Genomic DNA, 144,179 nt, shown 5'->3' on the forward strand with positions numbered 1-144,179 from the left:
TATTCCAGTTCTCTCTTTTTTTAACTGTTAGTATTTTATTTTATTTTATTTTTTATTGTATTATGTTAGTCACCATAAAATACATCATTAGTTTTTGATGCAACGTTCCAAGATTCATTGTTTATGTACAACAACAAGTGCTCCATGCAATATGGGCCCTCCTTAATACCTGCCATGAGGCTCACCATCCCCTCATCCCCCTCCCCTCCCAAACCCTCAGATTGTTTCTCAGAGTCCACAATCTCTTATGGTTCTTCTCCCCCTCCAGTTTGCCCCAATTCACTTTTCCTTTCCTTCTCCTAATGTCCTCTATGTTATTCCTTATGTTCCACAAGTAAATGAAACCATATGATAAGTGACTTTCTCTGCTTGACTTATTTCTCTCAGCATAATCTCCTCCAGTCTCATCTATGTTGATGCAAATACTGGGTATTCATCCTTTCTGATGGCTGAGTAAAATTCCATTGTACAATATGGACCACATCTTCTTTATCCATTTGTCTGTTGAAGGGCATCTTGGCTCCTTCCACAGTTTGGCTATTGTGGACATTGCTGCAATGGACATTGGGGTGCATATGGCCTTTCTTTTCACTACATCTTTACCTTTGGGGTAAATACCCAGTAGTGCTCATGAAAAAAAAGGTGTATTCTGCTGTTTTTAGATGGAGTGTCCTGAATATATCTGTTAGATCCATCTGATCCAGTGTGTCATTCAAAGCCACTGTTTTCTTATTGATTTTCATGTTTGGTGATCTATCCATTGATGTAATTGGGGTGTTAAATTCTCCTACTGTTATTGTATTACTATTGATTTCTTCCTTTATGTTTGTTAACAGCTGCTTTATGTGTTTCTGCTCTCATCTTGGGCATACTAATATTTACAGTTGTTATATCTACTTGTTGAATTGTTTGCTTTATGATCACGCAGGGTCCTTTTTTGTCTCTTGTTTTACAGTCTTTGTTTTAAAGTATTTTTGTTTGATATAAATATTGCTACCTTGGTTTTCTTTTTACTTTCATTTGCATGATAAATATTTTTCCATTCCTTCACTTTCAATCTACATGTGTCTTTAGGTCTGAAATGTCTCTTGTACACAGCGTATAGATGGGTCTTATTTTCTTATCCCTTCAATTACCCAATGTCTTTTGACTATAGTGTTTAGTCTATTTATTTCAAAGTAATTGTTCATAGATATGTATGTATTGTCAATTTGTTACTTGTTTTACAGTTGTTTTTATAGTTCTTCTCTGTTCCTTTCTTGTCTTGCCCTCTTGTGGTTTGGTGGCTTTCTTTAGTGATATGCTTGGATTCTTTTATTTTTTTGCATATCTATTACAGCTTTTGACTTGTGGTTACCATTAGGTTTATATATAACATCTTATGCATATAGCAGTCTATAATAAGCCGATGGTCACTAAGTTTGAACCCATTCTAAAAATACTAAATTTTTACTCCTCTGCTACCCCCACATTTCAGGGATATGGTTTCATTTTTCATTTTGTGAATTCCTTGATTGATTTTTATGTTATACTTGATTTTACAACTTTTGTGCTTTAATCTCCATGGTGGTTTTATAAGTGATTAATCTATTACTTTTATTAAGTTTATATGTACCTGTGAAATCTTTCCTTGCCTATCTTTCTGACTCCTGACTATGGTCTCTCCTTACTCAAAGAATCCTTTTAACATTTCTTGTAAGCCTGGTTTAGTAGTGATGAATTCCTTTAACTTTCCTTTGGGAAATTTTTTATATCACTCCTTCTATTCTGAGTGATAGCCTTGCTGGGTAGAGTATTCTTGGTTGCAGGTCTTACTGAGGGTTGGTTGAGGGTCTTACTGAGATCCTCGGCTCTTTTCTCAAGTCTAATGAGTATCTTTATGACTATTCCTTTCAATTCTCTATCAGGCAAATTGCTTATCCACATTTCATTTAGCTCTCTTGCTGTGATTTTGACCTGTTCTTTCATTTGGGACATACTCCTCTGTCTCATTTTGTCTAACTCTGTGTCTGTTTCTATGTGTTAGGAAAGTCAGCTACATCTCCGGCTTTTGAAAGTAGTGGCCTGATGAGGAAGATTTCCCATAGTGCCCTGCAGTGTAGTGTCCCCACTTCACCAGAACCTGGCACTTCAGGAGTGTCTCCTGTATGTGATGTGTGTGCCCTACTGTTGTGGTTGAGCCACTTTTGTCTTCAGTCCAGTCATCTGCCATGGCTCTATTTGCCTGTTGTGGGCAGGGATTGGTCCCTGTATTAAGTAGCCAGTCTGGTGCCACCTGGGCTTGAGTTAGGTCAGACCAAGTGTTTTCCAGAGTGTGGTCACTCCAAACTACAGGCTGTTCTCCCAACATTGTCTCCTGGGTGGTTTTTCTTGCTACAGGCAGGGCCTGCATTCAGACCAGATGTCTGCCCCCAGCCCCATGCTGGGGCTGCACTTGAACTGTTGTGTGTGGTTATCTTCCCCTCTGCCCAGGGCAGGAGTCATTTTGGAATGGTGCTGGTCATTGTTGGGATTGCTTGTACAATGCTGTGCTTGTGGTACTGCTTTGGTTGGATGCATGCTGAGGCAGGTTGGATGGGGCAAGTCCGTGGGAGAATGGGGGCGCCCAGCACTCTGTTAGCAAGCTAGGCAGAGAGTGTTCATGCTCATTCCCACAGGTGTCCATGAATGTAGACTGGGGTCGGGGGAAGGTGTAGGGGAGAGAAATGGCACCAGTCAGTTCTTTTGCTCTTGGAGAAATCCAAAGATTCCTATGCCTCTTGGGCATGTTCTGAGGTTAAATAAATCTCCCTTTGTATGCCTCGGATGTTTTTCAAACTGCTGTTACTATCCTGTAGCTCAGTGGGGCTGTTTGCTGTGCTGTCTCTTTAAGGGTGGGGGCTTAGTTTCCTTTCACCCTCCTGGCTCTCTCAGAGTAAAGCTGCTGATTTTTAAGGTTACAGGTGTTAAGCCCCATTGATTATAAAAACTCATGTAATTAAGCCACTCTGGCCTTCAAAGGGAAATATTGTGGGGATTCCTCTTCCTGGCAGTGGGTCCTGCTCATTTCCCTTCTCAATGCCTGTGGTGTCCCTCCTTCCCATGGGTAGTCTTACAAGTCATTTTGTTTCCCAAACACATCTCTGCTTTCCCTACCCTCTTTGATATAATCTCTTCTCTACATTTAGCTGTGGAGAGTCTGTTCTGTAAGTCTTTGAGTTGTTTCCTGAATTATTTACACTGATGTGGGTGTTATCTAGGTGTCTCTGTGGGAAGAGGTGAGCCTAGGGTCTCCTACTCTACCATCTTCCCTGGAACCTTCTCCCTCCTAGTTTATCAAAGTTAACCTCCTATATTTAGGAGCTCTGACATATGGTGCATAGATTTCTAAAACTGATAAAGCTTCTTGGTGAAATTGATCCTTTTTCCCATTATAGCGTATCCTTCTTTGTCTTTGATAACAGTTTTTGATTTAAAGGTTGTCTGACTTGGGGCGCCTGAGTGGCTCAGTGGGTTAAAGCCTCTGCCTTCGGCTGGGGTCATGATCCCAGGGTCCTGGGATCGAGCCCCGCATCGGGCTCTCTGCTCAGTGGGGAGCCTGCTTCCACCTCTCTCTCTCTCCCTGCCTCTCAGCCTACTTGTGATCTCTGTCTGTCAAATAAATAAATAAAATCTTAAAAAAAAAAAAAAGGTTGTCTGACTTTAGTGTAGCCACTCTTGTTCTATTCTTGGTTAATTTAGATGGAATATCTTTTTCCACCTTTACACTTTTAGCCTGTGTGCATCCTTAGGTCTAAAGTCTCCTGTAGATAGGATATACATGAATCATATATTTTAAAGAACTTATTATTGCCACTTTGTTTTCTGAATGTCTTGTAGCTTTATTGTCCCTCCTTTCTTCCCTTATTGCCTTCTTTTTTCATTGATTTTTTGTAGTGCTATGCTTTAATTCCTTTCTCCTTTCCTTTTTTTATATTTCATATATCTGTATGTACATTTTAAAAATAGTTTTTAAAATTTTTTTATAAACATATAATGTATTATTAGCCCCAGGGGTACAGGTCTGTGAATCACCAGGTTTACACACTTCACAGCACTCGCCATAGCACATACCCTCCCCAATGTCCATAACCCCACTACCCTGTCCCTCCCCCCCTTTCCTTTTAAATATACATGTTACAGATATTTTCTTTGTGCTTATCATTGTAATTAAATATCTTCAAGTTGTAGAGTTCTGTTTTAAACTAATAATTTCAACTGTATATAAAAACTCTGCTCCTTTGCAGCTCCACCCCATCACTTGTTACTGATGTCACCATTGCATCTTCAAATACTGTATGCCTATTGACATAGATATATAGTTATTTTTCTCATTTAAATTTATGTACCAAGAAGCACCTGGCTGGAGGACCACCAGTCACATGATGGACCATGTGACTCTTGATCTCAGATTCATGAGCTTGAGCCTCATGTTGGGTATAGAGATTACTTAAAAATAAAATATTTGGGGGCACCCGGGTGGCTCAGTAGGTTAAGCCTCTGCCTTTGGCTCAGGTCATGATCTCAGGGTCCTGGGATCGAGCCCGACATGGGGCTCTCTGTTCAGCAGGGAAACTACTTTCCCCTCTCTCTGCCTGCTTGTGATCTCTCTCTCTCTCTCTCCCCCTCTGTGTCAAATAAATAAAATCTTTGAAAAAAATATTAAAAAAATAAATGTATGCACAAAAATTACAATAGTAGAAGTTAATTTTTTTCATTTATTTACCTTTATTGTACAGCCTTATCTTTTTTTTTTAAGATTTTATTTATTTATTTGACAGAGGGAGAGAGGTCACAAGTAGGCAGAGAGAGAGAAGGGGAAGCAGGCTCCCTGCTGAGCAGAGAGCCTGATGTGGGCCTCGATCCCAGGACTCTGAGATCATGACCTGAGCCGAAAGCAGAGGCTCAAACCACTGAGCCACCCAGGCACCCAGCCTTATCTTTTCATACAGCTTTGTGTTGTTCTTTACCATCATTTTATTTCAACTTGAAGGACTTCTTGTAGCGTTTCTTGTAGAGCAGGTCTAATGGTAATGAACTCCCTCAGCAGTTTATCTTGGAATTTCTTTTCTCTCTTTCATTTTTGCAGGATAATATTATCAGATAAAGTATTCTTGGTTGAGTTATTTCCCCTCAGCACTTTCAATATATCATCCCACTTCATGCTTTCAAAGTTTCTGCTGAGAAATTTGATAATCTTATGGAAGTTCCTTTGCATATGACAAATTGCTTTTGTCTTGCTGCTTTCAAGATTCTGCCTTTATCTTTGACTTTAGACAATTTCCTTATAAATCCTTTAAATTTATTCTAGTTGGAGTTCTTTGAGCTTCTGGAATTTGTATGCCTATTTTTTTCCTCAGATTTAGGAAGTTTTTGGTTATAATTCCTCCAAATATACTCTCTGCCCCCTTTTCTCTTTCTTCCTTCTGGGATTTCTATAACGTGAACATTGGTCCATCTGCTAGTGTCTCTTAAGTACCTTAGGTTCTCTTCAATATTCTTTATTCTTTATTCTTTTTGCTCTTTGACTTGATAATTTCAAATGACCTGTTAACAAATTTGCTTGCCTGATCAAGTCCACTGTTGAATCCTTCTACTAAATTTTTTAGCTCAGTATTGTTGGGTCCATTATCAAAGCTTCTCCCTGGTGGGCTATACTCTGGAGCTCTGCAACCAGACAGACCAGATCTTGCAGAATAAAATCTCGAGATCCTACCTCTGGAGGCTTTTCCCAGAAATTCTGATGTTGACTCAGTTCTCGTCGTTTGATCCCGGATGAGCCCCCAAATGTTGGGTCCGTTATCAAAGGAACGAGACTGAGTCAAAGTGAAAGTTATGCAAAGCCTTATTCTATGCCAAGCATTAGAAGCGGCCAGGGCCGCCTCTAAAGAGAGTGACCCCCTCCCTTGGTCTTACAGGCTAGTTTTTATAGGGCACAACTGCAGACCTCTACGTATGTAACTTTGACTGATTGGATGTCTTTTACCTGTTTGGCCTTATTTTAGGTGTGTGTTTTAGCAAGTTACCCGGAATCGATATCACTAACTGCTGAGGCATTTATTAAACAACAAAATGGCTACCAGGCAACAAAATGCCTACCTAGGCAACATGGAATCACTCCGGCTAAGCAGGCCCAGGCAGGCCCTAAGGATTTAACAGATTTTAACGTGGAATCAGCCCCAACAGTACTTGTAGTTTTCAGCTCCAGAATTTGTTTGCTGATGCTGCTGCTGCTGCTGCTGCTGCTTCTTCTTTTAACCTTGATACAAGATAGCATTATGTCACTCTGTTCTTCTCTCTCAAAATTGCTTTAGCCTTTCAGGGTCTTTTTGTGGTCCCATGAAAATTTTTAGGAATATTCTATTTTTGATGAAAAAAAAAATGGCATTGGAATTTTGATAGGGGTTATATTGAATATTTTGGCATTTTAATATAGGCATTTTAACAATATTAATTCTTCCAGTCCATGAGCATGGGCTCTCTTTCCATTTATGTGTGTCTTCAGTTTCTTTCATCCATGTCTCATAGTTCTCATTATGTAAGTTTTTATCTCCTTATTTAAATTTATTCCTAGATATTTTTTCTTCTTCCTAATCTTAGAGGAAAAGCTCTTAGCTTTTTGCCATTCAGTGTGGTGTTAATGTTTTGTTGAGGTATGTTCTCTCTATACCCACTTTGTTGAGATTTTGATATGATTTTTATCATAAATAGATGTTGACTATGACAGATGCTTTTTATGCCTCTATTGAGCTGATCATATTTTTTTTTATCCTTCATTTTGTTAATTTGATGTGTTATATTGGTTGATTTGTAGATGCTGAACCATCCTTACATCCCTGAGATAAATCCCACTTGATCATGTTACAATCTTCCTTTCTTCCCCCGAGTTCAGTGAGCATTTTTAGGACCATTACTTTGAACTCTTTATAAGGTAGATTGCTTATCTTCACTTCATTTAGTTCTTTTTCTGAAGTTTTGTCTTGCTCTTTGTTTGGAACATATTCCTATCTCCTCAGTTTGTTTGACTCTATGTTGGTTTCTGTGAATTAAGTGGAACAGACACTTCTCCTGACTTTGGAGGATTGGCTTTGTGTAGGTAATGAAACATCATTCATCCCTACATTGCTCTTGGTTATCTGTCAAACCTTGTGATTGACCAGGAAGCCTACTTTAAATAACTCCCAGCATTCAAAGGTCTACTAGAGTCCTTTTATGTCCCAGATGGGAGGATGTTGCTCATCATCTAGATTTAGACTGACTGGAAGCCAATCCCCTCAGCAGCAGCTTTTAAAGGATGCAAATATATATAATCCTGTAGGACTGCATAATCCCCACTGGCCACCAGAGCCAGGATATTAGGAGATGTCTCACAAAAATGAGAGCTCCAGGGGCACGTGGGTAGTTCAGTCAGTTGCATGTCTGCCTTTGGCTCAAGTCATGATACTGGGGTCCTAGGATCAAGCCCCACATCAGGCTCCCTGCTTGGTGAGAATCCTGCTTCTCTCTCTCCCACCCCTCCTGCTTGTGTTCCCTCTCTCTTTGTCTCTCTCTGTCAAATAAATAAACAAAATCTTTTTTAAAAATGAGGGCTCTAGATGAGTGTAAAAGCTCCTTTCTGGAAGATAATAGTCAGCTGTAGTGAGGCAGAGGGAGAACTCAAAGACGGTATCCCTCAGTCTGTGTTCCTTCCACCTATGTATCTCCTAGATCTGTGCCAAAGCAGAAGCCTGCCCCTCAAGTCTAAGCTTCAAGACAAGCACATAGGCCTCTCTTACAGGAAGACTCAGGGTGTGTTTTTGCTATCTGTATTGTGTACCCTCAGGATGGTAGCTTGCCAAGGACTCACTCTCCCATTATTTTAGTCCTGTGGGACCTAGGAACACAAAATACCTTGACCACCACTGAAGCAATCAAGGGGCATTCTGTGAGTGGCAGCTGCAAAAACAACTGGGGACATAACAACTGGGGCACCAGATGCATGCAGAAGCTCCCGCTGGGGACACTGATGCTTTGGAGTGCAGCAGGTGGAGAGCATGAAGATGGTGCCTGCTGTTTAAAGCAAGGCAGAGGGGGAGTGCAAAGACAGCATCCACTTGAATAAAAGCATGGAGCCCACCAGCTTTAACAAGGCAGAGAGAGAGTAAGAAGATTATGTCTACCAGCTTCTTCCCTTTGAGAGTATCCTAGCGGGCCCCTGCCCCTCAGACTGATGCAAAGAGCATTTCACATAAAATCTGGATGCCTTTCAAAGGGCTATTTCTATTCTAAGCAATGGGGGGAGTGAGTCTACATGTAAACATTTGAAGACACATTTCTCAATTCACCACTCTTCCATGGGTCTCATGGGCATGAGTCCCATTGGTTTCCAAAGCTAGATGTTTTGGGGCTGTATCTCAGGTGCCAGCCTTAAAAATTGGGGTTCTTAATGTGGGGTAAGAAGCCATTGTTTCTCAGGGAGAAGCTCTGAGATTTCTGTTCCCTCCCACTTGTGAGGTCACAAGACTGGGCATGGAGTTTATGGCAAGATTGTGTCTCAGCCTTTCCTACCTTCTTTGGGGTGTGTGTGTGTGTTCTCATTTGCCTGATGTGAAGGCATTTGTCCACTGGTTTTTAGGATTTTTTTCAGAAGAAATTATTATATATGGAGCTGTAGATTTGGTTTTGTCCATGGTAGATGGTGAGTTCAGGATCTTCCTACATTGTTTTCTTGAACCAGATTCCAAAAGCTCTTAGTTTTGGTGTGCCTGGGTGGCTCAGTGGGTTAAGCCTCTGCCTTCTACTCAGGTCATGATCTCAGGGTCCTGGGATCAAGCTCTGCATTGGGCTCTCTGCTCAGCAGGGATCCTGCTTCCCCCTCTCTGTGCCTACTGCTCTGCCTACTTGTGATCTCTCTGTCAAATAAATAAATAAATAAAATCTTTTTAAAAAAAGCTTTTAGTTTTGATGAAGCTCTATTTCTATATTTGCTTTCTACCTTTGCTGTTGCTTTTGGTTTTACATCTAAGAGATTAGTGCCCAGTGATCATGTCATGAGGATTATGGATATGTTTTCTTCTAAGGGTGTTCCAATTTTAGCTCTTATATTTAGGTCTTTGATACATTTTGAGTTAAATTTTTTTTATATGGTGTGATACAGGGGGCCTAACTTCTCTTCTTTTGCATGTAGATATCCAGTTATCCCACAACCATTTATTGGTATTCAGATAAATTTTCTTCACACCTTTATTCAATATCTATTGAACATAAGCATAGGGGTTATTTCCAGACTCTCAATTCTATTCCATTGATCTATATTTCTACCCTTATTCTACTGTCACACTGTCTTTATTACTATAACTTTGTAGTAAGACTGGAAATTGAAAAGTCAACTTTTTTCTTCTTTTTCAAGATTGTTTTGGTTATTCTAGACACCTTGAATTTCCATATGAATTTTAGGATCAGCTTGTCTATATCTGCAAAAAAGGCTTTGAGGGTTGTGATAGGAATTGCATTGAAACCGTAGCTCTGCCTGCTTGTGATTTCTCTCTCTCTGTTGAATAAATAAATAAAATCTAAAAAAAAAAAAAAGAATACTCTTGATTCATGAACCTGTGATTTTTTTAGATAATAATTTCTTTCATTGACCTGTTTTTCATTGTGTATGTCTTGTATTTTTTGTTAAATTTATTGCTAAGTATTTTATTCTTTTTGACACTATTTTTGAATTATTTATAGCTAGTGTACAGAAATACAACTGATTTTTCTATATTGAGACTGTATCCTACAACCTTGCTGAACTCATTTATTCTAATAATTTTTTTAAAAGATTTCATTTATTTGACATGGTGAGAGATCACAAGTAGGCAGAAAGGCAGGCAGAGAGAAAGGGGGAAGCAGGCTCCCTGCTAAGCAGAGAGCCCCACACGGAGCTCAATCCCAGGACCCTGAGATTATGAAACTGAGCCAATGGCAGAGGCTTAACCCACTGAGCCAGCCAGGTGTCCCTAGTTCTAATAATTTTTAATGGAATCCCTAGAATTTTTAAACATATGAAATGATGTCATTTGCAAATAGAGATAGTTTCATTTTTTTCCCTTTCAATGTGGATGCTTTTTCTTGCCTCAAAATTACTCTGGCCAGTGGGGCCCCTGAGTGGCTCAGTGGGTTGAGTGTATGCTTTTGGCTGAGGTCATGATCTTAGAGTCTTGGGATTGAGCCCTGCATCAGGCTCTCTGCTCAGAAGAGAGTCTGCTTCCTCCCTCACCTCGCCTGCCTCTCTGCCTACTTGTGATCTCTCTCTCTGTCAAATAAATAAATAAAATGTTTTTTAAAATTATCCTGGCCAAAACCACCAGTACAGTGCTGAATATACATAGTAAAACTGGACATCTTTGCTATGTTCCTGATCCTAGGGGAAAAGCATCCAGTCTTTCAACATTAAATATGATGACAGCTGTGGATTTTTCATAGAGGCCCTTTATTAAATTGAGGAAGTTCTCTTCTATTCCCAGTTTGCTGAATATTTTTCTCATGAAAGTGTGTTGGATTTTGTCAAATGACTTTACTGTAGGTATTGAAATGATCATGTGACTTTTGTTTATTCAAATAGTATGGTATATTACATGGATTTTCATATATTGAACCAACCTTGCATTCTTAGATAAATCCAACTTTATCATGGTTTATAATTATTTTTTTATTTTTTGTAAAGATTTTATTTATTTGACAGAGACAGGGAGAGAGAGAGCACAAGCAACGGGGAGCAGCAGAGAGAGAGGAAGAAGCAGTCTCCATGCTGAGCAGGTAGCCTGGGATGGGGCTCAATCCCAGGACCCTGGGATTATGGTCTGAGCTGAAGGCAGATGCTTAATTGACTGAGCCACCTAGATATCCCTGTAATTATCTTAATATAATGCTGGATTTGGTTTACTAGCATTTTGTTAAAGAATTTGCATCTATAATAATCGGGCATATTAATTTTTAGGGTTTTTTTTCCTTGTGTTATCTTTGTCTGGCGCTGGTATCAGAGTAATGCTGGCATTACAGAATGATGATCCTCTTCCTTCTTGCAAGAGTTTATAAAGGATTGGTGTTAATTCTTCTTTAAATTGTTAGCAGGTGTTTTTCCCCCAAATTCTCATCTACTTGGAACTTCAAAATGAGAGTTTATTTGAAATAGAATCTATTATTTTCCTGAACCTGCCATAACAAAGTGCCACACATTGAGTTGATTAAACAACATAAGTTTATTATTCTTGAGTTCTGGAGGCTCAAAGTCCAAAATCAAGGTTTTGGCAGGGTGGATTGCTTCCAAGGGCTGAGGGATGATCTGATAATCTGTTTTTACCCCTTTCTCCTAGCTTCTGGTTGCCTCGGGCATTCCTTGGCTTGTAGATGTTCTACCCATGTTTTCTCATCCTTCTTGATGTGTCCAAATTTTCCCTTTTTATAAGGACCTCAGTCATATTGGATTAGAGTTTACCCTAACAATATCTCTCTCTCTCTTGATTGCTTCTGTAAAGACCCTATTTCTAAATAAGTTCATATTCTGAGGTACTCAGGATTAGGGCCTTAACATATCTTTCTTAAGATATGTGACATAATTTAATCTATAACTGTGTGATAACAGTGTCTTTGCAGGTTTAGTTAGTTGAGAAATTCATACTGAATTAGAGTAAGTCCCTAAGTCCAGTACAACTGGTGACCATATAAAAGGAGAGAAAGAGAGGTACAGAAAGTATAATGCCATGTGTAGACAAAGGCAGAATTTAGAGTGATGCATCTGCAAGGCAAGGATTGTCAGTAATTATGGAAGTGATGAGAGAAACATGAAACAAGTTCTCCCTCAGAGCTCCCATTCTGTGTTCTCTCCTTTTGGGTCTCAGATGCATGTATTTTATCCTCAAGGCTCTTTTTCCCTCCCTCAGCCTTTTTCTCTATCTGTGGTTCAGTTTAGAAATACTCAATTGATTTCTGTTCAAGTTCATGGATCCTTTTTTCTATTGTATCACATTCAATTGATTTAAATGTATATGTAATATATATATACATTTAAATCAATTGAATGTGATTATATATATAATATATATATATATATATATATTAATTTTAGGATTTTAGGATTCTTATTTTTCTTTTCCACTTTCTAGATATCTTCTGAAATCTTCCACCTCTTGATTATATCCATTTTTTTCTGTATCTTAAAAAAACCAAGCCATTTATATTGAACTTGCCTGCTAATTCCATCATCTAGGTCATCAGTGAGTCTGCTTTTTGTTGGGCCACTTCCTTGTTTCTTCGTTGCTTTTCGTGTTGTACTGGACAACTCAGTATTGTAACTGATGCACCCAAGAGTTGTGTATTATGTTATGTTCCTCTGAAGACTGCTGAATTTTGTCCAAGGAAGCAGATTATTGGCAGAGCAACTGGATGTTGCAGAGGCTTGGTTGTATACTTTGTTAGGTCTGGCCTTTCCCCCACTTTGGCCTTGGCCCTAGGAATAGCCCCAAGTCCTTAAGAAATGGTCTTTATTCCTACACATGGCCTTGGGTTTCAATATACAGACATACTTGGTTTTATTGCACTTCAGTGAGGTTCACAGATACTTTTTCTCACCTTGCATTGAGCAAGTCTGTTGATGCCATTTTCCAGTGGCATTTGCTCACTTCATGTCTGTGTGTCACATTTTGGTAATTGTTACAATATTACAAATGTTCTCATTTTTATTGTATTTGTTATGTGATCTGTGATCTGTGATTACAACTCACTGAAAGCTCAGATGAGAGTTAGCATTTTTTATCATTGAAGTATTTTTAAGGGTACCTTAGTGTCTCAGTTGGTTTGAGTGTCCGGCTCTCAATTTTGGCTCAGGTTGTGGTGTCACGGTTGTGGGATTGAGCCCCACTGCTCTGTGCACAGCAGAGTCTGCTTGAGATTCTTTCACTCCCTCTGCCCCTGCGAACACTGCTCATGCTCTCTCTTAAAAAAAAAAAAAAATTCAAATTATATACATCGGACATGGTGTTTTTAGACATAATGCTATTCACACTTAACAGATTATAGTAAAGTGCATACATAACTTTTATATGTACGGGGAAACGGAATACTAATTTGCCTTGTTTTATTGCAATATTTGCTTCATTGCAGTGGTCTGGAATTGACCCTGCATTATCTCCACTGGTATGCCTGTAAAGTCTCAAGTGTTTATCAAGCCCCTTCAAATGGAAGGACTTTATTTTTTTTTTTTTAAGATTTTATTTATTTATTTGACAGAGATCACAAGTAGGCAGAGAAGCAGGCAGAGAAAGAGGGAGAAGCAGGCTCCCTGCAGAGCAGAGAGCCCGATGTGGGGCTCGATTCCAGGACCCTGGGATCATGACCTGAGCCGAAGGCAGAGGCTCAATCCACTGAGCCACCCAGGCGCCCCCAAATGGAAGGACTTTAAACTCTAAACTCTGTTCTTGGCCCTGGGAAATGGCTGAGATCTCTGCTTAATTCTGCCTTGTAGTTTTTTCTCTGGACTTCTTGGACTCTCATCACGTGCTCAGTCAAATCAGGCAAGCGTTTGAAGAAATTCAAATGCAGATTTGGGGGCTCTTCTAGGGCTCCCTCGTTATAGATATTCTTCAATTTCCAGCCACTCTGCTCATAAATAAGACTTTTCACTCCTCAGCCTAAGACAGTAGTCACGGTGTGCGTGACTGCTACTTCTAGTAGGTTGTGTGCATGGGAATGCTCTTTGGGGAAAAGTTATACATATGTTACTTTACCCAGAAGGTCCTTTTATTTTTTAAAAGATTTTACTTACTTGTGTGAGAGAAAGAGAGATTGAGAGAGAGAGAGAGAGAGAGAGCGTGCATGCATAAGCAGGAGGAGCATCAAGCATCATGCACGCATAAGCAGGAGGGAGAAGCAGGCTCCCCACTGAGCAGGGATCATGACCCAAGCCAAAGGCAGATGCTAAACCAACTGAGCCATCCAGGCATCCCAGAAGGTCCTAATAAGGGTTGAATCTCCTACACTTTGTGCCATTTGTTCTTTCTCTGGGACATTAAAACATTGTTTAAAAATTGTTGACAAGGATTATTAATTTATTGGCAGGTTTAGTTTGACACAAGCTATTGTCACTTTGCCAGAACTTTTTTTGGTAACACACTGGTGGCTCATTTTCTCTCTCTCTCTTTTTTAAAAGATTTTATTTATTTATTTGACAGAGATCACAAGTAGGCAGAGAAGCAGGCAGAGAGGGAGGGAAGCAGGCTCCCCGCTGAGCAGAGAGCCCGAGCCCTGAGATCATGACCCGAGCTGAAGGCAGAGGCTTAACCACTGAGCTACCCAGGCGCCCCTCATTTTCTCTTCTTGATAGTGATTTCATTATTTAATTTGTGGGTGTATAGGGGAGTGGGTTTTTTCCTCCAAAAGACATTGTATTCTAGTGGTTTCCAGCAAGTGCCGTCTGTCTAGATTCACTTTTTTTTCATCTGCAGACATCATAACTGTGGTTTAAAACTCTTGATCTAGGGGCATCTGAGTGACTCAGTTAAGTGTCTGCCTTGGGCTCAGGTCATGATCTCAGGTCCTGGGATGGAGCCCCACATTGGGCTTCTTGCTCAGTGGGGAGTCTTGCTTTTTCCTCCACCCCTGCCCTTCCCCACACTGGTACTCTCACTCTCTCTCAAATAAAATCTTAGATCAAGAGTTGTTTTTATTTAAAAACAGGCCTTGGGATGCCTGGCTGCCTCGGTTGGTGGAGCATGTGATGCTTGATCTCGGAGTTGAGTTCAAACCCTACATGGCTGTAGAGATTATGTAAAAATGAAATCTTTAAACAGAAGCAGGCCTTGTGATCACGGAGGTGGCATCATCCTCATCACCACTTGCTATCTAGGAAAAGGGCAGAATCAGTCAGATCACTCTTTGGTTTCCTTTACAGGGCAGGAGAATCCTTTATGTACCCTTTGACTCGTAGGTGTAACTGAATTTTCCAATTTTATGTCGGGATCTTCAGTTCAATTCCCCAACTTTGTTCAGGCCTAAGGCCTAGGAGCTATCATTCCCCAAACTCTGGTTATTCTCTTGTTCTTAGGAAAGGCCTTTCATAGTTAACAGTTACTTCTTTGGCTCATTTATGTAGATTAAAGAATTTTTTTTTCCTGGACCTTACAGATTTTTCTGTATTTTCTTGTGTTCAGTATCTCACTTAATAGCACATTTATTGCAATTGAGCCAGCTTTGGGGAATTCTGTAGCAGTGGAAGACTTTTTAGAAAATCTTGATGCCAGCAAGCTAAATATCTTACCGCCCCCGGGCCCTGCACTTTATTGCAGTATTATTGACCTATGATAAAATGCATATATCCTCCTAAATATATAGCTCAGTAAAACTTTAAATTATGTGCATGTTGCCATTATCTAAATCAGTTAAAACTAATTCCATCATTCCAGAAAGTTATCATGCCTCTTTTGAGTCTATATACTCACCCAGAGTTGTAAGCACCTTAGGTTTGTTTTGCTTGTTCTTGAGCTTCATATAAATATGTTCTAGCATTCTTCCTTCAGCATTTTTTTTTATAAACATATATTTTTTTCCCCAGGGGTACAGGTCTGTGAATCGCCAGGTTTACACACTTCCCCGCACTCATCATAGCACATACCCTCCCCAATGTCCATAATAACCCCCTCCCCCCCAACCCCCCTCCCCCCAGCAATCCTCAGTTTGTTTTGTGAGATTAAGAGTCACTTATGGTTTATCTCCCTCCCAATCCCATCTTGCTTCATTTACTCTTCTCCTACCCCCTTAACCCCTCATGTTGCATTTTTATATTTATCCATATTGTTCTACCAGTAAATCACTTTTAAAAAATTATAGACTAGTATTTCAATAACCATTACTTGATTATCCATTGTTATTGACAGATATTTGAGTAGTTTCCAGACTAGGGGTTCTTTCAGATCTGCTCTCAATATTCTTGAATGCATCCTAATGTAGGCGATAGTCTTATCCCTAGAAGTGGAATCCCAGAGTAGGCACGCATTTGTATAAAACTGGCCAGCAGCTTCCCATGGTGATTATACGGACTTAGCACTTCTGCCCACTGCTGCCCTTGCTCGCCATTCAGGCAGGTGTGCAATACTGTTCCCTAGTGGTTTCATTCTGCCATCCCTGGCGGCTGAGGTTGAACACCCTTCTCTATGCTAATTGTGCATCTGAATAGCTTCTGTGAAGTGTGTATTCAAGTCACTTATTAACTTTTATACTGTGTTGCTTTTGCAGTGACTTTGAAACTGTTTTCCTGCGTGAGTCCTTTGCAACTGTTTTGTCCTTGGCTGCAGCATTGCTTTTCACTTTAGTATCTGATGAGAAGACTGTAATTTTGGTGAAATCAGTTTTTTTCCTTTTATGAAGTTTATGTCCTAAGAGATCTTTTAGTATCCCAAGAGTCATGAAGGTAGTCTGTTTTCTTCTCCATGATTTGCTTCGCCCTTCACATTTGGGTCCTGTGATCCATGATGAGCACCTTGTGCACTGTGTGAAAGCATCAATGTTCAGAGACTTTCCCTATGGAGTTACTTGTGTATTTGTTGAAAAGCCAATGACCATATGTATGTATGGGTCTGCTTCTGGACTGTTCTTAATCCACTGATCTGTTTGTCCTAACTCTAATATCACACTCTTAATTACTGTAATTTTAAAGCAATTCATGAAATCGAGTAGTGTTTTCATCCAACCCTGTTACCCCATCCCCCTTCTTCAAGATTATCTTGGCTGTTCTGGATCTGTTGGATTTCTATATATATCTGCAAATTTTAATAAGAAAGCCTCACAGGATTTTTATTTCATTGGAATCTGGCTTCTAGAAATCAATTTGTGGGAAACAGATCTTGACAGTATGCAGCCTTTCAATTCATGAATATATTTATTGCAGCATTCTGTAGTTTCAGCAACATTTTGTAGTTTTGTAGGGTAGAAGTCTTAACATATTTCTTATTAACATTCTAGGTATTTGACTTATTTGATATGATTACAGATGGTAAGAATTTAAAATTTAATTTTTAATTGTTGCTAGTATATAGACAATATGACTGAGTTTTGCCACATTTCCTGCAAAACTATTAGTTCTAGTAGATCAAGCAAATTCTTGTTAAACTCCAGGAAGTCAGAGAATGGGAAAAGTGTTATATAATTGAGAACACATCTAATTTTCCAGAGTAAAAAAATGGTTCAGTCTTTGTATACCTCTGCTCACAGTTACTGCCTCAGAAACACTACCTTCTGATTTTCTTTCTTCTTTAAAAAACATGTACTTCTGGAGTTCAATCTGCTTTTGGTATATTTCTTGAAAGATGGGGAGAGCACCAGACCTACAGAACTTCTCTTTTTCAGCTAAATGTAGACTAGGGAAATGAGGACATGGCCTACATGCTGTCCGTCATTTTGCTATTTTTTGAGACTGCCAATTAGAACAGAAAGACGTTAAATGGATTGGGATTAGAATAAGGTGAATACATTTGAGAGATTCAGATTATCCTTGTCACATTTATGAATTCTTCAGTGATCCAATAATAATCCCCTTTTCATCTTTGGCTTTCTTTCTGATTCATTTTTTTTCTTTCCAGTTTGACTTATTAATAGTGGTTAGCATACAGCCTGACCTACAAATGGATATAATGACTAGGGATCCATTTTAACTTCAAATAAATCAATGTAAGGCACAACTATTGAGGAATATTTTGTATTTTTCAAAGTATGTAGGAATTCTTTAATTAGAAAAATAAAGGCAATGGGAATCTCATCAGGTTCTAAAAGTACCCATGAATTAAATCACTCACATCCCCCTCTTAAAAAACAAAACAAAACCTTAAATCACATTGCTATTAAGCTTTCTTATAGTAAGAAATAAGACCAAGCTATACTAGAGTACAAAAACCTGAAATTCTGAGCATGAAAATAATTTATTAGACATCTGGTTTATTCAAACATAGAGGCCTCCTGAAGACAGAATTAACAGAACTCATGGAGTGGGGCGGGCGGGGGGAGGGGGAACCAATCCAGCACCTACTTCACTGCAGATTTCCTGGGGACAAAATTTCTGCATTCTGTACTAGAGTCTCACCCTAAAGCCTCCACATGTGCTTCATATTCTTGATACTGATTAACGTGAATAGGAGATGAGAAACTTTCCGTGCACTCAACTTCGCAAGTAGCATTAGTGACAGAACTTTCAGAAACATTCTTAGGCACAACAAATAGCACTGCCTGCAGTGAGAGTCCTTGATAATCAAAGAAAAGAATGTCACTAAATATAACCTTACAAATAAGGAAATACACTTTTGCCAATGAACTGCTTTACATATCAGAAAACATGTCACAATGAGATCTTTTATGAAATTAACTCAACTTTTAATTGATTCTGAAGTTATTTTGTGGTATTAAAAATCAGAAAAAGATAAAATGGATTTAACCTAAACGGAAGAAATGCAGGACTAATGAGCAGTAGCTGCAGTTCTTCGGTTAACTCATTAAAACAAGGTCAAACATTTTCAGTCAAATTTTATTAAAAAAAAAAAAGGGGGGGGCGGCAGATCACCATTACAATTCAAGAACCTAATCTAAATATGCACTTGACAATAAAGCACATCTGAGTATGGAGTGAAAAAAGTTTCCCAAAAAAACATCCATCGTATCCTCTCTAAATATCCAAATAATCACTTCTGCAGGCCTTTTGCTGAGTGGAATCATAAAGAACTGAAGATTTATTGCTGTGAAAATAAATCTGTAGTACAGTAGTATGAATCTTGGGTATTAAGCATAATCAGCTGAATCAAGTTAAGAAGTTCAAGATCTAATAAGAAATTTGTATGTGAAAGTCTACAAGCCAGTTGACCCAAGAGCAACTGAGAGATCTAATGTGTTCAGTGAGACCAGACATTATGTTAAATCTTCATTCTTTGAAGGCAATTAAAAATTACAATTCCAACAGCCCATAAACCAAATAAAAAATTGAAGAAAGCAATTAAAACTATGTTCAAAGAGCCTTTTTTTTTTTTCAGCTCAATTTCAGCACCCCAAGGAAAAAAAAAAAGCATCCATGACTATCACAGATGAAAATGAATGTCATTTTTCCCCACTGAGGTATAAAATCTATATAGAAATTTGATACTATACTATAACAAATTGTACTTCTCATAGTTCTGTTTTAATTTCCTTTAAACCCTGTTTAATATAGTTTCTTCTTAAATCGTAAAAATGTTGTTTTCATGATTCTGAAACTGGTTCCAGTTCTTTTCCACTTATTTTTATATCAATATTTAATATACCGGTTACCAGTTCTAATCAGAAAAAAAAATCTTGGAAATCTCTTCATTAGGATCGCACGTTCAGCAGCAGTTACTGACGTGCAAGCAAACCGTACGAGGGGCAGCTCCGGAAAGCACATTGTGTTGATTGCATCATTGAATATCCTTCACCATGATTCTTGATGACTCTTGTGACTCTTTCAATCTTGTAAACATCAGTGTGCGCAGTCTCGCTACTATGTAGTTTCACGTCCTTTGGACAAGAAGGCTGGTTCACAGCTAGTGAAAAGCGAGAGGAGTCTAAGTCTTAATGGCTGATAAACCTTACATCCCCGGAGGAGGAAAGCACTTTTCCTTTTTTGCTACTTAAGAAAGTGGCAGAAATGTATGCTGAGGTAGCCCAGTCAATCCTTAATTTTTTTTCTTTTTTCTTTTCTTTTCTTTCTTTTTTTTTTCTTTTCTCCGGTTTTTTTTTTTTTTTTTGTAAATTTGGTCTCAGAATATTTCTGGAAGGGTGACATTTCGAAGAAGCCACTGCTGGGACCGGCTTCCATTGCAGTCTCTTATGCTGGGCACCTGGCTATCCTCTTCTGTGGCTTTATCCAGGCACTGATTACTGTTCACATGCTGCAGGGTTAATTTCTGAAAGTGACAGAAAAGAAATCTTAACATGAAAGTGAAAAATAAAATTCACACATCTCAACCATCATTTTTGGTAAGACTTAAACTGCTCTGTAGAAAAGTGTCTACATAAAGACCGCCGTAAGAGCTATGTGGGAGGGAGAAAGGCACTGGGGTATAGTGGGTTATGCTGAACTTGAAGTAAGATAACCAAAATACTAAGTCCCAATTCTGCACAAGCTCTAAAGCACTGGGAGAAATTTCACTTTTGTGCTTCAGCTCCCGGGAGAAAAAAAAAAAAAATCAGATTAGTGGTTCCTAATTTAGGATCCTCAACCTATTTTCAAAAAGCTATTTCAAAATCACTTCATTTCCCTGTGATAAGGCTGTTCAAATTAATTCTGTGATTCCAAACCTCAAGTCCTTAGAAACTCAGGTCCTTTAGAATACTCAAAATCTAAGAGATTGTAAGACTGAAGAAGCAGCCCTTAATAAATGGCTGAGAGATGCGGCTATATAATTTTCTATGTACTTGTCTGTGCTACAGATCTGATGCTGTCATGTTGATTTTGAATAATTTCAAAACGTCAGGACAGAGGAGTGTTAGGAGTGATTAGTGTGGGTCAGTTCATTTGTTATTCAAAGCAGTAGTGTAGGAATGTGAATTAAGCATTCTCCTGTAAACATATACAACTATAAGGAAATGTGAAATATGTTTACTAACACACATTTATTTGACTCATACTCATCCCTCTGTTTTAATGTAATTCTTTTATCTGGAACATGTCCTTTTCATGGGGACTGTTGTCACTGTACTCAGAAGAGGACCCAGTCGGCACTGACTTAGTCTCCATAGAGAAAAAGCTTGATGAAGGATAAACAGTTGACAGCTGTAACCTTTGAAGGAGAGGATAAGAGCTGTAATTTTAATTGCCTGAAGTCTACTTGTAACCTAGAAAAGATAATTTGCTGGCTCTTGCCCCTAATCTCTAGATATAACTGGATCAAAATCTGCAATTTATTCTAGAAAGGACAGTTACGATCATCAAAGCACAAGAACCTGGTGTCATGAACCAAATGTAATATAGAATATAAGTAAGATGAAGATAGTATGGGACCGTGCAAAGAATCCTGGGTCTAGAATTCAGGGCTTGAGATACTGTTACATCATTTTATCTGCTCTGTGACCAATAATCTTCAAATAATCTTTATGTAACAAAGGGTAAGTTCCATTCTGGGCTTCAGTGTCTCTACACCTATAAAACAAGGCCCTGGGTTTTATTTCTAGGGTTCCTTTGGAACCTAAGACATCATGACTCCCTGGCACCCGGCTGGCTCCAGGGAGCATGTGTGACTCTTGATCTTGGGTTCTTGAGTTTGAGCCCCATGTTGGGTACAGAGATTACGTAAATAAATAAAACTTAAATAAAAAAGTAACTTATTTTTTTTATTTCTTTAGCTTGCTGTGTTTCTGACTGATGGAGGCAGGACAACACTGACAGGCTATCCCGGAGCTCCCTGTGCAGCTGGCTGAGTCTGGGGGAGCTGCAGCGCGGCGTGACTCCTCCCTCTGCCCAACTCGGGCCTTCTCCCTCTCCTTTTTACAGGTGCTGATCCAAAGGCTGCTGCCTAATAAACACTGTGAACACTAAACTTCATCTGAGTCTGCTTCTGGTAGAACACAGCCTGCAAACTAAAATTTTATCTCAGACAAGACTGTGCAAAGAGCTCCAGACGGTTTAAAATTTTACACTCATAACTGCTGCTTTCTAAATCCCCTAAACCTACTTTAGCTCCTTAAATTTCTAACCACGTATCTACTTCTGGAATACCAGGTGTGGTGGACTGCGTAGATTATACACAGGCTACAGGCAGCCATTCCCACTTCTGTCTCCCTCACACCAGCGACACCAGAACCCCAATGCCTGCTTAACCAGCCTCCCTTTCAGCTGGTGGAGGGGGTGTCAGGATGGGATGAAGTTCTGGCTCATAAGACGGCAGACTCTGCAGGGGAGGTCCAGGAGAAGCTCCAGCTTTCCTGATAAAGAGCAAAACATGGGGTAGGGCGATGTCCCCTCTTCTCTTTCTCCGCTCTTGAGTTGGGATATGAGGGTAAGAGCTGCAACAGCCAAAAAAGGCTAGGAATATGCAGCAAAATTATCCCTGACACCACTGTGCCACTGAATCTCTACCCCAGAAGCCACTTACTTCCACTTATTAAGAAGAGTAAGCCCCTATTTGTTCATGCTACTATAAACAGGTTTTATGTTTCCTAATAGACTGTCATTTTTCACGGAATGATTGGGAGATTTATTGATTTTTTTTCAAAGATTATTTTAGAGAGAACGTGAGCTGGGAAGGAGGGGCAGAGGGAGAATATCAGACTCCTGCTGAGCACGGAGCTGGCCTCAGGGCTCGGTCTCACAAGCCCGAGCTCACGACCTGGACACTTAACTGACTGCAGCGCCCGGCGCCCTTCCCGCTGAGTCACTGTGGGGCGCCCCTGGCACGTAGCATCCGAGGGCCGAGAGGCTGCACGGCCTGCAGTGCTGCAGCAGCTATGCCCAGAGCGGCGGCAGCCTGTGCCCATGACCAACCCCAGAACAGCCGGTTCAGGCCATTTCTAACAGTGCTTTAACGGAACTCTTATATTTAGTATTACTTTTACCATAGTTTGACACTGTGGAGGGAGACCCGGGATTTATAAAGCACAGCCTCTGCCCTCTAGGAGTTAATAATGGAGAGAAGACTGGAACAGAAACAAGTACAAAGCAGTTGAGCGTGACGGGTCAGGGAGGACTGGAACTAGAAGAGGGAGCTGATTTCTAGCCGGGCTTCAGGGAAGTGATGTCAGAGCTGGACCCTCAAGATGGAGTAAGATTTGTCAGAGGCAGAGGTTAACTATATGATCTTCAGTGCAGGTGCGAGGGTACAGGGCATGTTCCAGGAACAGTAGGGTTGATGATTACAGCAGCCTGGGGTTTGCATATGACATGGTCATATGGCACAATTTCCGTGGAAGGGGAAGAAAGCAGCGGTGGAGTGATCCAAGCAGATGGAGAGAGAGAAAGCTAAGAGAAGACACTAAGCAGTAGTGCATCTAAAGCCAATGGATAAAAGAATTTTAGAATCTCATCTGTTCCCCAACAGTAAATGCTAACAGAGAAGTTAGGGGAAAAGAGACAGAAATGGTCGTGGCTTTGCATCCAGGATCTGTTTCGGTAGTGTCAGGCTGAGGCAGGAGCTAAGGCTGGAGAACCAGAGGCATGAATGTCGGCCACTCACTGTCATACAACACATGATGGAATGCAGAAAAGTCAAGCAGGAGGAGAAGTCTTTCCTAACATGAGAGAGAAAACTGCAGGTGCAGAGGAAAAAGAACCAGAGAAAGACCTACTGAAGATTCTAGAACTGGTTCCGGAACTATAAAGCAAAAGCCCAAGTTGGGAGGTTAGCCAGGTACAAGGCACAGGAGAGAGACTCACTGGGTGCGCTTTGATTGGTTCTTCGTGCACCTGTGTGTGAGTACAACATACAGTGTATGGCAAATGCGAGATGTTCCAGAGGAAAGCAAAGCTAAATATAAAAAGTTTTGTTATATGTCACAGAACAATCATGAGCCAGGGAATTTCATTATTTAAAGCTCACCTCTTACTTAAGTGTTTAATTCAGTAATTTAAACAGCCTCCTCCTGGCTCCATTTCTCCCACACAAGACAACAGAGCTTGAGGACAGACAGAAGAAAGAGTGGCTATAGTGGCAACAAGGACCAGAACTGGAGGCAAGGCCAATTACTGGGGAGATTTTATGTCTCTTTTACTTGGGTTGTTTTTCCCATCTGTCCACTTTTTTTAAAATTTATTTTTTTAAGATTTTATTTACTTGACAGAGAGAGATCACAAGTAGGCAGAGAGGCAGGCAGAGGGAGAGGAAGAAGCAGGCTCCCCGCTGAGCAGAGGGCCTGATGCGGGGCTCAATCTCATGACCCTGGGATCATGACCTGAGCCAAAGGCAGATGCTTAACCCACTGAGACACCCAGGTGTGCCACCATCTGTCCATTTTTAGAGTGTAAGAACAATTTGATACATATTCAAACTCTAAGAATTAAATTCTTTCCACTATAAAGAATTCCTTCTTCTAGCTACAGAACACACTTAATTTCACTCCTATATGCAATTGGTTAACTTACCACTGGATCATACTCCCAAAGTTGGTTGCCTTTTAGGTGGTGGCATTTGAGCATTGTGACTGGGCCATTAAGTTTAGAGACATCTAAGCAAAGGTCATCTGTTCTAATTTCTTTGTTGGCAGTATAAGAGAAAACCTGAAAAAGATGCACACATATAAGCTTTAACACTAAAAGAAAGCAGCCAATAATCTGGAAGAAAAAAAATATTTCAAGATTGTTTTGAACTTGAGTAATGTGTTATTAGGAGAATGACTCAGAAAAGCTACCGCTAATTTTGCACAGAGGAAAGAAAAAATGACCTTGAGCTCTCTGTATACACTGAGTGTATTGTCAAGAGCTGTCATCTGTTTGACTAAAAAGGGCAAAGTAAATCTCATGCACAGCAATGTAAATACAGTTCTCACAAAGGGGCCTTTTACAAATGTTTCATTTAAAAATAATCATTAGATTAAAAGCTCCCTTCTCTTAAAAGGTCTTTATTATTGTCTCTTCATAGGTAAGAAAATATTTCCCGAATGATGTAATGAGATAAAAGGGGCATAAGATTAAAATAAATCCAAAAAGTATTCCTTTTAAAGCTTTACTAAAATACTCACCTGGTTACCTCCCATACCATGACAGTTAAAAATTCCAACTTTTTCATTCTCTTTTCTGGCCATGTTATCTAGACACTGATTTGTTTCCACATTTCGTATCTATGGGACAATAATGAAAACAGAGGAAGTTAGAGCTAAACTAGACAAACACACATACATATGCACAGTAAGGTCCGAAGTTTCCCCTACAAACACCGAGTCGACCGGACCAACAGCAGAATGCTCAGTGGCCTTGCTGCACTATCAATCCTTCCAGCTTCCTCACATTCCAAGTTCCATCTTGATGACTGTCTAGGAAAGAGAGGTAAGAGACGTCCTCTTGGGTAAGATATTTGGTAATCATCTCTGCCTAATTTAGAATCAACCGAGATTCTAAATTATCAGGGATCCTTAAACTAAAAGACTGGATGCAGGAAGCGGGGAGATTTCCTCGTTAGAGTAGATACTCCTAAACATAAATACGGCCCTGACGTTCCCCTTAACCTGGCAGGAGAATAACTACTGACAAGATGGTCTGGAACCCTGATACAGTACTTCCCTGTGAAAGCTCTTCTAGGACGCACCTGAATTATTTGAGAGTAATGAGGATTACAGAGGGCATACAGTAATTATAAGTTTGTTTTAAAGTGGATTTGGCAAGCAATGTGGTTACCTCAATTCAGGGCCTGGGCAGGGAGAAATGTGTCGAATGACAAGGCGGACAACCTCCTGTGTTGGCTGTTTGTGTTAATGTCTCCAGTGCTGTCTGGTAGAACTTTCGTTGACGATCGAAGTGTTCTCTACTTGTGCCATCCAACATGGTAGCTACTAGCCTGTGTGCCTATTGAGTACTTTATTATATTTCTTCTTTTACTTCTTGCTATTGGGCACTAAATATCCGGCTAGTGTGACTGGAACTGACTTTCAAATTTTATTTAATTTTAGTTCACTTAAATACAGCCACTGGTGGCAAGCAGCTACCACACTGGATGTGTAGGATAGATGCGGACACAAAGGCTAAAGTTTTCCATGGTTTGAGAGGGACTCCTTGTCAGTGATGGGAAACAATGTGCACACACGCTAATGAAGCCAAGTTACCACATCCTTATCCCTCTGTGAAAGGCACAGAAAAGTGCCCACTTCCGGTTCATACTTTCTGGAATTAGTAGAAATCTTAATGGATCTAAATTATTTCCAGGAGGAAAGTTAGCAGGCTAATGGTCCTTTTTATAGGATTTGTTTATGTCTGAGTAACACATCTTTCCTTACAGAGCCAGGCTTGCCAAGGAGCCAAACCAAAACGGTCCCAGGCACCATGTACAATGGATGAGGAAAACAGGAAATAGGGAGCTTTCCACTTGGATCACAGCAACATCTGAAATACAGTGGTCGGGGAAAGGGGTGCATTTCTGAGGCAGGTGGGCAGGAGTGAAAGTTTGGGGTATGGGGACATGCAGATGTGGGCTTCTCTCCCTACTCTAGCATTACTAGCTATGAGACTGTGACCAGTTTGCACTCTAAGACAGTAACTCCCAGAACCATGATCTGAACAAAATCATCCAGCCAAGCGTTGACCTATGTGCCACTATACAGGGGGGTTTTGTGATCAAATGTGTCTAAAAATTACTGGGTTAGACAGATTTAAATAGGTTTCTTTGCTGAAGGACTTCTCAAAGCAGTTTACTATACCGTGACTTTTGGTGGGGTGGGGACGGGTGGTAGAGAAGGATGTTAAGATATAAAAAGCAGTATTTCCCAAACATTTCTGATCACAAAATCTACTCTCTCCTCCCCCATCCCCTGCCTTTCTAGTCGAGCACCTTGGGGGACATTAGACCTCAGTATTCTTTAGAACACAGTAACTGGGAAAGCTGTAAGGACCTCAGTTTCTCATCTGTGTAACCGGGGTACCAATCTCTCTCAGGTTTGCCGAGGGCACTCAGTAAGGTAACACATGTAGAAGCCTAACAGAAACTGACACGTAGTAGGCCCAGGATAAATGTCAGGTTTTCTTCCTTATCCACACATTCAGCAACTCATCTATCATTACATCTATCATTACAATATGGAAGTTGAAAATAACTGTGAACACACTCATTCGTGGAACAGGCAGGAACCCAGAGCCCAGGTTTCTTAGTTTTTGCTCAGTCTCCTCCAGAAGGTGGAACAATATAGGCAATTAAAGAATTTTTGGAATCTCGCATAACAGAATCTGGATTCACTCTTCCCCTCTCTGCCATAAGAGAAATACTGGTTGGATATGAGAAAGAGTATGGGTGTTAACGGTTACGAGCACAAGCTCTCAAGCCATATTGCCGATGTTCAAATTCCACCTCTTCCATTTCGCAGCTGTGACCTGAGGATGTTGTTCAAACCATTTAGGTATGCCTCAGTTTCCTTACTGTCAAGTGGGGATAATAGCACCTGTATCTCATAGTGCTGGTTTGAGGGAGTTAGTGTTTGTAAAGCACTCAGACCGGCACCTGACAGAGTTCATGCTCACTGTGTCTTAAGGTTGTCAGATCTGCCTAGAGAAACCATGGGTTAGTCTGTAAGACTGGCTAAGCTGTCAAAAGGTCTGACTTATTTGGTTTCTTTGGTTGTTTATTTATCGCCTTGATTAACAGTTATTAGATATCACAAAGAAACACATCTACTCAGTTCCAGGTCCTACAGGAGCTATGAGAGTCAGACTTAGTGAAGGTAGAGACTAAACTCCACCTTCTCATTCCCTTTTACTCTAAAATCCTAGGATTTCAGGCTTCTCCAGACTTTTGATGTATGACAAAAGATCCCCAAAAGTCTAAATTCCAGTTTTTAGCACAGTAAAGCTCATGTAGCTGGAGTTATGATCCCAGCATGAGATCCCCAGCTGCACTAGGGTGGGTGCTTAAGAAAGACCCCAACCCCAAAAGTTAGAGCAACTGCATAGGATGGCCTGATCTTAAGGGCAAACAAGCTTAGGACCATCTGCTTTGTTAAAAAGGCAGTGACAAGCAGGCCACAGATGGTAAAATCTGTTTTTAAAAAGCCAGCTGTTAAGAGGCAGGTAAAGAACAAACTTGCCTTGGCAATCATCTACTGTGGGTTGGAAAAGTGGCTCTTTGTAATACACCTGTATTCTGGCCCAGCAAATAATGCCTAGGTATTATCCAAAATTGGGTCAGTTCAAGGGGAAAAAACAACCCCTTCTCTATTCTAAAGGCAAGGTATACTCACAACTATATGGTCAACTAATCTTTAATAAAACAGGAAAGAATATCCAATGGAAAAAACAATCTCTTCAAAAATGGTGTTGGGAAAACTGCACAGCAACATGCAGAAGAATGAAAATGGACCACTTTCTTATACCACACACAAAAATAAATTCAAAACGGATGCTTTCATCCATTTCTAAACGTGAGGCAGGAAACTATCAAAATCCTAGAGGATAACACAGGCAGAAACCTCTCTGACTTTAGCTGTAGCAACTTCTTACTAGACACATTGCCAGAGAGAAGGAAAACAAAAGCAAAACTGAACTATTGGGACTTCAAGATAAAAAGCTTCTGCACAGTGAAGGAAGCAATCAACACAACTAAAAAGGTAGCCTATGGGATGAGAGAAGATATCTGCAAATAACACATCTGATAAAGGGTCAGTATCCAAAAATCTATAAAGAACTTATCAAATTCAACATCCAAAAAACCCAAATAATCCAATTAAGAAATGAGAAGACCAGGGGCGCCTGGGTGGCTCAGTGGGTTAAAGCCTCTGCCTTCGGCTCAGGTCATGATCCCAGGGTCCTGGGATCGAGCCCCACATCGGGCTCTCTGCTCAGCAGGAAGCCTGCTTCCTCCTCTCTCTCTCTGCCTGCCTCTCTGCCTACTTGTGATCTCTGTCTGTCAAATAAATAACTAAATAAAATCTTTAAAAAAAAAAAAAAAAAAAAAAAAAGAAATGAGAAGAACTTAGAGGCTGGGGGAAAAAAAAAAGAAATGGACAGAAGACAGGAATAGACACTTTTCCAAAGGAGACATCCAGATGGCTAACAGACACATGAAAAGATACCCAACGTCACTCATCATCAGGGAAAATCAGAACCACAATGAGATACCACCTCACACCTGTCAGAATGGCTAAAATTAACAACACAAGAAACAGGTGTTGGAGAGGATGTGGAGAAAGGGGAACACTCTTACACTGCTGATGGGAATGCAAACTGGTGCAACCAGTCTGGAGAACAGTATGAAGGTTCCTCAAAAAGTTAAAAATACAACTGTCTTATGATTCAGCAATTACACTACCAGATATTTACCTAAAGGAAACAAAAATAGATTCAAAGGGATACATGCACCCCAATGTTTACAACAGCATTATCAATAGCCAAACTATGGAGAGAGCTCAAATAGCAAATGTCCACTGACTAATGAATGGATAAAGATTGTGTGTGTGTGCACACGCGTGTGCACGTGCATGCACTGGAATATTAGCCATCAAAAAGAATGAAACCTTGCCATTTGCAACAATGTGAATGGACCTAGAGTGTATTATGCTCTATGAAATAAGTCAGAGAAAGACAGATACCACAGGATCTCACTCATGTGGAATTTAAGAAACAAAACAGATTAACATAAGGAGGGAAACAAACCACAAGAGACTCTTAATGATAAAGAAACTGAAGGTTGATGGAGGGAGGTGGGCAGGGAGACGGGCTAGATGGGTGATGGGTATTGAAAGCATTTCTTGTGATGGGCACTGGGTATTGTATGTAAATAACGAATCACCGAATTCTACTCCAGAAACCAATATTGCACTGTAGGTTAACTAAGTAAAATTTAAATAAATTTAAAAAAAAAGGCAAATTACAGGAGCAACTGCTATAAATCTTCCCATGGCACATCCCCCATATACATTCCATGGTACACTGAAAATTTTGATGGCCAATATTCACCCCCCCACACATAACCCCCCTTGACTGGAATGTGGCTACAACAAAGGGAATAACAGTCTCATTAATGAAGCAAGAAACTCAGCATACTCCTCATCTGCTTGAGGATGAATTTCTTAAATGACAACAAAGTTCAGAGGCGCTCGAGTCAAACCTTAAGTAGCCTCAGTAACAACTAAGTGCGAACAGTAACCTGTACTCACTCACCCTGGCATGGGCTGAATAGTTTCACTCTGACTCACCACTATCAGTCCCTGGGCTCCCCTCTATAACGTATCTGCTCTCTGCACCCTACTCCACATCTCTTCCTCGTTCCCTACCCGCCCCCCCAAATCAATACCCTCTCTTCATTTTCAACTGACAATCTTCTGTTCAATAAGGAAACAGAAGAATCAGAAGAGCTCCCTCATACTTCCACCACAAACTACCTGCTTCTACCCTCAATTCAACTGACCCTAACATTTGTTCCCACTCCCTCCACCTTCCTTCCTATTTCAATGGGTGCCCTGCCTTCTCATCCTGTCCCCCACCATGACCATCTACTAAACATGACTCCTACAATCAATGGCTCTTTTTTAGCAAACAACCCCCACACTTTCCTCCATATTCCCCTTTAGCTACCAACCATTTCTCTGCTGTCCTTTAAACAAAATTTCTTACAAGACTTGCCACGCTCATGATCTCCACTTCCTTGAAGCCATTAGGGTTTTGTCCCTACCAATCTCCATGGGAACCCTATGAACACAGTGAGATGGTGCCTAATGACAACTTCTCCTTTGCCAGTCCAATGGCCAGTTCTCCGCACTAGTCTTTCGCAACAACCAACCACTTCCTCTTTCCTGAAACACATCTTTCACTTAGTCTCTGGGACACCACTCTCTTGGTTCTATTTCAGTGGTCACTCTTCTCTCAATCTTTTTGGCTAATTCCCTCTCATTTCATAAATTCTACATTGTGGTTTCCTATGGCTCGATCCTCATTCCTCCCCCCCTCTTCTCCATCTATGCTTGGTCTTCCCAAGGCGATCTCGTGCAGTTTTGTTTCATATATTGATAGTCCCTAACTTCAGATCTCCAGCCCCAATCTCTCATTCAGACTGAAGATTTGTAAATGCAATGACCTATCCTGTATCTTTACATGGATCCAATTTAACATGTCCCAAACTGCACAGCTGAATGTCCCTGCGCCTCCTCCACAAGCCTTCCTATCTTGATAATGCCAACTTTCCTTCCTAGTATCTCAGGCGAAAATCTTAACACAGTCCTTCACTACTCTTTCCTTTCACCAAGACTCCAGCTCTACTCTTGTCCCCTCATAGTTTTGCTCAATATAGCAATCTGTTCCTTTCCCAGTGAAGGTTTGCTTGGCTCTCTCAGCCTTCCCATCCTCAGAATAAAACATAACGTGCTTACTGTGGCCTACCAGCTCTATGTTATCTCACCTTCGGTATGTTTCGACCTCATCTTCTACTACCCTCCCCACCCCTGTTCATCCCATTTCAGACAATAGGCCTCTGCTGTTTCTGGAACGCGCTAAGTACACTCTTATCTTAGGGCCTTTGTACTTGTTTTCCCTGGACCTGGAATGCTCTTTCCCCAGGAATTCATATGACTTCCTCATTCACTTCTTTAAATTTCTGCTCAAAATCAAAACTCCTACGAGGGGCCTTTTTTGACTGCCCCAACAAAAACAGCAGCAATACTCAAGCCCGCCAGCCATTCTCATTCTCCTTTGCCCTTAGTACTGCCTGCTATACTGTGTACTTTAATACCTGGCTTCCTCCACAGACTACAAGGCTCACAAGAGCAGAGACTTTATTCCCTGCTGTATTCCTTGTATGTAAGGTAGTATCTACAGTAGATACTTGAATATTTGTTGAATGCTGAAGAAGTGGCAGCCTCCTATGGAGTGGAGTGTCAGGAAGGTTCAGCCCTGGGATGAGGCCTGCTGTGGCCCTCTCCACACATATCATTTGCTACTGTGACTTACATTATAATGGCCTTCCAACTTTCCTTGTCAGTTCTTCACAATTTATCTTTACTTCTTTCATTTCAGGTTAATTAATACCAGGACATTATCTTTAGGAATGTATGCTTTCAACTAAATGGGTCAGTTTGTTAAAATAAGAAGTCTGCAGAAGACACTAAAATATTGAAATAAGAATCCAACTCTGTAAAGTTAGGAGCAGAACATTCTTATTTTAATAAACTGCAACATGACAAAAAATCAACAAGATTTCAGTTAGGAGGTAGACGGTGTTAACCGACAAGAACTTTCTCACACTTGAGGTTAGGTAATTTTAGTATGAAGTGATTCCCTTGTTGGATGTTTAACCTCCACTGCTTCTGATGAATGAGAACATAAATAACCACATAGAAAATATATATTTTACCTCTCCCAAAGAGAAATAGTGACGTGGAATCTGGGAATCAGGATAAATATTCTCTAGGTACCAGGAGAAAGGTTTGCATTGTAGTTTGTGTCTTAAACCAAGTCTTGATGATATATCTCCATAATCTACCTTTGTAACACCTGTTGAAAGAAATAATTGACTCTGAATTAGTCATATTCTATTAAGTAACACATTTATATTTAAACATTGCATTTAACAAGCCAGGCAAATGGGAAAAGGGGTACCATTTTGGTGATGTGACTATAGAAGTCATATACCATAAATCCACTGTCCAAAATAAAAAATAAGGAAATATATTTACATGTGTTTTATTTTTTTCAAAGAAAAATTAATTTTTAAAAAAGATTTTGTCAGGGAGCAATAGAGAGAAAACACATGCGTACAAGCAGGGGGAGCAGCAGGGTCTCTGCCAAGCAGGAAGCCTAATGCAGGACTTGATCCCAGGACTGTGGGATCATGACCTGAGCTGAAGGTGGATGCTCAACTGACTGAGCTATCCAGATGTCCCGAAAAATTAAATTTCTGTGAGAATTAAATACAATGCTTGTATTACACACAAATGTAACTTTTCATAGGCTCAGAAGACTTTCACGTATGTGAAGGCAAAAACAAGAATCAAGATCTCTTTGGCCCAAATATTAAGCAGAGCAACTGTTTTCGGGAAGGTTTCTCTTGCAGAACTCACTGGTGTGTGAACTGTGACTTGACGGTATTGTGGTAATGAAAAAACGAGGCTGGAATGCTAACAATGTCAGGAAGACTTAGGGCTGATGGAACCACTGTTCCACAACGCCTTGAATGGCAGAGAAGTTCCTGGACAGAAGTCCCATGAGGCATGCTACTGTGCTCTGCACTGGCCCTGAGAGACTCAAATTCTCATATAAATGTTCCACATTACAATTAGGTTAAAAATAAAAGAGAACACTTGTAACACCTGGGCTCACAATAACATCTGCAATACAGGCCCGGACAGCTTACTGTTACTAACACAGCAGGCACTGTGCTGGGCACTCTGTACACTGTGTGTGATTTCATTTCTTCCTTATGACAACCCTATGAGGTTGGTGCTTTGCCTCTTCTCAAAGCTTTTCTACCCCCTTTTTACTTCTTCTAAGATGCATTAGGATCAGGGACAAGAAAGTTCTAGTCTTTTTTTTTTTTTTTTTTTAAGATTTTTTATTTATTTATTTGACAGAGAGAGAGAAATCACAAGTAGGCAGAAGTAGGCAGAGAGGCAGAAAGAGAGGGAGAAGCAGTCTCCCCACTGAGCAGGGAGCCTGATATGGGGCTCCATCCCAGGACCCTGGGATCATGACCTGAAGGCAGAGGCTCAACCCACTGAGCCACCCAGGCGCCCCTAGTCTTATATTTCTAATGCAAAATGCTAACCTGGAGAAATTATATAGAAGAAATTCTTGAACTCATCCATCCACACTTCTGCAAGTCGTCTGTTATTTTTATTGATAATCTGTCCTGTGCCTCCTGGAAACGTGTAAGGTGTGGCTTTCCGAAACACGTGTCCAACATGTGAGCAGGTGACGATCTCTAAAGTCCCTCCACATTGCCAGATCTGAAAACAATGATGGTTTATTTATTTATTTTTAAGATTTTTATTTATTTGACAGAGACACAGCAAGAGAGGAACACAAGCAGGGGGAGTGGGAGAGGGAGAAGCAGACTTCCTGCTGAGCATCAGGGAGCCTACTACGGGGCTTGATCCCACGACCCTGGGATCATGACTTGAGCCGAAGGCAGACACTTAATCAAATGAGCCACTCAAGTGCCCCTAAGTTTAAATTCAAGTTTAAATTTTTTCTGTAGTATATGCATGGCTCATAGTCATGACCATGACAGTGAGGACATAGTTTTGACCATGGCTTATTCAGCCAGAGTCCTATCTGTTCCTCCTTTTCCAAACTTGTCATAGCCTGTACAATAAACAGATCCTAGAAATCTAAACTGGATCTCTCATGAGTTATTCACTTGGACAGTGACAGGATACTGTCATCCTCATGAGAATAAAAACTAAAAATGGGTAAAAGAGGGATCAAATTTGGGTTCATATTCTTAGTTTAATGAAATTATCCTTCTGCTCCTTTCAAAATGCATTTTTCTGTAAGTCAAAAATCTGTTATTTATAATTGAAACAGATTTTGAGAAGTTCTGATTCTGTTAAATATTCAGTGTCTCTACTTTAAAGTTCTCCCAGGATCACAAAGTGATGTGGCTAGATGGGATTTTTTAAGATGATCTAGAGTCCAAACCTCTCCTTTTCTAAGAGCAAAGGAATCCATTAGGAATGAAGTGAGGTAGCTGGTTTAGGTTACAGTGTAGTTCGATGTGGTTTCCACTGTAAGTTGTGTTTCAGGATGATTATTTCAGAAATACGCAGTCACTTAACATGTTGATTTTAGTTAATGTGAAATACTTAAGAGTTTTATATAAAGTTGACTGGGTTAATTAAGTTAGAGCAATTACAGAATTCTTTTGCCTTTTTCTATTGAAAAATGTAAAGCCGGTAAAGTGACCAGGTTTTATGTAAGCAAGAATAATTTTCACAACAGAAGGACAAAGCATATTACAGAAAGTGAAATTATGTTTTTGGCAGTCAAGTACCATAGTAGCATATAGAAACTACATATTGTTTTTTATTTTTAGAGCTTGAATTACTTCCTTGAAAATAACAGGAATTCAAAACAACTAGGGAATCTTGTGTAAGTTTTACAGTTTAACTATTAAGATCACTGATTTATTGGCTTAAAATACAGTTTATAAGGAACCTTAATAGTAACACGAAATTTTTATGAACTGAGGTTTTTGAAGTCTGACAAAACTCACACTAAATTCAATTTTTATTTAGAGCTACATAATATGAATAATTAAAGTATATCTATATTTAAGGTTAAATAAAAGATTTTTTTTTTCCCAAAAGGAACTTACCCTAAAGGAAATTTCTAGGTTTTCTCCTCCCCAAATATCCATTCCGGCATCGTATGTTCCAATTTCCTGAAAATAATCTCTGTCTATTGAAAAAAGGCCTCCTGCCATTGTAGGTGTTCTGAAATTCAATCATAATACTATGCTGTTAATTTTAAGAATTTAAAATTTACAATCAGTTTTTATTTTTAAAAGTAGTTTCATTAACTGTTTATAACTAGAGAACAAATGCTTTATCTTACACTCTTCAGAAACTTTCATAGGGACCTAAGGATTTTCTGTGTTTTTCTGCTATGCTATTTGGTCTTTAGACATGCTGACTGTTGGGCCTACCCTCTGTCACAGCTTGTGCCCTGAGAGCTTTCTCTGCCCCATCCAAAGGCCTCTCCTGCTTTCAGTACCTTTCTGGGTCCACAGGTCCTGGCCAAGCTTCCATCTGAAACTCCTTAAACAGAAGTTAGTTATCATAATTCTCTCCATCTGACTGGGAATCTTCCCATAGTCCCTAGCAACTACAATGACTATATTAACTAACTATACTGACTAGATAGCCAACTAGATTTATGTTAGCAGCTCTAATATACCAGGTTCTAAAGTGAGGCAAATACTGCAAAGAGGTAGATTACATAGGATGAAAACACTGACATCCTTTTCCTAGTAGATGAGGAGTAGAGAATACAATCAGTCACTCCTTAGGGGACTGTTAGCCAGACCAAGAATGGTTCATTCTCTGCAGAAGAGGGGCCCAATTCATCAGAACATGGCCCAGGGATGTAGAGTGGGTGCAAACAGGTGGAATTAAGCAGAGAAATGATAACAAAGGAGGACTGATATAAATGAGTATCAATCAACCATTTGATTTCCATGAAGGATGAGCATGGAGAAAAATGGACTCCAACTAGAAGAAAACAAGTTCCAGGGACAGAGGAGATAATGGTGATCACACTTCAGGATGAACTGTCACTTCCAACTCCATGCCCTAAAAACAGTCGGATTCCATGCTGTTAGAAGGGCTGCAGCATGTGCCTTTCCAGGACAGTCATTTCCACATAAAAGTTAGGACATACTTAGATTTTAGAAGAGAAAAAAAAAATGAGAAGTCTACTATGTTAGAAGTCAGAGGAAACAGGCCAACACCCAGAGTTACCATTTAGTACCAGGGATTCTTGACCTAGGTTTTGAGAAATCTCTACATTTCTTAGAATTGTATGCTCAACCCGCTGTTTGCGCGTGTACGCTTTCCCCCTATTAGAAAAGACTCCTAGCTTTTATCAGATTTCTCAAAGAAGCCCACCATCTATGGAACGCTTAGGAACTCCTGATTTAGGTGGTTATTTGAATTGTCAGCAAAACCGTGGACAAGTACCTTTGCTATAGGAAAGGACTTAGTACAGAATTAACGAAATTCTCCTTAGCTTTGCCAGAACAGGACCCAAGTGCAAGGGAAAGCAGGCCTGAGAAGCCCGGGAGGGAAGAAAGCTAAGGCCTGGCCCTGACGGGCTCTTAGTGTTGACAGCGGCAGCAAACTGATGCTGCCCTGACAAATCCCAGGATGGCTCAGAGACTCATGGTCTCGATTTCAAGGCTCTGAATAACATCAAGATTCTTACCCCTTTTTGAAAAAAAATCTATAGATGACCAAGTATAAAACAGGGGAAAAATCAGAATGTGTTCACGGAAATCTTTTTTTATACTTCTGTCAATTCTGGTTATTTTTATATTTGAAACATGCTTTTCTAACCTCATCAGTCAGTAACTACCATCCAGATGGTACAAGTCTGAATTTACAAGCTTGTATTTTGTTTGGCGCTATGACCCACTTTTAGGTAATATTTTCACATTACAATTACACTTAAATTAATTCAGGGATAATTGGATTTAAAGTTAAATATTATTATCCTAACAACTGAAAGCACAAATCTGAGAGATTTGCAAAATGTTGTTCATATAGGAATAAAAGAACTTATGCATGTGACCATCACTTTCCAGATGCACTAGATTTATATAAATGAAAAAATCCCAATTTTATTAATGGATCAGAGGAGAAAGCCCTCTTTAATAATGTCTGTGTGGCTCTTTACATATATGGTACACAAGTGTCTCATGTCTCTCAAAATATACTTAGAATCCTTTTGATACGATTCCCAAAGCTCCACTGTTCCCTGTCGATAACACCTTTGGGAAAATGTCTGACAAAGTAGTTACCTGACAGGAAGAGTCCGATCACCTTTCCTTCGGTCCATCTCTCTTTGGGGAACTGGATACCAGCGGAAATTAAGCTTCCAGTTGAAGCCACCATAGGTCATATCAGAGCCTGCCATGTACTCAAAAGTATCATCACTGATCACATCAATGATAGGACAGACCACTGTTTTCCTAAAATTATAAAAGCAAATGAAAAAATCTTCACTTTCCTTTTTGAGGGACAGCATAACAACTATATTATAATTATATGCTAAGTGCTTTTAAAATAAAAGTACATTCTACAATGTTAAAAGCAATGGTGGAAAAATTTCCTGCTGTATCCTACTAAGTTAGCATAATTATTTTTTTTTGGTGTGTTTGAGAGAGAGAAAGAGAGAGAGAGGGAAGGAGGGAGGGAGAGGGATTGGGGGGGAGGGACAGACAGCCCTAAGCGGACTCGGAGCTGAGCATGATGCCAGGCTCATTCTCATGACCCAAGCTGAACCCAACAGTGGGACACTTAACTGACTGGGACACCCAGGTACCCTTAAGTTAGCATCATTACTTATCACACTTGCAACTGTTGATAATCTTCCATTCCCTTTTCATTTATACTTTTATGTATTTGCCACATGTAAAAACACTTCAAATATTTCCAGTTTTCGAAGTACTAGTTTCAAATGATTATATATTTAATCATTTAAAGGTAAGTTTTCTTAGTAAATTCTTGGATATTTGTGTTCCTTACAGTTTTTTGCTATTTAAACTACAAGCACTGGGTGTTACACGCAACTAATGAATCACCGAATACTACATCAAAAACCAATGATGTACTATATATGCCAGCTAATTGAACATAATCATAAAAAATAAAATACTTTTTTCAAAAAAAAAATAAAAAGATAAAATACTAAGTGCAAATGTTCATATAATCAGTATTTTGCTTTTAAGATAGGAATGGGTTTACTGAATTAACGGAATGAACTTTTTCTGTAACACTCAATCTTTACCACTTTCCATATACATAGGTATATGTGTATATTTCTCCCCGCAGCTTCTTTATAAAGCTATCGACTTTGGATGATATTTTCTTACATTTTTTTGCCAATATAATGTTAAATAGTATCTTACAATTTAAAATTTTTTATTTTCTAGTTATTAGAAAGGATATTTCCCCTGCAGGGTTGTATCTATTCATACAAATTGTCTGATTCCCCCAGATATTAAAAATTTTTCCTGTTGGTATTGTGATATTTTTTATAAACCTGAAAAAACTTCCACATGACCATAGCTCCTTCCTAGGAAAGGTGCACCACATAGAGTCCCTGGCAGTCATATTCTGGAGTATGTAACCTTTGCCATCTTCCCCATCCGCACCATCTTCATCTTTCCTGTAGTGTTTAAGGAATCTTTCCCTACACCAAAATCATAAAGGTATTCTCCTATGCCGTCTTAAAGAGGATTATATTTTTGCTTTTCATATTTAAGTCTTTAGTCCTTATGGAGTTGATTTTGGTATGATATACAGTAAGTGTCCAACTACATTTATTTTCCTTACAGATAACCAATTATTCCGGCATGATTTATTTGATGGTCTTTTTTTTCTCTGTGTTAATTATCAATGTCTTCTCTGTCATAAGTCAAGTTTCCATATAAACATGGGATGGTTTCTAGACATTACTGTTTCACTAGTCTATTTGTGAATTCCTACATCAGTAGGTCACTGCCACAATTAAGATAGCCTCAAAATAAATCTTGGTATCTGGTAGTGCGCCAGCTCTGTTGTATGTGACTCTTCTTCTTCAAGGATATCTTAGCTATTTTTTTTTATAATAACAGATGTTTATTGAATGTTTCTTATGGTCTAGGCATGGGTACATACATTTTCTCAGATTTTTAAAAAGATACGCATTTCCACATAACAGAACCAGCCAGTTCCTCCAAGAACATTATGTTGAGATTGCAACTGGAAATTCACTGAATTTATAGTTCAATGTGGGGATAATAGTTATTTTTACTTTTCTATCCATGAATATCATCCTCTTCTCTTAGATTATCTTCTAGTAAATTTCAAAAGTGTTCTATTTTATGGATTTTTAAAAATATTATTTGAGAGACCCTGTGAGCACAGGAGTGGGAGGGCAGAGGGAGAGGGACAGACTCCCCACTGAGCACAGAGACCGATGCAGGGCTCTATCCCTGGACCCTGAGATCATGACCTAAGCCAAAGTCAGACATCCAACTGACTGAGCCACCCAGGTGCCCCATGGGTATTTTGTTAAATATATTCCTAATTATAGCTTTTGATTTCTACTGCTATTATAAATGGGATCATTCCTTTTTTCTTTTTACATCATATTTTCTAACTATTCTTTGCTGTTGTGGAGAAAGCTTTTCTAGAGAGACCTTATAATTGGCAACACTGCTAAATTATTATCTCTACTGTTTTGTGTAAGACTTTTTTCCATTAAGAACACATCATCTGGGGCGCCTGGGTAACTCAGTGGGTTAAAGCCTCTGCCTTCGGCTCAGGTCATGATCCCAGGGTCCTGGGATCAAGCCCCGCATCAGGCTCACTGCTCGGCAGGGAGCCTGCTTCCTCCTCTCTCTCTCTGCCTGCCTCTCTGCCTACCTGTGATCTCTCTCTCTCTCTGTCAAATAAATAAATAAATAAATCTTAAAAAAAAAAAAAAAAAGAACACATCATCTGGGGGTGCCTGGGCGGCTCAGTCATTAAGCGTCTGCCTTCGGCTCAGGTCATGATCCCAGGTCCTGGGATTGAGCCCCACAGTGAGCTCCCTGCTCTGCGGGAAGGCCTGCTTCTCCCTCTCCCACTCCTTCTGCTTGTGTTCCCTCTCTTGCTGGGTCTCTCTGTCAAATAAATAAAATCTTAAAAAAAAAAAAGAACACACCATCCGCAATTGACAGTACTTTTCCTTTGTAATCCTTATACCCTTTTTTAAAATATTTTTTATTTTATTTTATTTCTTATTAACATACAATGTTAATTGGCCCCAGGGGTAAAGGTCTGTGAATCGCCAGGTTTACACACTTCACAGCACTCACCATAGCACATACCCTCCCAAATGTCCATAACCCAACCATGCTCTCCCCAGCAACCCTCAGTTTGTTTTGTGAGATTAAGAGTCTCTTATGGTTTGTCTCCCTCCTGATCCCATCTTGTTTCATTTTACACCTTTTATTTCTTATATTCCTGTAGAACTTAAGGCTTCTAATAATACTAACTAATAGTAGTAATTCAGGGCATCATAAGGATGCACTATATCTTTTAGAAAATATTTTGGGGTGGGGCTATGTGGCTTAGTCCGTTAAGCATTGGACTCTTTGATTTCAACTCTGGTCATGATCTCAGGGTCATGAGATCAAGCCCTGTTGTCAGGCTCTGCACATGGAGCCTGCTTAGGATTCTCTCTCTCCCTCTCACTTGCATGTACTCTTTCTCTCTCTCAAAAAAAAAAAAAAATCAACTTTTTTCTATTAATATGATGTTTGCTAGCTAAAGCTTTTTTCAAAAGCCATCCTTCCTCAGATTAGTAAATTTCCATTCGGATGTTCAATTTAATCACAAGTGAACACGTTTTTTATTTATTAAAGTGATGACAGATTTTTAATGATAGGGTTTTAATCAGTTTTAGAAATGTTAATGAGAATGTATTATGTGAACTGGTTTTATATTATTAAACTAAACCAATTAGTCATATGTTCTTTTACATATTTTTCACATAAAAATAAAAATATTTTGGGGTGCCTGGGTGGCTCAGTCAGTTAAGCATCTGCCTTCAGCTCAGGTCATGATCCCAGAGTCCCAGAATGGAGCCCTGCGTCGGGCTCCCTGCTCAGCTCGAAGTCTGCTTCTCCCTCTCCCTCTACTGTTCCCCTGGCTAGTGTTTGTGCTTGCACTCTCTCTCTCTCACTAACCCTCTCTCATATAAATACATAAAATCTACATTATATATATTATATATTTAGATATGTGTGAGTGTGTATTTTATATAATTATTTTTCCCTCCTAGTGGACTCAATTTTCTGGTATTATGAGATTTTTTGTTAGTGTTCATAAGAGGGTTTGGGTAATTTTCCATATATTTCTTTTCTGGCTTTGATATCAAAGTTATATTAGTCTCATGAAGAGTTGCTTCCCTCTTTTTCTATATTGTTTACAAATTCTTAGGGGAAACTTGTTTCCCTGTCACCACCGCATACCAAGGTTGAAACAGGAAAGTTTTCTTTGATGTGGTAGGATGTATTTCTCATTCTCACTTACACGGAGGTACAAGATCCTAGCTTTACACAGGTGTTTGCTCTTCCTTCTCCAGCCTTAGGCAGGGCCTAGACCCTGTCTCCTATCTTTCCACCCATTTGTCTATCAAGTCAGAAAGGTTCTGTGTCCTCTAAGTTTGGCAGAACCTCTCCAAGTGAGAGCTGATTTTAGTGTTTGGACCACTCACTCATCTCACTTTGCTTTGATGTTTGCATAACTTGACTTCAGTGCCAGCTCAGTGATGTATTTAAAAATGTGTCTTACAATTTATCCAGCATTTAAGCTCTTTCAGTTGGAGATGTAAGTCAGGACACCTAATCTACCATACAGCCCGAACTGGAAATTGTGGTTCTCAGTTTAGTCAATCCCTCCTTTCATTTCTGCCATTTCCTCACACTGCTGCTTTCTCTCCCTGGGCCCAGGATCCTGCTCACGTGTGGTCTTAGGCAAGCCAGAATTTCCCAAATCAGTCAGGCACTACTCCTAGAAAACAATTTACAGAGATGGTCTCTTCCTTCTTCAGGCACTGTTCTTCCTAACGCTGCTGTACCTTCTTATTGCCCCAATGCTGGTTTTCCCCATTTATTCACCTTTGAAAGGGCGAGATGTAGTCCCAGTATTTGCTAACAGAACAGATGCAGTGGCTTGTGCCATGTTTCACTCAACTAGTACAGTTTACCTTACTAAAATCTAAACCTTAATGCTAAGTTGGCACGGACAGTTCTGGCACAAACTGCAATGACAAGAAGAAATTCAACTAATGTTAAGTCTAGCAGATGGAAGTTAGCTTCTCTCCGGATACACAAGAACTATGCCAGGGACCAGCAGCAGGTAATTCTTTGAAAAGTGCATGCATTGCTCCCACTGCTCTTCCTGTATCATCAGAGAGTACAGTGCTTCTCCATATACAATGAAGCACTTTAAGGTGCACTGTGTATATCTCCCCACCCCCCCTTCTTCTTCTTGCCATGCATCAAGCTGAGGGCTAGAGTCCCAGTAAGGAAGGAGACAGGGATGAGATAATTTGCCAGCCCCAGTATTAGCCTTAGACAGCGGGGACAATAAAGGGTTTTATCTTACATTTCCTGAGGTCACTGTCTTCTGTTCTACTCTCATTTAGTAAATAGAGCATAAGGTATACATCTGAACATGTTTCCATGTTTCCTAATCCAGCCTCACCAACAAGACTACAAACATTTCTTTGTGATTATCTTCCCTTTTAGTTTAGAGTTCTTCATGGGTATTTTAAAGGAAACTTCAGAGGAAATTATTTTTGCATTTATTTATATACTCAGAATTTTTCAGCTTATCATACCATTTAGGACAAACACACTGAAAACAAATATATAGACTTGAGAAACTTACTTGTCATGTTTGATTCTGGCTAAGAGAGGCTCCAGCCATCCCACTGTACATTCACAGTGAGCATCTAAGAAGGTGATCACTTGGCCTTTAGACACAGCAGCTCCTTTTAATCTAGCTCTGATCAAGCCAGAACGTTGTTCCATTCGAATTACATGAACTGGTACTTTTAATTTTTTCACGTAACTCTCCAGAGGTCTTTTTAAGAAGTCTGAAAAATTAATAAAACAAAACAAAAAATAGGACATGAAAAGACTGACCTGGTGCTACCCAGATGTAAAGCAATTCTGATGCGTAATATTCATTCAGCAATTATTTACTGAGCACTTTTAGTGAAGCTCCCCGACTCACAAACCTATTTCACTACAGGGAGCCTTTTTATCTCCTGATACCATGTCCTAGATTTGCCTCTATCTTATTACATGAAGAATTAGGAGAAAGCCTCTGGGCTCAGGCTCAATCAAAGACAATTATGTCCCCAGTTCCCTAAGCAACTGTGCCAGCTCACTTCTTCTTTTTCTAATCATGCTTAAAGATCAGGAGTAGAAAGAAAGTAGTCGAAGAGCATTAACTCCAGACCTCTGTAGACAGAAGGGACAGAACATGCAACAACTGTTAGAACTCAGACAGTTGTGGAATTTCTTCAAGATCCAACCCGAGACTCACTGTCTTATGGACTACCACAGTCTTAAACTATGTAGTTCTTCTGCAGGAGGCAGTAAGTGAGGTCAAGCTCAGAAGGGAAATGCTGGACCAAACAGAGTTCCTTAACAGACAGGCAGATCTAAGTAACAAAGGTTTTAAGAGGGAAGCGCAACTGAAGGAAAGGGGGGGGGGGAAGGAAAAGGAAAGGAAGGGGCTGTGTGAAACCAGCATCTATCCTGGAGTGTTCAGATAGAGGTTATGCCTCTGAGCCAAGGAAGTCTTGCCTCCAAAGTACGTATCTGACTTTAAAAAGCAGGAAAGGCTCAGCTTCCTCAAAACAGAGAAAAAATTTTTTCAGCTCAGGTTAGTTTGTGGAATTTCTGCTAGAGAAGTTTTTGAGGGTAATATGGTCAAATGTCCTTCCAACTAGTCCCAACAGGACAGTTAGGAGAATAATCTCTTTAGGGGAGGAAAAACTTGAGAGAGAACTGCTGGGACTCCCAGGACTAGCTCTGTCCCACAGGATTCTCGTAAGGGGAAGGTCCTAGAGAGCATGGTATATGTATTAAGGGTCTCCTTAAGTACTAAACATGGGAATCCAAAGGGCTTCCTATGTAGCGCAGAGAAAAAGACAAATAGGAGTGACATGCTTCTTGCCTGCTTGAACTGGTGAGACCAGAATGACTCAATAATGAAATAATCAGGATATGAAAATTTGAAAGTGAAAGGTCTATGACCCCACCATACCAGACTACTGATTGTTTCCAGTTCTGCTAATGTATTTCCTAATTAATTTGGGCTAAAAACAGTATCTGTAAAATAGCTGGAGTAGAACTCCTACTAGGTCACCACTGTGATTTTATGAACCAAATCTTAGGGTCAGAGAGCTGTAACTCCATTCTGAATAAAAAGGCGAGGGGAATGTCGATCCTGGAGAAGAGCAAGATTCTGCAATGGCAGCTATCATTTTCTGTCTGTTTGGCACAATGCCAGGCTCTTTAACTCTATCATTTAATCCTGACAACAGCAATGGTATGAGACTGTCACTACACATATTTTAGACACAGAAATCTGAGACTTAGAATCTAAAATGAACCACGGAAAGTCACACAGCTTGTTAAGGAGTGGATCCAAGATTCAAACCCTGGTCTGCCTGACTTCAAAGCTCATCTTTTCATCCACAACAAGAAATCCTAGAAGGGAACTTGAGAGAGAACAATTCAAGACTGTGGAATCACCTGCACTAACACAAATTTAACTTTATGTTCAGAGTGTGACGGACTCCAGGTGATGGGGTGTGGGGTATGTTTTAGCGCTTCCGACCGGTTGAGGCTGGGTGTGTCATACACAAGATTTCTCCCAATAAGCTTTCCCAAAAATATCAGACAGCTTAAAGTCTTCTTAAGAATCAAAGCAATCTAATTCCCAAGTCCCACGTCTCTGAAAGTTAAAATACTCTGTCCTCTCTATAAATAAAATGAAAAATGCATGATTCTCTGGTCTGGCAGCTCAAAACAGCTGCCATTCCACAAATTTTCTTGGCATCTTCGTTCTACATCTTTGTGGCCTTCATGCAAAAAGGCTAAGAAATAGGTGTCTGGGCACCTGGGTGGCTTAGTTGGTTAAGTGTCTGCTTTCAGCTCAGGTCATGATGCCAGGATTCTGGGATCAAGTCCTTTATCAGGCTACCTGCTCGGTGGAGAGCCTGCTCTTCCCTCTCCCTCAGCCCCTCCCCGCTGCTCATGCATGTGTGCGCTCTCTCTCCCACTTACTCCCTCAATTACTGCTCTCAAATAAACAAATAAAAAAATCTTAAAAAAAAGAAAAAGAAAAAGAAAAGAAATAGGTGTCTTCCTAAAAGAGGATATAGAATTATGTACCCAGGGATAATTCTACAAAAATGAAGCCATGGGGGATTAAGTGACTATGAGTAGAAGCTACTATGTCATCTAAAAATAAGGGAGAATCTTGTTTATCAGATTATCTTTATAGCTATTAGCCTATAAATGGATCCCTCAGCATCTTTCCATCAGGGAACGTGAGGCTGCCAGAGAGGGTGTCAGGGAAAATTTCACTGCTTACAGGAACATTTGAGAAATCTTCGAGCAGTGGAAACAACAAGGAATTTAGAGTCTAAAAAATCTGACTCCTAATCCCTACTAACTAAGAATCTCTGCTTCCTTTTGCGAAAGATAAGAAAAACAATAGTCCTCTCAGATTAGGAACATTATATCACTTCTAAGTCTTAAGATAACCTTCTGAGATGACGATTATATAACTTCTGACATGGAGTGGGGATTCATCCAGATTCTGTCTTCATTTTAGACCCTGTAACGTGATGTTATGAGACGTGAGTTATGTAGCAGTTAAGAGGCAAGCGCTAGGTTTACACTAAGCCTCACCAGTAAAATGGGGATAATTATAGTGCCTACTTCATACCTAATAAATGGAGCTACTGACAACTCAGCAGGTCAACTGTGAAACTGGGTATCCTGAGGCCAGATGCAAACCAGGCACGCTAATGCAACCTAATTAGAAGTCTGCACAGACAAGAAGTGAAGGCAAGAATTAACTGACTGGTAGATCACTCTTTCATTCACTCGTTAAATTCTGGACTGTTTATGCAATAAGTGCTGTGGGCAATGAGGAAAGAGTGGTAAGCACACATGCCCGACGGAGTGTAGAGTCTGGTAGGGGAGATGGTCATTAAACAGATAAATAGTTAAAACTCTGATGAGAGCCATGGAGTGTAATGTTCCAAAACATGTTCAGAGGGACCCGACCTGGTCTTGGGAGTTCAAGGAAGGCCTCTCTAAATATATCTCGATTCTGAGTAAACATGTGAGCTGAACTGTGGGGATGGGGTGGGCAGGGGATGGCTTGGGATATGAGGAGAGATGCAGGCAGAGCCCGAGTCACGGGGTTAGACAGAAATGCCAAGATCAGAGCAGCATGTTTAAAAGCTCCCAGGGCATGCAGCAAGGAGAACAGAGGGGGAAGGTGAGGGTGTGTGTGTGTGTGTGGGAAGACCAGACCAGCAGTCTGTTTCAGTAGCCCAGGTGAGAAGTGAGGGTGCCTTGCCCGTGTCTCATGAGTAAGAAAGGCAAACTTAAAGAGTTACATAAAAACAGAGCTTGCTCTGGTTCTAGGGCCTACCAGTTACCACCCAAATAAGAGAGCCAAATAAAGTTATACTAGGGAATTCTCAATCTGAATAAAAGGACTACAGTTCTAACCACAGCAACACAATACCTGGTGGGTTCCCAACCATCAGAAATAGTGAGCCACACATCTGAGGCTTCCCAGGCAGGAAGATGGAGAACCAGACTCCTGACTGGGTCTCTAGGGTAGGACTCTGGGGTCCTGCTGAGTGAACCGAGAGCCCCAAGTAGAACCATGAAGTAGATCTTGGTCCACATTTCTCTTACAGATTTGTACAGGTAGGGTGATTAAGAAGGGCCCCAGTGAGGAAGGGAAATTATTATTAGTATATGTGACTTTGTCAAGTTAGAGCTGTGGGTACATGTGTCTTTGATTAGGTCATGTCCTACAAAAACGTGCTCTTACACACAGCCCTCCCAGGCATGCAAGAGAAGATCAGAGAACACAAAGGAGGAAATGGAAAAATAATTCGCTTCGTCTGAGGAAAAACAGCTCTCCTTGAGGAATATTTAATTTAGCAAATATCAGCATGTAAGTAAAACAAACACAAGTCACTTCCAGGCTCAGTGTTTGTATACATTCCTGCTTCAATGAATTTGGGCTAATTTTCTTAAAGAGGGATTAATTAACTCCTAGCAAACAATTATCCACACGAGGGTTTACACTTCTATTGTCAACAAGAACTCTTTAAGTGTGCTATTCTTAATTTCTAACACCTCACTCATTTTGACATTAATTACATTACATACTATTATTTAAATGCTTTGTGTGTTTATAAATCTTAATCACATTAAGGAGGTAAGCTATATTATTTTTTGTTTATACTTCTACAATTTGGCACAGTGGTAAGATTTAAACTGTTATTAATGTGCAAATTACTCCCCATAATTAAGACATGAAGTGATTGTGATTAAATTTACATACTTAGTATAGTTATGGAGAGAGGGATAAAATACTAAAAGAAAACACCTTAGTAGATGCAGAGAGAGATTTGGCGAGAAAGTTGAAGTAGCAAAAGACCTTGAAATGATGGTCAGAAAGTCTAAGGCTGGTGAAGGAAGGAAGGAAGAGCCATTTTCTGTAGTTCTTCCAAATTTTTCTCATGAGAGCACAGGAACATCGGGCGGATGAACATAAGACACCAATCAATGGTCCTCAACAGTAGTGTAAGAAAAAGCGCCTGGGAAATGCTGGGTATGTCTGAGTTTAACAGGTTTCCCTACAGACGGGACTTAGCAGAGCCTTTTCTACATCGCCCCGTGGTATAAAATCTCTAAGAAGGATTCAAAATAAATAACGTTAGCTCAAGGTACTTTTAAAAACTTTCCTAAGAGAGTGTTTGATGAGGTAATTTGAGAGATTCTAAGCTTGTGAAAAATTCTGAGATTCCTAGAAGAGTAAGAGTCACTGTAGAAATTTCTTATGAGGTCAGAGTCATATTACATACCACTCTCCTAAGTTCCTTCCTCACCCTTTTATATAACTAGCTATAGGTCATTCCTGAACCTAGGAATGGAGAAAATGGGAAAACCTAAGAATAAACTGGAGAACAAAGGCTCACCCAGCTAAGATTCCATTTTCCTGTCAGAGGTACTTCCCACTACACGTGGAATTCAATTTCTCCATCCTGGCTCCAAGGAGGATCCAGTCTCTCTCCATTAACTCATGGCTGCAGCTTCCCACAAGGAAAATTCTAACAAAATCATGTGGGTTTTTTCACTGTTCTGCATAAATGTTTATATTATATACATTATTTTTTTTTAAAAAAAGATTAAACTGTGACACAAATGTTAATTAAGGTAATATTTTAAGTTTCACAAGGGCGTAATTTTTTGCATATGTGAATGAGTCTAAATGCCACCAATACTTTTAGGATAAATTAGAAGTCTGAATAAAATTATTAGGTTAAAAAGGATACCAACGTTTCTTAACCATTAATGATAAAAGCTGTAGCATATTACTGGCATTAAAATTTAAAATTTACCTCTTTCACTGGCATCATCTACTAGAACAATTTCTTCTAGCATGTGTCTTGGTGAGCGATTAATGACACTATGGACAGTTCGCAGAAGTGTGCTCCAAGCCTCATTGTGGAAAACAATCACCACACTGGTTGTAGGAAGATTATCTGGATACACCTTTGTTTTACACCTAGAGACAAAGCAAATGCCTTTATAAAAAGCGACTGTTAAAACAGCATATTCAATGCATCTGGAGTAGAAGAGATAATAGAACAATAAAGACAGTTTGCTCTAGTGGTGGGACTCCTGGTAACTGTTCATTTATTTAAGTTTGGGTTAATGCTGCATGTTTAACAAATAGTACCTAATTAAAGTTATATGTTTCGACTTAAATTGTCTTAGAGATATGAACTATAGTCTTAAAATTAGGCCCCTCTTCCTGATCAGTGTCTTCTGCGGATTCATTTTAATGGACAATGTACTAAGACTGCATCACCAGTCGGAAACTGAATGTCTTTCAAGAACCCCATTAGACAAAAAAAATCAGAAACACTAAAAGTCTATGCAGTTGAATAATCTAAAAAAAAAAACTTTCCACAAAGGAAGAGAACCAATATTTACTGAGTATTTTGTATTAGGTACAGAAGCTTCCTAAGAATTCTGGGAGGTACCTGGAGCCACATTTCACAGAGGAGAAGCTGAGGACAGACATAAGCGGGAGTGGCAGAGCTTGACGAGGACTCACAGTCCGTGCTCTGTTCAACAAATGCTTGATGCTGCCTCCTCCATGGTGAAAATATATGGTAAAAACTACATCTAGATATACAACCAAAGAAAAGATCAAACACACCCAAACTATATGCGCACAAAATCGATGTATTCGTTGTATGTTTCCAGCACTTTGTCAGGCAACATGGTCTCTCCCGCCAGTCTCATCTGCTATGGAGCTACCGCACGGGTGAGAAGGGTAAGAGCAGTAGGCAAGTGGACATCAGGGGATGCGGTTTAGAACATCTGCACTCCTAAAAATGCACATGGAATTCTTTCGTAGGTATCTCCAAACTCCAACCGTTGGTTCCAGCCTTCTCTTTCCACCTTGATTTCCAGCTCTCACAAGCTCCTCAAACCTCATGGTCTCTCCCATCTCATGTTATACCTGCCAGTGGGACTGGAGACAGGAAAGAAGGGGGCAGAAACCGAAGAAAATGCCAATAAGCCCCTCTTCTGAAGCAGCCACGACAGCCTAGCTACTGAAAGTGTTGCCCAAGGGCCGCTGGCTGGCAGCTGGAAGGAAGGAAAATGGGAGGGGAAAGACATGACAAGGGCCAGGGGCTGAAAGAAGGAGAAACAGAAGGAGGAGAGTTCACTGTGGGCCCACCAACACCAGTTCCTCCTCTCTCCAAAGAGGAAAGGAGAAACAAAAACGCTTCCATTGTCCTTCATAACATCCCTCTTCAGCCCCTACCACTGTCTTGATTCTCCCCTTCACAGTGTGCTCTCCATCTCCTACTAGTAACCCCACTCCTACTCACAGACCTACAGACTCCTTTCTACACCAGTCTGTGCCCCTCAACCTGTGTTCACTCCAATCCCCATTAGGAGCCACCACATAGCCTGCGGCTCTGTCTACAGCTCCTTTCCTCCAAGTCCAGGCCATAGAAGTGAGGCCCAGAAGACCAGGTGCATGGCTTTGGGAAGGATAATGTGCCCTTAGCATTCCAAGTAATACTTCTGAGAACAGCTTCCCATTAAAACTGTTATAAACAGAGGCTAGATTATACATTTATACTCAGGACTATATGCTTCAGGTACATCACAGGTGAGCAAGCCAAGACACTCATGTTTTCATCCCGAATGCCTGACTCACAGACTACTGGCACAGGACTTAGAAATCAGGAATGGGCCTGTATATGGGTAAAGGGAGCTCAGAAAAAGAGTTTCTAGTATTATTTAACTGAAGCATACTAAGTCATATATGATTTCTCTTCCCAAATTAATCCCACTCATTACTGCAGGAGAAATGGGAAGCAGAGATCAGCCAGAGCGACTACAAAGCTGCTGGCTTACCAAACAACAAAAGAATGAAATCAAGTGAGAACAGAAGATGACTAGGCAAACTGTGCAGTGTATAAGCAGTACCAGTAGCTGTGTGCACGGCTAGTAAGTGGACAGGAAGAAGAGAAAATTCTGAGAAGAGATTCTGCAGCAGAGAAGAAATAGGCCAGATTTATTTCTTGGAAGACACAGGAAAGAATTCAATTCTCAAACTATATGGAAAGAAAGACCATAAAGACAGTAAGAACACTGGAAATAGAGACTAAAATGTAAATCATTTAGAGAGGATGAAAGAATCACAAAGCAAAGCACAAATCAGGATCCAGACAAAAAGGAAAATAATTTCCTAAATCAAACAGTTAAATTTAATCATTCAGAGAATACAGCGAATTCATAAATATTCTCTCAAAATAGCATAGAAAATATAGAGAGAGTATGAAAAAGTCAACATAACTGATCTCAGAACATGTAAGCCCCACCCCAACCTGGGAAATATATAGGGCACTCAAGGAAAACCAAAGATCCTTTCAGCCTTCTCGTTAAGCTACTTCCATGGAGGGACCAACTGTGCCCACCAGTAGGGAATCATTCTGGGGGTGGGAGTAGGTGGGAGTAGGGGATCATTCTGGGGGTGGGGGACACAGAGCTGAGGGTGAGCAGGAAGGCCACAGCTGTGTTACCAAGCAGCTTTTTTCCACTTTGTCCCAACTGAGTCTTTCATCCTGAGGAATGAAGATTAGCTAGTGTAGGACTGTGCTACTATTAAAAAAAGTTACATGCAGGTTTCACAACAGGGTGTAGGTGGGGAAAGAGGGAAAAGAAGAGGCTGAACTTTTCACTGAAATTATAATACACGTACAAAAAGCAGACAGATCATAAGCATGAATGAGTTTCCAAGTGAATGCATCAGCATCCAGATGAAGAAACAGACTGTGACCTACCCCCCCGAGAAGGTTATTTTGTGCTCCCACCCAAAGTAACCAGTATGCTGGGCCTTTAGCATTACCGATGAATTGTCTTTTGTTTGAACTTTAATTTAAAGGGAATAATATAGAGCAATAGTTCTCAAACTTTTGACTCATAACCCCTTTGTGTTTAAAAACTGATGATCCCAAAGCACTTTTATGTAAAGTACAGCTCCTGGTATTTACGTTACACACGGAAACAGAAAATCTTAAAACCTAAGAATCTACAAACATGTATTATCCATGCTATCATAGAGTGTGCCCATTATGGATTTATTGCCTCTTAGCTCCAAATACACCCTCCACTGCCTGCTCTGTGATCATGCGACTGGCTCCTATAAGCATGTCTTCTTTGCAGCTGGCAAAAGGCATACATAAGCTTTGCACGGCACACACACTCAGGGTGTTGGAGGGACACTGCAGGAAGTACAAATTTCCCTTCCTGGTTCCAGCACACTTTCATTCTTCTTCTTCCCGCTTTGGCGCTGCCTGTGAAGTGGGAGCCGCACACCCAGATGCATCAACACCACTGAGTTTCAGCAGCACCCACCCTCTTAGGCACATTCTCAGTCTCTCAGGTACCTCAGCAGCTGGCTTCCCAGTTTTGGCTTTCTGTACCCCAGAAGCGTGGTTCCTGTTTGTCAGTTCTGGCTGATTTCCTACTCATTAAGCCTGTCTGCCAGCCCTCACTCTGGAGAGTACTGTGTGCCAGGTCTCAGCAAGGGTAACCAGCAAATTTCTCTACCACCCAATGAGCAGCAAATAGGACTTCTCCAATGCGGTCTGAAGCCCAGCATCAGGGAGAAGGCTCCCTTCAACGTTTGTCATTCCCTGGTACTCTCAACCCTAGGATATACTTCATAACTATCTTTACGCCCTCACAGTTAGCCCCATTCTATTAAAATTTTCTGTTCAAATTATTGTGTGATTTCTGTTTCCCTGCTAGATCCTGATTCACACAGCTTCTCAAACCCCATGGTGCGCTAGCTGAAGGGTAAGAGCGAAGGGGGCAAATAAATGTCTTGGTAACACTATGAAAACTTTTTGACCTTGCAGGCTCCCTGAAAGGATCTGAAGGACCTCCAAACGTCCAGGACCATACTTTACAAGAACTACGGATACAGAGCATATTCTTTTGTGTCTCAATTCTTTCCTTCAACACTGCTTGTATATCATCCATGCTGATACGGGCGAGCTTACTTTTACTGCTGCACAGTACTCCTTTAAAGGAATATATGGGTGTATGTGTGATATATGGGTACACAATACCCCCCCACATACATATATCATAGCTTCTTTTCTATTCTAATATTTATGGACATTAAGATACTTTCCAGTCTAGGCTACTATAAACAGTGCTGTGAAAATCACTCAAGTACATGTCTTCTGGTGACTGCATGTATGCATTTTTGTGTTATTGGGCAATAAGGTATACACAGGCTCAGCTTTAGTAGATACCAAGAATGCTTTTCCAAAGAGGATGTAGTAATTCCCACTGTCACCAGCAGTGTGTCATAGTTTCAGTGTTCCACATACCTACCAACAGTGTCATTTCTTTGAAGGGGGTAATAAATTCTCTGAGTTTTAACAAATGCATAGCTTCATAAAACCACCACCACTTTTAGGAAACAGAATAGTTCCACCTCCAAAGAACCCCTTTTATTATCCCTATACAGGGATATACAGTCTCAACCTCCCCTGCATGTAACCCCTAGCAACCAATATCTGTTCTCCATTACTATTGTTTTGCCTTTTCACAAATACCCTATAAATGGAATTACACAGCGTGTAATCTTGGAGACCGGTTTGTTTTACTTGGCATGTCTCTGAGATTCACTGAAGTCCTATGTGTCAAAAGTTTATTTGTTTATGAAGAGTGCATCAGAAATCTCATCTTTCAGTGTCTTCATTCACTAGCTGTTTCCAGTTTAGGGCTGTTACGAAGAGTTGTTAGTTAAATGCATTCAGGTACTGATTTTTATGCGAACATGTTTTCATGTTTTTACCCCTATTTCGCTGGGGTAAATATCCAGGGATGGGCTACTGGGTTACACAGTTTAAGTTTTTAAGTGTAATTCTGAAACTGCTGAACTGTTTTCCAGAGACTGTACCATTCTGCATTCCTACCAGAAATGTATGAGTGCCAAATGCCCTGATCTTTGTCAGCACTTGATACTGTATTTTTTGGTAGCCATTTAAAGAGGCATAGAGTGGTGCCTCATTATGGCTTTAATTGGCATTTCCTTGATGGCTAATGTCTTTTCCTGTGTTCATTTGCCATCCATATGGTATCTTGGGTAAGTGTCAAGTGTTTTGACAACACTTTAGTGTTTTCATTTTTCTTAATTGGGTTATGTTTGAGAGTTCTTCATATATTTTTGATACGAGTCCTTTGTCGGAGATATGGTTTGCAAATATTTTCTTCCACTCTATAGCTCATCATTTCATTCATTTTTTAAAAAGATTTTATTTTTTTGACAGAGACACAGCGAGAGAGGGAACACAAGCAGGGGGAGTAGGAGAGGGAGAAGGAGACTCCCCACCAAGCAGGGAGCCTGATGTAGGGCTCGATCCCAGCACCCTGGGATCATGACCTGAGCCGAAGGCAGACGCTTGATGACTGAGCCACCCATGCGCCCCATCATTTCATTCTCTTAACAGTGTTTCCATCAGAGTGAAAGTTTTAAAATTTGATATTCAACTTAACAATTTTCTATTTTATGAAATGATTCTTTTGGTGTCATGTCTAAATACTCTCTGCCTAATGCCAATCCTGAATATTTTCCCTAAAATTATAAACTTTTAGAGTTTAGATTATCCAATTTGAGTTAATTTTCAAAAAACACCTGAGATTAAGGTTGAGATTCTTATTTTTGCACACTGATGTCTAGCTGTCTCAACACTGTTTGTGAAAAGATAATCTTTCCTCTACTGAGTGGTTTTTACACTTTTGTCGAAAACCAAATAGTCATATTCATGTGGGTCTATTTCCGAACTATCTCTTCTGTTCCACTAGTCTATATGTCTGTCTCTTTGCCAAGAGCACACTGTCTTGATTACTGTAGCTTTATAGTACATCTTTAATTTGGGTACTGTTATTTCATCCAACTTTATTCTTTTAATAAAATATTTTTGCTATTTCCTTTGCCTTTCTGGATATATTTTTAAATATCTTGCTGGGATTTTGAATGGAATTGCATTAAATCTATATACCTACTGGCATAGAACAGCCGTCTTTTACGCTGATGTTCCAACAGAGCTAGAAAGTGGAGGCTTCAGTTCTCTAACTAGGCTGTGCACTGCTGGTGCCTGTGTCTGTGCTCTAGGACCAGCAGCAGGAGACAAGAAAAGAGAAGCATGGGAGATTCTACCCAGGCTTTGGAGACCAGATATCCTCTGGTCAAAGAGATTCCCTTCCCTCAGCTTTAGTTGTTTGCCTGGCACTGCTCCCAGGGCTGGGCAGCCCTGGCAACAACCCTAGGGACTGGGAGAGCAGAGAAGGGGAAAAAAGAAGATACAAAAAGGAGGGGTGGTGTTTCTCCACTAACCCTTAAGAAATCCTGTTCTCATGCCTCAGAACAGAAAGAGTGGGTTTCTCTTGGGGGTTCTCCTTCTACACCTGGTACATACTTCTGAGTTCTGGAATGCCTTCAAGTACAATGTTGAATAGAAGTGGAGAGCATTCTTTCCTTGCTTCTGACCTTAGGGGAAAGCTTTTAGTCTTGTACTATTAAACATAATATGACACTAAAAGCATAATACAAACTAATACATTTGACTTTATCAAAATTAAAAATTTTTGTGTTTCAAAAAGTACCACTAAGGAAATGAAAAGATAAGACACAAACTCAGAGAAGATATTTAGAAATTATTTATCTGATAAAGGAGCTGTATCTAGAATATATAAATAACTCTTAGAGCTCTGCAATAGGAATACAATCTAATAAAACATGGGCAAAAAATCCAGAGAAATTTCACTAAAGATACAAGAATGGCCAATAAATACATGAAAATATCCCCAATATCATTAGTCACAGGCAATGCAAACGAAGATCACAATGAGATACTACTTCACGTGCAGCAGAACATCTCTAAGAATAAACACAGGTACAAAAAAATGTTGGTGAAGTTGTGAAGAAACTGGAATGCTCAGACATTTTGCAGGTGGGAATGTTCATAGTGCAGCCACTTCGGAAAAAAGTTTGCCAATTTCTTAGTTTAAAAACAAAGTTACCATAATGCATAGCAATTAGGAATCTAGAAGAAATATGAAAACATAAAGAATAAAAGAACAGTGTAAAGCTTGTTTTAAAAAGCTATTCTCTCCCCTACCATTCTGTCCCTGTAAGGAAACCACATGCAATTCTTTGACCTCTTTCTCTTGGTATTTACCTCCATAATTCTAAATACTCTATCTGAATTTTTATTTGCTGATTTTTTTTCTAGGTCTAGATATTACATATTAACTTACTGCAGAATGTAAGGATTTATTTCCCTCCTATCCCCATCCTAACACATACAATTGCTACTCCCTCGAGGTAGTTGTATTAGAAATTTGGTTCACTGTTATTTAATGATTATATAAGGACTATGTAAAATGCTACTTATAGCTGATTCGTATAATGTGAATACTTTTCCTTTTCTCCACGACATTGCCTTCCACTTTACCCTAAGTTATTTTTGCCACTTTTATTTTCTATATATCTATCACGAATTCAAATCCAGACTCTCAACAAATCGTTTAAATAGTCCCTTAAGATGTTCCGAAGCACGAGCTGTAATATGAATGAAATCGTCTTAAAGCAATCCCTCCTGAAATTTTCTGGGCAGGTTGCCTGTGTGCCTGCACCACTGTGGTCCAGGGCTTTCCCTCTGCCATCCTCACCGGGATTCTACTGGCTGTCCTGCACACTCAATCTCCTGTCTTTCACACCCCATGCCCTTCTCTTCCCTGGTTTACTCCTGTGTTTGTCAGAGAGCACAGACTGAGAAAGGATGACGGGAGATGGGCAGGTTTTTGAAACTATACCATCACTACCACAGTGGACAGATGCTTTTAGTGGGAGTGAGTTACATACTGGAATGGAGCGGGAGTTGATTGAAAAATCCCTGGTTTTACACAATGAGTGAAAACACAAGTCGTTTCATCTATGTTTCCATGTACAACAGTAATTAAAAGATGGCCTACATAACAAGCATTCTTGTTATAAGTGAGTGAACTACTGAATTAACTCTAATGCATGAAATTCACAATGTGGTCTGAGTTAGTTTGAGTGCCTGCCTGAGTGACTCAGCAGTGTTTTGGGAAATAGAGAGATTATTAAATTTGCTTAGGATAGTTATCATCTCAGCAAGACTGGGCTTACCACAGAATCAATCCACACAAACACCTAACAATTCAGGAATGTAGAACAACAGAAGTGCCATGATAATTACTATTTATACTATTTTGCAACTGTTAAATTCTCATTGTACTTATTTTAGCCCTTCTAGGGCTAAAATGGCATTAGGAATTTTTATGCATTGCCTCACTCTATCCTCACAACAACCGTAAGACAGAGGCACTGTTCTCCCAGTTTTACAGATAAGGAAACCAAGGCCTTGGGAAAGGAAACAGCTTTACACTAAGTCCAGGTGAGTATGTGTATATAATCCAATTCTCTTCTCCATGTTTCTTTCAGCCATGATTTTTAAAGTATTTGTCACCCACTAAAGTTAGCCTATCATTACCATTTACTAACAACAAGTCAGTATTTCTTAAGGTGGGCCACCTGTCTGGCAGTGTCTGGCAACATTTTATAATTTCTCCTCCGTGTACTGCCATTCAGACAAGATCAATGAAGATCCTTCATACAAGTGATGGCAGAACACAGTGATTAAGATTACACGTTTTGTCAATGATAGATTTCACTTGGATCACTTATTAACTGCACTTAACACAAATCATTTAATCTCCCCAAGTCTGAGTTTCCCCATCTGTCAACTGGGCATACTACTATTTTACTCAACTGCTTAAAAATGATAATGTGCGTAGTGCCTGGTACATAATAAGCACTCACTAATTGGTATTACATTTTTTTTTTTTTTAAGATTTTATTTGACAGAGAGAGACAAAGTGAGGGATCACAAGCAGGGAGAGCGGGAGAGGGAGAAGCAGGCTTCCCACTGAGCAGGGACCCGGATGCGGGGTTTGATCCAGGACGCTGGGATCATGACCTGAGCCAAAGGCAGACACTTAAAAACTGAGCCACCCAGGCACCCCTGGTATTATTACTTTTTGAACATCTGAGACTAATTACATAGGATGGAATTGCCACATTAGATGACTTGGAATTTGCCTCAAAGCTCCTTTCCTAAGATCACACATCACGAAAGTTATTCTTTGTTTTTCACTCTTCTTGACACTTGAACAATGTTATTCTTTCCCCCAAGTTTCCTGTAGGAAATGTGTCCTTGGAGATACTGCAATAGAGTAAAGGCTCCTGGAAGGCACAGGATGGTCGAGACACTGCCAACTATACTACCAGGTAAGCCCACGACTTAGGTCAAGCAGGGCTTTTCTGGATTCAGAAAAGGGGGTAAAAAAGCTGCACTCTGGGGGCTGTCCACACCACTTATACTTCCACCTCTGTAAAGTAGTCTGAAAAGTACCTGTTGGCCAGCTTTGTTCATCTTAGTGCAGAGATAAATACACATCTCATGTTTCTTGTTGCACATTTCATTATTAATACACTGCAGAAGCCAGACAGTGCTTAGTAAAAAAGAATGGGGTAGAAAAGCATGCTTGTAATGGCTTTTCATGAAACTCGCACTTGGACCTAGAGCTTATTCTGTGAACACAGGTCTTCTCTGTTTCCTAGGTGCCAGGAAGTATTCAAAGCACCACAAAGCCTCACAACAGCCCTTGTTATATTTCTTACTGTATGGATAAGGATTCTCAAGTATAGAAAGGTCACTACCTCTTCCAAAGCCACAAAGCCAATAAATGGCAGAGCGAGACCTGGATTTAGCCGCTATCGAGATGTTAATGAGAAATTCATTATATATAACTCAAAAAGGGACAAAGGGGAAAAAAAGTATAGACTGGGAAGTTCTAGTCTATGCATATGAATAATTCTAGAAGAACAAGCTGAGGGAACGGTAACACAGCAATATTTAAGATTACAGCCAGAAATGTCCCAGAACTGAAGAATATGAATGCTCAGATCGAGAGTACATGATGTGCAGTGAACATGTAGATAAAAATAAGTCCACATGTCGACAATTACAATATACCCAGGTCTTACTACTAAAGGAATAAAAATTAAATGTGCAGCTTCCAAACCAAGAGATAGAAAAACATGAATACTAAAAATTTTATCAAATTTTGAAACTATATCAATTAGCAAGGCAGGAAGGAGGAAAAAATAAAAAGGATGGTGAACAAAAAAATAAGATTAGGTTGAACTTTATGAAACTCGTTTTCACAGGTCTAACATGGTTGAATATCAATTTCACATGGCTCAACCTAAAAGAAATCCAAATTTAATAGTCACAATAAATGTAGATGCATCAAACTCACCCATTAAAAAATGACTGGAGTGAAATGAAAATATAAATCCAGCCATTTAATAGAGATATACATAAAATAAAATCACAGATGGCTGAAAGAAACAGAAAAAAAAAAAAAAGAAGAAGAAAGAAAAACAGACATACCAGGAAAATGTTAAACAGACTAAAAGTAGTATAGCAATATCAAAACCAGGGTAAAAAAATTAATACAGATATAGTGAACACTGGGTTTAAAAACAAGAATATACTATCAATCACTGCATCCAATGATGCAGCCTTGAAAAATAAAAGAACAAATTGAGAAACTGTCAAATCCATAATTATAGGGGAGGTTTTTTTAAAATACAAATTAATCAGAATCTAACACATCATGTACTAAGAAACAGAAAAAACCCCAGAAGTAACAGGCAACCAAATAGTTATTTTCAACTGCAGAGGAAGCATTTTTAAAAAGCTGAACACTTTCTAGGTCAAAAAGGAGGTTTCAACCCATTTGAAATAGATCATATTCATATACAGGTCATGTTCTCTGACCATGATGAAATTAATCTAGAAATCACTAATAAAAAATGAGCAAATCAAAAAGCAGAAAGAGGGGCACCTGGGTGGCTCAGTGGGTTAAAGCCTCTGCCTTCAGCTCAGGTCATGATCTCAGGGTCCTGGGATAGAGCTCCGCATCGGGCTCTCTGCCTGGCAGGGAGCCTGCTTCCTCCTCTCTCTGCCTGCCTCTCTGCCTACTTGTGATCTGTCTGTCAAATAAATAAATAAATAAAAAGGCAGAAAGAAATGTACCTAGAAACATTTAAATGTATTTCTAGGTCATCCTGAGTTAAGCAGAAATCAAATGGAATTCACCAACTACTTAGGAATAAGAATGAAAATACATAAAACAATAGGCTGCACTGAAGTGTTCATAGATACAGAGTCCTTTTTTTTTTTTAAGATTTTATTTATATATTTGAGAGAGAATGAGAGAGAGAGCATGAGAAGGGGGAAGGCCAGAGCAAGAAGCAGACTCCCCACCGAGCACGTGGGACTTGATCCTGGGACTCCAGGATCATGACCCGAGCCGAAGGCAGTTGCTCAACCAACTGAGCCACCCAGGCAGCCCAGATACAGAGTCCTTAATGACTATTAGAAAACAAAAATATTTTTAAATAACAGATTAAGCATTTAACTAAAGAAGGGAGAGACCAGATTAAACACAAAACAGGAGATAATTACACAGAAAACAAATTTTTAAAAAATGAGATAAAGGAAAAGCTACTTTTTTGAGAATTAAAAATTGCAAATCGCTAGCAAGATTATTTAAAGAAAAAGAAAAGTAATAAAAATATTAGAAATGAGAATAACTACATAATTATATAACTTGTGAAAATGTTCTAAAACTGTAAGATAATGCTGTGAACAAATGACAAAAAAACCCAGGCCTTTCAGTTATTGTGAATTACCCAAATCCTAATTGCTACTGGGCTAATAACTAAAGCTCTTGACCTCTGTGAAAATTAATGGAGAGAAACCTCATGAAAAGTCAGGAGCCTGGCGGGGGCAGGGGAGGAGGCAGGAAAGGGGAGCCATACCACCCAACTTCAGTTATAAGAATGTCAATTACAGACTCCAACAAAAGAATGGTCAAAAGGAATTCACTAACTACAGGTCCCAACAGGGAAAGATGTACACGCATCTTCTACAAGAAATTGAGTATCTCCTGCACCTCAGCAAATGAGAAACCATCATCACCCCGAACTCCTGCTTTTCTCTAATGAAATTTCACTCAAAACAGCTTCTCCTGGGGCACTTGGGTGGCTCAGTCTCTTAGTCAAGAGTCTGCTTGAGATTCTCTCTCCCTCTGACCCCTCAGGGGCATGCTCTCTCTCCCTCAAAACAAACAAACAAGCAAACAAACAAACAAACAAACCCTCTTCCCAATTTCTTCCTCCATAAAATAAGTATTTCCCTTTGATTATTGGATTTGCCTACGGTTTTGTGTAGTTTGTCCTGAATTGCAATTCTCTGTTATTCCCAAATAAACCCCATTTTGCAGGTAAAGTAACGGGCTGTTTTATAACTCCTGCAAACCTTCCACTTTGGTGCAGGGAATTCTTGGTTTTGACACCAGTAAAATGAGCTATATTCCTAATCCCCCTTTTTAAAGAGGTTTTAAATTTATTTGATAGAACAAAAGAGAGCACAAGGTGGGAAAGCAGCAGTCGGAGGGAGAGGGAAAAGCAGGCTCCCCTCTGAGCAGGGAACCTGATGGGGGGCACATTTCCAGGATCCCAGGATCATGACCTGAGCTGAAGGCAGATGCTTAACCAACTGAGCCACCCATGCACCTCCTCATAATCCCTTTTCTGAGTATTCCCTTCATCCTCTAGTACTAATTAAAATATTGCCAAGAAGACCACTTCCTAAGCAGCTTATTTTTTCTAAAGATTATTTATTTGAGACAGAGAGCACAAGTGAGAGGGAGGCACAGAGGAACAGGGAGAGAATCTCGAGTAGACTTCTCAATGAGCATGGTGCCCAACATGGGGCCTGATCTCATAACCCTTGAGAACATGACCTGTGCCAAAATCAAGAGTCGGGCGGTACTAAACCAACTGAGCCACCCAGGCATCCTATAGTAATCTTCAAGAGGAGGATGCTTTTCTTCCCTATCTCACATACCACTCAATCTGGAGGGGGTGGTAGATACATCCCCTGTTCCTTACTGCTGATTGAAGACTGTTGCTTTTCCCTAAGAAGGCCCAAGTCTTTTAAAGAATGTGCCAGTCCATCCTTGTCACTGTCATCTATCGCCTTCCCTACCAGTTCCACTGCTAGTCTTGTCATAACATTCTTGGTCATTTTAGCATCTATGTAGTCCATTTTTCAATACCCTGGCCTCTCAGATCTTTGTTCTGCCCTCCTCCAATGAAACTGTCCTCTACTACATCTCACCAATGTACTTTCATGCTATATCCCTAGACCCTGCCAGTACTGATCATTTCCATTTTAAGCATCACAATCTCTGGTCGCCATCACCCCCCCCACCCCCGCCAATCCTTGCTCTTCCAACTCAATTACTCCAATAATCCTAGATCTTTGGCTTCCTTCACAGGGGTCTCCACTCCAGACCCTCCCTCTTCTTACTTTCTGTTGCCCCCTTCATTTTCTCCAGGTCTGCTACTCTGCTTAGATCCATGGCTCTTTATCATTAGTGTCATCCTGGGCTCCCTATTCTTTTCTCTCACTTGCTGGAATATCCCAATCCTAACTAAATCCAACTTTCTGCTGAGTTTGCATCTCACTTGAGGGGCTGAATATGGCTAAAGAAAACATGAGAGCATGCTGAATGGCCTCATTTCCAATTTATAACCACAAACCTCAAGCAGGCTCTCAGCACTGTGCAGAGTTCTCCTGAATTTCCTACTTGCCTCCTTCAACGTGCTTGTTTTACACGTCCACGGATTTTCAGTACCTTTCCCACCTTCCTCACTCACAGGTGGCAATTTCACCCAAAACACAGAAGCTGTCAGAGAATTTCCATACTCCCATGAACACATTTACCATCCTGTAGGCATGGTGATCGCGAACACTGTGCCTTTTTCCCACGACTCGAGGCCCGAATTATCCCTGTTCCTGTCTGAAGCCAACTACCTTCCTTCTCACCCACTCGAGTTAAATGCTCTTGCTGTTAATACTCCCCTCTCAAAAGTTACCCTGAGTGGGATCATTCCCATCAACACACAGACTGCACTATATACCATCTTTGAAAAAAGAATCTCCTGTAATCGCACAATCCCCCCAGCTAACACCTCCACTTCTCTCCTTTCTCCGATGATGCCTCCAAAGCATTGCCACCCCTACTGCCTCCACTGCTGCCCCCCACTTTGCTTCCCCCACTCTTTTCTCAAGCTGATTTTATTTGAAGTAAAGCGGAGTGCACAAGACATAAATTTAGAGCTGAATGAGTTATCACACAACAAATGCCCATGTAACCATGACTCAAAGGAAGAGAGAGAACATGGCCAGCACCACAAGTCCCCTTGCTCCCATTACGTTTTCTTTCTCCCCTAAGCAATCACTGTCCTAACCCTTACCATCATGGTTTTGTGGTGCCTGTTTCAGGCCTTCCTAGAGACAGCATAATTCCATATATACTCTTCTGTGACTCTAGCTTGGTATAAATGGTGAAATTCATTCACGTTGTGGCTTTTGTTCATTTCCACTGCTTGTAAAGCATTCCATCGTATGGATCTACCACAATCACTGCTGATGCACATTTAGATTATTTCAGTTTGGAGCCAATATAAAAGTACTACCATTAACATTTTTGGCCTTGTCTCCCGAAGCATTCATGCATGCATCTGTTACACACACCCAGGTGCAGATCTGCGGGGTCATGAAGTATGCTGCTGCTCATTTTACTAGATACTGGCATGTTTTTCAATGTGGGTGTAACAATTTACACTGCCACCAACACTATATGAGAGTATGAAGTGGTATTTCATTAGTTTTGTGTTTTCTTGATTACTAAAAAGGTTGAGCATCTTGTCTTATGTTTATTAGTCATTTGGATTATCTCTTCAAGTCTTTCGTCCGTTTTTCTTTTCCTTTTTGATGTGTAGGAGTTATTTATATATTCTGGATCTGAGCATTTTGCTGGTTATAAGTATCATAAATTTCTTCTGTGACTTTCCACTTTTTTTTTTTTAAATTAACAAAAAGTCTTTAATGCAGCCCCATTTATCAAACTTTCCCTGCATTTTTTGGGTGTTTCTAAGTCCTGTTTAAAAAAATCTTCCTCTCTCTCAAGATCATAATAAATTCTGTGTGATCTGCTAGGAGCTTTATTGCTTTGCCCTCACATTTATATCTGTAATACACATGAAAATGATTTTCTACATTGTGTGAGGAAAAGTTAGTTTCAGTTTTGTCTTTAAATTATTATCAGGATGATTCAATACTATTTACTTTTTTCTTTAGAAGAACATCCTTCTACTATTAAGCAGTGCTATCTTTGTCCTAAACCAAGTGTTCAAGTCTGAAGTGTTCAAAAGATATGGGACTGGTTACAGACTCCCTATTTTGTTTCACCAATGTGTGTGTCTATCCTTGCAAAAATATCTTAATTATTATACCTTCTTGAGACATTTTGGTAACTGTTATTGCAAATCCTCCAACCTTATTCTTCTACAAAAATGTCTGGCTATTCTTGGTCTCTGCACTTCCAGTTACATTTGGGAACCAATCTGTCAAATTATACACACACACAAATGTGGTGACTAGAAATTCACTGACTCTATAAATCAATTTGGAGAAAACCAACATTTTATAATATTGAACTGTCCACCCATAAAGATGGGCATTGTTCCATTAATTAGATCTTTAATTTCTCTCAATAACATTTTGGAATTTTCTTTGAAGAGAGTTTCTGATATTTGATATTTTTTATTGCACTGTAAGTGGTATTTTTAAAAAAAATCTGTTGCCCATCTTTTGTTAGAAAACTGACATAGAAATATAATTATCTTCATTATAAGTATCAACCTTAAAACAATCAGTACTTATTGATCCTAATCTTTTATCTATACTTCTGAATTTTCATTATATATATAAAAATGGATTCCATACCCAATGTGTGGCTTGACTGAACTCATGACTGCAAGATCGAGTCACATGCTCTACCAACTGAGCCAGCCAAGTACCTCTGAATTTATATTTTTAAAATTTCTACTTTCTCCACTCTAATATTTATCTTCTTCTAGTGATAACCTTAAAAACTGCAACACACTACCTTGATTTATTAAAGTCTAATACTAATTGCTATCTTTACCACCCACAACTTGACAATACATACACACCCCAAAAAAACCTTACAAATGTTTAACTCCATTTATCCCCACCCAAAGAAAATGCTTTGTTCCGTATTTTTATTTTACTGATATTTTATGTGATAAGATATTCTTTACATAGTTGACCTTCATTTGCCTACATATTTACCAATTCTACTGTTCTTCCTTCATTTCCATACCTGATCATTCCAGTGGGATCATTTTCTTTCTGCTTAGAGAACACCCTTTAGTGTTTTTTAGGGTAATGGATTATCTCAGTTTTGTTTCTCTTATAGGTCTTTATTTTTGAAAGATATCTGTGCTGGGTATAAAATTTTAGGCTTATTTAAAGTTATCTCAGACTCTAAAAGACACCTTGTTATTATCTTTTGGCTTCCTTATTTTTTCTCTTGAGAAGTCAGGTGAGAAGTAGCTGTCAGACTTACTGTTGGACCTTTGAAGGTGATCTTTATCTTCCCCCTCCAACCCTTTGCTTGTTTTTACAATTCTTTTCTCTAGCTCTGGCTTCCAACAGTTTTATTATGATATTCCCAAGTATGATGTGGCAGGTATCCTCCTGAAGGTTCATCAAACTTACTGATTCTGTGCCTTAATGTTTTTAACATTAGTTTTAGAAAATCCTTGGCTATTATACTTTTGAATATTGGTACTCCTCTATTCTCTTATTTTGACTACAATTTGTTGGTAATCCTAGACCTCTTTATCTCCTGTATCTCTTACTATCTCTATTTTCCATCCTCTATGTTTCATTCTGGATATTTACTTCTGATCTATGATTCAGCTCACTAATTCTCTCTTTAGCTATGTCTAGTCTGCTGCTAAACCCATCCATTAGTCTTTACTTTTTATTACTGTACTTCTCCAGTTCTAGAACTTCCACTTGGTTATTTTTTTTTTTAAGATTTTATTTATTTATCTGACAGACAGAGATCACAAGTAGGCAGAGAGGCAGGCAGACAGAGGGGGAAACAAGCTCCCCGCTGAGCAGAGAGCCCGATGTGGGACTTGATCCCAGAACCCTGGGATCATGACCTGAGCCGAAGGCAGGGGCTTTAACCCACTGAGCCACCCAGGCACCCCTCACTTCATTATTTTCTAACAGATTCTAGTTCTCTGCTGAAATTCTCAATCTTGTTTTTAAATCTTGAAAACATTATTATGTACAATCATTTTAAAGTCTATGTCTGATAACTCTATTACTTAGAGTCATTCTGGGTCTATTTTCATTGTCTATTGTTTTGTTTTCTTTCATGTGCCTTGTTTCCTTGGGTGTCTAGTGTAAACCAGACACTGTGTACGAAATACCATTTAAAAATTTACTGGCCTAATAACTTCCTTCAGAGAGGATTTACATTTGAATTTAGGGGGAGCCAGGGCAGCAGTAAATTTGATTTTCTGGATTAAGATGGTTTAAACTTGGGCTTCAGTTACCACCAGGGCTGATCGACTTCAATTTCATCATTATTTCTAGGAACCTAAACTAAAACATGGAGGAAGGGATATGTGACTCTCCCCCCTCAAAACACACATACACAGACTTGATAGGTTCTGGACTCCAGGTGTTATACCCCAGCCCCAAAATGCTATCAAAGGTACTATTTATGAACACTACATCTGAAACTAATGATGTACTATATGTTGGCTAACTAACTGAATTTAAATAAAAAAAATAATAAATCATATGGAATGTACAAAAAAAAAAAAAAAGTACTATTTAGGTATTCACCTTCTGGAACGCATCAAGGTAAAAGTTCCAGGCTTGTTTCTCTGAGTCTTTACCTTCTCCCATAGTTTGGCTCTGAAATTCTTCACTGCCTTCTAACCTCTATATGGTTTTAAGCAAATAATTTATAGAGAGAGAGAGAGAAAGAGAGAGAGAGAGATTTTCCCCCCCGACTTTCTAACTGTCCTTAACTGAAGAGGTATCACCAAGGCTGCGCCATCACAGAAACTGGAAGTCTTCCTCATTGTTTTAAATCAGAATTTCATTCCTATTACTCCACAGAAACAATTTTATCTAAGTTCCAACAGCATCCATATACAGAAATTCATGGGTCAGTTTAGAGACTTCATCATCTCAGAATTTAACAGAGTTGACCACTTACTCCTTAAACATTTGCTTGACTTCCACATACTTTCCCCCTCATACCTCGTTCTCTTACCCTTTTGCTAGATCTTCCTCCTCTTCTCACTCTTCAAAAGCTGAAATGTCAATCATCTGACTTAAACTCTTCTTCATCTCATCCACTCCGAAGGCTATCTCAACGAAGCCCATGACTTTATATTCACTTGTCCAAATTCACAGCTCCAGTTTCAATATCTCCCCTGAACTCCAGGCTTTTATAAATATATGCTTATTGATTTCCTTCCCCATATTTCTATTTTCCTCTTCTCTCTATCTTGGCAAGTATCATTGTAATTGAGATGACTACTCGGGCCTAAATTTACTTTTCCTTTTCTCTTTTACTCCATATCCAACCCAACAACATTCTGATAGGTTCCATCGTAAAAAAAAGGCAGTCAGAATTTTAAAATATCTGCACCTGTGCTAGCCTGGTCCATGCCACTATTATCTTCTGCATGAACTACTGTAGCTTGAAAATGTAAATTGGTAAATCAGTGTGGGAGTAGTTTTTTTTTAAAAATTGAGTGAAATAAAAAAGTGCATACCTCTCAGCACGATTTCACTTCTACTGTCAAACACTTCTGGTCATGACTCTTGATAACAAATACATTTTATGTTAATCTAATACATGCTGAAATAATGATTAATGAAAAAATACTTTTACATAAAACACACCCTGCTATCTTCTACTTCATTAATTAAAGTTCTAAGAGGTATTGACTAAACTGATTTTATGATCCATTAGTGAGTAAAGGGTCCTAAACTGTAACTTGAAAAGCACTGTTCTACAGAAAACTGTTAACATCTGCAGAAGAGAATACATGTAAAAGGATGTTTACAGAGACACTGCAACCATAAAATATATATACAAAAAGCAAAAGAACAATAGATAAATTGTGGCATATTCATACAATGGACTTTTACAAAGCAGTTAAAATGAATGACCCAGAACTACATGCACTGACATGGGTACATCTCCAAATCAATGCTTAGGCAAAAACAATTCTTAAAAAGTTGTATACAAGGATATGTGCCTATGCTCTACTACCACTTGTTAAGTAAAAATACAAAACTATAAACTATATTATTTATATATATGTAGATATGAATAAGTACTTTTAAAGCATGAACAGTAATAGTACGTAGAAAAACCAGAGCAATGGTTAGAGAGAAATGTGATGCAACTGGGAGGAGTATACAAAGAGATTCAACTACAGCCGTAAGGTTTTATTGCTAAAAGCAAAATAAAAAGAAAATATGGCAACTTAAGATTCAATAAAAGGCTGGTGGTTGGAACAAAGGTTTGTTATCTCCTATAGCTTCCTGAATGTTTACACCATTTTTAAAAAATAACAGTTAAAGAGAAGGCTAGTTTTTGCAAAAAAGAAGTAAAATTTTCAAGAGATCCCTAGTAAATGATGGAAAATACATGATAAAAAGTACTTTAAGACAAATATCTTGAAGCAAAAAAACCTTTTTTTTATTTTTAAACTACTTTATTTCTTCAAGAGAGACAGAGCACAAATGAGGGGAGGGACAGAGGGAGAGGGACAAGCAGACTCCCTGCTGAGCATGGAGCCAGACTCAGGACTCCATCCCAGGACTGTGAGAACCTGACCTGAGCCAAAGTCAGATGCTTAACCAACTGAAGCACCCAGGCACCCCAAGCATGTATTTTTTAAAGATTCTATTTATTTATTTGAGAGAGAGAGAGAGAGAACGAGCAAGTGCACACATGTGCTTGGGGGAGGGGCAGAGGGAGAGGGACAAGCAGACTCCCTGCTAAGCAGAGAGCCTGACACAGGGCTCCATCCCAGGACTCTGGGATCATGACCTGAGCAGAAGGCAGGCCCTTGACTAACTGAGCCACCCAGGTGTCTCCACCCAAGCATATTTTTAAACTACTCATTACCACATCTTTCTGAGGCAAAAGATAGAACAAAAACAACAACAAAAATACACACACACATATATCTATCAGGGAATTTTCTAAAGTTCTGTAACAGAAAATTTACATTTCATGAAGCAGGTAGAAACCAAATTAGAAAACAAAGGTATGAAAAAGTAGTATTTATGCTAGAATGTACACAATAAAATTTTATGTAACAGAAACAAAACACCTATCAGCCTTAGAAATACCAATTATTTATAGAGCAAATATGTTACTGAAAACACTTGGGAAAGTTAAAATCTTAAAAATTGAAAGCAAAGCAACATCCACGAATTCATCAAAATCATCCAGAGGAGCTTATCTAAAAAATAAACAGAATTCTACTAAATATGTTATTTAAATCTGTTTCCAGAATTTAACTTAGCATTAAAAGGAATAGTTAAGAAAGTGACAAAAAAATAATTTCCAGCAATTAGGTAAAGAAAGAAGAGAATTTAGAGCCAGACCTGGATCCAAACTCAATTTAATTATCCTGGGCCACAGCAATTTTTTTGAAGAACTTTAACAGCAACACCCTGATTCATGGAACTCATTATTTTTCTTATAATTTATTTATTTTATCTGAGAGATCACATGCATGCATGAGTGGAGGGAGGGGCAAAGGGAGAGAGAATCTCCCAGACTCCCCACTGAGCACGGAGCCTGACGCAGGGTTCAATCCGAGGACCCTGAGATTATGACCTGAACCAAACCCAAGAGCTTAATCTTTAAACTGAGACACCTAGGCACCCCAGAACTGATTATTCTTTAAAAGAAAGTTAAATTTACTTTAAAAACTAGAAAGAGTAAAATGCTATTGTTATACTAAATATCTCACAACCGTTTATATGTATAAAAGTGGTAAAGTGTAGGGTTTTGTGTCTACATTTTTTAAATGTCAGATAACAATGACAAAAACTTAGCAATAAAAAACTTAACAAATAAAAAATTCAAGAGACTAGCTCAAAGATAGTCTAGAAATTTCCCCTGGAAGAAGAATAAAGATAAGACAAAAATATAAGAGACTAAGAGAACCAATTCAAGTAGTCCAAAGCCTGGCTAATCGGAGTTCTAAGAAGGAAAAACAGATGGATGGGACATTCAACAGACCTGTCCAATGGGGATGCACATGACTGACTAGACTGCACAACTTTAGTACCAGAAGTACACAATTCAGCTGACTTGAAGGATACTGGTACAAAATGTCGTTAACCTACCAAACCACAGCCAAGAGAGGGACAGAGGAATAGTTGATGACACTAGTGATGCAGTCCACAAAATGCAGGCTGAGGAAAGATACAAGATACTCTGCCTGGTCTCTGGGGGGAAAAAATGGAGAGGGAACCTGCAGAGACTGAGAGAGGCTTGAGAGACATGTGCACCATTTGCATCGTGTGGCCCTTATTTGGATCCTGATAAAAACACTACAGGAGTGCCTGGGTGGCTCAGCTGGCTGGATGACTGCCTTTAGCTTGGGTTGTGGCCCTTGGGTCCTAGGGTCGAGTCCCATGTAGGGCTCTCTATTTGGTGGGGAACCTGCCTCTTCCTCTGACCCTCCCCCTGTTAATGCTCTCTCTCTCACCTTCTCTCTCTCAAATGAATAAAATCTTTAAAAAAAAACATTACAAAAAAAGAAAAGTATGACATAACTAGGGAAATCTGAACACCAACTAAGTATTTCATGTTATTATGGAGTCACTGTTAAATTAATTTTTTAGGCGTGAAATGGTATCATGACGTTCCTTCCTATATGAGTCTTCATCTTTCAGAGATACACACCGGAATATTTACAAATGGTACACCTTTACCTGGAACTGGATAATATACTTCTAATCACACTTAGTTGGTTATTCACAAAAGGCCACAAACCAGAGGGGCTTTACAATAGGACTGCTGCTGCTGTCAAGTCGCTTGGCTAATTCCAGAGCTAATGACCCAAGTGAGAGTTAAAACCAAATTAGAAACCACAGTGTATTTTATAACCTAATCCTGAAAGCAACACTCTATCACTTGTACTGTGTTCTGTACTTGTAAAGACTTACCCTAGAACAGTAGCAAGATACACAGAGGTATACATACCAGGTGACAGAGATTGCTGGGGGACTATGAGAGGGTGTAAGTAAGAGACAAGACTATTGGGCATTACTGAAGCAAGGTGAGGAACACGAGGGTTCCTTATACTACTGTCTTTCCATACACATTTGAAATTCCCCACAAAGTTACAAACAAACAAAAAACTTCAAAAGATACCTGCACAGAGATGGAGCAAGAAGGTGCAAAAAAGCTACTCAGGGACAGTAGCGACTTCGTGCCAACTTCATAAGCGGCCCACTCCCACAGAGAACAAACGGTTGGCAAGGACTGCATATCAGCAGCTTGTGCGAAGTGAGACTTTCAAATCTAGGCAGTCCTCATCAACCCCAAAATTTAGTGCACAAGCATGTGTATCACACCACTTAAACACTGTTCAAAACATAAATGTTCAATAAAATGTGTTGAGAACAGTAACATATATATAGCAGGCTACTCTACCAGGAACACTAACAATCAAGGCTCTTTTTAGCACAGACACCATTAACATTTCAACCGCAGGCTTCCCTGAAGAGTGCAGCTGTCTGTCTGTATCGTTCAGGAGGGTTAACAGCTTGGGAAAACTTAAGATTATAGCGAAGCTTCTTTTGACTGACCACCACTTAGCCAATCTGCTGGACAAACACACTAATACTCCCCATCCCCCAGATAGTTTAATTTTTTTTTTCACAGTTTAATTTTTATATGAACAATATTAAATGGTGGCCTTCTAGGACGCATTCACAGCTGTGCCATGTACTAAACTATAACTGCTTTTGCTTTCTCTGTACAACTTTAAAAATCTTCCCTGAAATTATAATATTTCCCCTGCTATGGTTTTCTATGCACTTACTAATTGCCTCCCAAACTCCCCATCGTCTAAATCTCTTCCAGAGGCCTTCAGCTGTACCATCATCCGTCTTCTTAAAGTCCTGCTTCCATCTGGGTGGTTACCTCTTGGCCTACCAACTGTCACCGAGGGCTCTCCCTTCACCATCCTCAAGGGATTCCTAAAACATTTGTTTTAGGCCAAATCCCCTGTCTTCCACAACTTCTGTCCATCTTTTTCTGAGTATAGGTCCTCATTTGGTGGATCATAATCTCCAGTAACCTTCCAAGAAAGGGTGTGTGGCAGTTCCATGTTATGAGACTTCTCATTTCCAAAAACGTCCTTTTTTAACCTATGCATTTGATTGCAAGTAAGGACAGATACAGAATTCTAGACTGGCAATTCTTTTCCTCTGAAATTTTGCTCCTTTATTTCCAGGGTTGCTGCTGAGTTGCACTAAGTTTTGCCCTTTTCTTTCTGTCTTTTTAAACTCCATTCTTGGTTTTCCTAATGTATCTTTTGAATAACATCCTATTGCTTTATGGTTGTAATATGCTTTCTTATTTCATTGGGATTAATTCTTTTTAAGTTTTCTTCTCCCTGAAGAGTTTTTGCTTCCTCCAACTTGTGTTATTTCTCTTCTGGGCACTATACTTTTCATGTTTGAGTGTTTCTTGTGATTGTCTAGTATTCCTTGGTTATGTATTTATTATAAAAATAGGGAACCAAAAAGCTGAATATTAGCTTGGAGTGATGATTACTATGAGGTTTGGTTTTTTTTTTTCCCTCTGTGCCTAGTCCTACCCTATCAAGAATGATCCTCCAATCTCTTGCCTGGAGAAAGATGGCCTGGCTGTTGGTGCTAATGGGAGGCCCAGAGGGCAAGGCGACTATGGTCTCAGGAGCCAAATGTGTACGTTCACCTGCTCCATGTGTTTTCTATATAGTTCCTTTGCTTCTAATGGGAAGCTGTGTAATGGGGTCTGCTGTCCTCTAGCCCAGGTACCTTATGTTACCTTCTTCATGTGGGGCAACTGGTCCTCTTACATTGGTAGTGGGAATGTAAATCAGTACAATCATCCAGGAAAAATGTCTGATAGCACATACTAATGCTGTATAAATGTATAATCTATTCCTTTCCCCGTACATACCAAACAGAAATGAGCGCCTAAGTCCTCCAAAAGACATGCACAAGAATGTCACAAATGCTTTACTCGTAAGAGTCAAAGGTGGAGACAACCCAAATGTCTATGAGTGTGTAAATAAGTTATGGAATATTCATCCACACAACACACATATCTTGATGTGGATGACGATTAGACAGGTACGTATGTATATGTAAAAATTTAGTCATCTGTACGCCTATGACTATATACATTACCATTTTAAGTTACATACCTCTTAAAAAAATCTTTTTTAAAAAGCCGATTATAGGAATGTTTTGAGAAGTTTAAAATCCCTTACTAATCTGTTAAGATAAATTATTATTTTCCAAAGCCTAAAATTTATAGCCTAATGATCAGGAGAATTTTTATCAGTATTTAAATTTAAGTGGGTAAGTAATAACTTAGTGATCAAACATTCACTTTAAGAACACTCAACACTAAAGTGTAATTTATTGGGAACTCAGAACACACTTTTCATTCAAATTCAATGCTGTCAGGACCACACCAGATACTTACCCTTCTAACCTGACATCTGGTAAAGATCTGTTGAGTGCGATCATCTCACTCGCCATTAAATTGAACTGATTGATTTTAAACATCTCTTTCATCTTTTCTTGATCCTCTTTAGGAATGACGACTGGTTTCCCCATTTCTCCAGGACCTTCATGAGGCTTTTGTATTGGCTCTAGAACTAAGAATACAAAAGAAAGTTAACTAACATCAATTTTATAGCAATTGATAAATGTTTCTATTTTAATAATATGAGTTTAAACTGTGCCCTCAACAACCAGAGCCATTTCTGAGCCCTTCCTCTCCCAGTCTGTAAAACCTCCTAGCGGCTGCCCTGTCCTCCTCCTCCACACCAGCGTCCTCACTCAAGACCTCCTCACCCTGCACTACTCACCTGCATCATGCACAGCCTTGGCATTCCCATCTCAAATATCGTTACCACATTAACCCTCTAAAGCACGACTTTCATTGTGGTATTCCTGTGAGCTCTAGAGTCTAACTCTTTAATAGGGAATTTAACCTTTCAAAATCGACCATCTGCTCAGCCCTCTACCAAGCCACTCCCCACCCCTACTTCGGTACTTAATCCTTCAGTCAAACAGCAACTTGCTACTTTCCTTCATATGTGCCTCGTATTTTCCTGCTTTGGTGCCTTTGCTCACAGAAGTCCCCTCTCACTGCACCTCCAAGTCTTATTTCTGTAATACCAAACACCTACTTGTCTTTTAAGACCCAGCTAAAAGAGATCCTCTTGTCTGCAGCTTTTCCAAATCTCTCTACAGTGATCATCTACTACTCTTGAATGCCACATCATTTCATCATCAAGAGCTCTTACATCTCTTATCAACTGCTACCTCCTATGATTGCTAACCTGTCCTGTGGGCCCCCCACTAGATTACATCTCTTTTTAGCTCTGGTTTGATTCATTCGTGTACCTTTCGTGGAATTCATAATACTGTCCTATCGGAGTTTTATAACTATATGCTCAATTAAATGTGAACACTATTCAAAATAAGTCAAAATGAAATCCTAGAATCAATTAAGACATTATAATAAGCATTAAGCAAGGTGGAGCATCATGAAAGATAATTCTACCCGGAAGTAATATTATCTCTTGGTATATACATAAAAAGAGTAATATTCAGGGGCGCCTGTGTGGCTCAGACAGTTAAACGTCTGCCTTCAGCTCAGGTCATGATCTGAGGGTCCTGGGATCAAATGCCACGTTGGGCTCCCTATTCAGTGGGAAGTCTGCTTCTCCTACTTCCTTTGCCCCTGCCCCACTGGTGCACATGAGCACTCTCTCTCTCAGATAAATAAAATCTTAAAATTAAATTTAACTTAAAAAATAATATTTAGCAATTTCCAAATACTGTTTCTTGTTTTACACTTTTGAGATGTTCAGAAGTGTTTTCTGTAATTTTTTTTGCTTGTTTTCTATAATTTTAAAGTTATTTCCTTTACAACTTCAAGAAAAAAAAGTTCTCAGATACATTAAACTTGGAAAAAAGTATATTAAACTTCTCATCTAAAAGGCAAAAGGAGAGAATGAGGTAAGGCCAAGAATGGGATAAAAATACCTGTTTTGTACATTACTTGTTTATTTTTTTTTTTTTAAAGATTTTATTTATTTATTTGACAGAGAGATCACAAGTAGATGGAGAGGCAGGCAGAGAGAGAGAGAGAGAGAGGGAAGCAGGCTCCCTGCTGAGCAGAGAGCCCGATGCGGGACTCGATCCCAGGACCCTGAGATCATGACCTGAGCCGAAGGCAGCGGCTTAACCCACTGAGCCACCCAGGCGCCCCTACTTGTTTATTTTTAAAGCTGAAATTTCTATTCTCTCATTGTTTATTTTTTTAGGCACCTCTAAAAAGTCTCTACACAAAAATAGAGACATTGAGACAGTAGACAAACCATCTCTCTTCAGCCAGGTTTCATCTACCCAAGAATATCACTAGCTAGTAAAGCTGACCTGTAAGATGGTTGCTTCAGATGGTGGTACAAAGCAACCTACAAACACCAGGGCTGTAAAATATGAAATTATTGTGTCTTCAACAACTCTATCTAGAATATAAAAACATATCTTAGACAACCATCAAGAAAAAATGGTATAAAATAATTCTGTTCCTGTTCTCAGAATGAACTGTGATTTTAGGAGGGCATTAAAATATTAGGAAATAACTTTACAATTATAGAAAACTCATGTAAAACCATTTTTAAAAACCAATCCTGCCTAATGTTTGCCAAGTAACTAAGCTCTTTATTTTTTTAAATTTCATTTTATAATGTGTTCTTTTTTAAAGATTTTTTTATTTATTTACTTAACAGAGATCACAAGTAGGCAGAGAGGCAGGCAGAGAGAGAGAGGGGGAAGCAGGCTCCCTGCTGTGCAGAGCCCAATGTGGGGCTCGATCCCAGGACCCTGGGATCATGACCCGAGCCGAAGGCAGAGGCTTTAACCCACAGAGCCACCCAGGCACCCCAAAAGGGCGGGTGTGCTGCATGGGCCAGGAATTGAACCTGGGCCTCCCACGTGGCAGGTGAGAATTCTACCACTAAACCACCCGTGCACCTTATAATGTGTTTTTGAGAGGGTATGCATGTGCGCAAGTAGGCAGGGGGTGGGGAGAGAGAGAATCCTAAGTTGGCTCCATGCCCAGTTGGAACTCGAGGTAGGGCTTGATCTCATGACTCTGAGATCATGAACTGAGCTGAAATCAAGAACTGGATGCTTAAGTGAGCCACCAAGGCATCCCAGGGAGAGAGATTTTTTTTTTTTTAATTTTATTTATTTATTTGACAGAGAGCAAGAGATCACAAGTAGACAGGGAGGCAGTCAGAGCGGGGGCGGGGAAGCAGGCTTCCTGCTGAGCAGAGAGCCTTATGTGGGGCTCTATCCCAAGACCCTGAGATCATGACCTGAGCGAAGACAAGAGGCTTAACCCACTGAGCCACCCAGGTGTACGGGGAGAGAGAATCTTAAGCAAGCTCCACACTCAGCCTAATGTGGGGCTTGATCTCATGATCTTGTGATCATGACCCAAGACAAAATCAAGAGTCTGGCACTTAACTAACTGAGGCACCCAGATGCACCAAAGCTCTTTAAATATTAGGGTTGACAGATTACAAAAACTGTCAGTGACAAGTGTAATAAAAACTATAATACAAACACAGATGTATAATCCCCACATATAATTTTAAATGTTTAAAAATCATAAATTATAAAACACTTAGAGTCAATTCTACTTAATTACCTGTCTCTGGGGAAAAAAAAAGAGCAACCAACAGATTTGGGGATTGGGATGTTCAGGGCTTCACAGAAAGCAGTAGAGTTCTGGCGGTGGCAATCAACCTGTGTATTTGGCAGAGTTAACACAAATAGTAGGTAGGAGACATCTAGTGGCCTTAATTATAAATCTCTCTCAGTTATCTAAACCCTATTTTAGTATAAGATAATACTTTAAAGTTAAAATGAGAAAAAAGTTTTTCATGCTGTTTAGTTTTTAAATTAAGAAGAATATTAAGTTATACAGAATGCCGTCTAGAACATATTATTGCTCGGGTGAGGTGACGGGGGTAAGGGTAGATCCTGAACTTATAAAGCATCCGGGCCTACCTACTAAATTCACAGAAAATATAGGGCATTGAAGGACATGACAAAAAATGTTAAAGAGATGCAAATCCTGACTACAGAAAACTGGGAAAAAGAAAACAGCCAATTTCTTCATTAAAAACAACAAAAAGATTGAAAGGGAGGACAGAGAAAAAGAGGTACTCATGTATCCATGCCATAAGACTAGTCTTGAAGAATTGACAACTGCTGGAGCCAGATGGTGGGTATATGGGAGTTCTATTGTCTCTACTTTTTTTTTTTTTTTTCCCTTTCTTCTCCTAGTCTTTTATTTGTTAAACAGTAATCTTTAACAATAAATGCCAAAGGAAAGCAACAAACAAAAGCAGGGATTTGCATAATAGATGGGAATGACTGTGAGCCATGGCAGACCAGAAGTTTCTGTTTTCTTCTGTGGGGCCAGGAGTCCACAATGTGGTGTGCTCATCTTTCTTTTCCCCCACAAAGGTCACAAACAGCTTAGATGGGAGGCTGAACGCGATGACTGGTCCTAATTTTTGCTATTCAACCATTTTTCTTGATCTTGCTCTCTGACTCCGTACATTCCAGACTGTTCAATGGATTTGTAATAAACTTCCAAGATGAAGGGAAATTTCTTGCTCATCATTTGCCTGAAATCTTGGCTTGTGTTCATCTTACTAAATAAAAAATATGCTCCAAAAACGCCCAAGAGTTCAGCTACTAAAACTCCTTTAAAGATCTTCTTTGCCACTGGTTCCATAGTGCGGGCCATCATATAATCAACAGGCAGGTGAGTGGGTGGGGAGAACTGTTTTGCTGTTTACGATGCTGTACCTGAGGTGCTCTATTGTCTCTACTTTTATTTATGTTTGACATTTTCAGTGGGGGTTGGGGGAGCATGAAGGAAGACTCCGGAAATTATTACTGTGAGGACTAGTAATAAACTTGATAGTTTACAGAGTAAGAGACTATATGGTCAGAATGTTAAATGCCCCATCATTACGAAGTAAAACTCTGGCTTTAATATCTCAAAGAAGCAGACAAAACTGTACAACATATACAATCCTGCTGTTGCAACATTTTACTGATTTGACCACTTGGTACTTACTGGTAATCAGAATATCTAGTATAATGCCCACATTATATCATTTAACCTACTGGTACACATGAGATTTCCAAGCTACAGAAGAAATTACCAAGAATTATATGACTACTACATGACTTACAAAATCCACCACAATAATCTAGAGATTATAATATCCTAAAGAATTAAATGGACTAGTCAAATAGTTTCCTTTGGCAAAGAGCTCAGGATAAAATGCATGTGGATAATGAATATATTTTCACTACTAATGTGCTAGCAGATTGCATGGTAAGCATTAACTTCCAGGCATTCTACTTTCCAGTCTTTTAGGTAAATTAAAAGTGAGTTCAGTGAAATTTTTGTTTCAGAGCAACCAAAATGGGGTTTGGATATCATTTCCTGAACTGAAAGAAAATTCTTCTTGGCATAAAATTTTAAATGCAGATCATTTCTAACAAATCCAACTTTGACAAGGGAGATGTTCACATTAATGTTAATCCAAAGTATTATGTCAGAACAAATGCTTTTTATATTTTGAGTAAACTTCATTTATAAGACAATAAAGTGTGTTTTAAAAACTTAATTACCAAGAAAACTACAGATTGATTCTGAATGTCACAAATCATATCAATATACACAAACCACATGATATACCTTTGACTGTACTTTAATAAATCTTAGAAATTTTTAATTTGTGGGGCGCCTGGGTGGCTCAGTGGGTTAAAGCCTCTGCCTTTGGCTCGGGTCATAATCCCAGAGTCCTGGGATCAGCAGGGAGCCTGCTTCCCTTCCTCTCTCTCTGCCTGCTTCTAAGCCTGCTTGTGATTTCTGTCAAATAAATAAATAAAATCTTAAAAAAAAAAAGAAAATTTTAATTTGTGTTTTTCTCATGTAAAGAGAATAAAAAAGTATAAAGTTATAATACCCTTTGGGGGAAAAATACTAATAAAAGGCTAAAATCATTTCTCCCAAATGATTTTATCTTCTTACAAAATTATCATTCTTACTGTTTTTAGGCATATTTTACCTATCCCAAAATGTTTTTCCACATTTTAATAATCTCCGAAAATGGGATGTGGCTTAAATGTTAACTGGAATGTTTCTGCTTTCTTAGTATAAGTATTCTATAAACAAAAATAAGATGGTGATGAAATACAGCAAATTACCTGATTTTTTTAACGTCAAAATTATAGGAGCACCTAGGTGGCTCAGTGGATTAAGTGTCCGACTCTGATTTCAACTTAGGTCATGATCTCAGAATCATGAGTTCAAGCTTGGCATCAGGCTCCGTGCTGAGTGCGAAGTCTGCTTAAGATTCTCCCTCTCCCTCTGCCCCTTCCACTCCCTCCTTGTGCACGTGTGCTCTCTCTCCCTCTCTCAAAAAAAAGTAAATCAAAATTATATAGTAAAATTCACTGATTAACTCTCTGCTACCTCAAATCCTTGTCAGTTTCAACTCTCATTCCAAAGTTATGTTCAATTTATTTGTAATGTGTTCAGTATATAAACCTCTACACATGCAAAAAACCTGTAAGTTTCTGAAAGCCTTTACTAATAATATTTTTTTAAGTTTTTAACCGCCAAAAGGCTTCCTGATGTTTGAAAGTTGAAATAATCCTAGCATACACACATGAAAACTTGAATTATCAACATATTAATGATTGGAAAATTGAGTATAGTGCTGGCATAAAAGTTCAATTCCTACTAGAAACTGCATCTGTAAAAACACTGAATATTTTATACAACATCCAAATCTATAAATTGAATGAACGAGCTAATTAGGAAGGCAGGAGGGCAACAAAAATATTCCCAGGATACAACCCACACTAACCCCAGTTTTTCAAGAGGATCCTGTCTAATTCTCTAGCAAGAGAAGAATATTGCTATTCTCAAACAGCCTGGGGTATAAAATGCCAAGTATAAAAGTATGAGACAGAACTGCTCAGGAAACAAACCAAATCAAAACCAACCTTTCTGTAATCACAAAGACTGGCCCACTATTACGTGAAGTAGGCAAGTAACAAGTAAATCCTAGAAAAGAGATTATCATTGACAATCTTTTAAAAGATACAACATTATGGTAAAGATAATCGATCCATTCCACCTAAAAACAGGACACCTTTATTCACAATATAAAGATCAGAATTGGATAAATTTCAATTTATCAAATGGGCACTGTAGAGCAGTTCCAAGAATGTTCAGAATGAGATCTCTGTCATACTGAAACAGTAATTCTGTTCATTATTTTTTGCCTTATGCGTTTTTGGTTTTTCAAATGCCGTAAAAACCAAAGACCCTAGAGACTACATGGTACTTTCAAGAGCCCTCCACTCTTCCGATCAGCGGGTGCACCTGCTTCTCCACTAAGAAGGTCCGTGACCTTGGTGCTCTCAGCTATGTGTCCTTTCCCAGCGGCTTCAGTGCAAGTTCTCAAGGGCGCCACTGCAAGCCCTTCCCAGCCTTAAGCTGAGAACGCAGGGACTTGAGGGCGCCAGCACCACCCACGACCTCCCAGCTCCTACTGCACTGAAACTTCACAGGGAGCAGATTATTCAAGCCATTCTTAGCACCACCTGTCCCCCTTCCTCCAATCGTCTTCCCCCTTTCCCTTTAACTCCTTGAGGCTACAAGGAACAAAGTTGCAAAGGGATGCTCCACCCAGAACTGCCAGCCTCCCACTCTTGTCTCCTTCCACACTCTCTCCTCACCCTCATGTGTATTGCTCAGTCCTTCTCTCTTGAGCTTCCCTCCTTCTCAGTCGTCCCACCAAACACCCAAGATCCCCTCCCTGGCCATTTTAAGCTGCTTTATCGTCTTTCTCCACAACACACAGGCCCCTTCCACTGGACTTAACTCAACTCTGCCCTCCCCCAGAGCCCACTAGCCTCACAAACCTCTTCTGGGAGAACTGGTCCTTCTTTCCCAGGAGGTCCCAATGAGGGCTCAAAGCCGCCTGCTGTTGCTCCCTGACCATTTCTCCTTTAGGTAGTACTTTTATGCTTTGGTATAAAAGTCATTTCTTGTCTTTGATGCTCATGCCACAGTGGCTTTCAGAACTGTATTAACCTTGGCGATTTCTTCAAATGAAACCCTTTTCTTACGGCTTTGATACCACACTGTCTCATCTGCTAAGAATGTGCTCCTTCAGGTACTGCATTTGTCCCTCGTATTTTAAACCTCCCCCCTTGTAGTACATAAAAATATACACACAGAGATGACTTTGCCTCCATTCCTTTAACCAGCGCACTACACCTTTTCTTCTTCATTTCTTCTTTTTGTTAAGATTTTCTTTTTATGGGGCACCCGGGTGGCTCAGTGGGTTAAAGCCTCTGCCTTCGGCTCAGGTCATGATCTCAGGGTCCTGGGATCTAGTCCTGCATCGGGCTCTCTGCTCAGCAGGGAGCCTGCCTCCCTCTCTCTCTCTGCCTGCCTCTGCCTACTTGTGATCTCTGTCAAATAAATAAAGAAAATATTTAAAACATTTTCTTTTTAAGTAACCCCTTTACCCAATGTGGGGCTCAAACTCAAAACCATATCATGAGTTGCATGCTCCACTGACTGAACCAGCCAGGTACCCCATGCAGACCCCCTTTCCCTCTGTGTGGAAGCTTCCTGAAAGAAGAGGCTACACTGTATCTCTGCTCCTTCATGGGTACATCAAATCCCCTGGCACTGAAATGGCACCTGCCAGGGTCAAAAGAAACCCCATTACCAAATATAAAGAAGCACCTTATCTTCATCTCAGGTAAAATCTCTGACAAACACAACTCCTGGATTTTCATGACCACCCTCCCTCTGGTGTCTCCTTCCACCTCTGACTTCCTGAGAAGCCTCTCTTCCTTTATTGACCTCCATGACGCTCTCCAACCCTGGGTCTGTCTCTTCTAAGCCTACACATGCTCCCGGTGCAGTGTTCTGCACAGACAAGGCTTACACTGCCACCTACATTCTGCACCTTGAACAACTGTCTTCTGTAGAACATTCCTACCAGCACCTCCTATTCAAATACTCCCAAGCCAGCTCATCCTGCCACCCCCATCAAAGCTGCTCTACCTCCAGGGGCCTGCTTCCTGTCAACTCACCAAGCAGGGAAACCTGAGAGAGATCTTAAACTCTTTTATTACTACCTACATTCAGTGGCTCCCCATGTTATATAAATTCCACCCTTTATATACTTCTCATATATATTGTTTTCCTTTCTATTTCAGTATCACTTCAGTGTAGGCCCTAAGAACTTCTCTTAAACTGTCACAACAGCCTCGCAGCTAGTCTCCTCCAGCACATCAGCCACATGACCACCAAACACTTTCTCCTCAGTCTGGATCCCATCAGGTTACTTATTCCCGTTTAAAATCCTTCAATGGCATGCCGCTGCCTATAAAGAAATCCAAAACATTCAGCATGCCAGAAAAGGCTGTCCGCAGTCTGGCCTCTGCTAACCTCTTAAGCTTCATCTGTGCTCCTTCCTGTTTTCTATCCATCAACTCTGTTCTCTCGCTTGCTTATCTTGCGAATGCTTCTTTCCCTTGCTTATTCATCAAACCTAACAAACACCTGCTCACCCTGACACCGCTCAACACGAGCATTATTTCCTAACTACACCCTCTCAGACACGTGTTCCTCCCGTTCTGCTCTTAACGCACATCTCTGGAATGTTATTTATTCTATCAGTATTTTACTATTATTCTTTCTCTCCTATTGGGCTGTGAGTTCCCCAAAGGGAGGAATTTTGTCTTTTTGTTGTTGTTGAGCTGTGTATCACTAGCTCCTAATACACTGCCTAGCACACATCAGCGTTTAAAAACATTCACCAGTGCTAGCCCAGTACTAGCCAATGAGTCTATGAGCCTAATTTTAGGCAAATTTCCCAAGAAGAAATAAACAGGACTGGTTAAATAATCTCATCTATAAAAACTACAGTAAGTAGGCATAGTTAATCAATACAAATAAATATTTTTAGATTATAAACTTTAGAGGACCAGGTGGTCTCATAAAAATAATGAAAAATTAAAATATGATCACATACTCAAAGCTTACATTAGAACAGTAGTCATTCACATATAATTCCTAAAAATATCAGAATCACTACACAGCCGTATTTTCTATAACTAATCATAGAGAGTTCAGAGCTCAGAACAGCTGAATCATTGCCTCGTTTTCATTATGTTAAAAAAAAATTAAAAGCAGGGGCGCCTGGGTGGCTCAGTCGGTTGAGCTTCTAACTCTTGATTTCGGCTCAGGTCATGATCTCAGGGTTATAGATCCAGCCCTAATACAGGCTCCACACTCAGCAGGGAGTCTGCTTCCCCTCTCCCCCTCCCTTGACCCCCTCAGCCTGTGCACATGTGCTCTCTCTCAAATGAATAAGTCTTTTAAAAAATAAAAATAATTAAAAAATGAAAAGCAACATTTGTTTGTTGGTTTGAACACAAGGGGTTCAAAACTGAATTTTCCCTGTGTCCACTGCCAAAAATGTTAGTACTTCCAACCCAGGTCCTTCATATTTGTGTTTCCTTTCTTTTCCACACCAACTATTGCAGTCTCACTCTCAACCTCTATCATACGGCCTCATCTTTACGAAAGCCCTCCCTAAAAGTGCTATCTACAGCATTAACAAAAAGAAGTCTCCAGATCACATCCATCCAGAATGATTTCCCTGAAAACGGAGATGAGGAGGCAAGGAAAAAAAGTCTTTTGATACCAGATATTGCAATTTAAACACCCAGCATTTCTGGCATTACACTAATGCCATACAATTTTGTTGGTTCCAACTACTAGTCCTTATTAGTTTAATAATAGTTGATATTAGCTTTCCTACATTTCTTGGTAATACAACTTGCAGAAAATTAACCACGTGTTTAACACTGAACACAAATAATGAATTTAGCAATTATATACATGATACTTTAATATTTTAACCGTTGGAAGAACTCACTGGAAAACTGGTAATAATATGATCATCATTATTTAGGAAGCCAGGGATTACTATTAATCTAAAAAGATTAAAATTTTGTAGTACCCAAATTGGTGAACAAACCAGTAATACACTTATTAAAACAGATGTATTATTATGAAATATCACTAACCATCCCCAGCAGGAAGTCCTCGCTCCTTTTTTTCATCACATTTGTTGCATTCACTGAAGTAAAGCAGCAGGAACATATCCAAGAGTACCCAAATCAAGGAGGTGGCTAGGACCACCTTGCAATATGCAAATTTTCTCATGGCACTTAAGTCAAATGCAAAATTTTAAAATATATATATATAAATATACAAAGGTCATGAAAATTATTCCAATCCAGTTTCATCAGAAATCACGTTCATAACCTATAGAGACAAAAAGAAAAAAAGATTAACTTAAAAATAACTATAATGAACTATAAGACTAAGACTAATTTAACATGCATATGAAATTTTACTATCCAGAATAAGTTTAAAAATCAGACTTAAAAATACTTATAAAATACAGAAAATTAGTAGTATCAAGAACATACTAATAACTCCTACAAATAAACACTGACTCATCACTAGACATTCAGAAACACTGAGGGAAAGTGTAATGGAGAAGAAAAGAGGATTCTATGATCTGAGACCTAGCCCTGGCTCTGACAGTAATTTTACAGATATCCCTGACCTTTAGTCTCTATTCCCCTACCCCTACCCCACAACCTGTGAAAATAACATGAGAAAATGACTGGAGAGACTGTCGCCAAATTTGGAAAGTCATTTGGGATAGTGTGACCGGTAACATTTCTGCCACACAAGGAGGTCATGTCGGGGCGCTCTGGAGGAGACTGAGGGACCTCAGAGAGGCCAGGAGTCACTGTGATGAACAGCAGACACGGAAGCTCAAAGGCCTAATCTCACTGCTGAGCAGGAAGGAGACAAGCCAAGTGCATTCAGATGAAGGAGATGGAGGAAACCCACACTTTGCACATATGCCTCACAGTGAAAGCCAAATGAGCAGATGTTCTCAAGGACTGGGCTGATGGGCAGCACAGCAGCTTCTCAAAGGGCACCTTAATGTTCCATGGTGGGGAGCAGAGGTATTTACCTGAACAATTCAGGCCAGGCTAGAGAGTTTATCTATGAAACACATAATAGTTCTTGCCTACTTCACGAGATTGCTAGATAGCAACCTGAAAAGCACCCCCCAAAAATCCTAAGGAATACTTAAAAAGTATTATCTGTGCTCTTTTCTCTCTGGGACTTGTGCTCTCTTGCCTATATTCCTTCCTTCATCAAACCAACATTTCCTGACTGGACAGTGAACACGGGATGCATGTTACTGTCACATTCTTGCCTCAAAATCATACCTACTCAATATTTGATATCGAGTCATGTGCAGTGAGCAACTACTGAAGACTACAGTAACCATGATGAGGGGAGAACCAAACACACTGTAGCGCACAGCCTCATTAAACAACAGTTCTCTCCAGAAGAGCTAGATGGATATAAATTTATTTTCTGTGCTATTTTACACGAAAGGCTACCTCTTTTGGTCACTGGCAAAGTAAACAATGGTACTGCTGGTACAGTATATGAAATTCAAAAGTAACTTCATGTTCTCGAAAATCTGATTGTTTTTTTAATGCTTACAGCCCAGATTACTTCAATGCAAATCTCTATTATTTTGCATCCATTCCTATTTAATTTTTCCAAGGCAGTACAGTTCGATTCAAAGAGCACCCTAAGCTCCTAGGATCACTAACTCTGCATCATATGACCCAACAGAGGTAGGAGAGATGGGACATTTCAATAGACCTATTCACTTAATTTGTAGCCGGAACTTCTGCCAGAAAACCTAAAAGACTTAAAAACATGATAATCATTCTCTAACATAGTAAGGAGAGGCTAAATTAGTTTATTTACTAGTTACATATTTTGTTTACTCTATTTCTCAATCAGAACCAGAATCAAACATATTCATTCACTTACTAATTCGTTCAATGCACACAAACTCAGTAAAAGCACGGACTGTGTCAAATGCATGGAATACAAAAATGAACAGAATGCACACCCCTTGCCCTTATGAAATTTAGAGGGGGCTCCTGGAAAGCAGGGATTAGGCAAACAGCCACACATACATAAAATTTCACTGGTGATCATTGTTTTGAAGGGAGGTACACAGCAATATAAACATCTGTATTACAAAGATTGGACTTTGTCAGGAAGGCTTCCCTGAGGAAGACAGGATTTGAGGGGAAAATAAGCATTGGGGGCAGCAAGTAGCAAAGGCTCTGTAGCAGGAAGGAGCCCAGCACTGAGAGGTCAGGGGATCAAAGACAAAAGAGGAAACTGCGATGTGAGATAAAACTGGAGCTGGGTAAGAGTGGCCAGACTCAACAGGTACTCAGGGACAAACTCAACGGGATTTAAGGACAAATTAGATGGGGTGAAAGAGGAGGAAATCCTGGCTTGTACCAATGGATGCAGAGTGGTGCCAGTCATAGAAACAGGAACCAAAGAACGAGGGCAGATCTTTGGAAGGGAGGAAGATGCAAGATGGGAAGAAACTTGTTTGACTTTGGACATGTTGTGTATCAGGTAACCCTGATACCTTCAAGAAGAGATATTAACCGCAGCTAAGGATACAAAAGTTTGGGACCCAAAGGAACGGTCTAAGGTAAAGGTATAAGGACAGAAGCCCTTGCTCCTATGCAACATCGCTGGGGCAGACAGACTTTAAAAAAATCAATATGCAAAACAATTTTTCTGGAGTGTAATTTCCCTCCTAGCATGGGGCTGGACTTGGTGACATGCTTCTAGTCAACAGAATATGGTAGAAGTAATGGTGAGAGATTTCAAGCCTGGTCATAAAACACACATCCTCAGCTTTCTCTCAGCTCACACTCTGGGGAAAGCCAGCACAATGTTGGAAGGACACTTAAGTACTACTACTTAAGTACTACTACTACTAAGCTGCTCCTGCATTCCTGACCCAAGCAAATACAAGATAAAAAATGTCTATTGTCCGAAGCCATTACCTTTGGAGGTAATTCATCAATATAGGATTTCAACAACAAAAAAGGCCTAAAAAGAGAATTCTTTAATCTACAGTAAAGATATTTAATGACACGACTTGTCGACTTGTCATGCACTTCTGTAACATGACATGACTTATGCAACCTTACTTTAATTTCACATCGTACTAGAGTCTAAGCAGTAAGTCAAGAAAAGGAATAAGGATGAGGGGGAGAAAAAGAGACAAAATTATCTGCAGATGACATGATTTCTATCAGAAACTTAAAAGATATCAATAGATAAATCATTACAGCTAATTCATGACCTCATCAAGGTTGCTGAATACAAGGGGTGCCTGGGTGGCTCAGCTGGGTGGGCATCTGCCTTTGGCTCAGGTCATGATCTCAGGGTCCCGGGATCAAGCCCCAGGTCGGGCTCTCTGCTGAGTTGGGAGTCTGCTTCTCCCTCTCACATTCCCTCTGTGCTCCCTCTCAAATAAATAAATAAAATCTTAAAAAAAAAAAAAAAGGTTGCTAAATACAAGATGAACATATAACAATCATGTCCTGTATAGTAACAGTAACTACTCCAAATATATAAAAGAAAACAAATCATATTCAAAATAGCTATAAAAACCCTAAGATATTTGGGGATAAACTTGAACAAAATAGGGGCTCCTGGTGGCTCAGTCGGTTAAATGTCTGCCTTCAGCTTGGGTCATGATCCCAGGGTCCTGGGACAGAGGCCACAGAGGGCTCCCTGCTCAGCGGGGAGCCTGCTTCTCCTTCTCCCTCTCTCAAATAAATAAATCTTAAAAAAAAAAACAAAAAACAAAACACCCCCCCCAAAAAACAAAACCTTTAACAAAATACGTGCAAGACACAGAAAAAGTTGTAGAGCTTTACTGAGGGGTGTAAGAGAACTTGTAAGAGAACTTATAAGGGGTATAAGAGAACTAATGGCTAGTTATACTATGTTTAGGAGAAAAAAAGTAATAGCCTCTTTCCAAAATTAATCTATAAATTTAATATAATTCTAATCAAAACACAAACGAAGCTTTTCGGGACTGGATTTATAATAAAGCTGAAGAATCTAAAACCATGTGGTTCTCTAAAACAAACCCATACATGTACAGAAAACTGGTACTACTACAGATGAGAGTAGAAAACTGATAGAGAGACAAATGGTTTTCCATATGATACGAAATAAATTTAGATCCTACCTTATACCAGTAACAAAGATAATAACGAGGCCAAAGTTGTCAAAACAAAGTCACAGGTATTCTGGCCTTTTACTCACTGGCTGAGGTAAGTATGGCTCTAGTGCTTTAGCTTTTAATTTTATAGTTTCCACTTCCAGTGAAGTGTTTAAGGCCAACATTTCTCCCACTGTCTTTGAGTTGTCAAGTGATTACTTACTAAAATTTGGCAATGAGAAGACTCATTCACCAGCCAAAAACATGAACCAATTTTTAGGTATCAGCATACTCTCATTCTGACTATTTAACAAAAAATTAGTTAAGAACTAGTCTAAAAATTCTATACAAACTAATGTTCACATGCCATATAAATTTAGATATTCTCTTTCTCTAATTGTTTCCCAGGTGTTACTCCAAGTTTAGAGGTTGGGGAAACATGCTTATCATTTGGGGGTACTTGTGGTATAGACTCCTATAAAATTTACCAGTATCTTGAATGGATTGTCAATTTCCAAGGTGATAAACTGACTTAACGTCTAGCAATACCTTTAAAAATTAATATTTTTCCTAATTATAAAGTAATACATGCTCAATTATAAAGTAATACATGCTCAATGCAAAGGATTTGGCAAACAAAAAAGTAAAAGAAAAGATAGAAAACCCCCTGTAAACACTCATCCCAATTGAACACTACCACCAATTGGTTAGGTGTCCTCCCAGTCTTTGGAATACAGGAGATATGTCTTAAAGCAACTTTGTAATGTCTAGTTTGACCCAAACATTTAATGTCTTAAATGTCCTTATCAGGGAGAAAAGAAAGGAATGGCTGTGGCTTTAAAGGGGTAGCAAAAGAGATATTTGTGGTGATACTGTATTTTGATTTTTTTTTAAGATTTTATTTATTTATTTGACAGAGATCATAAGCGGGCAGAGATGCAGGCAGAGAGAGGCAGGGGGAAGCCAGCACCCCGCTAACCAGAGAGCCCAAAGCGGGGCTTGATCCCAGGACCCCGGGACCACGACCCAAGCCGAAAGCAGAGCTTTAACCCACTGAGCCACCCAGGTGCCCCTTGATTTTTCTTTTAAGTTATAGGTTTAACAGACATTTCTAACCCCTATTCCACCTCAACTACTGGATATCACGTTACAGGCAACATCGGATGTCTTAAGGGTCATTTCAAACTAGCCTTGATATTTACAAAGCTATGTCAAGGGGCACCTGGGTGGCTCAGTGGGTTAAAACCTCTGCCTTCAGCTCAGGCCATGATCTCAGGGTCCTGGGATCAAGCCCCACGTTGAGCTCTCTGCTCAGTGGGGAGCCTGCTTCCCTCTCTCTCTCTCTGCCTACCTCTCTGCCTACTATGATCTCTGTCAAATAAATAAATAAAATCTTAAAAAAAAAAAAAAGCTATGTCAAATGCCATATATTAATATACCCGTAAAAAATAGACATAAAATAGATATAAACCAAGGGGGCTTTCTGGTTCATGATGCTGACTCTTGCTCTCACCCTCCCCCAAAGGTTTCTTCTGGTAACAGACCCAGCTCCCTGGTCAGAAGATAGTCAAGTGACATGGCCAGGCCAACCACAGGACCTCACCCCTTGGCTTTTCAAGTCACAGAGCTGGAGGCTATGCAAGCAGCTCTGCAGTCAACCACACTGCCCAACACCAGGAGAAAGGCCACCTTCAAGTTGAAGAGAATGAGCCCAAGGAGAGGCATACAGAACAAGAGGCAGAGTCCGGATGGCGACCAAGTCCCTGACGCTTCCTTCGCTTATTTGTGGAGCATAAGAAATAACACAGAGGACATGGGGAGATGGAGAGGAGAAGGGAGTTGGGGGAAATTGGAGGGAGAGATGAACCATGAGAGACTGTGGACTCTGAAAAACAATCTGAAGGTTTTGGAAGGGCGGGGGGTGGGAGGTTGGGTAAGCCTGGTGGTGGGTATTATGGAGGGCACATATTGCATGGAGCACTGGGTGTGGTGCATAAACAATGAATTCTGGAACACTGAAAAGAAATTTAAAAAATAAATAAACATTTAAAAAGAAAAGAAATCGGTTCCTAACACAACCAGAACACCTGGGATGTGGAGAGGTGGGGAGGAAAGAGGAGGAGACCAACAGGTGAAACCAAGCAGGTTCTAGTCAACTGATGAGGTTCCCTTTTACTAGTTATAAACAACTGTACATCATGAGGCAAACTATACTATTTGAAAAGATAATTTTTAATACTCCAAATCACAGAAATACATCAAATATCAAAAGTATGTAGGAGGAACATCACTGAAATAAAGGATCATAACACAACACATGTATCATGTATCCACCACCCAGTTTAAGAATAAGAAAATAATCTTCAAAGTTCCCTCTCCAATACCATCTCTTTCCCAGCTCCTCAAAGGCAACTTCTATTCCAAACTTACCATTCTCTCTTTTCCTGACAGTTTTACCTCAATGGTAGCCTTAGCAATGCCTTCTTTACATGTGTCTGTTCCTGAAGTGCTCATAAATGGAAAAATCTGTCTTCCTTTTTTCTTTTTTTTAATACCAAGTTCCCGAGAGCCATCGTATGTTGCTTGCAGTTACAATCAATTTGTGTTTACTACTCAGTAGTATTCCACTGGCTTAGCATACCACAGTTTATCCACTTTATGCTTAATGGACATGTGGTTCTTTCTAGGTTTCTATAGTTACAAACAGTACTGTTAGGAACATTCCTAAACATGTTTCCTGGCACACATGTGCAGGAGTAAGGGGTGCAGGGCAAGGGTGGTAAACTTCTGCAAAGGACAAGATGGTAAATATTTTAGGCTTTGCAAGACAGATCTACAGTGTAAGCATTCAACTCTGGTGCTACACCACAAAAGCAGACATAAACGACATCAACAAGTAAGTGTGACAGTATTCCAACTGAACTTTATTTATGGACGGTGAAATCTGAATTTCATATAATTTCCACATTATAAATTACATAATTTTGTTTCACTTCACAATTTTAAAATGTTAAAAATCTTTTTCAACGCACGAGTTGTCACACCAACTCCTGACCTAGAGAACACACATAAAGGTATTAGGTCATAGGGAATGCAAATTTTCAGTAAGACTAAACATGACCAATTTGTTTTCCCAGATGGTTGATGCAAAACAGTAAGCAAAACGAGAGCTCTGGGTGTGCTCCCTGGCAACACTTACTGATGTCAGACTTTCTTATTTTCTGACAATCTGGAGTGTGTAGTTGGTATCTTAATGTAGTTTTAATTTGCACTTCCCCACTGTCTCTGACATTACTGGTCATTCCATTTCTGCTTCTCTAATGTGCCTATGAAGTCTAGGCCACTATTCTATTCGGTGGGTTGTTCTGTCTTTTTCCTATTAGTTTCTAAAGACCTTTGTGCAGTCTGGATTCTAATCTTACTTTGGCTACATGCACTGCAAGAATCTTTTCCCAGCTTATAGCTTGTCTTCTTAATAAGAGGTGGCTTTTGTGGTTTACATTTTCTATGTCTTAAGAAATTCTTTTCTATTTAGATATCATTAAAAATAAAGTTCTAATGTCTAGAAATTTTTAAGTTTTACCTTTCAGGTTTAAGTAGAGATTCAATATCGCTTTCTTCCATGTGGCTAACGAAATGTCCAGCCACACTGTGTGGAAAGTTCATCCTCTTACTAAAGGTGTACATGCAATGCAAACTTTGTCATAAACCAGATTTCCAGGGTTCTAAGTTCTGTTCCACCGACCCTCTACCTAACACCACATTGCTGTCTTACTTACAGCTTTATAGCAATTCTTGATATACACTAAAGAAGTCTTCGCACCTTGCACTACTTCTTGAGGAGGGCCTTGGCTACTTTTGACCAACTGGCCTTCCTTAGCTATAACAACCATAATTCCTAAAAACGATATTCCACCTACTGAAAAAAGAAAATCTAGTAGTTAAAAGTTTACATGTCTATGATAGAATAATCCTACTGTTAGGATTAAATTAAATTTTAAAAATGATACAAGTCATAGAGAAGAAGTTGGTAATGAGGAGTTCAACTCAAGAGCCATTCAAAAGAAGAATTCCAGGGGCAGCTGGGTGGCGCAGTCAGTTCAGCATCCACCTCTTGGTTTCAGCTCATGGTTTCAGCTCACGTCATTACCTCAGGGTCCTGAGACTGAGCCCCAAGTGGAGCTCTGTGCTCACCAGGGAGTCTGCTTGTCCTTTACCCTCAACCCAACTTGTGCTCGGGCGCTCTCTCTCCCTCCCTCTCTAAAATATATTTTTTAAATGCTTAAAAAGATAAAAGAAAAATTCTGAAAATGTCTTACAAAATGATGTCATTATTAAAACGTACAGCACCTAACTTTTATGTCTACTATACTGTTGTTCCTTTAAAAAAAAAGGGATGGGGGTTCATTATTTTAGAGTCACAGTTCATCCCATGCTCTCTGGGTATTTACTGAGTCTTCGCCAATTACATTCTTGATACCAGGTCAGGTACCTAGGTGGTACATGCCTGAAGGCAATGATCCACACCATGGAAGCCCTTATCACAGTTAAACACAAACCTAAGAGATACACCATTCACATTACAAAAGAGAAACATCAACTCAGGAAGCCTGGCAGGAAAAAGACATACAGATAGGGAAGTTTCTAACTAGTTTTTATCAGAAGGCAGTAAGATATTAAACTTTTCTGCAACAAGGTTCATTCTTTTTTTTTTTTTTTAAAGATTTTATTTATTTATTTATTTTTGACTGAGAGAGCAAGCAGGGAGAGCAGGAGGCAAGGGAGAGAGAGAAGCAGGCTCCTAACTGAGTAGGCAGCCCAGTGCAGGGCTCCATCCAGGACCCAGGGAAGGCAGACGCTTAACCAACTGAGCCACCCAGGTGCCCCATCCTATTTTGTTCTAAAGAACACTGCTCTGCAGGATCCACACCTGTGAGTTCTTACTAAAGAAACTCCATGGTCAAGTAAGTTAGAGAAATGTTACAGTCTCTCTATGCCCTGGGAGAGCCACACTGCACGTTATTGCCCTAAAGGTTCTGTGAAGTTTGGCAATAAAGAAACATATCTAACTCTGTTAACTCAGAGAACTTATCATTTTCAAGGACAGAGCTTTCTCCATCTACTTTGTCTTTTTCACACAATACAGATTTCAAATAGCAATAGCTAAAGTAATAAAGATTGGTTTCAAATCCTGGAATCAGCCAATTTTTAAACTATGAGTTATTCTTTTTCTGAAAAACTGGTATTTCTGTGCATCTGCAAATTCCATAAAAAAGAAATCCTATTGTGTTCACAGGAAGATCTTCATGAAGTGAAGGCTAATTTTGTAATATTTTAATTTAACTGTTTACACTTCACATTTCTGCACTATTCTTTAACATAACATATACAACCCACATAGTTGTGGACAAAAATGGTAAATCCAGAAGTCACCATTATATAAATTCCCAAAAGAAAAGAATCTAAAAGAAGTGAAAAGAATTCTAAGAGAAGTGAAATTTAGCAACTATATTTACTATTTTTTTTTCTAAGTTTAGAATATCAGATTCAGAAAAAATGTATCAGCATTAAATGTTACATTTAACAATACAATAGGACACTGCAGGGAGAGAGTTAACACTGCAGGTCTGTTTTACTCAGGCTTTCCTAATCTCTGGGGGATGCCTGGAGCCATGGTAATGACCCCTGGCCAAACTCTGAGAACTAAACTCCTGGAATGTTCAGAGTCACTGGCTGAGGATGTCAGAGACAGCAGGTCAGGATATATCAGACTGTCAGCATTGTTTAAAGTAGGCATCAAGATTTATGATGTGCACCTGGTATCTGGTCAGGGTCCTAAGTTTTAGCCACCAGGGCTGGCCACAAAAAAAAACATGTCCATGTGAGCCTCACAGAGGAAAGACATCAACATTTGTGTCTTATCTTCCTAGCATTCACCTGCATGTAGCTTCTTCCTGCTGTTCCTGTACTGCATCTTTTGCTATAATAAACCTTAGCCAGGAGTACAACATTATGTTAAGTTGGGGGAGTCCAGAAGATCAAAACTAATAGGCAATTATGGTACTGCCATAAAAATAAACACCATTAAAGCATTTGGTTTGCCGTAACACCTACTTCTAAATGCTACATGATCATAATCACAATCTGCTTAAATGAATAAACCAATGTACAGGGTAAAAGTGAACACAGCAGTAACAAGATTACTATCCCTAGAAAGGGCTTGGTTGCAAGGTGGGCCCTTGACTGGCATCTGGTAACTTAAATGATAAACAATTCCCTACACTGATATAAAACTCACCTCAAATGGTAAGTATACCTAACTGTGCCTAACCCATTTGTCAAACAATATAGTTTGCAAAACACATGACTGCCTTCTGGGAGACTGAAATTTTGGTACATGCTAGGCCACAATGACCAGCCCCAATGAAAACACTGGCACTGAGTTTAGTGAGTTTCCCTAGCTTGTAACACTTCACATGTATTGTCACAATTCATTGCTAGAGCACATTGCGAGTGACTCCCCTGGGAGAGGTTCTTGGAAGCTTGTGCCTATTGTCCTCCAGACTTCACACTATGCACTTTTCCCTTTGTCAATACTACTTTGTATCCTTTCACTCTAAGAAGTCTTAGTTGTTCTTATGACTACATGCTGAATCCTGTGAGTCCTCCTAGCCAATCACTAAACCTGGGGTAGCTGTGGGAACCCCAAACACAATCAGCATATTAAAAGAGAAGTGAGTATCTATTAGATCAAATGCTGATATTCAAATCTGGGTTCAAGTTTCAATTCCAACACTTACTAGCTAAGCAATCCTAGAAATGTTACTCTTTATTTGCATATATCCGGGGCTCTTCATTACTTTGAGAAAAACATGCCCACCTTATATCCCATTTCATTAAATTAAATGAGGTAATGTACACAACTTAGATATCAGCACACACTCAGTAAATATTAAATAGTATTTCTAGAGGTACTTTCTTAGATGAAACCAAAAACAGGAACTTTTATACTTGTACTGATGCAATGATTACTCAAATGGTCATGCACAGTACTACAAAAAGAAACTCAGAGGTAAACTTTAACTGAATCTTCAACACTGATTCTATAAGTGTGATTCCCAGTCCACATGACAGGATTCTTGGGTGAGCTCAAGCATGTTAAATCCCATATAAAAATTTTTTATTCCTAGACTGATATTCATCGAGTCTTCAAACTGACCTCCCTGAGGAAATATGAATGCACTAATTAATTAGTACTGGGACCGTGCCTGATGGTTACATTTCTCAAATAATTGAATTTGCATTTTAATACAAGCCATTCACTTACGTATAGATGAGGCAAAAAGTCCCATCAACACAAGTACGAAACCTCCACAGCTGTAAGAGCAAGCCCCAAGGCAAAGAGAAGTGCAACCCTGAAGTCATTCACACCCAGCTATCAACTTACCCCAAAGTGGTTTTTCAAATGAATTCATATCCCAAATCCACATGTCCCACATTTCCTGTTGAAAAATAAATTTCCTAAAATCAGATTATTACAGAATAACTCTATCCTCCCCCCCTTATTACTTCAGCCAACCTATCCCACTGGACTTTAAGTCAGCCATACCTGAGGGCAAAGCTGATGTCTTATTTAGCCAGATCTCTAATGCTGAGCACGGGCACATAACAGGTGTTTCCCCAAAGCTTGCACATAACAGGTGTTCAGTTAATGTCTAATACATGAATAAAATATTACTGAGATCCAACAGCAAGCTCAGTGGAAAAAAAACTATCGTTCTTCCTCTTAGAAATCTATCATGATATTCACTTTCCAGGTGGGAAGGCCAAAGACACAGAGATAGCACCTGCAGCAGGAACTATTTATTCCTTTGTGGGTTTTTTTTGTTTTGTTTTGTTTTGTTTTAAGATTTTACCTATTTGGGACGCCTGGGTGGCTCAGTTGGTTAAGCAGCTGCCTTCGGCTCAGGTCATGATCCCAGCGTCCTGGGATCGAGTCCCGCATCAGGCTCCTTGCTCGGCAGGGAGCCTGCTTCTCCCTCTGCCTCTGCCTGTCATTCTGTCTGCCTGTGCTTGCTCTCTCTCTGACAAATAAATAAAATCTTAAAAAAAAAAAAAAAAAAAGATTTTACCTATTTATTTGATAGAGAGAGCACAAGTGGGGAGGAGGAATGAGAAGCAGACTGTCTGCTAAGCAGGGAACCTGATGCAGGGCTCCATCCCAGGACCCTGGGATACTGACATGAGCCAAAGGCAGCCACATAACGACTGAGCCCACGCAGGCGTACCAGTACTGCGTATGCCTTACCCCCCTCCACATACAACATGCTTCACTCCATTAGATCTCCAACTGAATTCAACTGATCATTCCCTGCTAGACTACCTTTTCTCTATTCATTCAAGCTAGCCATGGCGCTTCTATTCCTCTTCCTGGTGCAAGTGACCAAATCTCAACGAACAGGACCCAAGGGGAAAACTGTTGGGCACATTTGGGAAAAGTTACACTGTCTCAGAGGTGATGAAGGAGAAGTTATACCTATAATAGGGGAGCTATTTATGGGTGGGGGCGGAAAGCACACGGAAGTATCTACACCTTCCTCTCAGTTTTACTCTAAACATGTAACTGCTCTAAAAAAAGTCTTTAAAAATAAAACATGAAAGACTTACACAGAGAAAGGTGAAACCGCTCCTACTGGAGTAACCCTCCCACAAACAATAATTACAAACTCTGGCCCAAACATAAAAACCACTACTGAAAAGCACTGGATAGGTTACACAGGTGATGGGGATTGTGGAGGGCCCTTGTGATGAGCACCAGGGGTTGCACGGAAGTGTTGAATCACTATACTGGACGCCTGAAACTAATATTACACTGCATGTCAACGGGAATTCAAATAAGAACTTAAAAAAAATTTTTTTTTTAATTAGAGAAGCACTAAACAGCAACCAAAACACAGAAAAGAAAAGACAACCCTTGAAAGAGGGGAACTATACTAGGTGAGATTTGCCTTTTTATGGCTGTTTGCCTGAAGGCAGAGACCACCCTGCATCGTGTGCAGCAGGTAAAACTCAAGAAGGAGCTCTCAACTCTCATTGGCTTGTGGCATCAAAGGATGAAGGCTGGGGCCAGTAGAACAACTGGAAAGTAAGGAAGAAAATCCTAGATATATTTATTTAAACCTCACCACAATCCTTACCTAAGCCCTAAACACACAACACAGGAGACTCCAGAGGTCCCAAAGAAAAGAAATGCCTAAAATAGCTGAAAGAACCGAGCAAGAGATCAGGTTGTTGCCCAATGCAGGAGAAACAGTCTGGGATTTAAGTCCAGCCAGTTAACTGCCTGCTAGAACAACAAAGAATCAACATTTTCGAAGAAAACAGAATTATGGATCACAAAAGCATTTATAACATTCAGTATTCAATAAAAAATTACTAGACATGAAAATAAACAAGAAAATGTGACTATGGTTAACAAAAAAAAAAAAAAAGCAGTCAATATACTTTGGACATAAGATTACCCAGATGTTGGAATTAGTAGACAAGGGCTATAAAGCAGCTACTAACCATGTGTTCAAGAACTTAAGAAAAATAAAGGAAGAGAAGTAACTCATCAGGTAAATACAAAGTATAAAAAGGAACCATACAGGACCACGAAGAACACAAATATATGAAGTCTGAAATATAGAATTCACTTCACAGGTTCAACAACACATGAGAGGCAAGAAATATAGGCATATCTTAAAGATACTGTGGGTTCAGTTCCAGACCACCATAATAAAGTAATATTAATTTTTTGTTTCACAATACATATACAAGTTTACATTTTAGTTTATTAAGACGTGATAGTATTGTGTCTAAAAAAACTAATGTACATACCTCAAAAAATACTTCATTGCTAAAAAAATGCTAACCATTATCTGAGCTTTCAGAGTCGTAATCATTTTGCTGATGAAGGGTCTTGCCTCTGCGTTGATGGCTACTGACTGATCAGGGCAGTGGATGCTGAAGTTGGGCTGACTGTGGCAATTTCTTAAAATAAGACAACAATGAAATTTGCCATATCAACTGACTCTTCCTTTCATGAATAACTTCTCTGTAGCATGCTAGGCTGTTTGACAGTATTTTACCGACAGCATAACTTCTTTCAAAATTAGAGTCAACTGGGGTACCTGGGTAAGTCAGTTGCTTAGGTGTCTGCCTTCCGCTCGGGTTGTGATCTCAGGGTCAAGGGATGGAGCCCCACGTCAGGCTCCCTGCTCAGCGGGGAGTCCACTTCTTTCTCTCCCTCTTCCCCTCTACCCTCCACTTTGTGCTCTCTGCTCTCTCTCAAATAAATAAAATCTTGAAAAAAAAATTAGAGTCAATTTTTTCAAACTCTACTGCTGCTTGATCAACTAAATTTATATGATATTGTAAATCCTCTGCTGTCATTTCAACAATCTTCACAGCATTTTCACCACGAGTAGATGCTATCTCAAGAAGCCACTTTCTTTGCTCATCACAAGAAACAACTCCTCATCTGTGCAAATTTTATCATAAAGTGCAATTCAGTCACATCTTCAGACTCTACTAATTCTAGTTCTTTTGCTATTTCTACCGCATCTGTAGTGACTTCCTCCACTGATGTCTTGAACCCCTCAAAGTCGTCCATGAGGGCTGGAATAACTTCTTCCAGAGTCCTGTTAATGTTGATATTTCAGCCTCTTCCCATGAATCACATTATGTTCTTCATAGCGTCTAGAGTTTCCAGAAGGTATTCAACTGACTTTGCCCAGATCCATCAGAGGAATCATTATCTATAGCAGCTATAGCCTTACAAAATGTATTTCTTAAATAATAAGACTTAAAAGTTAAAAATACTCCTTGGTCCCTGAGCTAAAGAATGGATACTGTGTTAGCAGACATGGAAACGTCAATCTCATCGTGTATTTCCATCAGAGCTCTGGGGTGACCAGGTCTATCGTCAATTAGCAATAAAATATTCAAAGGAATTTTTATTTTTTCCTGAGCTGTAGGTCTCAACGATGGGCTTAAAACCATGTTGTAAATAGTAAAGCATGTTGTAAAGAGATGTGCTATCATTCAAGCTTTGCTGGTCCATTTCTAGAGAAAAGACCAGGATTTAGCATAACTCTGAAGACCTGGGATTTTCAGAATGATCAATGAGCACTGGTTTCAACCTAAAGTCACCAGTTGCATTAGCTCCTAATAAGAGAGTTAACCTGACCTCTGAAGCTTTGGAATCAGGCACTGACTTCGCCTGTCTAGCTATGAAAGTCCTAGATGACATTTTCATCCAATGAGAAGACTATTCTGTCTATACTGAAAATCTGTTATTTAGTGACGACACCTTCATTAATCACCCTGGCTGGATCTTCTGGGTAAGCTGCTGCCACTTCTTCATCAGCACTTGCTGCTTCACCTTGCACTTTTACATTACAGAGATGCCTTCCTTCCTCAAACCTCACAAACCACCCTGTCTGCCAACTTCAGACTTTTCTTTGCAGCCTCCTCACCTCTCTCAACCTTCGTGGAACTGAAGAGAATTAGGGGCTTGTGCTGGATTAGGCTCTGACTTAAGGGAATGTTGTGGCTGGTTTGATCTTCTATTCTTACCACTAAAACTTCCTGCATATCAGTAATAACACTGTTTGGCTTTCTTATCACTCTTCACTGGAGTAGCACTTTTACTTTCCTTCAAGCACTTTTCTTTTGCATTCCCAGCTTGGATGGCAGATTATACGGAGCTTTCGCCCTATCTCAGTTTCAACATGCCTTCCTCACTCAGCTTAATCATTTCTAGCTTTTGATTTAAAGTAGAGGCATGTAATGCCTCCTTTTATTTGAACACCGAGAGGCCACTGTAGGGTTAGAATTGGCCCAATTTCCATATTCTTGTGTCCTGGTGAACAGGGAAGCCCGAGGAGAAGGGGGGAGAACGTGAGAGGGGGTAGACGACAGTCGGCAGGTGAAGCAGTCAGAATGCACATAACATTTACCAATTAAGTTCACCAGATCTTATGTAAGTACAGTTTGTGGCAGCCCAAAACAAGTGCAATAGTGACATCAAAGCTCACTGATCAAAGGTCACCATGACAAACATAATAATAATGAAAAGTCTGAAATATTACAAGAATTTGACATAAAAAATTAGACAGAGACTCAAAGTGAGTAAACACCACTGGAAAATAATGTCAACAGACTTGCTCAACACAGGGTTGCCACAAACCTTCAATTTGTAAAAAAACACGGTATCTGCAAAGTACAATAAAATGAGGTATGCCTGTAAAGGATCAGTCAATTTAAAGATACATCAAAAGCAAGTATCCAATCTGAAGATCTGAAAGAAAAATTTTTTAATGAACAGAGAGCCTCAGTGAATTATGGTACAATATCGTAAAGTTTAACGTATGTGAAATCAAAGTGCCAAAAGGAGAAAATTATATAAAAATTATATATATAGAAAAGTATATGCAAAAATAACAGCTAAAAATGTCCACAACTTGGAGAAAATACAAATCTAAGTCCAGTGAACCCTAAGCATGATAAATACAAAGAATATCCCAACTAGAGCTCATCATATACAAAAGCTAAACACTAAAGATACAGAGAATAACCTGAAAGTAGCCAGAGGGAAAAAAGACATACTATATACAGAGGTAAAAAATGGCTGACTTCTCATTATATGAAACAATTTTCAGGTAAAGAGAAGCCAAAACAACTCATCTCTTTGCAGACCTGCACTACAAGCAAGGCTAAAGGAAATTCTTCAGGCAGAGGGAAAGGACACCAGATCTGTAAGGAGAAAGGAAGAACAGAAGAAATGGTAAATGTAGGAGCAAACGTAAAAGCCCGATTCCTCCCTCTTGCTTTTTTTTTTTTTTTTCCCCTTTAATTTTTATTTAGGGATACCTGGGCTCAGTCAGTTAAGTGTCTGCCTTCAGCTCAGGTCATGATCTTGGGATCCTGGGATTAAGTCCCATATGAGGCTCCTTGCTTAGCATGGAGCCTGCTTCTCCCTCTGTCTGCTGGTCTTCCTGTTTGTGTGCTCACTCTCTCTCTCTCTGACAAAATCTTTTTAAAAAATTTTTTATTTATTTGAGAAAGAGAGAGTACACAAGGTAGAGAGTACAAGCAGGAGAAGGAGCAGAGTGGGAGAAGCAGGCTCTCCATTGAGCAGGGATCCCAATGTGGGGCTTGATTCCAGGACCCTGAGATCATGACCTGAGCCAAAGGCAGATGCCTAACCACTTAGCCAACAGAAACACACAGGTGCTCCTCCTTCTTGCTTTTTTAAAAAAGACATACGGCTGACTAAATTAAAACTCTTAACTTTGTAGTGCATTAATTTCTTAATATGAAGATGTAATATGTGAAAAAATTAGAGCAAACAACAAAGGTGGGAGTTAGGTGGAACTACATAGTTGCCAGGGACTTGTCTTACGTGAAATACTATAACCTAGCACCCACTCATGATATTTACAAAGAAATCCCAGGAGATTGAAATTAAGAATAAACTCTGTTAGCCTGATAAAGGATATCTGCCCCAAATCTATAGTAAACAAAACAGTTTCTCATAAAGTGTTGGAAGCATTCTCTTTCAAGTTAGTGAAAGGATAAAAATATATTCTGTCACTTCTTCCTGTTAAGAATGTACTAGAAATTCCACCCAGAAGAGTAAAACAAAAGATTTAGGAATTGGAAAGAAGAAGAAAAACAAAGAAAATGATAGAAAAATCCAAAACAATAAAGACAATGAGAACTAATGAAAACTTTTGGCAAGACTGCTGGATACAAGTTTAACAGGCAAAATTCGATAAATTCTTATTGCCAATAACTAGAATATTGTTTAAAAAGTTCTTTACAAAATAAAAACAGCATGGTCAAATATGGATAGTTTATTAAAGAAATAGATTCTCTCAATATTAATCTATATACTTAATACTCTTCCAATCAAAAATCTCAATAAAATTTTCTTTACAGAACTGTATTAAAATCACATGGAAGAACAAAGACACGGAAGTCAATAAAATTTTGAACAGGGTGAAAGTACTTTGTCTACCATATACCAAGCTACAGTACTTAAGTCAGTGTGATACATGGGCAGAGATAGATTAAGGAACCAGTAAAACAGAAGAGAGTCAAGAATCAGACCCACATGAATATGCAAACTTGATACAGGACAGAGGTGGCACTATAAATCAGTGCGAAAAAGACAGGCTGTTTAATAAATGTTCATCCACATGTAAAAATGAAATAAAACTCCGACTTCACGCCATACAAAAGAACAACTCCACGTGAATTAAAGTTTAAGGATATATGTTCTACAATTTTAAACTAAAATATAGGCAAATATCTTCCTATCTTTGGGTAAGGAAGAATTTCTTTTTTTTTTTTTTAAAGATTTTATTTATTTATTTGACAGAGAGAGATCACAAGTAGACAGAGAAGCAGGCAGAGAGAGCGAGGGAAGCAGGCTCCCTGCTGAGCAGAGAGCCCGATGCGGGACTCGATCCCAGGACCCTGAGATCATGACCTGAGCCGAAGGCAGTGGCTTAACCCACTGAGCCACCCAGGCGCCCAGGAAGAATTTCTTAATACTCAAAAAGCACAAACCATAAAAGGAAAAAAGTAATCTCCACTACATGAAAGTTAATTTTAAAAAAAAAGATTTTATTTATTTGACAGAGAGAGCACACAAGCAGGGGGAGCAGCAGAGGGAGAGGGAGAGGGAGAAGCAGGCTCCCCACTGAGCAGGGAACCCAACATGGAGCTCCATCTCAGACCCTGGGATCTTGACATGAGCTGAAGGCAGACACTTAACTGACTGAGCCACGGACGTGTCCTAAAAATTAATTTTTAAAATATAGCCAAAGATGTCATCATAGATAGTCAAATGATAAACCAAAGACTAGGGGAAAATAATCAAGAAAAGATTAATATCAGAATGTATTAAAAACTTTTCCAACTCAAAACAACACACAAATGAAAAATGGCATGGTAATGGGCAAATGAGAGGCAAGGAAACATATATAGCCAATGAATGTATGAAAATATGCTCAACTTCAGTAGTTTGCAGAAAAATGAATTTGACCTCATTGAACTGGCAAAACACAAGTGTTAGTAAGGAATAAAGAAATGTGACACTCATACAATGTTGCTCCTAGTAATTTGGCACAGCCACTTTGGAAAGCAATCCAGCAATATCTAGAATAGCTGAAGAAACCACTACCCCATTATTCAGTAATTCAACTTCAGGTACGTACCCTGGAGAACTCTCACACATATAAGGAGACATGCACAAAGACTACAACACTGTTTATAAGGGGGGGAAAAAAAAAGGTAACAACCTAGATACACAGCAAGAGGAAATGGGTAAATGAATTGTGTAACAGAATATACAGGCAGTTAAAATTAAACAAGAACTGTATGGATCAACATGGGTAAACACTGTTGAATGAAAAAAAGCAATACATGCAGGATATGTATAGTATGTTCCATTTATAAAGAGCTTTAAGGCTATTAGAATAAGAAATTATTCATAGACACAAACACATATTGTAAAGACAGAATAATATGTAGAAATATAATATACCAAATTCACATTATGGATATTTCTGAGGAGGGAGGGAAGGACTTCAATAATACTGGAACTTTTTTTACATAAAATATCTAAATTGTGCGGGGTGCCTAGGTGGCTCAGTGGATTAAAGCCTCTGCCTTCAGCTTGGGTCATGATCCCAGGGTCCTAGGATCGAGCCCCACATCAGGCTCTCTGATCAGCAGGGAGCCTGCTTCCTCCTCTCTCTCTCTCTCTCTCTCTCTCCTCTCTGCCTACTTGTGATTTCTGTCAAATAAATAAATAAAATCTTTAAAAAATATATCTAAATTGTGGCAGACTGCTACAAGTTGGTTTCTTACCCAATTCCTATTTTCCTATTTGGTCTTACAAATCAAACTGCTCTAAGAGTGGCAATTTACACATCTTGGCTTGCACAGTGGATTAAGGAAGCCAATAAGATAAAATCAGAAATCACTGGATTGGGCCATGGGAAAAATACTGAAAGGGTAAGGACTTCATGGGGACATGGGCCCTTTGCCCTTACTCCCTTTATCCTCCAATCTGGGATAAGAACATGAGTGATGGAGTCACAAGGACCTGCTCAGCAACCATGAGATGACCCTGAGAAAGAGAGCTACAAGCTAAGGACTATAAAGCAGAAAGATAGATGCACAGTCCTTGTTGACCACATAGCTGCCATGTCCTGGGAGGAAAAAAGGCCTCTTTAAAGCACCTTTGGTGGGAGCAGGGAGAGGGTGGGGGTGCGGTGTGGGGATCTTTCAAATGCAGCCAAACCTAATGCTAATTGACACAGAAGAAAGTAGGGGGGCAAGATGTTAAGACATAGGGGAAAGGCAGATTCTGCTACTGTACTTTTCTGTTTTTAATTTTTTATTAAAAACGCTTTCACTGGGCGCCCGGGTGGCTCAGTGGGTTAAAGCCTCTGCCTTCTGCTCAGCTCATGATCTCGGGGTCCTGGGATTGAGCCCCACATCAGGCTCTCTGCTCAGCAGGGAGCCTGCTTCCCACTCTTCCTCTCTGCCCTGCCTCTCTGCCTACTTGTGATCTCTGTCTGCCAAATAAATAAATAAAATCTTAAAAAAACAAAAAAAACTTTCACTTCCCAGATTTGAAACAGAGATTCTCAAATGTTAACCACAGACAACTGCTGGCCCACAGATCAAGAAAAAATACAAAGGCAACACATACAATTTATGAGGTGGGCCACCAGAGTGGATAAAGAACTCACTAGAAACTGGCCAACCACACTTGGGAGAATGCAGACAGCTACTACGGTATTGCCACCAGCACTGCTGCCGCCGGTTTGGATGACAAACAATCCCACAGTCTCTTGGCTCTGGGCTAGGGATGAGAAAAACCAAAAACAATCTGCAGACTAAACGGAAATCTCTGCTGTCATTCCCTTTCCCTATTTTTCCTTCTCCATGCATTCCCCAGAGCTCAGGGCCATAGTATTCTGTCTCCACAACTGGATCATCAGAGGAGCAAAAATATCACAGAACAGTAGTACCTTCAGAGGAAATTCAGTTGTTTTTTACAATCGCAAACAGGAAGGTTCTTTTGAGAACTACTTCACCTAAAACACTGTCTGATGTTACTTCGATATTAACTCAAGTGACCTTCTCGGATCTAAAAGGTTTTAAAATTTGCTCGACAGACCAGATGAAAACGTAAGTTTGGAATGAAGGTAGGTTTTAGATTTCGGCCCCAGATAATGGTCTGAAATAGTTATCATGTGAAAAAGAACAGAAGAAACAACGACAAAAACTCTTATTCACTTACTGGCCTGTTACAGAAAGATAATGATCTATTCAGTCATGATTTATCACAGGTACCACACAGTGCAAAACATGCTCTTCATCTTTTTTCTTTAGCTAGTCAGCAATATGGTACCTTCGTTTTTGTGGATTTTTTTTCTCCCTAATCTATTTCTCACTTTTTGGTTTCTCCCTAATGCCACTTTATTTCGTTTCTCAGCTTGTAACATCAGTGGTTGTTCTGCATTCTCTCCTGCTGATTTTACTCACTTTCTGGCCCCTTGCCTTTTGTTTCTGTGAATAGCTATTCTCTGCCTCACTCCCTCAGTATGATTTTCCCTACTCTCAGATGGCTTCTGCACGGATACGAACTGAGAGCCACCCTAGGTCCTATCATCCCAAGAGCCTTTTTCCTGGAATTTTTTTTAGCCCTTTGGGGGTAGATGATAGGATTTGCTTCCTGATCTCACAACCAAACAAAAACAAAAAACCCACTGTGATCAGGATGTTTACATTTAAGAATGTAATAGAAAGCTAACAGGAAAATTTTTAAAAATCCCTGAAAGAATCTTGCTATATTCACATCAATAACCCAAAACATTTCTGCATTTTTTTTTCAATTCCACTGAATTCTCAAAATTGTATTCTGCTAAAACCTCTGGATACTTGGGTTCTCTCTCCTTCCTACTTACACTAAACAGTTGCACATGTTTTTCTTTATTACCAATAAAAATGTAACTAAAAGATAATTTTTTCTGCAGATGACCTTTTTCCACTTCAGATTTAGAGAATTTAAGAACTGGGTTCACACACAAGCAGATTTTTTTCAAAAACACATACTTTGTTACAGCCTGGATTTAGCTTCCTTCTTATCACTATAAATTCAGAGGAATAAAATAGTGAAGATACATTTAAACATTATCGAAGAGCATATACTTTTTAATGAATATAAAATAATTTTTCAGCTTTAATGAGAAGTACTAACAGCACTGCAGAGAACAGTTAAATTTAACTACAACTCAGTTTTGCATTTTGCTGTGCTGTTAAGTGTAGTACTGCCCTATATACATGAAGTGTGTGATTACCAAAAAAAGAACAGCAAAGAAGTCTTAAAGAAGATGAAAGCTTTACCTGATACAGCAAAGTTTATGGTTTTATGATAAAGAAACTTAATCTTGAGGGAGAGTTATTTTAAAAGGAGCGAGAGAAATAATAAAAACTAGGTATTGTTCTATTTCTCCACACAAGAGTTGTTTGTTTTTGTTTCATAAAAACCAAATGCAATGTGTGGATCTGTTAGATTTTTGAATCTATAAACTAACTCAAGACATTTTAGGGACCATCGGCGGAAATCTGACCACACACTGGGTATTTGATGATACTAGGAATTACTGTTAATTTTACTGGGAATAACAACAGCATTATGGCTAGATTTGAAAAAATTTTCTCATTTTTAAAAGATCCATACTAAAGAATGTTAGAGGTAAAATGACATGATGTATTACTTTAAAATACTTGGGGCTTGGGGGTCAGGGGCGGAGGGATTGAGAGGTGAAGCAAATCTTAATCTTTGCTGAATATCGAAGACGGAGACAGGTTTAAGTGGGTTCGTTTTATTATTTCTTCTACTTTTATATATGTTAGATTTTTTTTGAAATACAAAGAAATAACTTTTAAGTTTATTCCAGATAGCTAAAAGCTAAGTTAGGATTATGAATGGTTTAACATTCTACTCTGGCAGGCCAAATACTGCAAACATTAGTGTTTTGTGAACAAAATCAAGGCATCAATACATTCATTCACTTAACTTCAATTTAGTAATACCTATTTACTATATGCTAAGCATTTCACCAGACCTGAGAGAGCAAAGAAGAGTTAGACAATGTCCCTGTTGCTAGGGACAGGACAGTCACCATGAATACCTGTATATAAGATTCCAGGTGGTCTGGCAGAGGGCACGGAGCACAGCAGCCACAGACAGAAGACAGGGAAAATGTCAGACTGCCTGCCATGTTCCATACACATTACAACGAGGTATCACTGCCGCCCAAATGGGAGAGGAACTGCTCATGAAGATGTGTTTGTCTTCACACAAGACTCTACCCCAAGCATAAATGAATCCGAAGCTGTGGGTATGGGGTTCCTCTACAGATGACTGTGTATGAGAAAACTGTAGCCTAACAACAAACCTTTCAAGTGGGTTTTATATTCATGTTTCAGCTGAGGAAGTTGAAGAGTCATAGGTTTTAAGGGTGAGCAAAACTGCACATGTGAAGACCTGAAAGGTCTAAAAGGTCTAAAAGGTCAGAAAAGACTGTGGAGAGCGGTACATAAAACCAAAAAGAACCAAATTCTCAGAAAGTTCTCCACAAGGCTAACTGCTACAGAGGAAGGTTAAATGACACTGGGAGCTGTGTTTGTCAACATTTAGCAAGCTTCAGTGAGTTGGGTGACTTAAACACGACACTAAAAACATCAGAGGTGGCACCTGGGTGGTGACTCATTTAGTTAAGTGTCTTCCTTTGGCTCAGGTCATGATCTTGGGGTCCTGAGATCACCCCTTGATGGGCTCCCTGCTCAGAGGGGAGCCTGCTTCTCTCTCTCCCTCTGCCCCGCCCCCTGCTCATGTGCCCTCTCTCTCAAATTAATAAATCTTTTTAAAAAATTATAAAAATAAAAAACATCAGAGGGGGGGCACCTGGATGGCTCACTCTGTTAAGCAGCCGACTCTTGGTTTCAGCTCAGGTCATGATCTTGGGCTTGTGCTTGAGCTCAGCGAGGAGTCTGAAGATTCTCTCCCTCTGCCCCTCCCCCCTATTCATGCACCTGCTCTAAAATAAATAAATCTTTTTTAAAAAATTAAAAAATAAAACACATCTAAGTGTCTCATAAACTGTGCTAGGTAAAGAAATGAAACCTTACTCAAGACTTCAGGATATTTCAAGCTTTACTACTAGTCCCATTAGGCATATGCTGTGGAAGGCTGGATAAAACAAAAAATACCTGGAGTTCCTAAAGCTAGAAAGGCTATTCTCTCCTTTAATGGGGATAGAAGTTAAAGCAGAAGGAAAGCACAACAAGGGCTGCTTGGCACTTACTGAGTGCTCGGGGTGTTCAGAGGCACTCTGTAGCACAGTCCTCCTAACGAGTAGTGAGCGAGGTACTCCTCCGCTCATCACCTCATGACAGAGAAAACTGACACTTTGAAGGGGTTGGGTAATTTGGCCAAAGTCACACAGTTTGTCAAGACCAGAATTCAAAATCAGTCAAGTCCCAGTAGTATCTTTACCCTTTACAGTCTACCTCCAGAACTTATATAAATGGAATCATAGTATAATGTATTCTTTTGCTACTTTTTGACCCCAACGTGTTTTTAAGATTTGTCCACATTGCTGTATTAACAGTTCATTAACTTTTGTCAATGGTTCACCAACTCTTCTCTGGTGGCACAGAGCACGAGGTGGCAAACTACTATTTTTACAAACAAAATTTTATGGGAACACAACCACACCTATTCTGTGTCTTTATGAAGGACCTAGAGCTGCTTTGGCACTGTCACGGCAATGCTGAGTAACCACACCAATGGACTATGGGGACTGCAAGGCCTAAAACACTCACTGTGTGGGACTTTACAGGGAGTTTGCGGACTTCTGCCCTAGAGCATTGATTGCAGTGGTACACTTGATATTGTCCAAGTTTACAATCAATGTACTCTTCATATGCATGTCCTTGTTGACAAATATTTAATGCCTATTCATTTTTCTTCTATGAAATGGCTTTTCTATTGCCCATTAATCTTTTCCACACTGGCACAGATGTGTGACATATAGACGTGTGTACAGAGGTTGTGTATGTAGACATATAAATGTGTGTATATTACTGTAATAAAAATTTTTTATCAATAGTTAGAAATTCTTCTATTCCTGTACTTGTGACTAGTCTCTGCATTCTGCCACAAAGAAGAAATAAAAGATCTTAATTTTAACATAGCCACATTTATTAACCTTTTCATGTTAACAATTATGCTTTTAGCAGCTGATTAAGATAGTCTGAGGTTACAAAATACTCTAATATTTTATTCTGAAGGCTTATGTTTTTCATTTCATAATTAACTTTTTAATCCATCTGGAATTCGGTTTTTTAATATGGTGTGAGGTAAGAAATCTTTTTTTCCCCAATGTGGCTAAATAACAATACCGACATCATTTACAGAGTATTCCATTTCCTTATTTGATTTGTAACACTAGCTCTGTTATATATCAGATTTCCAAGTATGTAGAGTTCTATTTTTCACCTTGATTTTCTTCCATTACCTATTTGTCTATCCTTGCCCTATTATTACATGATCTCAATTACTAATGTTACACATTAAGTATTAAAATCTAGTAGGACAAGTGGTCTTCAGAAATATCTTGGTTATTTGTGGCCAAATTTTAGAATTAACTTGTCAAATTCCAAAAGAACAAAGATATAAAAACCATACCCTGTGGATTTTTACTGAAATAGCAATAATTTTTCTATTAATGACAAATTAATTGATAAATTTACAAGACATAGTCTTTCTCCCTATGAGCATGGCTGGCCCCCAAATTTATTTGCGTCTTCTTTAATGTCTTCCAATATAACTTTTGTAACTTTCTATAATAAAGATCTTGCCACCTCTTTTTATATTTATTCCTAGGTAGCTTTTTTTTTTTTTAAACTATTGTGAAATATCACTTTTTTTAATTGTGAGCTGTTAGGTTATAATAACAGCACTAATTTTACTAAATTGATCTTATATTCAGTTAATTATTATAAACCCTAAAGATTTATCTGTGGATTTGAATTTCCTATGACAATATTCATAATGACTTTAAAGAAGACCATTTTGTTCATTCCTTACAGTCTTGTAACTTTCTTTTTCCCACCAGTGCACTGCTGGCTAGATGAGGCAGCTGATTTTTAAAGCAATATTTTAAGAAAGTTATGGAATTTCTCTCCTACTTCTTAGTTTTTTGTATCCTAAAAGAACACTGAATTTTAATCAATTTTTTTCCTGCATCATTTCAGATGACACTTTTTTTTTAATTAAGAAATTTAGAAATTAAGAGGTATTTCTAATGCATGACCTAGCTTGCCTTCTTGGAATAAACCCTTTATTCAATATGTATTTCCTTCATACATTACTGAATTCAGCTTGCCTAATTAATTTTGATAGCCTCTTGCTCGTAAGCCATATTTTTATACTCTCTGAACCTATTAAACATTTATTTTCTATTCTGTACCTAACAACTAGACTATCTGCAGTTTCTGAATGCCATACTATACAGTTTCCTAGTTGAGCTGATTAACTCATGGTGACTTATTTGAAGTGTTTTTGATTTTTTTAATAGTGAGCTCATGTTCCTAGAAACTTTATCTGTGTCAACTCCCTGAGGTGTGTGTTCCCCATACTCCTTCACAGACAATTTGCTTCACAGGCCTAACAACCTGAGACCACTTTCACAAAATTCCTGGCTTGGGTTTTTTGGCTCCATTCAAGTAGTATGATCTCCAACCCCAAATCCAGTGAAAGTAAACTTGTCATTACTCTTTCTCAAGAAAGACTTACCTCTGCAGTGAAAGACAGACTGAGACAGGGAGCCTGCCTTACCCCCACTAAACCTCTCTCCCCGCAGTGTGGGACAAATGTTTCATTTTTTCCCCTAGTTTACCTATCAGCACCTTTCTAGGAGTTTCAGCTTTATACACAGTCTCTGCATCTTCCCACCTTGCTTGATCCCTAGACTCTACCTAGCACCCCATAGTCACTCTGCAAAATCCAAAGCTCTAGGCTTCCCGGGATCTGCAGATACCGGAACCCCCAGCATAACGGCCAGCATCACTTTTAGTTTATCTCTCCGGATTCAAGATTTCTTGTTTTTGACCCCTGAGGAGTTCCTTACTTGTCAGTTCAACTCTACGTTTTTAAAAATATGTTGAATATTTAGTCCAGTATTTTTAATGTTTCATAAAGGGAACTTTAAAAAAATATATTTAATCTGTCACAATTCCAGAAACTGAATCCTCTTAACATTTTGAATAGTCTGCTAGCTGAGCACTTTTCCCCAGAAGAAATGTATCTCTACTCCTAAATGCCAAAGGAAAAATAATTCATATTCAGTTCACAAATATCTATAGAACACTACTATAGGCACTTGCATAAATCAGTAAATTAAACAGAGATTTATGCTTTCAAAAACTATGATGGAGGAGAGGTGCAGACAGCAAACAAAAAACGTAAGTAAAATGAATTATATCACAGAAAGCAGTAAGAGCAATTGGAACGAAAGAGGAAATCGAGGGACTGGGTAGAAGGATCAGGAGTAAGGGGTTGGGGGCACTATCTTCAACAAGGCATCTATTACTGTATTTCCCCACAACATTAAAATAATTATTTTGTATTAAACATAAAATTACAAGAAACTATGAATATTCTTCTCTTCTCTTGATGTGAAGTACGATGGTAAGCAACCTACAGACTTGTTAATACTATATGACTCCACCGACTTCAAAGAAACTGTAGCACATTTTAATATCAATAACTGGAGATGATGCTCAAAAAGTTATGCTGCTACCTATTCAAAAAATAAAAATGAAATAAAGGGAGTTTAAAAATAAACTTATGGGGGCACCTGGCTAGCTCAGCTGGAAAAGCATGTGACTCTTCATCCTAGGGTCACGGGTTCAAACCCCTCACTGGGTGTAGAGATTACTTAAATAAACTTATAAAAAAATGTTTTAAAAAATAAACTTATGATAGGATAAAAGGAGACACTTAAATATTTACTGAAAAAAAGTTAAATGAGTATAAACTTTTATATTTTTAAAGATACTTAAAATTAAATTATCACCATTAGGCAGTTCTTATAAATGTTAAATTTACCCAACCCAGAAGGCAATTAGTCCAATTATATCTGCTTGTATCTTTTATGGAGACGTACCCTATTTATAACTCTTTAAAATGGGCTTTTCTCTTTCCGTAAGAATCATGTCTGAAGTTGACTTATTAAATCATGCCTTAAAATATTTAACTCCAAGTCCAAGACAGTATTTTTCAGTTCTGTAATTATTTTATTTATCTATTTGACAGAGAGAGAGAAAGAGAGCAAGCACAAGCAGTGGGGGAGCAGGAGAGGGAGAAGCAGGTTCCCCATTGAGCAAGAAGCCCAATGTGGGGCTTGATCCCATGACCCTGGGATCATGACCTGAGCCGAAGGCAGATGCTTAACTGACTGAGCCACACAGGTGCCCCAGTCAGGTGATTATTTTCATTGCTTTTCTCCACATCACTCAATTTTTCCTTCCATGTCTTGTAAAGTAGACAATAAAGCTGGAGCTTTATAAACACTGTGTTATAATTATATACAATAGGTGATCTCTCTCTCTCTCTCTCTCTTAATGATAGAGGTAATAAATACTGATGGTAATGAATGAATGTTCTAGCAAAGCCACTTTCATTTGTCTCTCAAATAAAACATCCTAAGGACAGGACCTATAAAACTTAAAGATTTACTTGCAACAAAAGAACCTTTATAGGAAACTTGCAACCCTCTTTTTCAAGACAAAAAATTAGAAATGGTTCCATGTAACAAAATAAACTAACTTGAAAATGCTGCCTGACGCAGACAAACAACAGCACTTTAACACAATACCATACAAAAATCAGGGGAGAAAATGATGCTTAAAGTTCCATCCAAGCTCTGGTCTCACTCCTGCTAGCTGCTGACCATTCTCTTCCCTTCTCAAGATAGTAAGTACTCTTCCTCCTTTTGACAACTAGAATGAGTCTTCCTCCAGCTCCTTACTTTCTTCCAGCTCCTTACCTTGATTGAGCCTTGACTAAATTTTATTTTATATACTCTCAGGTGTGCAAAGAGAGCAAACTGTCCAAAAAACCTGAGTTAGATGTCTAATGATGAAAATACTTTTATAAGGTTGCTGCAAATTTCAGTTACACTTTCTTACTAAAACAAAATTGAAAAAGTAAACCTCAGAAACAAAATTAGGCCTCTGGTTGCAATTAAATCTTTTTATGAAAGTAAACCTATGACACTGTACTTAAAGGAAACTGGACTTGATAAAATATTAATACAAGTATTTCAGTGCTTTAAATGATATAAAATTGTGATATAAGGAGCCACAAAAGAAATTACTGAAAGCTAAGCTAGGGTAAAGTAGAAAATCTCCAAGTATGCTCACCTGCTTCACTCTCTCACACACAATATTCCCCCGCTGGAGGTATCGAACCCTTGGTCCAATTTAACAGCTAGCCAAGGAAATGAGAAAAGAAAAGGAGAGCCCCAAGGACCTCCCCCCTCCTCCCTAACTTCCAACACATATGCACCTTTATCTGCCCCATATGCTGAAGCTTGGTAGAAGATATCTGCAAATGTACTCCTGCTACCAAAGTTTCAAAATCATCTACCTACTGCAGCAGATCTAAAAATGATCATACAGGGACCACCTCCTGGGGTCCTCAATATCCTTTTAAGGGCTCTTCAAGGTCTAAACTATTTGTAAACTAATACCAAGTATGGCATTGAGGACACTGTCTGATTCATAGTGGTAGGTGCCTATTAACTATCAAACCATGACTAAATCACTGAATCACATTTGTTATTCTAACAACAGCTATTTTTATGTTTAATCTCTTAAAGGTGGGCATTATGTGCTATCTTTCTATCAGCCACTCAGTCTACCACTGGGCCTTATATATCATACAGATTTCTTAAGTGTTTGTCACATTTCTGAATTTCATCTGTAAAGCACTTAAAAAATTTCAAAGCCTTTTGTAAAGGGCAACATTCTCCAACAGGAGTATCTCCTGTTCAGTTTTTACCCCAGTGGTAAGAGGTAGCCAGAATCCACACCGCTGGTCTCAGCTCCCAAAGAAGCAAAGGCTCGTTAGATAAACACCAGACGGTAATAAAAGTCACTCAAAAACAGAAAGTTAGGTAAAGTGGATTCCACTTTTCTAGCACGCAACTGCACACAGCAAGCAAAACAGTAAAGGATGACCCCCAAACTATTTCATTTAGAAGGACGTCTGTTCTTCCTGTTGCTCCTCAGCTAAACTGATTTCTGTGATGTGAGAGGCAGCTCTACCACACTGTAGCTGTTTACGTTACAAACTCCCTAACCTCACTGTAGTCCCAATTCTCGAGTGCTACGAATAATCTGTTTACTCATAAAACTTTTCTGCAAGTTCTCTTCAGTTGGTTATCTGAGCCTGCAATGCTAGAGGAGCAGGTCTTACTTGCATTTTATTGTCTGTGAGTGAAAACCTCATACAAAACTGTGTAAGCTAATGAAACAAAAAAGTGCCCCCCCAAAGTAGCGATTATAGGGTCAATTTTCAAATTTTAAAGTGATTTAATCATGAATCACGCTTAAGCAGCAGGTTGCTTCCATCTATTTCTATCAGCAGTCACAATTAAAGTGATTCTGCAGAAGGTGTGACTAACAGCTGAAACTATAGCAACACGGGTGTATATACCAGGTTTTCCCCAACAAATACATGCTGCCCATTCTTCCATTTGTCCTATGCGCAACAGGACACCTGCCACAGTGATACAGGCACCACTCTCGGCTATAAATTGTGCATCTACATTGGAGCTTATAAACGCCCTTTGCTTCTCTTTGCTCCCCTTCCTGTAGGTCCTTTCAAGGCCCGTTAGAACTCTCAGAGAATTTACAAGAAAACAAAGAAGTTTAAATCTAAGCCAATAAATTTTGCAGCAGGACAAAAACTGATCGATTAAAAAACAAAAGACCTTGTTGGATGGAGAATTAGTAAATAATTCAGGGTAAAATTCTTTGGGATTATTTATTTCAATTACCCACACCATTGCTTTTATGACCACTGAGAAAAGCAGATAGTAATTTTAAATTACACTAACTATGGCTTCAGATTTAAAGGTAGCAAAAAATTAAAACTTTCAGAAGCATCAGTTCTTTAATGCTGAGGTCTTGATCCTGCTATACAGGAATAATTTACCGGCATTTGGTTGCATATAAAGGTAACATATCCTTATCAATAAATGGGCGGACCTGCGCTAAAAGAATTCTGAGTTCCTTACAGTGCAGCTTCATGGACCCTGTGACCTGTGCCGTCACATAGAAGGGCCCTGCATTGGGTTAATGCTCTGCCATCACTGTCTTCAGGTTTTCAACAGTTTTTTTGTTTTGTTTTGTTTTTTTAAATAAAAAGTGGTCCCATGTCTTTCATTTTACACTGGACTCATATTATATAGCTGGTCTACTCCCTGAAATTCAAAGACTCTTGTTACTTGTTGAAAGCACCCCTCTACCACTCCAGGCACAAGAAAGATAAAAAACAAAAAACTGAAGGGACCCATGTTCCATTTGTTTCAGAATAATGACTCAGAACTATTTTCTACCTCTGTCAAAAAGAAACAAATGTACAGGGAAGACAATTCAAATCCTAGGGATTGGGGTGACTAGGTGGCTCGGTCGGTTTAACGTCTGTCTTCTGCTCAGGTCATGACTTCCAGGTCCTGGGATTCAGCCCACGTCAACCTCCAAGCTCACTGGGGAGTCCACTTCTCCTTCTCCCTCTGCCTCTCCCCCTACATGTGCTCTGTCTCTCAAATTAATCAATAAAACCTTTAAAAAAATCCTAGGTGTTAATTTCATTTTTAGACATGAAAAGTATTAAATATTATTTGGAATCCCATTATTAAAACATATGTCATTCAAAGCAGAGAATCTGGGGCGCCTGGGTGGCTCAGTTGTTAAGCGGCTGCCTTCGGCTCAGGTCATGATCCCAGGCTCCTGGGATCCAGCCCTGCATCAGGCTCCCTGCTCACCGGGGAGTCTGCTTCTCCCTCTCCCACTCCCCCTGCTTGTGTTCCTCTCTTGCTGTCTCTCTGTCAAATAAATACATAATATCTTAAAACAACAATAACAACTACAACAAAAAAAAACAAAGCAGAGAATCTAAAGGGATAAATACTAGGCACAGAACAGATCATAATCAATACAAAAAAATAATTCCCTTTATTTATTTGAGAGAGAGAGAGAACACGAGTGGGGTGAGGGGCAGAAGGAGAAGGAGACACCACATTGAGCAGGGAGCCCGATGCGGAGCTCAATTCTGGGACTCCAGGATCATCACCTGAGCCAAAGGCAGATGCTTAATCAACTGAGCGACCCAGGCGCCCCTCCTACCTTCACTTTTGAAAATTCAGTTGACCCTTGAACACTATGGGAATTAGAGGTGCCAACCCCCATGCAGTAAAAAGTCAGTGTATAAATTTTGATTCCCCAGAAACTACTTACTGGTAACAGAAACATTAGATCAACATATATATCTTGTATTGTGTTATATACTGTATTCTTACAATAAAATAAGCTAAAGAAAAGAAAATGTTACAATCTTAAAAAAGAAAAAAAACACATTCACAGTACTGGACTGTATTTAGTGAAATATATGTGCATTAAGTGGACTCCCACAGTTCAAACCTATGTTATTCAAGGGTCAGCTATAATTCTATTATAGGAAAACTTCTTAGGGAGACAGTCCCAATAGTATCTATGATATCAAGACAGTAAAGAATTAAAATTTGGAGCTATAATTAATCCAAATAATCTACTACGGAAAACAGTGTTTTCAATGCATACAATGAACACAATTTGACAGAGCAAACAGAGAGGAGGCTCAATGGTAGTAATGGGCTCCAAGTAAAATAATCAAGGAGAAAAGACCATTTCAAGGAAGAGGTCTGAAAAACAAAGTTATTTCCACATTCCAGGAGATGGGCTGCAGAAACAATGCTTTATTAATCTCATCTTATTCCATATATTCTGTATAAGCTGACAGCATTTTAACCAGCCTGAATTTTTTTGGTATAAAAATTTCATTTCAATCTAAGCTTTTGTGTAGATATCCCCTAAAGCACCACTAATATCAAAGATTAACTTTTTAAAGACATAAAAGACATTAAAAAAAAACCAAAACCTTGAGATTTCAAGTCAAACAAAACACCATTGGTAGTAAAGACTGTACGTAAAGACATGTTCAAAAGAAAACCTGGCTTTCATAAAACTAGGTAATTGGGGGGTACCTAGGTGGCTCAGTCGGCTGAGCGTCTGCCTTGGGCTTAGGTCATGATCCTGGAGTCCTAGGATCGAGTCCTACATCGGGCTCCCGGCTAAAGGGGGAGTCTGCTTCTCCCTTTGCCTCTGCTCCTTCTCTCTCCCTCTCTCTCTTTCTTGCTCTTTCTCTCTCTCAAATAAATAAATAGAAGAATTAAAAATTAAAAAAAAAAAAACCCACAACACTAGGTAACTAGATTATGTGGAAAACTGGGATTTGTAATGAGAAGAATTTTCCATGGCATAAAGCACCGTACATACAGTGTTATGTATATTGCTCTTTTACTGTTATAGGCTTAGAGATTTGTTTTTAAAAAGCTCCATTCTGGGAGCACCTGGGTGGTTCAGTCAGTTAATAGGCTGACTATTGACTTTGGCTCAGGTCATGATCTTGGTCATGGTCCTAGTGAGCTCCCAACTCAGTGGGGAGACTTCCTGAATATTCTTTCTCCCTCTCCCTCTGTCCCTTCCCCTACCTGGGTCTGCTCTCTCTCTCTTTCTCTACAATAAATATATCTTTAAAAATAAAAAAAATAAAAAGCTTTCATTCTGTTCACTGATAGGGAAGAACTGGGAAATTCTTGTAAGAAAGAATATCCGAGTTCGGACTGACACCACCGGTCATGGTTATGCTTAGTCAGAGCCAAGGCGTGGGTCTTCACGTCACAGGACTTGAAGAAAAGAGAAGATACAGCCAACATTCTTTGTCAGTCTAGTAGATATATTTTACACCTTTGACAAAAAACTTCGACATTACATTTATCATACTATACTGTTACTACTTACTTACACATCTCTTTCTCTCTGTCAAAATGTGAGCTCCTTGAGGGCATTAATTATACATTATTTTTGTGTCTTTTCAATACCTAGGGCCATCCCTGAAGTACACAGACATCAATAAAATGTTTAATAAATGAACACACGAGTAAATCTTGGTTTTGGCTGAACCAATTAATGGAGCGGAAACTCAAGTACAAAAGGGTATAAAATGAAAGAAGGAAATGCTAAGAGGTAATTTAGACTCTCTTCATACCAGAGCACAGAGACCACCTCAAGCAACAGAGTTTTCTTTTAAGATACATAAAGCAGACTGGGGCGCCTGGGTGGCTCAGTGGGTTAAAGCCTCTGCCTTCCGCTCAGGTCATGATCCCGGGTTCCTGGGATCAGCCCCGCATCAGGCTCTCTGCTCGGCAGGGAGCCTGCTTCCTCTTCTCTCTCTGCCTGCCTCTCTGCCTACTTGTGATCTCTGTCTGTCAAATAAATAAATAAAATCTTAAAAAAAAAAAAAAAAGATACATAAAGCAGACTAGGAGTTGTCACTCAATATTCATGCCCAACTTTTCTGCAGTTTCAGTCCCCTGATTTTTAGCAGACACTCAGACTGCTGGAATGAAGATATGTTTCCCAATATCCCTTGCAACGAAGTTCTAGTTGATAAAATATGACCGAAGTCTCATATGCAACTTCTAGAGGTGTCCAAAAGCACCGCAGAATACCCCTTCTTCCACTCTTCCCACAGCAATTATTCTGCCTCTGCCCTGGTACACTGTATCACCTGAGAGAACTAAAAAGTCTATCTTCCAGAAAGAACCAGGGATCCAATTCTAGAAATTGGCATTTTCTCTCTTGAGGATGTTTTCTAATTATCTGATCTAAAAGTGGATTTAATAAGCAAGAGCTAGGACGCCTGAGTAGCTCAGTCATTTTACCATCCGACTGGATTTTGGCTCAGGTCATGATCTCAGGGTCGGGAGATCCAGGCCTGCACTGCACGTGAAGCCTGCTTTAAAGGTTCTCTTTCCCTCTCCCTCTGTCCCTCCCCCTTCCCAACACTGCATGCACGTGCATTTCTCTTTCTCAAATAAACAAATAAATAAATAAAATAAGCAAGAGTTAAGAAAACACTAAGCTTAATTTTAGTAACACTGCCAATACTTGGTCTTAAAAGGTAAACGGGTCTTGAAGCCTGAGCTGTTAACACGTAAAGTTCCAAAGGCAGACGAGATGTTGTATTTATCACAATGCTGTGACAGTCATTAGTTCTAGCCACCAAATTTTTCTGGTTCTCTTCAGACACATGGCAGTTTTGCATTCTTCCATCCCCTTGTAATATGTTTAGCCATGTGACTTTCTTTGACCCATGACTAGAAATGACATGCCTTAATTCCACAAAGAAGCTTAAAGAGACAGTGCTGCTCTCTATTTACCCTGCTGTCTATCCTTCTGTGACAATGTTGCCAACATACAGGGCAGTAACTGTTCCCTTAGCAGGGGTCCCTGAGGACGGAGAGGCAGAGCAGAGTGCCAAGACAACCAGTAACATAGCCAACAATTTGCATTGTTGTAAGACCCAGATTTGGGGGGTGTAGGTTAGTACTGCATAACTCATCCTACCTTGACATGTACAAATATGAATGCCTAAATACTCACAATTGTTTGCCCATAATTGCTAATATAAAGTTTTAGTTTTCAGTGTTGTAACTTCTTTTGATGGTGAAAAGAACAATATTAAATAAACACATGCAGGCAACTGAAACCCTAAAAGCAAGGGAGACCTAACTTAGCTCCAAAGTTTACTTGGGAAAAAGTCTCTGTCTAGAAGAGCAAAATGTAAGCACTTAAAAGCTACTGGTTTCAAAACTGTCAAAATGCTGATAATTCCCAAGGTGAGAAGATGAATATATGGGAAGTTCATTATACCATTCTACTTCTACATATAAGCCACAATAAAAGGTTACACAGAGACAGAGAGAGATTTTCTGTCTGAACATTTGGAAGAATCTTAAAGCAAAAGGAAAAAAAAAATACTGATTTTTTAAAAAAGATTTTATTTATTTATTTGATGGAGAGAGATACAGTGAGAGGGAACACAAGCAGGGGGAGTGGGAGAGGGAGAAGCAGGCTTCCCGCTGAGCAGGGAGCCCGATGCAGGGATGGATCCCAGGACCCTGGGATCATGACCTGAGCTGAAGGCAGATGCTTAACGACTGAGCCACCCAGATGTCCTAGTACTGCTGATTGTAAGCCCTCAGGATTTAAAAAAAAAAAAAAAAAGCTTTAATAACACCGTTAAAAGATTTTGCCGGTGCTACTTACAGACAAGTTGAACAAATCGAGTGTCTTGGCACTACTAGATTATAGTACAAATCTGAGATGGCTCACTGCTTTTCAGAAAACATCTTCTTAATTCCTAATTAAGTTCAGCTAGATATTTTTCATGGGTTCCAAAATTAAAGAATATTTGAGATGAAAAATACAATATAGCATCTCCGGGGCAATCTCCTTGTTATTACTGATAAGGAAATTTAAATCCAGTGACATAGGTAGTTAATGGCAAAGGAGAAACTAAAACCCAGGTCCTTGTCGACTCTGACTCACGCAGTTACTACCTTGCCAGATTAGGATACTAGCCTATTTAACAGTATCTTGATGATTTTACTTTGAACATTCAGCAGAAAAAATCTTCTCTCTTCCTATGCAATTCCGCATCACATCAGTTGGGACACCATTTGCTGTAAAGTGAACAGCAATCACGCCTCAAACTGCTTCAATGTGAAAACATAACTGGTAGGCCATGGGTCGGACGAAATTCAGGGTTGGCTTAACCAAAAGCAGCTTTAACTTCAACCCTCTACAGTTCTCCCAGTTCTGCCATCTTGTTCAGCTAGTTTCCCCGTTAGGTCTGATAACAAGATTGCTGTAGCAGCAGCTCAGAGCTCATTTTCTTTTTTTTCTTTTTTTTTAAAGATTTTATTTATTTATTTGAGACAGAGATCACAAGCAGGCAGAGAGAGAGAGAGAGGGAAGCAGGCTCCCTGCTGAGCAGAGAGCCCGATGCGGGGCTCGATCCCAGGACCCCGGGATCATGACCTGAGCCGAAGGCAGCGGCTTAACCCACTGAGCCACCCAGGCGCCCAGAGCTCATTTTCACATACGGCAACGTCTACACGGAGAGGTGGCCTCTTCCCATGCAAAAGTCAAGGAAAAAAGTCTTTCTTAGAAGCTTCTGCAAACTTTCTTCAGCCTAAAATGGTAACATCCCTATTTCTGAATCAATCCCTCACAAAGGGAGTAGGATTTCCATGATTGTCTTAGATTATTTTGGGTCCAAAAATGATTGCCACACGGGAGGGAAGAATAGGAGACATGGCTGGGAAAGAACTACCCACGATTCCTAATCTACAGCCCAAAGAGCCTTGGGAAGTGGAAAAATGCCTAAGTCTTTGAGTAAATTATATAACATGCTTGTGTATATTAAACAGAGAAACATGTTTTCAAAACTGCTTAAAAGTATGTACAGGTACGCTAGAATAAATAAAATCCAAATCCAATTAAAAGTATTAACTAATTCGAGGCTCCTGAGTGGCTCAGTGGGTTAAGCATCTGCCTTGGACTCAGGTCATGATCTCAGGGTTCTGAGATAGAGCCCCACATCAGGCTCCCTGCTGAAGAGGGAGCCCACTTCCCCATCTCCCTCTGCCTCTCCTGTCTCACTTATTCTCTCTCTCAAATGAATAAAATCTTTTAAAAAAAAAAGTATTGACTAATTCATGGAAATTTTTTAATTAGCATAGAGGCAATGCAGCACCAGACTACCTGGGTTTGCAGCTGGCTCTGACACCTGTATCAAGTTCACACAAGTGATTACCCACAGCACAAGATTATCGTGACTATTAAAAGGGCAGTATGTAAAGGGCTGGGATCAGGCAGAGTATAAATCGTATCTAGCATAGTACTAAATATATTCCTGCTATTATTTGTCTCATACAAGTAAACTACTATGACGTGGAAAAAAAATCATAAATTTTTTTTCAAATGCCAAAAATGGGCCTGTAGAAGAGATTTCTTTTTAGATGTCCAGCATCCATCTGCCTCCCCTTCCTAATTTCCTTTTGAAGAATTACATCTCCCTGGTCTTGTACAGTCTTGCTGACATGCAAACCCATCCATCTACCTTCCCACTACGGAGACCACGGGGACTCCAGGCAGCTCCTACCACTAAATCCCTCCCTTCACCACTGAGCAAGACCTAGGCTCAGCCAATCAGATGTGCTCTCCAGGGGTCTGAAATCTTTTTTTTTTTTTTTTAAGAGTTGTTTTTTTGTTTGTTTGTTTGTTTTAAATTTGACAGAGAGAGAGATCACAAGTAGGCAGAGAGGCAGGCAGAGAGAGAGAGGAGGATGCAGGCTCCATGCTGAGCAGAGAGCCGGATGTGGGACTTGACCCCAGGACCCTGAGATCATGACCTGAGCCGAAGGCAGAGGCTTAACCCACTGAGCCACCAGGAGCCCATGGGGTCTGAAATCTTGAGCAAGTTACTTGCAAAGATGAAAGAAACAAGTGGAGTTCCTCATCCCAGTGGTGACATCCCAGGCGAGATCATTCCTGTAATTTTGTTTCCCAGTCCCCCAATCTGGGTTCTCTAGTAGTCCTGTCAATTCAGTTTCTAATTCCTTTCCAATAATTTACCTCTTGCTTAAGTAAGGTAGAGCTGAATTCTACTGCTTGCAGCTGAAGAACCCAACTGAGAGGCCAACTAAGATCAGTCACTGGAATACAGCACAAAGGTACTGTGCTGAGACTCAAGGAGAGTAGAACTGGGACTCTGTAAGGATAAAAAAGGAAGTCTTAGAAAAGTGTTTCTGGAAGTATGGGGGAGGCCAGAAGGCTAAGTTGTGAAGCAATGGGGCAGTTTTTTCCAGTGCAGGGATAGGAAGGACTGCCCCAGAGATCTGGTCAACCCATCATTGGAGAGATTCAGTTACATGGGAAGGAGAGAGCCCAACTACTTGCCCAGTGACACTTTCTGCCTAGTGAAATGACAGGGCAAGGAGTTTTATGAGACCTCTTTCAAAGACTTATATGATAAAAAGCATGACCTCAGGTACACTGGTGACATCTATACAAGAACACAAAGGGGGAGGCCTTCCCCCTCTCACTCTCTCTGGTGGAAATTCTTTTCCCTAGGTCAGCACACTTTGGCCTATAGAAGGTAAACTCTGTTACAGCTCAATAGCAAGTAAGAGCAGAAACTATTCAGAGGTAACAGAACAGTATAACAGTTATCCAACGGGTCTGGTTCAGGTTTAAAGTCAACATTTTCCAAAAATTCTATTTTTACTATCCAAGTCTAAATCACTAAATCCCATCCGCTTTGACTTAACTACCTATTTCCACCTTCCCCCCAATCTGAACCAAGCTACTGTTTTTAGCTTCCATGTTGCATCACTGAAGAAAAGGAGTTTAGCCCAGTTCAGGACTCAGATAAACTCATGTTAAATGACTTTGTACTTCTCTCCACTCTGACATAATCTACCCTAACCTCTACATCCAGCACTCAGTGTCCTAAGTTTTCCTCAAATTCCCCCCATTTCTCTAGTCTCTGTAACATCTTCTCTTTCTAAAATACACATTCCCTACTTTCTACCATTTCTCAAAATGCATCCCAAATTTAACTTTTTTTAAAAATGCCACTAGCAAATCACATCCAATTGGTGGGTTTATTTCTCCTCTGTCTTAATTATCATATTCCTTCGTAATATTCTAATTCACACAAGAAATTTTGAGTCAACTTTCATCTGGCCCAGAAATATAGGTATCTTCCATTTACAATGTTCAAATAAAAAAAATAAAAATAAATAAAATAAAATAAAATTTAAAAAACCCCAAGACGGAAGAATTACTTTTCACTGTATACCTTTTGGTATGGTCAGGATATTTTACCACACAAACATATTACTCTTTTTCTATTAAGAAAAATTCCAGTTAGATTTAATAATGCAAAGAAAATTTTTACCTTATTCTTAGTTTCTCAGTAGTATTTTTTATACAGAAATATATGGACATTAGAGGAGGAGAAGAAAGCATCCCTAAACTCATTATTATTATTTTTTTTTTGAAGTTTAGTTTTTGTTTGGATGGTGGCGAGTGCAGAGGCAGCAGCTTGTCATCACTGATTTAAGGGTGGGTTATTAAACAAACTGGTGGTCTTGCACTGCTGAAAGTTTAAGAGAAATTTGAAGACCTTTTTCAAGCCCCTGACCACTCAGAAAGCGATACTGCAAGTACTTTAAGGTTCCCAAATGAGGGCATGACCATGTTAGTCAATCCCACTTCTCACAAGTCTGGGAGCTGCTGGTAAATGAGAACAGAACAGGTGAGGACCAGCAATCGAGCACACCTGTGGGTGTTAAGTAAAATGAATCCCTGGTAGGCGCCACCTTGCCAGCCCTAATCAAAACGGCTCAATCCAAATCTTTTCATGTATTATTTTATTACTTTTTGTTATACAGAAGAGTATTTCACATAGGATATTTCATATATTACACAACAGCATATTGTGATAGTTAAATCTGAATTGTAGATTAGTCAGATTTGCCACATAATTTAGCAAAAAAGATGTACCCTTATATTAGGAGACTGATCTTCAAGGGATCATCCAACTTCCTCAGTGAGCTGATGTTGGCACTGAATCCACCATCTTCCTCTCCACCTCCTACCTCCCTCAATCCTGTTGTTCCAGCGATCAAGGCAACTTCTAACCACTTCGTCCTCAGCAGCCTTGATCCTGGTGCTCTGTGTTCTGTCTCAGGGCCCAACACCAAGCTGCTTATCAACACTGTAAACTGACACTTCAGCCAAAACCAAAGCCAGATGCAAACCATCACTCAACCACCATCTCCTGACCACCTGCTGCTTAGACCTCCCCTATCCTGCCAAACTGGCTCTCCCCCAACTGCTTCCAAGTCCTGTCCTGTCCCATCTAACCAGGTTTCTAGTTTCACGTGCTTAGTTGGCTTCCAACCTAGAAGTCATGTAACTTTTGCGATTATGCCCTTTTTGACACACACACAAAACCTGTCACCCTTTGGACATCTTCAGCCTTTCAATCCCTCACCCTAGACAAGTCCCACCGTCCACTTTTCCTGCTTCAATATCCAGGATGTTAGCATCACAAAGTTCTGACAAGGCTGACTGAATCAACCGCACAGCCACGCTAAGTAGCCAGGCGAGGCCCTCATGCTCTCTGAAAATTCCTCTCCTGCACTGCCCTCACCACCCCCTTCCTGTATGCGCCCTGGAGACAGCTCACCGTAGTCCTGGCCACTGACTCTACCATCTCACTTCCTGGGACTAAAGTCCCCTGACCTCACTTTCACCTCACATTCCCTTCACTCCTCTCTCAGAGTCCTTCTTGCTTTCCAAGGATCATGTTCCTCACTTACCTGCACCCCGTTCCACAACCTTGGAAGCCTTGTTGCACAATTCCCCCTCTCCTCTTTCACACTCTCCAACCGACTTCACTAGCCCGTTTCCCTGCGGTAACTTTCAAGTGAACCGTGCCCAGAGAAGAGCTTTTTGTCTCTCCCCTCTCCAAAAAAATATTCTTAAAAACTGACTTGTCAACATTTACAAATTGGTACACTTTGCTTGACAAATCAGGATTCCTGGCTTCTCTGATAAACTAGGATCCTCTGCCACCACTGAATGAGCACACCCAAATGGCAAAATCCTAGGACCCCCTCTTTCAATGGGTATTTATCCTCTCCCATGCACCACACTACCCTTCCCCTGCCCCGGGCCAACTGACTCTCATGCATCCTACTTCCCTGACTCATCGGCCACCACCCCCCCACTGCTTACAAAGAACAGGCTCTGCTCATTCCTGTCCTAAAAAACATGTCCCTCAACTACCCCAATTCCAGCTGCACTCTCCCCTTTTCTCCTCACAATACTTCCTTCAAGGAATGGTTCACACTCACTGTCCCCACTTAGCACATGTGATGTGATTTCTGTTCCTACCTCTCTGTTAAAACTGTAGAGAGCAGAGACAGCAAGAGGAAGAAATCTTTCACATTCCTGCCTGCTCAGCAGAACTGGTATCAGTACCTACCATTCTTCATAAGGTCTCCCTTGGCTTTCTGGACTTTTCCCACTTCCAATTCTCCTGCTATGGAAATCACACACACCTTCCTGCAGTTAGAGACCTAGAAACACCTCTGAATGACACACAGGCCCCAGTCGGCACATGCTTTCCCTGTAATGCTGCCACCAGCCAACCCAGATCTCAGAGTTTCTCCCTGGGAGAAAAACAACAGAAGAAAGACTCACTCTGAAACCTTACCATAGTCTTACACCTTTGAAGATAAGCACACTGAATTTCTCAACACTTATTGATCACTTCTCAGTAGTGGGGACTGGTGCTTAACAGACCAGTAAAACAAGCTCCCTAAGGAATTCAGTCCTGCCCAAGGAATTCAGTCCAGAAGAGACACAGATAAACTGATAGTGTCAACCTGATACATGCTAAGATAAAGAGAGGAGTGGGGTGGGGGGGAAGGGAGGCACCAAGGGAAAGGCCCGGGAGAGCCAGAGCAGCTTGCTCAAAGAAACCCTAGTGCTGCCCTAGACCTCAGATCCACTGTCACCATTTTAGCCCAGCCCCCTGCAATTCTCCCAACTGGTTTCCTTGTCTCTCTTTTAGTCATCTTATCCTCTTGACCAAATCCATTCTCCACATTGCAGCAACAGGGGTCTGCTTAAAATTCAAAACAGCGCTCACTCCTGCTCAAAACCTTTCAAGAGCACTGAGACTACAGTCCTGCATCATCTCCCCCCAACATCTGTCTCATGCCCACTTTTCTCCCTTCAGCTCACCCTCTTTCCCTTGCACCAGTGGCCCTTCAACCACACTGATCTCACAGTTCATTAAACAGAATGAGTTCTCTTCTGCTACAAGGTCTCTCCACACACTATTCTTTTTAACTTTGCTACCACTCCCTGTATTAAAAATATTTTGAACTCCGGGTCTCAGCTAAAATGTCATTTCCCAATAAAATAAAGTAAAATAAAATAAAATGTCATTTCCTCTATTTACTTGTTTCTATTTCTGTCCACCCCACTGGAGCGTATAGCCAGTACAAAACCACGTCTGTTTTAGTCACTTTGTACTCACAGTTATCTAGCATGTAGAGCTCAATAAATATTTACTCGATGAGAACATTAAAGACTCTTTCCTCCTCTAGAGTCCTAACTGTAAGCATTCCCTCAGGTTCATTTCTTAGTCCTCTCTACCACTCTCTGTTTTCACCACCCCAAAGCTGATCATGCTCATCTGTGCCTCCAGACATTACCTCTTCTCCCAAGATCAAGTCCTGCAACTATGATGCCTGCAGGGTAACTCCACCTTTCTGGAGTCCCTTTCGGATACCTGCAACTGGACATGCCTCAAGACACACTCATTAACCATCCTCAAACAAACTGTTTATTTTTCTGTTGCTGGTAATGGTGGCATCCTCTTACAGGTGGAGTGACTGACTTCTCTCTTTCCTTAACCCACTGACAACAAGTGCTCCCATCTCTAAAAACGCACCTGTGTTTTCTTAACCTACACAACTGACCTATTGCATCAACCTCCTTTCCTACCTCTAATCTTTTAAAATGTGTACATTAAAGCTTAATTCTGATGTCGACCAATACTCCCATCAAAATCCCTCAATGGCTGCCTTTCAAATAATATCCACACTCTTCTGCTTGGTATTCAAAACTCCTATCAATCTTGTCCACCCTATTCTAACAAGGCAGTAGTACGGTGGTTATGACCAAAAGCTCTGGACCCAGACTGCCATGCTAAACACACAGGAACCGGAACAGATGCAGAGCCCAGATACGCCACTTTAATCTCTGTGCTGCAGTTACTTCATCTGTACATTGGGGATAATGATAAAAGTATTTACCTCCAAGGGTTGTTATAAAAAATTAAGAGACTAATATAAGCAGAAGTCTTAGAACAGCACTTGGCACAGGTCAGTGCTATACACATTGTGTTTCAGTGCCCCATCTCCAATTAGCAATAGCCTACATCCCAGTCTTTCTGAACCAAATCACTCTTCCCTTAATGTTCTTCAAACTTTCCCTTCTGAGGCAATAGCACACACCACCAGTTGATAAGCACCAGCTTAAGTTACCAGTATTACACCCTCCCTCCTCAAGGGCATTTCCAGTCAAAAGCTTCCACCACAAAGCTCCTTTCTCTCCAGGGGCATCCTTATAGTTCATGCACTAAAATTCTCCAGAGGTTGCTCATCAAAGGATTTCCAGCCCTGTTCAAAGACTGTTAGCCTACAATTAGCTATCCTCTTCCTCCCTCTACTTTCTCAATCTCCTCCCAAGTTTCAGATCAAAGACCATCCCAGCCCCATTTTCCATGGGCAGTGGCAAAGGTGTTTTAGTTCTCTTATGTCTCTAATTTGAGTAAAAGTTGAAACCCTCATGACTATTACCCCTACAACAGTTTAATTATAATAGATAGTGCTCTCTTTGCACAAAACACCTAAAATAATTAAGTTCTGTGAAGCACCTGGGTGGCTCAGTCATTTAAGCATCTGACTCTTGGTTTTGGCTCAGGTCATGATCTCAGGGGCACTGGGCTGTGCTCAGTAGAGTCTGCTTGTCTGTCTCCCTCCCCTTCTGCCCCTCCCAGCACTCATTCGCTCTCAAATAAATAAATAAATATTTTTAAAGATAATAAAAATAAAAATTAAGTTTTATAACCTTATTATGAGAATATAGATGGACTTCACTCTCTGAAGCAGCCAGCCCTCACGACAGTGCTGCGCTCTTACCCCCTGAAATCCCTGCAATGCACAGGAACTTAGGGATAACAGTAAAGTTTGTACTAACAACCCAATTATTCCTAGGGATAGAAAAATGAGAGTTACGACATTGCCAGAAATTTTAACTAAGGAAAACAATAAATTATAAAACACAATGTGTAGTTTTCAAAGAACAATTCAGTAACTGAACATGTGGGTCTCCCAATGGAATATAAATTCTGCTCCTTTTAATAACTGAACTGATATTTCAAATAAACTTTTTTTTAATGAGAAGGAAGTCATAACTAGCAAAGACACAAAAATATACTGAAAATCATCCTACCCTGAGGAATGGTCTTTAAATCACCTCATGGCTCCCCAGAAGGCTTTGCCTTGTACCCCTTAGTGTCTGTCCTGCAGCTGAGGTTGTCAACAACAACAAAAACATACTGAAGTCTATACTTAGACATCTTTACAGAACCGAAAACAATCATAGGTTCTCTGTGTAACCTCAGAAGTCATAAATTGCAATGACTGCAAAAGGTTTTTACAGGCATTTACAAGAACTTATTTTATAACAAATTTGAAGGATTCTAAAAATTAAAGGAGAAATGGGTCCCATAAAACCAGAGACACACTCTCAACACTCAACACCATTACTATAGCTACCCTGAACAATCCCAAGCATTCCTTCTCCTTAAGGACTAAAAAGGTTTCACACTGAGAACATACCTACAAAAAATACAAGGAAAACAGCAGAGCAGAACTAAGCTGAACTGCTAATCACTGATTTATAACTTAGGAAAAAATCAAGTAGTATACCCAAGGCAGTGCTAGTCTAAGTGTAGTCCCTGGAGAGCAAATCGCTTGTGCCTACTCCATGAAAAGGGATGTGCAGAGATTGAAAGAAAGCATTTATAAACTCACAGCAATCTAACAGAAATTTTACATCTACAAAATCTAATGATTTTAAAAGTTTGGTAGTTACATATCAGAAGTTTTTTATTTCACTTATCATATAAATCATTTTTTACATGTTGGAAAAGAATCAGCCCACGACTAAGGGAAAATGTTAAAAACTGATCCTTTAGGGATGTTTGCTTCTGGGAAGATGAAGTAGATGTATTTTTCTCTATTCCTCCCATTAAGTATGATTAAAAATTCTGAATATTACATATAAAACAAATAAGACTATTAAGTGTGCAGAGAAGAAGGTAAGCTGGCTAGGGACCTCAGGACCTGAGGAACAACACAATGGTGAGTTTTCTGGGTTTTATTTTTGCCTCATATATCCCAGACTTGGACCCGAATAAGTTGGCAACCTGGAAATGCCAAAAGGTGCAGACAAAAAAAAAAGCCCCAACAAAAGCCTGCTCCTTCTAACCAAAGGACCAGAAATGGGACATCCTAGCAAGACAGGACACTCTTACAGAAAAAAAAACAAAAAACAAAAAACAAAAACCACTCTACTTCAGACAAACACCACAGGAAAAACCGAGATCCCACCTAGGCCAGGTGGGTAGCTTAGCCTTCCATATTTTCACCAAGCTGTAACATTAGAGTGATGCTGTGATGGCCGAATAGGGAGCCCAGGCTTTCATCCATGTCAGCTGGGATCAAGGCACCTTTCCACACCATCACCCCAGAAATCCTGGATCTCTATCCTCACCTGGCAAACAAAACACTCCACTTCTGGGTGAAGAAAGGCCAAGTGGGGAGCCTGCAAACCTAATTCTTCTAAGCAATAACAGTGGAGTACCACATGTTGTCTGTCTCTTTCCCCTACTGGAGTGGTGTCAAAAAAAAAGCCAGCTAAAACAGAGGCTTAACTAAGATCCAAAATTTCGTGGACTATGAAAATTTCCAGGTTTTAATTAAAAAAAAAAAACAAAAAAAAACAAAACAAAAAAACACCACCTGTCAGACCAAAATAGGATAAACTCAAATTCAATGAAAAAGACAACTGTGGACACCAAAACCATAATCACAGATTTGTTGGAAATATCTGCTAATGATTATAACACAGCTATGGCAGAAATGCTTTGACAATTTCAAACATGTTTGAAACAAATTAAAAATAAATAACCTTAGAAAAGAAACAGAAGATAAGGGGATGGGCTCAAAAGCAGAATGGAAGGAACAGAGAAATTAAACTAGAAGATAGAGAAACAGAAATTAATCTGACCAGAGAAAATAAAGAAAAATAAACAGACCTGTGGGACCATAATAAAAATTTACCATTCAAGTCATCAGTCTTGAAAAGAGAAGAGAAGGAGAGAGGGCTGGGCTGAAAATGTACTCAAATAATGGTGAAAATTTTCCAACATCTGGAAAAAGACATAAACCTACAGATTCAGGAAACTGAGTGAACCCCCAAAAGGATAAACTTAAAGAGATCCACACCAAGATGAATCATAATTAAACTTCTGAAAACTAAAATTAAAAAAAAAAAAAAAAAAATCCTGACAACAGTGACCCCCTAACCACAGAGGGATAAGTGAATGACAATGAATTTCGCATCAGAAACTACAGAGGCCAGAAGAAGTGGTAACATATTTTTCAAGTGCTGAAAGAAAAAACAAGACAGAATGCTATGGCCAGGGACGCCTGGGTGGCTCAGTTGGTTGGACGACTGCCTTCGGCTCAGGTCATGATCCCGGAGTCCCGGGATCGAGTCCCGCATCGGGCTCCCAGCTCCATGGGGAGTCCGCTTCTCCTTCTGACCTTCTCCTCGCTCATGCTCTCTCACTGCCTCGCTCTCAAATAAATAAATAAAATCTTTAAAAAAAAAAAAAAAAAAATGCTATGGCCAGAGAAAGTATTCAGGAATGAAGAAGAAATCAAGACATTCTCAAATAAGGAAAAACTAAGAATTTGTCACTGGCAGACTTAACCTAAAGAATGGCCAAACTTTTAAAATGAAAAAAAAAAATGACAAAATAATGAATCTTAAGAAATTAAGAGAAAACCCAGTAAGCAAAAATAAAGGTAAACAGACTTTCCTCCTCCCCTTGAGTTTTCTTATTTATGTTTGACTGTAGAAGCAAAATCTATAACACTGTCTAACGTACTTCTAATTGTATGTAGAAGAAATATTTACAATTTTATTAAAATTGGGGAGGGTAAAGGGATGTAAGAGGAAGTAAGGTTCCTATACTTCACTTAAACAGGTAAAATGATGACACCAGTACACAGTAAGTTGTGTATGTATATGATAAAATATCAAAAACCCTTAAATTTTTTTAAACTAAAAAAATACCCAAAAAATGCTCAAAAACTATTCAAAACGGATTTTCAAAAAAATGTTCAAGCAATCCACAGTAAGCCAAGGAAAAAATACCCAGAAAAACAAAAAGGAGAAGGCACAAACAAAAAACAAAAAAAAATAGCTGACTTAAGTCCTAACAGAAAAATAATTACATTAAACGTAAATGGCCTAAAGCGTCAATGAAAAGACAGAAATTGGCAGAATGGATTAAAAGACATGACCTGGGCACCTGGATGGCTCAATCAAGGGTCTGCCTTCGGCTCAGGTCATGATTCGAGGGTCCAGGAATGGAGTCCCTAGTTGGGCTCCCTGTTTAGTAGGGAGTCTGCTTCTCCCTTTCCCTCTGCCCCTACCCCTGCTCATGTGTGTTTGCACATGCACATGCTCTAATAAATAATTAGATAATCTTTTGATTGTCCAGGCACACACCTGAAATCTTTAAAAACTTTTTAAAAAAGACATGACCAAACAGTATGTTGTCTACAAAAAACTTACTTCAAATATAACCAAGCATGTGGGCTAAAAAGTAAAAGGATAGAAAAAGATATATATCCCAAACAGAAAAAAACAATCAAAGAAAAATAAAAGTAGTGGTAGTATTATTATCAGATAAAATAGCATTCAGAGCAAAGAAAATCAATAGAGACAAAGAAGAACATTATGTAATGATAGAAAGGGTCAATCCACCAAGAAAACAAAGCAACCCTAGATATGTATGTACCAGAGAGGTGCAAAATATGTAAAACTAAAAATGTACAAATACAGTTAGAGGCTTCAACACCCTTCTCCCAAAAGCTGACAGACCAGCCAGAAAACCAACAATGGTATAGAAGAAGTCAACAACACAACCAACAGGTTCTAACTGAACAATCCACTCAAGAATAGTAGAAAACATACTTTATTCAAATAGCCACAGAACATACAGCAAGGCAGACCATATTTTGAGTCATAAAATGAGCCTCAACAAATTTAAAACTGAAATCACAACATCATTCAGTGTGTTCTCCAATCACAATGGCATTAAACTAGAAATCAACAGAAAGATAATAATATATCTCTAAACACCTGGAAACTAAACAACACACTTCTAAATAACCACGGGTGAAAGAAATCTCAAGAGAAATTAAAAAAAAAAAAAAAGGAACCAAATTAAAAAAAAAAAAGTATCACTATTTGTGGGACAAATTCAGCTGAAACAATGTGGAGATGGAAAGGTATAGTGCTGAATGCCCTCATGAATTTAACGCAAAAAATCCTTAACAAAATATTAGTAAAAAGAATTCAGCAATATATAGAATTATACACCATGACCTTGGGGCGCCTGGGTGGCTCAGTGGGTTAAAGCCTCTGCCTTCGGCTCAGGTCATTATCTCAGGGTCCTGGGATCGAGTCCCACATCAGGCTCTCTGCTCACTAGGGAAGCCTCCTTCCCTTCCTCTCTCTCTGCCTGCCTCTCTGCCTACTTGTGATCTCTGTCAAATAAATAAATAAAAATCTTTAAAAAAATATTTAAAAATTAAAAAAAAAAAAAAAGAATTATAAACCATGACCAAGTGGGGTTTATTCCAGGGATGCAATGTTGGTTCAACTCAAAAATCAATCAAAATAATCCACTGCATTCCTATGCTTAAGAAGAAAAATCACATACTGTATAAATGCACAAAAAGCACTTGGCAAAAATTCAACACCCACTCATGATAAAAACTCTCAAAGACAGGAATAGTGGGCAACTTCCTCAACTTTAGATACCATATCTACCAAAAAACCTACAGTTAACACTACACTTAATATAGTGTAGGTGCCTGATAATTAGTTTTTCAATAGTATAAATGCTTGACATTAAGCTTTTGATTGTCCAGGCACACACTTTAAAGACATGCATCTTGAATAAACACAATGCCAACTACACAATTAGATAAAGAGCCAGGCTGCCCCACCCATGAAGTCCCCATCAGCCCTTTTTTAGTAAGTGCTATCCGACTTACAAAACTAACCATTTGGCAGCTTTCTTTCCCTTCCCATCCCTAATTTTCACTTCTATGTTTTAAATTCACCAATCAAGAGTGAACCTGCAAAACCCTAGACACCTCACCCTCTACCCCATTAAAAGCAGAACCCCAGGTCTGCATGTTCTATCTGCAACCTCACTGTGTGGCCCCAGGCTTGTGGGGTACCACAGGACCTATGTGTAATAAATCTTATCTTTTCCACCATTCACCAATGGTTGTTGCTGAGGTGTGTCTTGCAATCAAGAGAACCACAAGGGCCGGTCCAGCCACAGCTCTGGCTCCCAAAGGGGAAATGTCTGCAGCGGCTCACCAAATGAGTGGTCCCAGGCATTTCTAGTCAATAGTACCACTACAGATAAGCTGATGATGTCCGAAAACATGGTGAAAAACTAAATACTCTCCCCTAAGATCAGGAACAAAGCAAAGATGTCCTCTTCACTATCCTTATTCAACACAGTACTGGAAGTTTTAGGCAGTGCAAGAAGGCAAGAAGAGGAAATCAAAGGCATACTGAAAAGAAATAAAACTGCCACTATGTACACATGACATAGTTATCTATTTAGAAAATCACAAGGAATCTACAGAAAAACTCCTAGAATCAATGGGTTCAGTAAGACTGCAGAATCCAAGATCGACCCAAGAAAGTTAATGTTTCTCTATATTAGCTATCAACCCATGGACACCAAAATTTAAAATACAGTATCATTTTCAACTGTTTGAAATAAAGATGTAAACCTAACATAACAAATCCAAAAAAAACTTAATAAAGCAGACTTGTATGGTAAAACTACACAATGCTATGAAGATTCAAATGGAAAGACATACCATGTTTATAGATTGGAAGATACAATATAGTAAAATGGCAATCCTTCCCAGATGATAAACAGGTCTACTACAATCCCTATCAAAATCCCAGCAAGATTTTTTTGTAAATACAGACAAGATTACTCTACAAATTATATGGATAGGCAAAGAAACAAAAGTAGTTGAAACAATTCTAAAAAAGATGTGGGAGGAAATCAGTCTACACCAACTTACAACTTATTATACAGCACCATAACCAAGACTGTGTGATAGTGGTGGAGGGACACACAGATCAATGGAACAGAAGAGAGAACCCAGGAATAGACTCACAAATACACCCAACTGATTTTTTTACAAAGATACAACCAATTCAATGGAGGAAAGATGTTGCCTTTTCAACAAAGGGTGCCGGAACAGCAAAAACCAGAAACAAACAGATGTCCTTCAAAAGATAAATGATTGAAAGAACCATAAAAGTACATCCATACTGTGAAGTACTACTCAGCAAGACAGAAGAATCAACTATCAGTACACACAACAACCGGGATGAAACTCTAGACAATTATGCTGAGTGATAAAAAGCCAATTCCAAAAGGTACTTACTGTATGATTCCATTTACAAAACATTTTTGAAATGACACAATCACAGAAATGGAGAACAGATGAGTGATTGTCAGGGCTTAAGGAGCAGGTAGCAGTAGGAAGCAAGTGGGTGTACCTACAGAACAACATGCAGAAACCTTGTAAAGGAAACGTTCTGTATCTTGACTCAATCAGTGATACTGTCATGGGGCTGATATTGTACTATAATTTTACAAAATGATACCACTAGGAGCAACTGATAAAGGGTAAATAGAATGTTTCTGAATTTTTTTAACTGCATGTGGATCTACAATTATGGCACAAAAAGTTTAATTTTAAAAAATTGGGGATGCCAGGGTGGCTCACTTGGTTAAGCACCTGCCTTCAGCTCAGGTCATGATCCCAGGGTCCTGGGATCAAGTCCCTCACTGGGCTCCCTACTCAGCAGGGAACCTACTTCTCCCCCTGCCTGCAGCTCCCCTGGTTATGTTCTTTCTCCCTCTCTGACAAATAAATAAATAAAATCTTTAAATTAAAAAAACAAAAACAAAAACTGAACCTTCACTCACTGCTCTAAGGTTTATCACCCAAATATTAACAGAGAGAATGGATCTAGCCTCTTAACAACCCTTTATAAATCCTGGCTTTGTGCGGGACTAAGTGAAGACACACAGATATAAACGTAAAATATTATCCCTACCCTCAAACACCATATTCACTTAAGCAAAATGACAAACAGAGGCATAAATCAACAGTGGAAGACTTAATAAAAGAGATGGGATTCGAGCAAATACTTGAACAAGAGGTAGTACTTCAACACGCAGAAGAAAGAGGGGCACCTTGGGAAGAAATCATATATAAAGACACAAAGCTGAAATAAGCATAGTTCCTATGGAGAATGAGGCATGTGTGTGTGTGTGTGTGTTGTGAAATAAGAGAACTATGGAACAAACAGTGTAGAGTAAGTATGGAAGGTCCCCAAAAGTTACAGAGAGGAGTTCAAATGTCATTTACTCAAAGAAGCCTTCCTCACCAACCCAGCCAACCAAAAGCAGCAGTTCCCCCACCCACATTCTCTCCAACATCCTTTACTTTTTCTTTATAGTACTCATCACAAGTGGTAATTATTATATACTTATCTTCATGTTTATTTGCTTAATGCTGCCCACTTTCGGATATCTTGACTAGTACTGGGACCAGCACACAAGAAGCATTCAATAAATATTAACTGAATAAGTGGGCAAACAGTAAGTACTCATTCCTGGTTCTCTTCTGTGCAGATGCTCACTTGTCTTCCTCCATTATCTGTCACTCCATTTGCCTTGGTCCCTCTCTAACCTACTGTCTATTTCAGACAATCTCCTTTTCCCTTGTTCCTCCACCTCAGCCCAGCTCTTAATCCCAACACAAAAATAAAAACTCAGTGTATTTTAAAATAGTGGATCACAACTGCAATGCTGTAATACTCTACTGAATCTCAACAAATGAGAAACTGCATCCCAAGAAATCTGTTAGTGAATCTGTTAGTGAAAAGAAGTACTAAAGTTGTATGTTGTTACATAAGCATAATAGATGTATATATATTACATAAACAAACAAGAGCAAAGAGTTATTCCTTTCACAGCCTTATTTTCCTGAATACGAGAGACTTTTCCCAGAACTTCAGAATGATCCTATCTGGTCTACAGAAAGCTGCCCATCAGAGAACCAGGACAGTACTCCTCAAGACAACCAAAGTTATAAAAAACAAGAAACTGCCACATACCAAAGACTAAGGAGACATAACTACTAAATGCAATGTGGTACCTTGGACTGGATTCTGGAACATAAAGAGTATTAATGGAAAAACTGGTGAAATCCAAATAAAGTGTCTGGAATTTGGTTTAAAAAAAGTATTTACATACATATGTATATAGAGATTTATGCCTATATACAGGATTAACAGGTGACTGAGATTTAAATACGTAGTATTATATTATTAAAAAAAGAGAAATAGGGCACATGCAAGTGAGCCAAGAGTAAAACTCAGGCCACGGCAATCGGAGCTTGGAGTTGAAAAGCTACAGAGAGCTTTGTTTTTGACTCTGGTCCCATGCTCTTACCTAGGGCCATGAAAACTAACTTGATTGCTATTGCTTGAGTTTAACAACGGGTTCTGACTTCCTAGCAAGACCATTCATACACTCAGCAAGCATTTACGGAGTGCCTACTGCTTACCAGGCACTGTGAAATCTTTGGGGTACACGGCTAGAAAAGTAAGACACAATCTCTGCTCTCATGAAGCCTGTATTCTATTGGAGAAGCCGGGGATTTGATAAGTATTTACATAAATGGTGAGTGGTCCCAAAAGTTTTAGAACCTGCTTCTTAAAAGCCCTACAAAGGGAAGGCGTGCCTGGGTGGCTCAGTTGGTTAATCATCTGTCTTCTGCTCAGGTCATGATCCCAGAGTCCTGGGATCTAGCCCCACATTGGGCTCCCTGCTCAGGGGGGAAGTCTGCTTCTACCTCTGCCATTCACCCCACTCATGCTTGCAAGCATGCTCTGTCTCAAGTAAATAAATAAGATAAAAGACCTACTCAACAATCCATCATGACATTTGTTAAACCTGGGTATCACTGGTGTTCTGAACAAATCACCTGAAACAGATCTGTAAGCTATCAGCTGTGATCTGATAAATCACTTTAACAGGTACTCATTTGGTTGATGTGGTTTGGGACCTGAGATTCTGCATTTCTTCCAAACTTCCAGAAGACAAGGATCCTGCTGCTGGTTCACAGATCGCACTTTCAATTAGTAAGGTTCTAAAGTACCATGGAAACATCACTCAAACTGTCACGTAAAAAGCAAGCTCCAAAAGGCAAGGACATTCTGTTTCTCTTGTTCACCACAGTACACACAAGACTTAAAATTCTGCTTCATAGATGGCACTCAGTAAATACTTATTTTCGTAATAAAATAAATGGATATAAGGTCCTGATAAGCACTGGTCAATAGCAGTCACCAGCCACATCTGGCTACTGAACACTTGAAAAGCAGCTAGTGCAACTGAGGAGCCAAATGATTTTTCTTTAAAGATTTTATTTATTTACTTATTTATTTATTTGACAGAGAGAGAGAGGTCACAAGCAGGCAGAGAGACAGGCTTGGGGCGGGGCAGGATTCACGCAGAGCAGGGAGCCCAAAGCCCAGGACCCTGAGATAATGACCCGAGCAGAAGGCAGAGGCTTAACCCACTGAGCCACCCAGGCGTCCCCAAATGATATTTAAATTAACTTTAATTAAATAGCTTTATGTGGTTAGTAGCCACCACAATGGACAATCCAGGTGTAGACAAAGATATGATGTAAAGAGTATCGAATTAAAAGCCTAGGTTTGAATCCCAGCTCTGCCGCTCAGCTTGTGACTGTAAAGTTACAACTTCTTAAGGCCTCAACTTCTTCCCCTGTGAAATGAGGACAAGACCCCCTGCCCCCATACACACGCCCCTTCTCAGGGTTCCTGACAGGAATTATTACAAATTAATGTATGAAGCAAAAGGTATGATTAAAGGAAGATTCTCTGCCCTCCAGGAACAGTACACAATCCCAAAGACTACTTTGCCTATTGTCCATGCTTGCCAGAAAATGCCAAGCGCTTTTGGTTGAAGGGCTGGTTAGTTCAGTGGCTTTGAAAATGAGGCCAAGGTCATAAGTTTGAAGGAGGGAGGACCCTCATTTAGCCAGAGTGATCAGGTAAGAGAGGCAATGACAATGCACATCATCACGACTCCAAATCTTTAAATGGGCATTGTATTGACTGTATGAGTAAATGACATTTCATTCATTCATTCTTCCAGGAAGAGCTGCCACATTACCTAAAGCCCGCTACTTCCATCCAGACCTTGCTAAACTAGGGCCCGGTCCGCTGCGCGGGCAGTGCGCCGGGAAGCCCCCGCCCCGGGCGGCCCGCGTGTCCTCCCCTCCCCCGTCGCGCCGGCCCGGCGAGGGTCAGCCCGGCACCACCGCTCCAAGTACCACAAGCCGGGCCGGACCCAGAAGCCATATTTAGCTGGATTTTTGGTCAATAAAACAAACTTCCGTCTTCTAAAGAAAAACGGTTCTAACTCAATGACAAACTAGGACGGAAACTCGCTGCTCGCCGCAGTTACCAGCCAGAGGCGCCGCGTGTCAGGCAGCCCCGGAGTCCCCGACTCGGACCCCGCGCCCAGCGCGCCCGCGACCCGGCCCCGGCCCCGGCGGCCACAAAGGACGGGAGTCGCGGACGCGGCCCGGCCTCCTCCTCCTCCTCCCACCCCCCCGCCCCGCGCTCGCGGCCCCGGCTCCGGGACGGCCCGGGCGCGGGCAGACACTCACCTCGCTCCGCGCGCGGCGGCGGCGGCGGCGGCGGACGCTCCTCGGGGCCGGCCCGGGCGGTCGCGGCGCGGTCCCGCGGGCCGCAGCGCGGGCGCTACTCTCTGGCCGCCGTCCGCCGCGCCGCCTCCTCGGCCACTGCCGGCGGCTCCCCCGGCGGGCGGGCGGGCCCGGCGCGGGCCCCGCCTCCGCCGCGCCCGCCCCCGCCTCCGCGCCGGGCCTTTGGGGCTCGGCGCGCTACTCCGGGCCGCCCCGCATGTCGCCGCTGCTGCTGCTCGCTCGGGGCCGCCTCACGCGGCGGGCCGGGGCCGCAAGGCCGCTCGGGCGCAGGGCTCGCAGCGCTTGGCGTGCTCGGCGGCGGCAGCGGCGGCGGCCCGTGCGGCTGCGCGGGGGAGGCGGGGGCGCCTCGCGCTCACCCGGATGCGCTGTCCCCCGCCCCTGCGGCGAGCCCACCTCGGGGTGACGGCGCTTCCCTCGGGGCCCGGGCGGGGGGTGGTTCCGGCGTCTCGGCGCCTCCACCCCTGCCTGCCGGACTTGCGGGGAGGCGCGGAGCCGAGGCGCCGCGGCGGGGGCCCTGGGCCGCGCGGCCGGCCTTGTTCCCGGGCGCGAGGCTCCGTCCGTGACCCGTGCCGTTCCGGCTGGTGGCCTCCACCTAAACCTGGGTGCGGACAAAGAGGCTACCGCAGCAAGTAAAATAAAACTCGGGCCGTTTCACGTCGAGCAGATCATGGGGTGGGAGGTAATGAAGGTGCCCTCACCTCGCCGAGGAGGTTCTGGATCGACCCCGGGCCGAGCACAGGCTGCTCTAACGCGGGTGCGGCCGCCGGGGAGCCGCCGAAGAGCGGTTGGAGCTGGAGGACTGCCGGAGGCACCTCCGTGCGGCCCTTCTGAGTCCTTCGCCAAGCGACGGGGACGCAGGAGGTCCAGGACCAGGGTGGGCGGTGAGAGGCGAGGCCACCGACCGGCACCGCCGGAAGAGGCAGCCAGGCCTCAGGGGACAAAAACGCCCTGGCCCCCCTGCGGAATGGGGATTGTTTGGGGAAGAGTCTCCCGTATCCTGCTCTGAGAGGGGCCCTTCCACGGTACCCCCTTGGGGAACACTCCTTTCTAGCACTAATTCCATTACCCAGCCGGTACCTTCCTCTGAAGAGAAGACCCAACCCTCGTCCTCTATCACTAACACGAGGCATAACCAAGAGTTATTTTAATAAATTAATCTGTTATTTTAAAATCGTACAGAGGTCTTTGTGTCTTGCTTCCCATCCAAGACCCGGAATGATTGAGACTAATGTTGGTACTATTATTTAAATGACCCCATTTTTATTTTTTATTTTTTAATAAATGCTGTATATGTCACAGAAATAACCAAAAGGATATAAGCAAAAAGATGTCACCGAAGATTATCTCTGGAACGACCTTGTTTTGTGCTTATCTACATTTTCCAAATACTCAAGGTACTTATATAATTATTGTGAAACAAGGTGAATCATGGTTGGCCTGGTAAGAGTACCTCACGGAAACTTCACTTTGATGTTTGCATCTCTTAAAAATATTATAACAAAAAAATAAAGTACTGTATCTAGGTGGAAAAGACTTGTAAATCATATATCTGATAAGGACTTGTATTTAAAATACATCAAGGACGCCTACAACTCAATAAAACTAATAATCCATTTTTTTTTAAACCAGTTAATTTATTAACACTTTTAAATGTTTTTTTTTTTTTTAAGATTTTATTTATTTATGTGTCAGAGAGAGAGAGAGAGACAGTGCGAGTGAGCACAGGCAGATTGAGCGGCAGGCAGAGGGAGAAGCAGGCTTCCTGCCAAGCTAGGAACCTGATGCAGGACTCCATCCCAGGACACTCGGATCATGACCTGAGCCAAAGGCAGCCGCTTAACCAACTGAGCCACCCAGGCGTCCCAATAATCCAAAATGGGAAAGAGAGTTCAATAGAAACCAAAAGAAAATATTTCAACCAAAGAAAATATTTCGATGGTCAAGAACAGCATGAGAAAATGCAAAACACAGTCGACAAAGAATGGCAAATCAGAACCACAGTGAGAATGCTCTTCACACCCACATCAATGGCTGTAATAAAAAGGACTGACCAGGATAAGTGCTGATAAGGAGAAAGAGAAATCAGATCCCTCCTACTAGGCAGATGGGAATGTGAAATGGTGCAGTCACTTTGGAAAAGTTTTTAGTTTTTTAAAAAGTTATATGTAAAAGTACCGTATGACCCAACAATTCCATTTCCTAGGTATGTACCCAAGAAAACTGAAAACATGCCCATATGGCACATTGTGCAGAAATATTCACCAGCAGCATTATTCATAACACCCAAAAAGTGGAAACAATCCAAATGTCCCGCACCTGGTGACTGGGTAAAGGAAAGGTGATATATCCATACAATGAAATGCCTTTCAGCAATAAAATGGAATGAAATATTCATGGAGGATACAACATAGGGGCACCTGGGTGACTCAGTCAGTTAAGTGCCTGCCTTTGGCTCAGGTCATGATCTCAATGACCTGAGGTCAAGTTCCTGGAGGCCCTCCCTCTCCTTATGCCCCTCCCCCTCACTTGTGCGCGCGCTCTCTCTCTCTCAAACAAATAAAATCATTAAAAAATGGTATTGGAAAAAAGAAGATACAACATACAGGACTCACTGCATCTTCTGGTTGTGGAGATGTTTTGCTTCAGGGGACCGCTAACCTTGGGCCAGTTAATGTTATAATTAAGGATTTTTTCATGATTTTGTGGGTTTTTCATGAGTTCTATGAGTCTACAATGGAAGAAGTTAACCTTTAGAAGATTAGTGGAGACAGAGAGTGGAGTAACCTACGTGAACTAGTCTACCGGACCTGACCTTTTCTCATTAAGTCCCCTGAGAAGCAAGCCAGAGGAGCAGCTCCATTGAGTGAATGATTAATTCAGTGCCTTGTTTCTGCCTGACCCTCCCTGTTATTTGAATAATGCTGATATTCTTTTAACTTGTGAAGGAGGACTAGTTGTTTGTCCCCTATTAGCTAGAAAGAGAATAGCACCTCGGTGGATTCATTGTAATGGGGAGAAGTGGAGATTGCCTAAAGCAGGGTAAACTGCCCAAGGATAATTGAACCCACTGTAGTGGGTGGGAGGAGGAGGGAGGGGATTCCTTACAAAGAATTGTGTGTCAAACATCCTGACTGGATGGAGAAGAACAGAAGAAGGTGACATTGAAAGAGGGGTAGGCAAACATGAGCCCACACAGGAGCCAAATGACATGAAGTAGGAGGTAATTATGCAGAGCGTGTAAACAGTATCTTTTTATGATTTTTTACTCCTTGTTTTTCTTTCCCCACCAAAAGCCCAGCTGCCTTGCCTTAGGCTTGAAGCCTCAGGAACAGGTTCCCTTTCTCCTCTCCACATGTGGTGGATTTCGCATGGTCTCTACACTTCCTCCCCAAGTGTCTCTTTTATGCATGCGTTTCAGTGACCAAATCAAATCCCATTCCACACCTAACTTCCGAAGGAGCAGGAAAATGCAATCAATTCCAGCATTGTCCCCAGAAGGCAGAGCACTTCGAAAATTTGGATTGTAACATTAATGACTTGTTATGCCCAAGTTTTCGCGTCTGAGAGACCACCAAGGAGCCAAGCACCAACGCAATC

General features: G+C 39.9%; 2 protein-coding genes and 1 non-coding gene across 3 annotated transcripts; all 3 read right to left on the reverse strand.

Annotated features, from left to right (window-relative positions):
• Window positions 1-19,759: 19,759 nt before the first annotated feature.
• On the reverse strand, window positions 19,760-95,933 carry GALNT1 (polypeptide N-acetylgalactosaminyltransferase 1). Its single transcript, XM_032859600.1, has 12 exons — window positions 95,879-95,933; window positions 84,359-84,599; window positions 73,602-73,776; window positions 48,578-48,744; window positions 42,790-42,997; window positions 37,164-37,334; window positions 34,962-35,079; window positions 33,411-33,591; window positions 32,001-32,140; window positions 24,700-24,798; window positions 24,104-24,238; window positions 19,760-19,934 (listed from the first exon to the last, which is right to left on the reverse strand). Exons 2-12 carry the CDS (start codon window positions 84,495-84,497, stop codon window positions 19,788-19,790), a joined length of 1,680 nt encoding a protein of 559 aa, XP_032715491.1. The 5' UTR covers window positions 84,498-84,599; window positions 95,879-95,933; the 3' UTR covers window positions 19,760-19,787.
• On the reverse strand, window positions 76,096-76,166 carry TRNAG-GCC. The gene has a single exon. It is a non-coding gene; the product is annotated as a tRNA-Gly (tRNA).
• Window positions 77,664-78,026, reverse strand: LOC116868887 (protein CEBPZOS). Its single transcript, XM_032859601.1, has one exon. The coding sequence runs from the start codon at window positions 77,961-77,963 to the stop codon at window positions 77,718-77,720; it is 246 nt and encodes an 81-aa protein (XP_032715492.1). The 5' UTR covers window positions 77,964-78,026; the 3' UTR covers window positions 77,664-77,717.
• Window positions 95,934-144,179: the final 48,246 nt, after the last annotated feature.

Source organism: Lontra canadensis, unplaced genomic scaffold (genome assembly GCF_010015895.1).
Source record: "Lontra canadensis isolate GAN:19392208 unplaced genomic scaffold, GSC_riverotter_1.0 scaffold17, whole genome shotgun sequence".
Lineage (NCBI taxonomy): Eukaryota > Metazoa > Chordata > Mammalia > Carnivora > Mustelidae > Lontra > Lontra canadensis.

Bases quoted from the DNA above. Each gene is read 5' to 3' on its own strand.
- LOC116868887 (XM_032859601.1), bottom strand. From the start codon at position 77,963: ATGATGGCCCGCACTATGGAACCAGTGGCAAAGAAGATCTTTAAAGGA.
- GALNT1 (XM_032859600.1), bottom strand. From the start codon at position 84,497: ATGAGAAAATTTGCATATTGCAAGGTGGTCCTAGCCACCTCCTTGATT. The intron at 48,745-73,601 runs GTAAGTATCTGG...CTTTGTCTCTAG, and splicing joins CCAGATGTCAGGTTAGAAGG to GTGTAAAACAAAGGTGTATC. The intron at 32,141-33,410 runs GTTAGCATTTTG...TTCTTTCAACAG, and splicing joins CTTCTATATAATTTCTCCAG to GTGTTACAAAGGTAGATTAT.